The following is a 144,179-nucleotide window of genomic DNA, read 5'->3' as shown; positions in this document are numbered from 1 at the left end:
CCTGTTATAAACCGAGACCAACCTGTGTGCAATGAATGCTTCGGTCTAAATTACATCGAATTATTTTTAAATTGCAATTGCTTTAACATGTCCTAAAGCAAGAATTTGTCTCTGGATTTTCTCTCATACAAAATATACAAACCGTAGTTCTTACAGCTAACTTATGAGAAATGTTTTGACATCTTTTAGGGATGAAAGTTCTTTCGGGAGTACACTAACAAGTCCATTGGAAGACATTATCCCTGCTGGAGGTGTTAAATACAGCTAAATGGCAGGTTTTCAGTGGCAGCAGCGCACCTCACACCCCTCCTAGTTGTCTTGACCAGGGTGATACCAAGAAGTACATTTAAAACGTTATGTTCATTTACTGTCTTTTTATATTAGCAAAATGAGTGTATATGTATGTGACATTTTACATACAATACACATGTTTTGCAAACAGTTTCACAGGCCCTGCTAAACCACAGAGAGTTTAATGTATTCTGAATTCTTTGGGAAAGTTTCCATGACTTTGATCAAAACTCCCACATCTTCTGTTCCTGGATATTGGCCTTTGCTCAAGCAAACTTTCACAGCAATATCAGTGACATCCTGTGTCCCCCCCACCCCCACCCCTGCCCCCGACCTCCACCCCCACCCCCCAGGTCCATAAAACCCGTGCACAGTGACACAGTTGGCGAATGAGCCGCTGACTCACAACAGACGCTCTTTCTCCCCACACAGTTCGATGAGTTTCAGCTGTTGGCCCCCTCATACCCGCCGCTGTTGCCACAGCGATCAAAGATCGCTCGCAGCCGCAGTCGTTTGGCAGAAACTGAACGCCCACTGCGTTCCCAAACATACCACAGAAAGGCCTGGCCTGCTCTTAATTGGATTTACATGACGTTAAATGGGGGGGGGGAAACATGACAGGCTAGGCTGCATGGCCACAGAGACGTACCCTCGTGAGTTTCGTATTTCTCTCGGTTTATCTTGCGCTAAAAAAAAGCTAACAGAGGAACGTAGTGGGCAGGTGGGGGGCGGCGCTCTCTGAAAACGAGCTTCCTTTTCTCTGCTAATCCTCCTGCTTTCGAGAGACGGCGGCATCGGAGGCTTCCTCCTCGTTCTCTTTGCCAATTAAGATGGAGGAAGGAACCAGGCGCCTCCTCGGCCCGTCGCTTAATTGAGACACCACAGTCGGAAACTCTGGAGTGATTTACTCCAATTCTTTGTCTTTGACTCTGAGGACTACAGGTGTGAAGGTTGACGGGGGTGGGGGGGGTGGGGGGTTTAGAGCGATCGAGCTGTCGCAGGGCACGGAAGCTCTGATTCTTTCTGAGGAAAGCAAAGCTGTGAAAATCATTGCGTCTGTTCGTCTCTGGCAGTTTATTTTTACATTTTCACCTCCGTTCCCTGCACTCACTTTCAATCTGCCTGGCATCAGACTCTTACCCATGCACACTCACTGGGACAAAAATAAAGCTGCCTTGCCCTCATACAAGGTTTGGCCGTCAATATCAATATCTGACACCAGAAAAACACTAGCACTATATTTCGTAGGTGGAGGCATGCAATGGTTTTGACAGTGTCATGCCTATTGACAACAGTGTCTCTTCAACTGTAATCAAACTCCTGTGAAACAACAGTCTGGTTATCAGCAGTGTTTACAAGTAGTCACATAACATTGTTGGTAACATACTGAAAGTACACTTAACCAGAAAAAAATGGCTACTCTGTTAGTGGGCCAAGAGAGGGCACCATTCCTCTTGAAGAACATAAAGAAAGCAGGTAGGATGCAGTGCAATAGGAGTTTTGTCATTTGGATGTGAAGAGAAGTGAAGTCTTGTCATTGGGTTTTTAAAAATTCCATTGTACTTTCTATTGTAGTGAATAGCTGGTTACTATGATGTCATATTTTTAGAGTCTTACATCTTAATCAGCACTGCAGTTGATTGGCTAATCCCACCATAGTAGATAATAACTGGTTCTCTGCCATTGTGGCCACTCTTTTAATCTTTATCAGGACTGACTCCTGAGTTATAAATTAAACAGTGAAGACACAAGCCCAGGACAAAATTCACTGCTTTTTGACGGGAACTTCTTTGTTTGCCTTTATTGCGCATTAGTCTCAAGTCCTATGTTATTTACAAATACAGGTTAATTTGCCTCCGCATGTTTAAAGACATAGCGATGATTAATATGATTTTTTGCGTATGATACTTTCCTGGTGATGTGAAAAAAAAACAGGACATCACCGTATGAGATGCAACAAAGAAAAGGGAAATAATATGTTTATGGGCACAGAATATTCATATGACTGGTTCGCTTGTTAAGAGAGGAAAATGAAGACGCACTGGCTGAGAGGAACGGGCAGCTTAGATCATGAGCCAGGCCAGTGCTAACGAGACCCGAGTCTCAGGCTCACCTTTTCGGTTAGGTTTGCAAATCGCCAGGAACAATTACGGTGCCGTGGGTTCCGAAGCATCCGTTGTCGCTCCGAATTCCGAAGGCATTTCATCACAAGAGGCTAATTGTTGCCGAAGATTGAGCAACAGAGGCAATGCAGCGGCGTGATAAGTATTGAAGTGTGCACCGCCCGCGCGCACGTAATCTATTGTTTATGAAAGGCTTTTTATTAATCATGGTGCCGAGAGCGCAGCGCTCCGCATTTGCATGCAAACAGAGAGCGGGGGGGGGGGGGGGGGGGTTGGGGGGGGGGGAGGAAGGAGGGTGTACTGGATCCGCTCCAGAATGCCTTGAAGGAAGAGAGGAGTGCTGGACTGGAACAAACCGGTCTATCACCAAGAGGGACTCTCTGCTCGCGCAGCGCGGAAAACACAAAGCAGTGCGCCAGGCTGAGGAGACCGCGCAATACCCCAGCATGCTGTTCATGTGTGACAGCTTTGGACAAAAGACCAAACTTTAATTGTAAAACGGAGCCCATTTTACAAAACACTACAGGGGGACTACAAGGGACACGCGATAAAAAATAACATCATATTTTCGAAAATATTTTCACTGTAGCATGATTTTGCCATTCAAAAAAATTCTACTATTTTTCTGCCAGGTTTCAGAACGACTTAAAGTATGTAATGATGTAAATTACTGTCTGTAATTTAAAAATATTTTTTTACAGATGTAAAAAGCAAATGTGTTTTGAAAGGTGCAATATCAATCTTAAGATTACAAGCCCTTTTGTTTCCCATTTTCTTTAATTCTGAGTTTTCAGCTCTTGTTTGCAAAATTCAATTCAGGACAATTTGGTTTCAAGCATGCACTCTCTTCAGAAACACATACTTCCCGATCCCTGCTTCCGTTCGCTTCACAGTCTGCTAACGGAGCTGTGCGGCTGCTGTGCTGGAGGAATGCAAAAGCGATGCAGGCAGTCTGCAGCTTTAGCATTCAGATCACATGAAACCAAATTAAGCACTGAGGCAAAGGAAACCCTGCCAACTGTAACCTTCCCTCCCTGGGCAATGTGCTGGCTAATTATGTGTTGCCTGACAGAACCAATAGAGTGTATCATTGCAGTAAGAACAGATTCCTCATTTTGATGCATCACTTGTGAGGTCTTTACACCTCATTGTCGCTTAATGTGACTTGATTCACAAATTTACTGGTTGTGATAAAAGTGAAACTATGTCATTTGATGCATTGAAACTGTGTATTCACAAACTGTTTACAGTAAACCAGAAAAATTGTGTTTGTGTGCCAAGAGGGGGCACCCTTTTCCTTGAAGAAAATGAAGAAAGTAGTGTCCCCTTTGGATCAATAGGGACAGAGCTGTAGTTGTCTTGGTTGTGATGTGAAGCCCTGACACAGTTTTGTTTTTTTTTGTTTTTTGTTAAATCCCATGGTACATACTAGTGTAGTTTATGGCAGGTTACTTGTCTTGCCCTGTAACCAGCCCTTCAGTTAACTGGCTAGTCCAACCATAGTTAATGTCTAGTGGCCTGGCATAGCAGTCGCCCTCTTATACATTATTAGGAACTGTGTAAAATGATGAGTGTTTAGAATCCATCAGTCTGAAACATCTTCCATTGTCCTGACATGTCACATAGGCTTTTCAGAGAATCAGACCACTTTTTAAAAATATCCTAGCTAACATTGAAAACTAACATGTGGAGCAATACATGCAGTATAACTGTTTCTTTATATTTAATCCACATAATTTAGAGACTTTTTCCAGACCATATTTAGGGTCCAGTGGTGCGGTAGAGATATTCAGCATTTTGACAATTTGGAGTATTGATTGAGTATGGCTATCCAAGAAGAGGGCCTACTGACTGAATCAGTGTCTACTATGTGCGTGTGTGGTTGTTGGGCAGTCAGAGATTAGGAGTGGGAGGGTTTGAGCTGGGTGAGGAAAAGTCATCAGGGTCCTTCGGTAACGGACGTTCTCTTAAATCACAGAGGCGACCAGCTCAGCTCATGCTTACTTTTCAAATTGTGTGAATCCACGCCTGCATTTATCCCACCCACCACAGGAGCAGAGGGGGAGAGGGGGGGGGAGGGTCCAGTTTGAATCTATGAACTGCCACAGGTCATTAGAGACTGGGTTTTCCATACATACCAGACATGTGAGCCTCGAGAGATCAGGTCAAATCAGGGAGCAGGTTGGGGCTGTGGGGGTGGGGTTATACTAGTTCTGGTTGGGGGGCTGGGGTCACAGGTTCTTCGGGGGTAGTGTGATCATTACCCCCTTCTCCACACCCCCCCACCCAGGACTTCCTTCATCACAGGGAAGTCAGAAAGGAAACTCTCCTTGACCCCTGACCTCTGACCCTGTTGACTCTTGACCATGATGACTCAAGATACCACGATGGATCATGGGGCACAGAGAAAGACTTGCCGCCTGTACATTAACGATGCAGAGTGAGTACAAAACACTACCCACTTAGTCCACGGAGAATAGGTAAACAGGTAGTTGAACAGTTACCCATAAGTGGTCTGACCATTTTGTACATTTTGATTCCCCCAGAGGAGTAAGATTTCAGATTATGCTCTGTCATTTAGTCAAACTCTCAAAAAAAAAAAAAAACAATCAGATGAGCAGTGGTACAAAGAGCATGTTGCAGCTCTTCTGGTTTGGTCACCAAATGTTCACTCGTCTTAACTGTGTCTATAGCTACTGCCTATAATGCCCATGGGACCAAAGATGGAAAAGCTCCACAAATTCACGACAGGCATAGAAACAGTCACCCTGGACCCTCCAGAGGTCGAGGAAACTCTATCCTTCTTGAATTATACAGTTGGGCTCTCTTTTCTCACAACATTTTTCACACAGAGGGTGGCAGAGAAAAAAATCATGGAACATTTATGGAGCTAAAACAACATCCTGAAGCAGGAGGTAATGGGGTCCTCAGTCAGAGGGGGTAGGTGTCTAGGGAGTGCCTGTCAAAAGTCTATTATTAAGATCAGGCACATGAGGGATGGAATAAAATAGCCCTTCTGTAAGATTAATGGTGGGCCTTGATCTAGGGGTACCCTGAAATGCCAGTGTTCGGATTGTTAATCTCATATTGCGTTCTTATTTCAAAATAATGTATATTTAGATTTTAAGTCAAGTGAACTTTGACAGTCAGAACAGAACAAAGCATTTTAACATGAACTTGGAATGTTACAGATGCCATTTTCAGCAGTAGGATATAACTTATGTTTTCTCATATAAAGAATGATTTTGATGGATTTCAAATTTGGGACAAAATTGTATATATATTCTCCATGCCAAGGTGAGTGAGAATTATTAGTCTCAATTTTCCACTATCCACCAGGTGTTCTTTCTTTAATATGGCATCCACAAACACTGGCAAATTTCACACACACAAAAAAATGTAAAAATGAATTTAAAAAAGTAATTGCATCAATGCCTTCCAAACCACACCAATTCTGCTGTAGTAGACTTTTTATTTTGCTGTGATGGCCCAGCTTTCTGATTTATGCCCCCTCAGAGTACAGATTCAATCAGAGACCAAACAACAAAAATGCTCTAAAATGACTTGTGCCAGTCTGGTGTAGAAGGATAATGCTTAACTCGCAGCGATTACAAACAATAGGTCTCCAGTACACTTTGCTCTGGGACGTGCAAGATACTAAATTAATGTTTAATTGTGAAAAAACTAAAATAAATACTTTTTTAATGAGGTGACTAAAAAACATTATGCTTTCTCAGTCAACTGTGACACGCACACTTATGAATACAGTACAGACTGGACAGTAATCCAAAGACACACTGGCTCACCTTCCCTTACCCATTTGTCATAGCTGGCAGGCATATATAACAGTATAGTCACATTTATTAATGACAGTTAGCTAGCAGTTGCTAGTAAATAAGAAAAGGCTCATTACACCAGTAAGCGTGCACTGGTATGAACACCCCTGGCGAAAATGAATGATTCATTTGTTCATTTTATGAAGTTAAGGTGTGACTGATGTTTTAATTGATTCCCTTGATTCTGTTGACCTACATAAAGGAACAATTTTGTCCCGTAATGAGAGGTGCTTTCCTGGCTTTGTAATCTGACATGCCTGGCAAACCGAAACCAGCGAACGACGGTAGCTAGGCTAAAGGGTTTTCAGAACTCCTCCACAAACTTCACTCGGCTGAGTTACCGATCGGCGGCTTGAGCTTGGAAAGCGCGTCGCATAACGCCATCTGCTTCATAGCGGGAGTTACGGCGCGGTGCGCGAGTACGAGCCGAGATCCCAAAGCTTACCGCCGTTATGGTCCACCTTTATTTTGACAGTCCTTTATGGTCCCATCTCTTCGCTCACAGGAGGAATCCTGCCCTTGTTCAGAGGGAGCCATAATCACTGATGTCTAATTAAGCAATATTTTGTCTCTTTCGAATGGTGGGCGGATCGACTCCACTTAGCCCACACGCAGAGCTGTTAGAAGGGGTTAATCTATACAAATGCTGCCACAGATATTGCTTACACAGGAAGTTAATAAGACTAACATACAGCATTATTAGCCCGGCTCTATTGCATTTCCCCATAATAATCTGCTGCCTGTCAATCACTGGCACAATTAAATTGTTTAATGAATAAATTTGCATTGTTAATGGCGGGGCCAGGGGAAACATCTGGCTGCAGCAGTTTTAATGGCATCCCTTGCATCAGACGCCCATATGGAACGCTAAAAGAAATGCTGTTTCGATGCTAACTAAATGAAAAGTATCACTCAAACTAATTTGGGCTGTTTGACAGAGAGGAAATCACTTAGTCAGAGGGAATCTGGCACATCACAAGCACTGCTCCTAATTGCGATTGGAGGAAACGATTCCCTCCCCCCCCAGTCCTCGGCAAAGTGCCGCCTCCTCTCGAACAACTTGCTCATAACAGTTTTTTCGACGCTGCATTTCAATACTGCAAAGGCACAAGGAAATTTCTAGACAGCTCCAAATGAAATGCAAATTGGCCTGCCAGCAAGATCACATCTGTCGGAAGTGTATTTTGTACTCTTAACGCAACTGTTTCTACAATTAAAAATGAGCAATCACAACTAGCATCGCTTATTACTCCTGTATTGGTGTTTGCTTGCCAAAGTATACTTCTCTAGTCGGGACTCTGAAGGCACAGATATAATCATTTGTCAAATACAATGGGGAAAATTAGACAATAGTGCTGGCTTTAGACAGAAAAACACAAAACAAATGGCCTGCTGTAACAAAATCCATTTAGCCCTGTGTGAGGACTAAATGCTGAATATTTTAGAATTGGTTCACATACTACAGAGATGATCTAATAAACAAGCTGTGTGAGGACTAAATGCTGAATATTTTAGAATTGGTTCACATACTACAGAGATGATCTAATAAGCAAGCTGTTTAGTATGTATGTAAAAACATAAATAAATATAGTAAGTAAATGTGCATGAACCCTGAAATGGACAAATTTCATCTACAGTGCCCGTCCCATGAGCTAGCTTGGGCCATGACGACTGAAAATAAGAGCATAAATATCTTCTCCTGCCACCACACCATTCAACCACTTCAGCAGCTGCACTTCAGCAGAGGTGAGATCCAGGGTCAAGGCTATGGGCTCGCTTTATCCCTGGGGTCCTGAGACAAGGAACAGGGCTGTCCCTTGAGGTGCCTAGAGGGGAAAATGCAGGGGGAAAAACAAACAGTGAATGAGGCTCTCATTACGAGGCAGCTTCATGCGAGTGATTAAGAGCAGTTCTCGGAAAAGACAGAACAGCGAGTCCAGTCCCAGAAGGCCTTCATATAGAAGTGTGTGTGTGTGTGCGTGCGCGCATGTGTGTGTGTGTGTGTGTATGTGTGTGTGTCTGTGTGTGTGTCTGTGTATGTAAGCTGGTGCCAGCTAATAGCATTTACCAACTCATTGTATGATGGCTTGGGAATGTGTACATTGGTTAGAGCTCCAGACCTGAATGTTACTTGTTAACCTCAGCAACTCTGCTAAAAAGCAAATAAATCTAACCATTTAAATGAGTGAGGAAATGTGTGTGATGTAAGACTGTTAGTGCTGTAACTCACCTCAGATGAGGGATATTTATAAAACTAATAATAATAATAATAATAATAGTAATAATAATAATAATAATGTCACACAATGATGGAGATACAGCAATTCTGGGTGTGCACCATTGGTTGCCTCATGGAGAGAGAGAGCACATCCACACCAACTCAAAATCAAATAAACAGACACCTTCACCCTTTGCCCTCATGGGTTCCGAGCAAAAACAATCAAATAAAACAACAAACTAAAATAGCAAAGACAATAGAAAGCAAAACAGAGCAACAGCTTTTCAGCTAGGTGCTCGTAGGTGGCCAACTTTTTTCAAGCTACTTTGGTTTTCAACGGCCATTTCCTTTCTTGTCTTTTTGTGCTGACTAACAAAACTCAACAACGTGCTCTCTCGGTGTGTACTCCCAGTCTCAGTGTAAGCTGAATTGGCCTTTGGTGTGAGTGTTCAGTCAGCCAGAGAAGCGTATTGGTCTCAGCAAGGCCGCCTGGTAGAGAGGGCATACGTACTTTGGTTGCGTTAATTAATGCGTGTTTGTTCCTCTCCACATTTCAGGGCCAAGACTGGGAGTTCACACCAAGAGAGCATTTATTCTGTCCTTTTTGTTTTGTTTGTCTGAAAGTAAACCACCACTAAAAACTGGAGCAGCTGTTAAGGTAAAAAGCTGGCCAGCTACAAGCGGCAAGCTAAAATTCGGTTTTCTTTCTTTTGTTTTTATTATTTTAGTTTATAGTTTTTGTCCGGAACCTGTAAGTGGGAAGGTGTCCATTTATTACATTTTCGTGTTGGTGTGGGTGTGCTCTCTCTCTCTCTCTCCATGCGGCAACCGACGGTCCACTCCCGGAACTGCTGCATCTTCATCCCAGGGGTGGTATGCCAGCGAGTGACAAACAATAATATGGTGGAGACAGTGACTGGAGAACTGCAGAGGATGGAGTGGAGGTTGCCAGATGACACCCAGTGGGCCAGGAGCCTCATTTAAGATGTTATTATTGTGTGCAGTGTGTACTTGTTTGGAGAATCTGGTATGCTCTGTGTGGCCAATGGACCTCATTTCTGAGGACTTGTTTTATATCTGTACTCAAAGCCTCATTGTTCCCTCACACTGTTGGTGGGATGGGGTGTGGACGCAGGGCAGGGGCAGGAGGGCTGGTCCAGCAACGTGCTCTGTGCCTTTTGGGTTTTACGGTAGACACACCCGGCACGTCCGGAAACGAGTTCAGAGAGGACGCAGTCTCCTAGTCCCAGAGCTCTATGAATGGGAGTTACTCATCAAATGTGGAGCATTGTTACTGTTTCTAGCATCAGGATAGCTTTCAAATAAATTTCCGCACAATATCTGTTTGCTGTTGTGGGAAGTGCAGGGTTGGCAAATGTTCTTGTTATTACTGGTACAGTGTACAGAAATACACAGATTTATCTAACTGAATAGCCCTGTTCAGATAGCCCAAGATTCCCAATTTCCGTACAGTTATAACACATTTTTTTCCCCTCATTTTCTCTTTCAGTTTGAATGCTCAACTGATCAAAAAAATCAATCAGTCAGTCACTGCTATTGCAAGGACAGTCAGTGGAAACCTTCCTGTCCAGGATCCGGCCTTCTTGGGCAACTTTGAGGCCAATTTGTCATTGTGGAAGATTCTGTTATGGTCAGGATCCTGGAGATCACTGAGCTAAAGGCTAATTCTTTAGGCATTACACCAACCGTTTTTAAAGAAAGGACTAAATTCACAATCTTTACTGTGTTCAGCCGAAATGCATTGCCGCTTTGTCCTAATCGTACCATGTACAGTACTAATGAACATCCAGCCCGCAAGTGCTAAGCAGTTTTAAAGGTAAGCCATATTTTCTTGCAGAACAGTGCTCCTATTTGAAAAAAAAAAAAAAACAGTTCTTTTCAAACCCCTTCAGATACAAAAAGCATGAAACAAGATGCCAGGAGAATTTCTCCTCATTTGCAAAAGTAGCTTATAAAGCATAGAGGTAAATTTTCTCTCTGAGCGAGCTGGAATTTTTCCTGTGAGGAGTCTTACAATCACTCCGCACTTATTGCTTTGAACATATTGCTCTGTACCAATATATTTTGCATTATACCCATTGGCCACAGTGTACGGTTCATGCTTTGATGGATATAATGAACTTTTTCGTAATTTTGTGCCTGCCATTAACACACCATGTTCAGAGTAAAGGTTAGTATAATCGATGATTAGTAATATTGCTTTATAAAGTCAAATATAGCCAAATCAATATGTGATTATTTCAGTTTAAGTCATTTTTGTGTCAGTGTTTTCCAGTCTATATTTCTGTTGCTCATTGTACTCATATGGATGCACTTATGTCCTCTTAGAAAGTAGGGGTGTGCAGAGACGTCATTATTTGTATCTGTATCTGTATCTGTATTCGGATAGAAGACAGGAAGTGGGCGTGGTTTATACAGGAAGTCACGTTAAATCGGGCAAACGTTGTATTTTCTAACCTAATATTCATTGTCAATGCAGTTGTTGTGCCTTCAAAGCATCAAATTGATTCAATATTGGCATATAAATAATAATGAAATATATCTCCACATCCTCATACTGTACTTTTCATCACTTTCCTTTTAAATTTATTTTTATTTTTAGCTAAACTAAGTTTTATGAACTGTCTGTTATATATATATATATATATATATATATATATATATAAATCAAAAGATTCTGTTTTGCATTGGACATAGAAACATTTTACAATAAAGATATATAGAAAAATGTCCTTCAGTTGAAGGGAATAATCTTAAATTCCAATGATGCTGCGTTCACGTTTCATGTGTTAACGTTACTGCAGTTCGCTAGGGAAACGTGAATTACTACTTTACAATAGTTATTACATAACAGTAATACATCAACTTTTTTTGCCTGTTTTATTTTATTTTATTTTTTTCCCCCTACTGAACTAAGTTTGGATAGACTGCAAACTATCTGATGTCCTCATATTTTCCCTTGGTGGCAACTGTTAGCCTACCATGAAAATCTTGACTGGATTTTAAATGGAGGAAATTAACACATACAGCTAAAACTACAGGTTCTAAGCTTCATTTTGATGTATAGGTTGCGGGGGTTTGAAAGAAATCCAGCTGCCACACCAGGCATTTGTCTCGCTAGCTCCCGCACCTGACATCTCCTCCTTGATGTGAAAGTTTCCCTGAGTGATAGCCGGGAATGGTCAGTTCTGTTATGTTTATGTTTTTTCGTCACCTTTTAGTTAACTATCTGCTTTTCTCCTGCACAATCTTTGTTTCGGTTTTTGTGCGGGCGTGGTTTTTCCTCTAACTCTCTCTCCCCTCAGCTGATCACTCTCACCTGTTCTGGCTGCATTCTCACACAAGTTCTCAGCCCGCTGCCTGCTGTGCACTGCCTCGATGGGGGCGACTACAGAATATAGCGATCACTTTTCAATAATGTGTAGTAAATGGAACGACTAGTTAGTGAAATCAAAGTCCTATGTTGCAAACAGAATTGGCATTTTTTATGATATGAGTCGATTTGAAGAAACATAATGGCTGACGCACAGAACTTATTTATTAACCGTTTTGCAGCGCAGTGGCTCAAAGTTTGTTGGTGTAAGTGCCGGAGTTCCACATACAGCTAGCAGCCGTGCGTAACCTCTCTCTCTCTCTGCCCCTGTAACGTTAGGTAGAGGCTATGAGAACTCGACATAGAACTGACTTTTTTTTTCCCCGAATCTGAGGAGCAACCTTGGGTAGAAGAAATATCTGTTTCCATCGCAGTATTCGTGCTTTCCCGAATACAGTATTCGGATTCGGATACATCCCTATTAGAAAGTGGACCTGGTAGAGTACTTGCTAAATGAATACAGTGTGGCAGCCTGAGCCATCGGCCATTTGATAGAACGTTGAGATTTTCTTAACAGTTCATCATTTTAAAAGTTGTGTAAGTTGCTCTGGATAAGAGCGTCTGCTAAATGCCTGTAATGTAATGTCATTTCCGTTTTAACGTCTCCATTTCGGAAAATAACATTTTGTGTACATGTGCAGCTGCGCGTGAGGACATGGACTGCTCAGAGGATGCGATTACCTTGGTTTCGGGGCTACATGACTTTTTAATGGGCGTCATGGCGATCTGACATTAATGGGCGTGACTATGTCCAGGCCTATTAAGACATAGCCTAACATACAGTATAACCAAGGGGAGAAAAGCTAGCTTTTCAAACAACAAGTTCTGCTCTTTCCGAAACAGATGTAGAGCGTGCGCCGACGCTGGGAGTGGCCGGAACGTCCTTGTTTTCTTAGCATCCTCTGGTGGGAATAAACAGATTCTGGCCGCGGGCCAGTCGGGCCCACGCATCCGTCCCTCCGAGCCAGGACATCACAGGCCCCGCATTGCGAAACAGGCCAGAGCAGAGGAGGCCCAGCCCCTCCGTGGATGCGTAGGTGTGGGGTGGGGCGTTCCATTTTCATCCTAGGTTGGGAAGACCAGGGCGAAATAGGGGAAGCCAAAGGAAGTACGATGAAAAAAATAAAATCGCAATGGTCACAATCAGCATGTGTCACTTTGTGTACATAATTGAACATGTATTGTAAATTGGTAAGAAATGCCTAGTTTAAACATGGTTTACTATACATTTACTACTTCCTGTACAGTTTTACCTATTTTCTGCTTCTTCTAAAATGATTTTGATTATAAAGTTTTACTAGCAAATGCATCAGGAATAGATCATTTTGTTTTCAGGATATATTCCACCATGTGTGCACAGTAAGTATACACTCAGGCTTAAATGAGTGTGTGGGCATGAGACTCGCTGTAGGTAAGACTAGGTTCTACAGGAGAGAGATCCTCAGTTGACTCTGATGCATTCACACACATGTTGGCACGTGAAACAAACCAAAAACAATACCTGACAACAGTGCATTGTAAATTATATTGCTAGTACTATTTATCATGGTATCACAGGGATCTTTGTCTATGCTGCTTCTTTATGACAGTGCAATTGCATGATGAATCACAGCATTGTGAAACTGGCACACTTATACTTCAAGCCCAAGAGAGACATACTTAGTGAGTAGGGGTTTACTCTTGAACTGCTATTGACTAATCTTTATAGATACAAGATTCTTCCTTCAAAAGGCACTTATCCTAGATCAGCCTGCACAACTATCATCCTGCTCAACCTCAGTCTTATCCACTAGACATCATGTGTACAAAACTGACTCTTAAAGAAACTACACATACTTATTATGTATAGAAAGTCATCCTTTTACCATCAATATCAAACATAACCTGTTGTGACACATTATCAACTGCTTGTCATTTAATTCATAATGAAAGTGTGTATTTGTGGTATCTGTTAGTATTTTTATATGCAGATCGTTCTGTGTTTGTCTTCGGAGCATATTTGTGGTGATCTTTCACCACATGCCGGTGCACCATCAGGTACAGCTAAAGTCCACTAAGAATATGTCTTTTGATCCATAAACCCAGAGTAAGGTTTTGGTTGGACACATTGACCACTGAAATAGCATCCTTGTGAGGGCTGTCCACAGTGCTCAATGCATATCCATTGTCATTGATTTTCAGATGCTTCTTTTGCATACAGTGTACATTTTATGTTAAATTACATATGCAAATATTAAATCAAGATGTTAAAGTCTCAATTTGATCTGACTTCAGAGTTTAAGTTTGATTTTAAGCTTGATATGTCAGATATTAATGAAACTTTTTTTAGCTGCAGTACACTACCCAGTTATATGGTTATAAAAACAGAAAACCATGCATACTACGAAGGCGGGAAAGAAAAGACAGCCATCCTCCATCATGCACTCTCTCTCTTTCTCTCTCTCTCTCTCTCTCTTTCTCTCTTTCTCCCACAATAAAACCGAGGAGGCCTAGTTCTCACTCCATTAATGCATTGCAGCGTGGTTCGCCGGGCTGGTAATCTGTTTGCACATTTGCGGCGCTAACAATGTGTTGACAACACGCTGACATCACACAGATGTCGGACACATCTGCCTCCTCCGCCCCATGAATATTAATCAGAGCCAAGCGGAGCTGCTCTTTTCGCTCCTGTCTATTTTTTTTTTTCTTTTTAATTCCTTTTTTTGCCATTAAAGTGCAATGGTGCGAGCTTAATAAATACTCCTGGCTTCCGTGCACCTTCTTGGTCACTTTATTCCCTGCTTCATAAACAAATAATAATGGTAATGTTCAATACAAATCCATTGAAAATTTTACCCATTTATCCATCTTTAAATAACGTGTATTCATCTTTCTTTCTCCCCAATTGGGAGTATAAAATGTTGTGAATGTTGGCCACACTGTGATGCACTCTATTCACTCTGGAGGGCCCACACTAGCAAGTGTGTTCTTTATGGGGCTGAAGACAGGTTAAGTCTGAAATTCACTATTTAAGTGCACAAGGACAGCACAAGTGTTTCAAGCAGATTGCAGGTGCCAGATTAGCAAAATGAGTTGCTAGTGAGCAATGGAGGAACGTCCTTGCCCACTGGGTGATTCTACAGCACGTAATACCCAACAATACTGGCCTCTTGGTGACAGAGAGGTTAAATCTCAATGAGATGAACCTGTTTCAATTAAAGATTAGCAAACAAAAATCCAGCCATGGTGGGCACTGGCATGGGCCATAGATTGCATGAATGCATTTATGGTTGGGGTTTTGCACTACCTATTTCTAATTCTATAAATGTGTACTTAAGTTTAACTATTGTACATATTTTTTGTCTGTATGTCCAGCCAGTTCCATAAAGCAGCATTTTGGATACTTGCATCCTCAGTTTCACAGCATCCAGCTGATTCAGATTTAACCACAATGATTTTACATCATGCTGTTACACACATTACATTTCAACAACCCAAGCCATACAAAGTTGACATTTTAAGAATGCATAAACAAGAATGCAGCACCATTTTAGAAAAGGAAAACTTTAGGTCATGATTTATTTTAAGGACCTGTTAATGTTTGATTGAAATCTGTTGATTAAAAAATCTGTTGCTAGTCCTTAATGAATGATTTATTAAACAATTTATAAAACGGAGCAGGTAACAAATGTATTGTTAAATATAGTTTAGGTTTTGAAATTACATAGTATTTTTAAATAATTGCTTTTTGCTCAGGTTTGTTGTTTTGTTTCAACATTGATAGTTACAGCTGAACACAGTCTAATAAAGTACCAGCAGCCAAAATGTTACTTTTTATTAAAAGATTTTATCAAATATTTTTGGGTGGAATAATTGGAATAATTGATTTCAAACATCAATGTTTCATGATTTTACATTCACATTATTGTTATAGATCCATGCAAGTACTTTTTCAAACATGATATATTTCAACAGACCAGGAAATTGGTAACTGATTTAAGTTTATTTTGGATCTAATAATGCATTAATTGTCAAAATAATCCACTGCCCCTATGAACGTTTATTACTGGGGCTTCTTTTGCATTCACTGCTGTGAACCACCATTTCAGTATCTAGGGGATCTGTGATTCTAAAATTAAAATTCTTAGAATGACTGAATGAGTGTTGGAATGTTCATATGTCATCAAGTTGAATAAATTGTATGGAGTGATAAAAGTGTCAGTATCAGTTCCATTTTAACAACACAAAAACAGGAAAGTTACCTTGTTGTTTTGGAATTTATGTTTGTGTTTCTGAAGTTTTTTTTTCTTCTTCATTATTTCATATTCTTTTAGATGAATGTCGGTGACTGCACCAGCACCAACAGTGGGCGGAAGTCCTCTAGGCTGGTGTATATTTTGCCTCTGCATCGCACACCTCATTGCGCAATAGAGTTTTCTTTGGTCGATGAGTCAAACACAGCCAGCCTGTAGCAGTTCCAGATCACCTTGTGTCTGAAGTGCAGTGGTCTGAGGACTCAGCGGCTAACTGCAGAGTGAAAAACTCATCGGCGCGGTGAACGCACTCCGGGGGATGAGCGAGCTGCTCTGTGCCGTCTCACGTCGGCAGAGCGTACTGCGGTGATGCGACAACAGTGTAAACATAATTGTGCTTTCCCAAATTAAGGAGAAAAGAAATGCACTTTGGTTACAAAATGCTGTTGTAAAAAAAATTCTGTTAAAATAAGATCTGCTGCTGTTTTCTCCCTGAAACATAAGCTAAAACTTGGTGGTATGATTCTGAGGTAGCCGATTGTAACTACCGTTAGCATTCCCAATGTGGTCATCTGTGCTTTGGAGAAATCTGTTGGAACGTTCAAAGAATATGGATTTCTTCACGTTTGTTTTACCTGTGCTTTTCAGGCCTGCTTATATTTGTTTTTAATTTCAATTATTTATTTTGGTTTTCGAAACTGCAGCGTGAGATGCAACTAGATGCAATCTCAGCCTAAGGACAAGACCTGAAATGCTGAGGCTTCGTTACTGCATGATGAAAGATTCAGTGCTCAAATGTGGGAGCTGCTTTGAAACACTGTAATAACTGCGCTGAAAAATGTTTTTAAAGCTTCAACCCCATAAAATTTGTTTGACAAAACTGTCACCGAAAATGTTCCTTTCATTCACTGGTTCTGAATCATGTCAAAACAAATGTCTGCGTAGTTACGTGCTAGTATTTCAAATATAATGCCTACATAAAAACAATTCTTTCTTGTAAATACTGAAGGTATTGCCTTCATATCTTAGAATAAGTTACACAAATTGTAATTCAATCTTAAAACCACAGCTAAATTTGTAAAAGTTGAGCCTTTGTTTTGGATTACTATTTGCAATGATAATGTATTGAGCATCTTTTATTATAACTACATCATGGTTTTTGTTTGAGCATCACATCTTGTGGACCATTACAACTTTCCTGTTTCTCATGACATCACCCTTACCCCCCGCATAGCATGACATCACGGAGTATGATGGCATAGTTACATATCATAACAGTGCTAACAGTGCCCAGATGTTGCATCTCTCTCAGGTTGTGCTTTATTTTCGCTGCGGTTCAGTAAGGGAATGAATCTCTCAAAGGCAGTGCAGCAATAATATCTGTCAGGGAAGAAGACATCGTAGCTTACTCCAGGTATTTTTGCCTAGTTCTTTTGTCTGTTATTTTTTCAATAATTAATGGTGTACTCATTTTCTCTGTGCTGTATATAAGCAGTGACTGGTGCTTAAATGGTTGAGAGGTGGTTACTGAAATACTCCTGGTGTCTTTCAACTGGTTAATTATTCATGCCAAAAACAACCAATTCTTTGTGACCAACCTTGGGAGACCTGCTCTACGGAAATGGAATTTGCAGTTAAATGGTTTTATTTGGTAACCTCTTTGTTGATAACCTGATGGTTATATCTTTGTGTTATTAAATGAAGTCTGTCACGACTGTTGCCACAGCTAATGTAATCAAAAAAAAAATCAAAAGCGTTTCCATAACAATTGAATGATGACCCTCTTTGGAATTCTCAAACTGGAAAATATCTTCACTCTGACAACAAGAAATCTTTTATTTTATTGCCCTGCGTGCATTTTCCGGGACTGAAAACGTTCCTCTTACTGAAAGCTTCCAGTTACAAATGAAAGAATTATTAAATGTATATGGAAGAAATGACAATGCGCTCCAGACAGACAAAAATATTGACATCATACATTCTAATTTCCTCCTAATACTCTTTTTCCCTTGCCATAAATAGATTGATATATTGATGTAAGTGTTATTCTAATGACACCTCTCTTTAAAAGAAACAGACATGAAACATAAAAAAAAAAACACTTCACTCAACTTACTAGCTACTTGCAACTAGCTAGTTAGCCAATAGTTAAAAACAGTGTAACTATCTTGTACATATCTGCATGACTCTGAGCACTGAAAACTTGTACACCACTAATCCATCACAGAGATAAAGGGACGATTCTGACTGCATAGCTGTAATGGAAATGTAGGACCATTCTGTTTTAATGTTTTGTGGTATTAAATGCTGACTTCCTTGTTCTTACATCCAATGAAGTAAAAATAACATATGAAGTCCCTGCCAGGCAGAAAAATTGGTCTTGCAGCAACCTTGGATCAGCCAGCAATTGACTGGATATAATTGCCTTAAGAAAGGTTAATGAGCTCATCTGAGTCGGCAACCACCGGGAGCGTTACCAAAGCTGTGTGGTTCTACGAGGTGGTGACATAACCTCATCTTGTTAGCAATTAGCCAATTTGATCATGGCTGTGATAATATGGGGTTAAACATTCACTGCAATCGGCAGTGTGTCTGAGCGAAGAGGTGTCATCTCTTATTGAAGGTGGGGAAGGGGGGGAGTTGGGGGGGGGGGGGGGTGGGCGGGGGTGCCGGACCAAGCGAGAAACACCTGAAACGTTCTCCCTGCTACACTGTCAGAACCAGCATCAGGTCCAACCTCATTGCTTGCCAAAGTCTTCTCTACTATGCCAGGGATCCAACCACTCTGAAGCCAATTGAAAAAAGCAAGTGGCTTCAGAGTGGTTCTCTGACCAATCCAGAGAACCACTCTGCTTCTTGCATTTCCAGCATGGATGCATTTTTAAAAACAATTGAAAATATTATTATTATGAGGGTGAACTTTGCTTTCGGGAACAAAAATGAATCCTTGAATGAATCACTTACTGTGGGAACAAGCAGGTATCAGTAGTAGCAGATCTTGTGTTACTAGGCATTTGTTATGGCTTAACAACCATATATTTTCTATTGTGTTAAGGAGTATTGTTTATCTGTATAAAACAACAAATAGAACAAAGAGGAACAGTTTCCACTATCTGATATTGATAGAGATACACAGAGATAGATAGATAATGACACAGAGATATAGCTAGAGATACAGGAGTGAAACACACTTACTGGAAGAAATTTAGTCAGATACAGAAATGAAGAGGGAGATACAAACAGAGAGAGGCACCCTGATAGATACAGCCAATGGTACAGACAGGGCTGCGGGCTGCTCGTGGTTCCTCGCACAGAGAAAACAGATGCTGGACTTGTTTCTGAGCCCCCCAGTGGACATTATCTCTCATCACAAAACACACGCTTCTACCCAGCGTGCAAAAACTCACCGCTCTTTCGGGAAATGCCTCGTCAGATGGTAACACATCTCCCACACGTTTTGGTCTGTGGTGATTCCTTCGTCTCCCGCGATACGGATTTGGAGCACCGGCCTTGCTGTTGAGTGAAGGGAAACAGAAGGTAGGATCTAAACGCAGAGCGGGAATGTAAACAACCTCGTGGATAAATCCGCCCTATACGGCGTATCCTCCTCTCGCTCAATCAATCTGCCCTGATCATCCATGCCTGAGGGGCCCCAGTGTTTGAACTCCTTTTCCCATATACACACATTTCTGTCATAGAAAACACATACACACACACACACACATACACGTACACACCTAGCATGCACGCACGTATGCGTACACACGCATACACCCACACACACACGTACACGTACGCACACATGTACGCATACACACGTACGCACACACCCATGCACACACGTATGCGCTCACAAACACACAAACAGACATTCACACATGCACAGGCATGCACACATACACACACACACACACACACACACACACACACACACACACAAACAAAGACATACACGTATAACCTACGTAGGCACACAGAAAAACATACACAGATTACACAAATATGCACTGACAAAAAAACACAGACAGGCATACAGAAAGGAACACATTCTCACATTTTAATATAATATAGCAAAGCATGGCATAACCCTCCAATGTATGTATGTATTGAGGGAAATCAGCCATTATCACATTAGCATCCTTTGAAGCATTTCACATTTTAATTAGAATTGCATCAGGATATCTGGGGAGGCCACATTAGTTTGACTTACTGGAGTCAATTCAGCCTAAGATATCCAGTAGAGTCTAGAGAGAAACTTCAGGAATCAATGCATTAACAATTTATAAACATTAAGACAAATGACATGTATGCTGATAAGTGTGTGAATTCCCTTAAACGAGAAACTGATGTGGGCATGCACATGGGAAAGTGAGAGAGAGAGAGAGAGAGAGGGAGAGAGAGAGAGAGAGAAATGGACCACTATTGCAAACACCACTTTGCTGTGGTAGAAATTCATTCATTCATGTATTTATTTCCCACTGCTTTTGTGTATGAAAACTATAGTGTGGCACACTTAGACTAAGGGATGACAGGACAAGGAGGAAGGAAGTTTTTTTTTGTTTGTTTTTGTTCTTTGTTCTTTTTCACCAATCTGGAATTCATGATGGCAGTTTTATGCCCAATGAATCTGCTCTCTCAGTTAAGGGGGGTACAAAATAGCATGATGTACTACTAGCTGGTTTTACCTGTTTCTAGTCAGGCATGGCTGAAAACTCTAAGCAGCATGCTAACAGAATAGATACGCCATCTGATGGTATAACGCACGGTAAGGAGAAAGTGCGTAGTGATAGAGGAGAATAGTGAAAATAAAACTTCTCTCTAAATTTGCAGTAGGTATACAGATTAGAACTGCTGCTTCTTCTAACGCCATATAACATTCCTGGCCTCATCTAGGTCCCAAATATATCTAGGTCCCAGAATTCTCCTGGCATAAACAAAATAATAAGAGAGAAATTGAGTTAATAAACCTGAAATGAACAAGGTGCAGGCGTGTAATCACTATACCCACAGCCCAATGTATCAGGCAGCCGAGCAATAAACTACAAGCAACACACAAGGAACTGTTTCCTAATATTTCTGACTATGTAAGTGTGATGTTAATACACAGGGGATGTGAAATGACATCGGTTTCAGTAGAAAGCTTGTGGAGGGGAACGTGGGCAGCTACACCAGCTGTTCAGAGCAATGCCACACTCCCTGCTGGCTCATTAGGTCACACACACTGCCCCACAAAACAAATCATAAAAATTTTATATATCTTAGTTTTCTTGGCGGGTCACAAAGGTTGCATAAGACAAGGTTGCACAAAGCGCAGCAAACAGGCCGGAAAATATTTGCCTAACTCAAAAATGAATCTGTAGTGAGCAAACAAGTTTGACGATGTAATTATTTGTGTTTTCAACTGAGTTTTGAATTATGCAAATTGCTACCATGAAAACTTAACGTAGATGAGAGACAAACCTGAGAACCATAAGGAGCACAATTTGTCTACCGCGTAGACATATTTGGAAATTCCATTCAACTAAATTCAATGAGCATTTTAAGGAGCCAGAAGTTCAAACTCAGCTTCAGATGGGCCTGTTTATATATGTGTATACATTATATATACAAAATTACCACTACATTATGGTCAATTGTAAATAGTAACTGGTAATTTCACAGAATAGGTCACATAGCCTATGTATTACTGATACTAACATTTATGTATCTGTGATTAATTCAAATTTCTGGTAACTAAAGCTTCTTGAAAAAAATGAAATGACAAAATAAAAAGTGCCTGCACTTTTTTTAGATGTGCCTGAGACTGCAAATTAATGTGTGATGGCAAAGTTACATTAATAAATCATATGAAAGACACGCTTCGAGTAAATAAATCATACAAACACGTATAATGCATACATAACGTAAAAGTTGTTTTTCTTAACTTTTCTTTGTCCTTCCTTAACATCTGAAATGTTTGGACCTGAAGGCTCTTCAAATTAAAGAGGGTGTCTTCGGATCTAATAAACCGTGTTTGAGTGGATTTCTCTTTGTTATTAACATGAAATTACCCGTTTTGTCTCCGCTTGCCCTTGTGGGATTGATCTGAAGGAATAAAGGAAAGGAGAAAGGGAAGGGAAGAAAATGCTTGGGGAGGTTTGGGTCCCTAGAGCACGGGAATGAAAAGGAAAACAACAAAACTACGAGGTTTCTGAGCTGGAGTCAAGAGAAGCTGTCGTGCAGACAAAGCACGCAGCAAGCACAATTCCACACTTCCCCGCTTATAATAAAAGGGTATATCACAGAGCCTCAAAGAGGTGTTGGTCAGAAAGGGCCACTGACCTTTGTCCCCGATGATATCATTGAATCGTATACTTTTGTAAATACTGACCACAAGTATGCTTCCTGTGAAAGTAGAGTGTATAAGTAAAACGCCTCTCATGTGTTGCAGGACAGCAGGACTGTTTGGCTTTAACCAGGAGGGCTAACCCAACCATTCATGTATAAGTAGCGAGGTGCTCAGATACTGTTGTTCAAAAATCTTGAAGACTTGTCTATGTGTATATGCTCTGTAATGAATATATAGTTGTTTCCCAAACTGCCTTCATGCAACGTGGATGAGCAGTGACACTCATTGTTGGGAGTACGGCATTCTTTGCTCTACAAATCATTTACACGGCAAGACTGGGATGCTAAGCCCTTGTCCTTGAATCTTAAAAATATTTATGATTTTTTAATGCTTCCAACTCCAACACAGTAAAATGACCAGTGTTAATTCAACTCTTACTGTGTTAATTCAACTCTAACAGTGTTAATTTAACTCTGATAACATTTGGTCCCACTGGAATGTTGGACCAAATGTTATTTGTTTAGGGTTAGATTAACACTTGACATTTTACTGTGTAACTGCGCTCTTAACCGTTCAAGGACCAGGGTTGCTTTGTCCCAGTTAATAAGCCATTGTGTAAGTTTCCCTATCTTTGTCCATCACTTTGCAGACCCCTATTTCTCAATTATGATACACATTATGGTTGGATTTTGTCTACCAAACGTTGACAGCAGAGATGTCTAATTTTCATATACATGTGTGATAAGAAGTTATCTTACAAGTGTGTGAATTGGTATGGTGAATTGAGATATAGACAAGAATCAAGCTCACTATGGTAAATGTAAACGCACTGTCTTTCTGGAGTTTTTTTCAAATCTTGCATCCCCTGTTGTCTCAGGTAAATGCAGGAATGTTACATTCTTGTGCAGAGCAAGACCTACATATTAAAATCTTATCATCGTCCTTTGAAAGATATACTCAAGTTTACACAACAGTATCCCGTGATTTTGAATGAACTTTGCAGTTATATAAAGTCCTCCATTGTACATGTAATGGGGTTATTCTTATTGACCACACATTGGCATCTGGGTCAGGGAGAGGAATTATCTCCATTATTTAAGAGTTTCCATCAATTTGGGAGACCAGGTTCAGGTGAAAGGTTTGATCATCAAAAGCCTTCATAGATGACCGGATGCTACAGCCTTAAATTACACAGGTCTAAGGTAGATTTAATCAGATGTAATCTTGAATTTGTTCAAGGCAACAGCTTCCTGTCCTTGTTTCAATAATTGCATATCTCCATTCTGGATACAAAACAGACAAACAGGCTACTGTCTGTAGCCAACAGGCTGGGATTTGACAAGCGCGTAATGAAACCAATGTTTCTGTGGTGGGACTTCTGTTTGTAATTACTGTCGTTACCACTGGTGCCCTGGGGACGATTAACTGTTTGTTCAGGAGACAGGGAGTCAGAGCTGAGCACCTACGGGCTCTTTGTTTGCTTCCGGAGTGACAACTGACAGTTCAGCTTCAACTGTCCTCCCACTGAAGCAGACGTCAGTCTTAAAATACAGTAGAAGGGCTCACGAGTGAAGGAAGCTCTTTACACATAGGCATTGCAGGTTGAGGCCTAGACTGTCAGGAGCCACCAGTGACCTGGGATCTGAATCACAAAGCTGGATTACTGAGTTGGCTGGACAACTGAGTAAAACTGGGACCCCTCCCAAATCCGGAACAAACAATTAGCTATTTTGAGTTTTACTCAAGTGCAGTTATCCACCCAATTCAGTAATCCTGCTTTGTGATACAGGCCCCAGGTGTGACGTGATACAGTTGGTCTAAGCTCAAGGTTACTGGCCCAGGATCCTTGGGGTACCAAGTCACCTTCACCTCCCTATAAATTTGTAAAAAGGCAGGTGCCAGTTGTCAGTGAGATACACCTCTGCAACAATCTGCTTTAGCCCTGCTGTTTCAAGGAGTATTAAAGTATAAAAACAAAAAAGGTCAGTAGGAAAATTGAACATGTAAGCCTTGCCACCTTATGATGCAGACAGGGGATTACAGAAAATAGTCTACTGATACTTTCAGCTGTACCAGCATGCAGTGCCTTCCCTAATGTTTTGGACAAAGATATATTTTTTCTTGTGGAATTTCTCTAAACTCCACAATTATAAATTTGTATTCAAACAATTAACATGTGGTTAAAGTGCAGCTTTTACTAAATGGTATTTAGTACTATTAATAATGTTTGGGATTATTAATGTTATGTAAATGAAAGTAGTCATGTTTAGTATTTTGTCACATATACTTTTCATCCAATGACCACTTTGGCCCATAGGCATAACCAGGTGCTGAGCAACTTCTCCAGTGATGCTCTGCCAGGCCTGTACTGCAGCCATCTTCAGCTCCTGCTTTTTTCAGCTGCCTGTTTTAAGTTTTCTTTTCAGCATATGAAACTCATATTATATGTATATTATAGTTGACAAGCTACTAGTTTTGAAATTAAATGAGAAATGCATTCATATTCCTGGTTCTCTGTTACTTATTTCCATTCTGCCTCAGGCCTTCTTTCCCAAAGACAATGCCATTAGAAAAAAAATGTGGAGCAGACCACGTAAAAGCTCAACTGCACAAATAAATTGGTTGTCTAAACAGCCAGTTTCTGTGCTGACTTTTTCAAGAACGACCTCGGCTCATAATTCGAGGGAGTGCAGACAAGCGCATGCTCTCTTCTGAAGCATGTGATGTCAAGCATCAGTTCTTATCGCACCACCACGGGCTCGCGCAGAGATGTGGGAAAGAAAGACACCTTGTGTGCAGCTTGCAGGCACCTGATCATCCCGTAGGGGTTGCAGGAGGATGACGAGAAGCGGATTTTTTTGTCGACCGAACCTTTGATAACGTCGGGTGCCGCTACTGCCGATCGCGTGTCGCCCCGCAGGTCTACCAGCCACATTCGGCACAGGGACAGTCAAGATTGGATCCCCGGACCGAAAGGGCTCATCCATGCACTGGAATGAGAATGGTGCCTCAACCAGATGAACCACACACAACCCGCTAATCAGATTTTCGGAAGGAAAGAGAATACTGTTAATTGTGTGCCAAACTCGTGGGCAATTGGTGGCGGGCCTGTATGTTGCATTCTTGCGCGGTCTATTTATGTCCTCTAGGGAGAGCGAATCTTAAGATTGCAATTCCCAAGAGTTTTTTTAAGTGGGTCTACAGCTCAGACTCAACATCTCCAAATTTAATTACAAATAAACTGAATATTGAAAAAACAAGGTCAACCAAAACCAAATAAAGATAATTGCTTTTATATTTTCATTTACTTGGAGGGACTTTTTAGAGACGGTACACCATACTGCGCAAAGAATTTCCCTTGAGTGGAAAATCCCCATGCGAAATCCAAAAAAATCCAGAAATATAAAAAGCTTCCCCGTTCACTCCCAGTCTGCCATCAAACAAGATGTGATGCTAAGTCATCTACGGCCAGTTCCCCTCCCCCTAAACTAATAATTTTCCATGACTCTAGTGACTCTATGTCAGAGCTTCACCCAACGTTAGCAAGGGCTCAGTCAGCAGGGATCCGAGTTGCATTGTTCTGCAGCGACCCCCCACTTGATCGGATGCCTGCAAGTCCGCCTGTTACGCTGCGCAAGACGTGTCTTTCTCCCCCACGTCTCTGTGTGAGATGCACTGTGATGAGAACTGGTGATTGACATCACATGCTTCAGAGGAGAGCGCATGCTTGTGCACATTGAATTGAGAACCGAGGGTTCAGTTAGAAGCAGATATCCGATTGCCCGTTCCAAATTAGGAGAAAAAAAAAGAAAACTAAGAAAAAAGATTGATTTGATTGATTTTTTTTCCATGTGTCACACTGCCAATTTTGATACACTGTTAAAATACAGTCTTCTCTATTTGCATATTTAAGCAAATCAAAATTCCAGGTGTGCACAAAAACTGTTTAATATGCACAGCATTAGATTGGAATTTGAGCTTGAAATATACATTTTCTTGAAAATGTTAGCAGCAATTTATTAAACCAATTCATTTGTGCAGTTGAATTTTTATGTGGTCAGCATTTTATGTGGTCTTTTTTAGTGGTATTGTCTTTAGGAGATTAGGCAGGATGGAAATAAGTAACAGGAATCTTAATTTATTTCTTGTTTATTTAGAAACCTGGTAGTTTGTCAATCAGCTTTTTGTGATGTTAAAGGTTTATTAAAATTGTTAAATGTTCAAATATATATATATAGAAATGCATCCTAGATGACACTGAATTTATATATGAAATTAGCAATAATATACCAAATATTATATTTTGTAATACGTAAAATATTGTTATGTATGTTCAGAATGCATTACTCATGATTTCTTGTTTATTTCACATGTAGTGACATGAAATCCCTTTTCATCAGGTATCATTCACTTGTTGTTCAATGGTTTAATTACAAAAAATAGTTTAAGGATTATCTTATGTAAATTTTTTCATGTTAGATGAAATGGACATATTACATTTGTTTTTATTTCTTATTTGGGATAATAGGAAATCATTTTCTTCTTTAATTTGGAAACATGGTGTTTGTTTGCAGCCAACTGCATTAATGTTGCTATTGCTATGCTTGTAATGTATATAAAGATGTCTGTGTGTGTGCATGCGTGTGCATGTGTGTGTGTACAATACAGAATGTGCATGTACACATATGTACATGCACAGAAAACACATAAACCCTCACACATATTCATACTACAATCACTTAGCAGACACTTAATACACAAATACACAGGCACTTACGCATAAACACTCTGTCACACGCATAAAAACCCTTTAGTGCTGACTTCTCCTCAGGGATATTTTATCGGCCATGTATTATGGCTTGGGAGCCATAATGAAAAACTCAAAAAGATTCAGGTTCTCATTGTTGGAAGGAGCAATACAGAGGAGAGGTGTGAAGGGAAAAACAAGTCATCCAATGAGTCCCAGAGAGTGAAAAAAACACATCTCACAGGCCTTTCCGCAACAGGATTACACTGTCAGTCAAATATATATCTTATCTGATATTCAAATACCAACATCGCTATAGCCGCGCAAATATTCATGAGACAGAGGCTAAATTGTCAGTGTGAATTCAGCAGTGGATGAATCCTGAATACTTAAATACTTAAGAGTGTACATTTGGCATTCCATGATGCCATTAAAAACCGTGGCAGGTATTATTCTAAACACGTAGCCAAACTGCTCAATTCACATGTTTTTTTTTTTTGTTTCATTTTTACTTCATGTATTTTTTTACCAGTACTAGTATTGCAACAAGTTTTGTATCACAGATATTTTTCTGTGCATTACCTATTTGAATGGTTGTGCTTCATAGTGCATTCTAAAGGTCCCACTACTGGTACAATTATCACATCCCACATGTGACCATAGACAGACATGTGTGTGTCAGTAGTGTTGTGTGTTTAGCACTGTGACAAAGACTTTTAAACACAGTTTAACCAGCATGCACTTGGACTGTGAGCTGGACTATCTCCTGACGCAGATGTCCACGGATGTCTTTGCATTCAAGGTGTCTTTGTCACCATTTTGAATGCATTTAAGGTTCTGCAAGTGACAATCAATAGTGCTTTTGGTCTGAAGTCTACAACTATTTCCAATGAAAATCAGGACTCGTCCCCAGCTTATTTTAAAGGTAGAAAATAGATTAACTAAATTATGCAAAATTTTGTAAACACATTTTTTCAAATGTGACTGAATGATTCTTTTGGAATATTTTACACCCATATTTTACTATGTTAAAAGTGCAATTTGTTAAATAGCTTAATCACATCCTTTGAGAGCCACCCAAAACATTTTTGTTTTTGCATTAGCATCTTAAAATGTATATCCTCTGAGGTTTAAAGCTGAACAAATGTGGAACTGAACATTCAGTTCCATAATTTTGAAATGCACCAATAATTAACAAAGAGTGTGCTGATTTTGAATATGTGCCAATGAGCCAGTTTTTAACCAGAAATATCAATAGCATGCCATACCAATGACTACTACTAATACAGGAGCTCTCCTAACACCATAGCAAAGTGTTTGCAACTTTGAAGCTCTGACTGCAATCCTGGATAGTTCTTTACTATTTGCATTTATGGTAATAAAAGAAAATTAAATTAAATAAAACATTTAAAAAATGAATTAATGCATTAAAAATCTCAAGATGTCAACAAGAATAGTATATTAAATAACTGAAAAGAAATATAGTATTTAAATAATTTTATCTTATATTAACTTAATATTTTCAACTAAATTATTTTGAAAGAAAATGCAACTGAAAACACATTTTCATGCATTTGTATGAAAAGCATTTGTTTCCATTTTGCTTGTTTACTCGCAAGCTTGTAACCAGAACTTTTTTATTGTGTGAACCACTACAGTTGTATCCTTAAGAAAGTTATTTTTTTTAAAGGCCAAAGATTTGTGAAGTGACAAAGCCATTTTAAAATGTTGCAAAGATGAATAGCAGTAGTGTGAACTACCCTGGCTCAGAACGTCTGATGCTGGCACGTATCCCAAGAATCACATATATCCCTTTCATGAAAATGTCTTTCATTATAGGGACATTTTCCTTTCAAAGTCATTTTTATAAAATGTCAGACAACATACTTTACCAAGTACAATTGAATGTTATCATAGCAAAGGGAATGTTTTAATGTATTTATAGTCAGGTATCCTGCACTGAAATACCTCCATAGAGATGTGCGAGCATACTGAGTGTAGGTCAAAGACCTGTAATCAGTAGTGTTTTTGTGTGAGAAATTCATGAAACCTGAGTGAGATATGTGGAGAAAAATACGGAAAAGAATAAACAAAAAAAAAATGGCGGACAAATTCGGGGGGTTTCTAGAAAATTCTCCCGAGCCGCCGAGCAGCCTGTCGGAATGCGGAACCGGCGGGCACCGAGCCCCAAGAACCGCGAAAAGAAAAAAAAAAAAAAAAAGTAAAAGTTCCGGCGATTGTATCAATTAATACCAATAAAGACCTTAAGTGACAACACGGAGAGGCATTAGCCGCGACAAAGCAGCGCGGCTTTGTTCCTGCGAGGCGCCAGCTGCCGGCCTGCGGGGCCCGGGGAGGAGAGGCGGGCAGCCGTCGGTTCTGCTCCAGCGCCGCACCAATCTGCGGCGGCCCGCTGGGCCGGAGGGGCGCCCGCGGATGGCGCGGGCGCGCCGGCCCCGCTCCCTCTGCGAGTGCAGTATTAATGAAGCGGCGGCCCGGCCCCCGCTTCCGTATTCATTAGACATCTGGGCCAGCAGATGTGAAGTGCCGCCTCAAGACGAATAAAAAATGACTTCCCATCTGGACTCCCTAAACTGGAAAGACAAGAGCGCCTCTTTTTCCCCTCCCTCTCCTCTTTTAACGGTGAAGGTGTTTTTGGCTGAGAGGCAGTGCCATCCTGTTGGGGTTTTTTTTTTCTCTCCACCCCCCCCCCCCTCCCTTTTTTCTTTTTTTTTCTTTTTTCCCAGGGAACCGTGGAAAGGAGATCTTGCTCGGCCTTTTTCTTCGGACGTGATCTTTAAAACTGCGCTTGCGACACTCTTTAGTTTTTTTATTAGTGTCTGCTCCTTTTGGGAAAATGGTTTGTTAGTGAGATTTAGGCGTGCCTACTACTCTTATTTGAGCACAAGGAGGGACATTTACTGTATCTGTCTCATCATTGGAGATCAAAATTCATTTATAGGTTCTCTTGGAAGTTTTATGTGAGTGTTTCATAACATTGAACCCGAGGATATGAGTTTGGTGTATGCATTTGTTCCCATTTGAACAAGGCTGGAACAAGGTTTAACATGTACAAATTCTACTATATGAATTACATACATCTGGATATGAAATTTTGACATTTATAATGTCTTGCAAACATACAGTTAATTCCAACTCACATCTGCGTTTCTAAGACGAATTAGCACAAGCCCCTGTAACTCAAGATGCAAAAAGTGCACATTATAAGCTCAGCCCCATGGCTTCATGAGATCAAATAAATGTACAATTTATTTTCTTCTGTTATAATTCAAGACACACAGCAAAAGTAAAATTTGGCCAAGTCTTAAAGTTTTAAATCTTAGCACCTCTTTCAAATTAAATTTTAAAGGGCTTAGGCAAAAGAATTTTTTTCTTCCATTTCATCTTGGGTTTTAAAAAAAAATTAGCTTCAATTAAAAGGCTAATTTCTCCTAATCTGCTTTTCCCCATGATTATGACTGCTGAGTCGAAAATGGAACCACGCAAACGCTGTCCTCAGTACTTGGCACTTGTTCCTGTTGCAATGAAGGTCAGCCGCAAACTGATGTCCCTCTCCAGCTTTGCCCATTCCGCTTCCAGACCCAATTTTGAGGACCATTACCTGACGACCATTAAAACCACAATCAAAGGACAAGCCCAACTGAAGCCCCACCCCCTCCCCCACTTTCCCTGAAGTCTCGCTCTGTATGTTTCAACAACTTGGGTCAAAGCCTTTTTTCTTTTCTTTTTTTTATCCCTTGGCCCATTTAATGAAAAGGCAATGTGACTTCCCAATCATGCCATTGTTTAATTGTTTTGTGGTACTTTTGAAGAGGCCCAGAGGTTAGAGACACCTACAAGGACTGTACAATTCTAAGCTAAACTTTTATAGCTGTTGCACCCTAGGGGCTTCCATTAAAAGCAATATCATAGCCTTTTTAAAAGCAGTTATATACGTCTCGCCATTATTAAACAGGGACGCGTTAAATCCCATTTATAAGGGGACTCATGGGGATGGTTGCCAGGCTCCCCAGAAGAGCTTTTCTTTTGTCCAGACAAATGCTGTGCAAGGTGTCCAATGCAATGGACCCTTTATATTCTGCTCAGCTGAAGCCTCGCTCCAAGTGAGCGAGGAAAGTCATAAATCACGCATTTCTGAGTATTAGGTGCTGCGCGATTTGCCCTCACACAAATCCTGAAAGTTCCTCCTAGAATTGCAGTGGAAGAGAAGATATATATTAGGACCAAGTTAAAATGTGAAGAATAAAATTGATGTCTTGTCTACCAGAGCAAACCTTTTTTTTACGGCAGGGACCTATATCATTAAAGTTTGGAAAGCGGTTGGTTGGGGCTAGCAGGTGTGAGGTGGTCCGACCGCACCGCCTCTGCAGCCAATTTGTCTCCTTGGGTTCATCTCCCTCCCGCCTCCACCCCTACCCCAATCCCCCCAAACTCTCCCACCAGCCCCAAACAACCCCCCCCCCCTCCCCAAACCCGTGCTCCCCTGCTCCCTCTGGCTCCTGGGTGGTAGATGCGTTTCGCCTCCTGATTCCCGCTCGCGTCGTCCTCTTTAGATGAAGAGTAATGGCTGTCGCAACTGCCTGGCCCTGCGGACACGGGGAGCCAAGATGGAAACATCACGATTACCTTGCATTCCGGGATGTCGGCACGCCGGAGTACGCCACTAATGGCTTGTGAAAGCTGACTCAGCGTTCACGGGGCCGTCGCGCGGCTCGTGAAATGCTGGCCTCTTCACTTGGCCAATAATTACGGCTGGTTAACAATTTACTAATGAAAATTACATTGGGTGCAGAAGTAAACATATAGGTATTTAAAGAAGATTTAATGAAAAATGTGTATGTGAATTGGAGGTCATTGAATTTGAGTGAATGTGGGAGATCATTGTAAAGGTGACAATTCTATAATTGCAATATAGTACATATTATATAAAAAAAATATTCAATACAGATTAAAAATAGCTGCCTATTTGCTGAACTATGTAGGCTCTATATACTTACTACTCAGGTATGCTTACTTTTCAGGTTATCAGGACAGTTAACAAAAGTTTTGACTTCATGTTAATGCTTAATTTATATGTGACATTTTTTGTTTGCCGACAAGACTTTACACACTGTTATTTTTCAAATCGCCACCTGGTAACGTTCAAATTCTTAACAGTCAAATATTCTTTCATTATGCTTGATAGTTGACTGCTACTTAATGTACATTTGGATTGCGTTCAAAATATCCTTCAAAAAAGTCTAGTACTTTGGTAGGTTTATCCCTTCCACCAGATCTTTCTAGAGACAAAATTTCTCTAAGGTCCACAAACATAAGATAGGCTATACTTGAACTCAATTGAATTATTAATGCCATTTCTTGAATTTCAACAGTTGTGTTTACTCATGTGGGAATCATAGGCCTCAGCTACTGGAAATCTTGCGTTCAAAGGTATATGGAAGACGGAAAATTCCCTGGCTGCTACAGACCTAGTACTCCAGAAAGTAGCCCAAAAGGGCTGGGTTGGTCCAAGGGGTAGAGGAGAAAGGGTCAAGATTTCCCACAACCTTCATACCAGATAATTGATAGAACTAGAAAAGAAAAATATCAGAATTCTTATAAGTTTTCTTATAACTTCTGAATGAATGTTTTGTTTGACACTGGCATTTCAATTTCTATGGAGGGCAATAAAACCAGTTTGCAACTTCAATGCAACCAATTTTCTTCAACAGGGATCTGTTTTGCTAATATTTTTTCGTTTTGATTTCCAGAAAAACTCAAATTATTTCCAATACTGTTCCTTTCCTGTTCGGTAAAAACGGTAAGATGAACGACAGGTGATTTTCAGAACTGCCTTAGGTGTCCTTCAAGCGAAGCGTCGTTTTTTGAAAAATAGTTCCCTCTGCCAGTAACATCTGGAAGTTTGGACCATGGCTCGATATAGAGACGAGCTGCGCTTTGAGCAAATGAAAGCTGTCACACAGTTTTATACCACCGCGCTCTCATTAAAGACAGAGTCGGCCACGCAGCGGTAATTGTTTTAATTTATTTGTTTATGGGGAAGACAGAGGGGACGGGCACATGGCACTCGCCTTTTTTATTGGGAACATATGGAACGCATTTATCACCATTTGCAGCGATCGGCCTAAATGATTTTATTAACTAATTTGTAACTTTACACTTTTTTAATCAAACACATGCTGTGCGCCGTAATGTTTTGATAATGCTCCCGGGCTTTCGCAAAGTGAACGCCGGCAACCAAAGGGAAATAAAAAAAAGAGAAGAAAGTGAAATAAAATGAAAATGTGGAGAGAGAGAGAGAGGGAGAGAGAGAGAGAGAGAGAGGGAGAGAGGGAATGAAGGCTGAACCTGAGAGGCATTAACATCAGCTTTCGTGATGTATGGCAGCGATGATGAAGATTAGCACGAAGCGTTACTGAGGGGAGTTAGGACTGGGCCCTGAGGTATTTAGGATGTCAAAGCATGGTATTGTTTACCTAAACTAACTGAAGCGGCAACGGCGTTCTGCAACAGCTAGACGTTTCTGTTACCCCCTAAGCAGCTCTGCTCTACTGGAAAGGACAGAATCCTGCTGAGAGTTAATACTGTAGCGGTAACTGCGTAAACAGCAGAGGTAAAAGTATTTTGGAGGATTCACAGAAGGCACGGCGAACACATTTGGGTGATGTGTGAGTGTTTCAGTGAGTTTTAACAAAAAAAGAATTTACCCCAGCACTGAACTGGTGTTTGCATTGCTTTCGTTCATTAGATCAGCAAAGAGCTTCGCCTGAATCATTTTGAAAGTTGCTCCCAAATGCTTCAACAATCCAAAACTTTTAAATATTAAAGTGCCAGTGGCCCTGTTGGAGGAGATGGAGTTGATGACTGTGATGGTGAACGTAATGAAAGTTAATGGCAGCCTTAGGGAACACAACAGGTTTGAAAATTGTTATGGAAGGTCTGCCTCAACGTCACTGTGTAGTGTATGCCCGCTCATATGATGCTCATTCATCATATTTGTCACAATTAGCCATTTTAATAACTTTGTCTGTTCAAGTTGAGCAGAGTAATCATATCATTAACGGAGACATTATTAACACGAAGCCTAAACTGTATGTGAGGTACAGTAGGCAAGGACTGAACAGCGCCATCATCTCTTCGAACCTATGGCCTGTGTGCCTGGGTGTATGCGGGGACAATACGACTTCCCAGGAATCAAACCCCCTTTTTGCTGACCTCTCAGAAGTTGTATTATTAACATTGATTGTTTGGTCCAGTCACCGAAGGTTTGTTATGCTTTTGTATTCTCAATGAGATCTTAAAAATGTGTTACTTTTCTTGCTATGCATATACAAAAGTAAAAGCAAAAGTATAAATTATGGACAAATATTAACTTGGAAAATATGCAATTATGTCACTCATAACACTCCTCAAAATGCAATGGGTCATGGGATGCCCCCAGAATGAACTGAAGGTGTTATAAAGATGTGATTGGGCTTTGACCAATCAGGGTGATGTTCACATTTACGTAAGTCTTTGCACCACGTATCAATATTTTCTTTTATTTATAGACGAAACAAAGCTTTCTGCGCCTTATATTAAATCCCCACATTTTTCTGTTCTTCGTTAAAATGATAACTTCCAGATGAAATTAGAGGACTTTTCATTGATGTTATATTTAGAATATGCCCTAAAGTCAAGTAGAACTTTATTTGTCCCCAGTGGGGCATTTGGTATGTTGTTATTGTTGTTATTCACAAAGTGAACATTTTAATGGTGAAAAGTCAGTGAAACGCCTTTTCATCTGGTTGAAAAATAGAAGTTTTCTAGTTGACTTGGACATAGCCAGCTTATATTCTGGGTTAATTTAGTCAATTTATGTTAAAACATCTCTCAACCTAGATTTCCACCCCTCTAGATGCCTGGATTCCTGGATTTTCTCACTGGACAGTGGTCGATCTGTTAATTTAGTTATGTATGTTCGAAAAAATAATATTTGCTAATATAAACTACATTTTCTCAAACAAATTAGTGTGCATCATCAAATTAGCCGTGATTAGTTGTTTGATAATGCTTTGTCTTATGAGCTTTAAATTTAACCATGTGGCATTGGGACACCCCTTGTCCACCATTCTCATTTTAGTCAATGATAACTTGTGCTCTTATGTGAGTTTGAGAGCAATTGATGCACACACTCCAGTCCATCCCACACTGATTCAGCATCCCCACAGCCACACACTGCATACATTTCAAAACCCCTCCTCGATTTAGCAACACTTCAATATCTGAGATTTTTGAGTAATGGTGATGCTATGGGGTGGAGGCTAGAAAACTGATGGAGAGGATGTAGCTGTAACATCCTTAGAAACCTGTCCTGGCGTGTTTCTTTCCCTAGTCAATTCATGGGAGAACAGTGAGATAAGGTATCAACCAGGTCCTGGATTGCAGATCAACAGCAGGGCAGAGTAGGGGGGTGATGCAATACATTGGGGCAGTTGGTGTGGGGAAAGTAGGCCATCGGCAAACTTCGTGTTGTTCTTTACTTCTTACCAAAGAGTTATTCTGGCCATTTCAGGCCAATTCAGAGTTGCAGTCAGTCAGAGTCGGAAAATCAAGGACCAGAAAATAAAAGTCCTCCCCAGGATTTTGCTTCAATCACCTGGATTTGCTAATCAGCGCAATTCTTCAGCCAGGAGGTAGTGAATAAAATCAGCTGGTCGAGTTCATGGGTGGAAGAAACACATGGCAGGACTTTTACTTTATGACTCCTGGGCTTTCCACCTTAGCACTACTGACCAGCGCTACTGACCACTACTGACCAGCCACTGTGTCCAAATCCACCGGTGTGCTTCCAGAGGGCTGTTGAGGACAAACCTCTGCTGTTTTTCATTTGGTGTGATGATTGTTAAATGTGAAAGGGAACACGGTGAATGTTTTTTTTAAATAAAAAGGGAGGGACTGAAATCAGAACGATATGTGCATCATCACTAGAAAAAATATCAGTTGGAAAAGGTTCACTTTCCTGGGTTCACCAACTAATATAATTATACTATTTAAATATATGAATATAATTATATTCAATTAGGTAGAGTACAACATAGTGAAGCAATGAAGTCTTGGCAGTGGGTTTGTAGCAGTGGGACTGTGGGAAATAATAGACCTTTCGCACGAAACAGCAAAACAATCCTATTACATGCTGTAGCCAGCAACATTCCAAGAGTTCTGATCAAAGCCTTTCCCAGGATTAGAACCTATAACCATCCTCATTTAGATAATGTGCAAGCACCAACAACGTGTCATCCTCGTTGCTCCAACTTCACGCTCACGAGAGATTAATTTCCATGTTTATTTTTAGTCTGTTTGGTGGAAACAGGGCTGACACATCTATTAATGCAGAGTATAAACCATCAATCAACCACATCACAAAAAAAATTGTATATATATATATATATATATATATATATATATATATACATACTTAAATGCACGCATACATTCATAAAGTGCATAGATGTCTTACTGTAGAGTGACCTGGCATGGTGTAGTCCACCATATTGCTTCACTGTTTACCACAGTAAAGTTTTTCTCGGTCAAACTGCACGCAATGCGGTCCCCGCTGACCCCCAGCCGCCCCCCGTCAGGTCCCCCCCCCCCGCCCCTCCCCCCTCCCTCCGCGGCACCTGGACACCCAGTACCGATGAGGGAGCGCACGTGTTAATTAAGGCCCATCTGCAAGGGGACAGCGTCTTCACACCCCCGAGGTCGCTGGGGATGGCCGGCGCGTCAAGGAACAGCAGGATGGAAAAACACGTCCTTCCCTTCTGACGGCTCCTCCCGCATCACGCGCGCCGGCCGCGCTCGCCGAGTTCATGCTTTTTTTTCCGGATTTTTAAAAGAAGTCGATCACGGCCACGAAAGAAAGGACAAGGGCCTATTTCTGTTCTCATTGCCCTCGTTTGGTGTTGATGATTCACGCTGAAAGCCAAATCATTGTGGACTCGATGCCGAGATGAATGTTGAGGGAGTTAGATGGAACAGAAAATAATCATTTATCCAAAAATGTACCCAAAGTGTGGAAAGCAATGAAGACCTTTGTCTTTTTATCCAGTACATTAAGAACTCGGAAAAGAAAAAGACAAGAAAAAGGACTGAGTAGGCAGCGGTGACAAACCTTCTCTTGCATCTCATTGAATATCTTCCAGTCTAGTTTTAGTGAACTCTTTGAGAATATGAATTTCTTACTTGATGTGGAGGAGGCCAAAAATGAAACTCTAAAGAACTCTGCAGTGGTAATTCATGCTTCAGTCTTTTTCTTTGACTTGCATCATTCTTTTTTTTTTTTTTCCTGGAAAAAGCAGCTGCATCTTCTTATACATGGGAGTTGTATAGCTCTGGGCGCAAGAGGACTTGCGTGGTCCAGGTTGACTGTGTAGCCTCCAGATCCAGTTACATGAAATACTATTGGTCTAGAGCCAAGCTGAAGTCAAACAGTAGGTTTTAGTGGTTTCGTTTAAAAACCACGGGATATTAGAGCTGCTCTGTTAACTCATACAGCATGAATTGCGTTCATTCATGAAGCCACAGCTGTGGGGCATGGGAATAATTTAAGGGTTACATCTATGTTTTATTTTCAATGTATCCCACACTTGAAAACAGTCAGCCTTTTTCTTTCTAGGGTAACTCAAGACTATTAATTCAATGATAAAGGTTCGTCAAATGCTGTCACTGTACAGTAATTACAGATCCCTTGGAAGTTTGGGAAAACATTTTGCTTAAGGCCAATAAAAACAAGCAAGTGGGACATTTCTTTCAGGAACACGTGATGACCTTTACTGGAAGGCAGCTCATTTTTCTGTTGTTCTCTGACATCTGTTTCATATACATTTTCCACTGACCTCTTCCGAAAAAAATAGTGAATTAATCGCTTATCGGATGGTAAGACTCAGGAAATCCACAAAGTGGCGCGGTGGCTGCCAGGGCCGCAGTCCTGATGGGAGGGGTCACGGGTCAGAGCCCGTGGCAGGTTGTTTCAGCCCAGATGGAATTTTAGAAGCACCTCCTTCTGTTCCTGCTCCACTCCTACACTGCTTAAACTGAAGGGACAGGTACGCCTGGGAATCGCATTACAGTACGAGTCTGTACATTTACGAGGTGTGTGTGTGTGTGTGTGTGTGTGCGTGTGTGTGTGTGCATGTGTGTGTGTGTGCATGTGTGTGTGTGCATGTGTGTGTGTGTGTGTGTGTGTTTACAGTACATATCTGAATGCATATAAGTTGCTGGTGTATAGTTTTAAGCTCCTAAGCGACAGGCAGTGGTTTTATCATCTGTCATTCATAGAAAATGAATAATCCACAGGATTTGGACATTTGACTGAAAGGTACGGTGTGATCCGACTCTGCAGTTCAGTCCCCAGTTCAGGGAAACAGGGGAAGCGCATTCCAATAGCAGATGGGTAAGAAATCTGTGAATCCTTTTCATTGTTGATCCGTTATTATGTGAGCAGTTAAAACAAGGCACTTTCGGAGATAAACACATTTCTGCGCTTGTTCTGCTAATTTAGATGTCTATCATTCTCGACAGGGAACATGTTTACTTCAATATGCAGATTACTTTTATATTATCTTCTTCTCTCTTGGGACACCGCACATTTCCACAGGGTAGCTGCTGCTTTGCAATAATTTGCTTTGCCGTACAGGAGCCACGAATATTTTTGACATCCTTCCATAAATTAGCATTTTCAATACAATGTTCATCTTTGTTAATACGGAAAACATACAACTTATTTGAATCATTGGGGGGATGACAATGATTCCAAATATGCAATATTATTATTGAAGTGAAAAAATAGACAATGGAAATTTTGACGAACAGTTTTCTGGCTGTAGAAATGAAGATTTTCAAGTATTGCCATACACTTGGTTATCTGTACTAAATCGTACAGTAGCATAAAAACATAAACCTTTAATATTACAATCTAAATATTACAAAATCAATTACAATGAATCAATTACAATGAAATTAATCAATTACAAAATGAATGATAATGTAATGATACATGTCTACAGAGAATAATGGAAGAATTTTGTAAATCGAATGGAACATGAAAACGGAAATGAATTGTCATGGCCTTGTCTCAGAAGAGGCTGTGGAAGACCATCCAAAGGAGAGTACAGTGGCCACGTGGGAACATCATAACCTGCAGTACCAGACGGGCCAGACTGGAGTTCCAAGCCTGATGCTGCCATGGGCCTGTGAGATTTGGCTTTTGGGACAGCACTGGGGTTAATGAGGGGATGTAATGCTGAGAGCATCATGCTGCCCCCTGGTGGTTTGTCCCAGGCCATGCATCAGGAGGCATTAGTCTAAAATCCAAATGACACGCCAGCGGCAGAGTGGCTGGCCTGATGGCTAGTCATTATTTCCACGGTTTTGTTTGTGGTAAAATGACTTTAAAGGGATATTTCACTTTGGTATAACAGTAATTTGGTGGAGCTTACTTCATTGAATTTGCATAGCGTGAATACTATCAAAATCAGCTGTCACTGTTGATGACATCATCGTTCCTCCCAGTTGACTGATTCCAAATTCACTGCCGTTCATTCAGGACCTCAATGAAATTCGTAGTTTTAAAGGATAAACTAACTATGGAGGATAAAGGATCGATTGAAGAGAGTACTAACGTCAAACGGTTCCTGTTTTTAGAAAATGCTTGTCCTAAACTCAGACAGTTCAAAAGGAAAAAAAGCTTGTGGGAATTGTTGGGATCCATCAAGGGACCAGGCAAGCCAATGGGATGAGGTACTTTTCCTCCCGCTGCAGTCTTCCCGCTTGTGTATTTTTCCGTTTTTTTCAGGAGAAAAACACGTTTGTCCAAGCCTGCCCAGTTTTGGCCCAAAGGCCCTCCCCTCTTTCACATTCCGATCCAGCCTTTTCAAAAGTGAAGGATATAGCTGTAGTGTAGAGCTGAGCGCTAGCACTGGGCCTCAGTTCACTCTTCCATGCCGCAAAGTTTGGCTCCCATTCTACCCCCCGCCTCCAAAGCTTCACCTCTCACTAACCTAAAAAAAAGGCACTACAGAAAACAGGAGGTCGTTCATCTGAAGAGCAGCACCTGGTGTCGGGAGGGGTTACTGTGTTTTCCCGCTCAAACACTAGCCTCCACCAAACGGAGCGCTTCTTTTCTTCGCCTGCTTTGCTGTTTAATATTTCAGAGGAGGCAACAGGGAATGGGGCTAATTACCTTTGAACGATTCCGGTAACGGGCTGACCTGTGCTTGTAGAAGGGGACATTTCCATGTACCGGTGCTATGCAAATGAGGCGGGCTCTCTGCGTTCAGAGGCGTTATTAAAAAGTTATGACCCCCCGGCTAATTATTAGCGAGCAGGGTCCCTGCCGAGGGAGCAGCATGCCGTTGTTTTTCCTGTGGTCTTTCCATTAAAGATGGATGTTGAAGTGAGAGGGCAAGGGGTACGAGCAGAGTACAGCTATGAGACAGGGCTCGCGTATTTACCAAGAGAAAATATCATCTCACATTTACATTTCTTTTTTTACTGAAGCTGCTGCATTCTAATTCACAGAGAAAGATGGAGAGAGGGAAAGAACGGGAACTGAACTGGAAGAGAAAAAAATTCTGACAGAGTTAAAGCAAGAGGCTTCAACGTCATCAAGGAAAGCATGGAACTGTATCACAAAAGCGGTAATCTGTTGGTTATCATGTAGGCTACATTCAGGCCGTTGAAGTCCGCAGTCTGAACATAACTTTATTCAGTTATTGACACCATTAAGATAAAGATGTGTTGAAATACTATTCATAACATACCATGCATAATGAATCACATTGCCAACTGAATATATATGATGCGATTTTTTTTGTTTTTGAAAACCATGTGGTATTGAAACACTAGCCAGAGTCTGCTCATTGACAGTTACAGATTAAACAGACGGGCTACTAATTTGTGGGATGTGGGAAAACACTCAGTTCCAAATTCACAGGGCCGTTCGCCATTATCGCTATGGTGGTTCATTCAGAAAACACACATTATTTTAGAACAAAGAGCCCTATCCCAAACAATGTGTTGGCTTTCTGTGTAAACTGGAGCACCATCTGTTTGCGTATAATGTCCTTCACCTAAGTACTTTAATTACTGAGCTTCTTTAATTGGCACCCGCACGAAGTAAAGGTGTGACATACAGCCAATCAATGATGTCATTCACACCAAGCATGACAAAACATCACCATGTCACACAGAACTTTTAGAGGTTATATGCACAAGTGCATTTTTTCAGCTGACATTAGGAATGATTCTGGCATACATTATAAATGCAAAGAATAAATCTATCAACAGGCATAGAATTCACAAAACCAAAAAACAGAAATTCAAGAAGTGAATCTGGAAAAATGTAGTGAACAAAACATAACTGTCATTTCACACTACTAAAAAGAAATGGAAACATTCTTCTAAAACCAAAAAAGGTATCATGTCCCAGAAACAAACTGCAGGTTGGGTCATTCCCTGAAAAAACAATCCGCGTGATCTGTGCCTGAAAGAAAGGAACCTGTAATCGTGACGGAAAATAAATAAATATTAGCAGTAATATCAATAATATGAATCCCACTCCACACACCCACTCATGCACATGCTCTCTCCAGAAGGTCAGGTGTCTCACTTCAACTGGGTTCGGAAGTGAAACATAATCAAAATAATTGAGTGGAAGACCTCGGGTTTGCATCCTTTGTGGAATGCATCGCAAAAATTATTAATACGCTCATTAATAATTAACAGGACATTATCACCATAAAATTCAAGCCCTGGAAATGAGAGAGTATATTGAATTCACCCCCTCATTTGGAGCCATTTGGCTCATTATTCCTGTGCTGGGGTCTTGACTCACTTGAACTCAGTGTTAAGAAACAAGGGGTTTCTGAGTTGTAAGGAATTAAAATGATGTACGCAATTCTGTCTTCATGTACTCCTGTATTTTTTTTCAATCCAGAAATGTCCTCTGACATCAGATCAGATCTTCAGCAACACCAACCTGAAATGACCGATAATACTGATTAAAGTTTTTCAAAAATGTCACTTTGAACGTGACTATAAAGAGTAGCTCAGAAATCTTAAAGGGTACATACAATGCCCTCAAAAAGTAAGATAATAGTACAGTGAAATTATTTTTTTCTATGTACTGTACCTAAGGCATTTGGATTTAAGATAAAATACTCAATGCTGTTTCTAAAAATGGTAAAACACATACACATGTAAATATCATGAAATAAAAGCTGATTGTCTGTACTTGTTTCTTATATCCATGTCCTCATATCCAAATTCCTTAAGTAAATAGCATGAATGACTAATTTCACTCTACCACTGCCATACATTTGGAGGGCTCTGTACAGTATTTATCTGTACATCATTCATTATCTGAGGCTTGAGTCCTAAATAGGGGAGGCTACAAACCACAATGTAGTCGTGGTGACATGCTGAAGTAAAGCATGGAGCATGTCACGAAGGCATGACTCTCAATAAGGCACTAGCGCTGCTAGAGTTCTCTGTGTTCCAAAAGAACACGCTTCCTCTTAGCGTCATTAAATGAGGGGAGCAGCCATGTCTGAATTCTCTGGGTTGCTCTTGTGCCTATTCATGTCTCACAAACTGTTTGTGTGGCAATATGCGTGCTACTGCAGTCGTTTCGCAACTGATTAAAGGAATTTTCACATTTCTCCATTGTATACAATAGGATTTTCTTACATGTTTTCCCAAACAAAGCATATAGTTTGTATCCGACATGTATCTGTCTCCAGGGAAGGACTGAATCTTCAGGGGTCAGAGTTGTTTCAGACTGGGAATACAAAGGAAATGTAAAGAATTTGTAAGCCTTAATGTACATTACCCTCATATGTACATTAGCCTTTTGTTGCATATATCAAAAGCATTTGCTCTTTTTTTAAAATGTGGCATCTCCAATTCCAGAATTTGGAATGTCTCAATCGCAAATTATGTACAAGTATTCTCGTATACAGTCGAGCTGTACAGTTAACTTCCATGTGACATGTTAACATTCCCTGCTACGTCTATTGACTTATATTGATGTTCTGTTGAAAGCAGTGGTTATGTGTCAATATATGCAGGCCTCCAGAACTGATGTTTCACACACCTGCTCTACAGTAATGTGCATGTGTTTGTGCGTAAATGTGTCTGTCCCATTCATGGAGAAGAATTTTCTTTGTTCTTCATGTTGTGTGAAAGTTAAATTATACACACACTGTACACTTTAGTCTGACACACCAGGCCTGCCAGCATTATTACCAATTTCTCATAAACAGTGACATATGGATGTCAGTCACAACCCAAAAATAAATACTGTAGCTCTACTTTTTTACATAGAGCTAATTTAATCCTTGATTTGACATCAATATATATATATCACTTTGCTAGCATTATTTAGAACATTACTGTTAATAATGCTGAATTTTACTAGAATGTTTTGAAAAACTTCATTTAAAAGGTTTACAGGACAATGATGCCTTCTTTTCAGGTTTTTCTATTTTTTTCTATTTTTATTTTATTCTTTTTTTTTGCTTTATTCCAGCAGGTATAAAACAGAGAGGGGAAGAGAGGAGGGGCCACAGCTGTGAAAGTGCCATGAAAGGGATAGAGCCACTGTTCACACGGGGTGGGGGTCATCCATATCTCAAGGAGAGCTTCCTTGCTTGGCCTTGTCGAGGTATGCTGATGAACAGCAATGCATCCCACATGCCGGGAAAGAGTAATGTCATCCTCAGATCAAGCTGTAAGGACACTGGGATTTCCAGCTTTGTTTTATGCCCAGTCTGTTGGCTGACTTCAGAGGTGGGGGGAGGGGGGGGGGGGGGAGATATCTTGTTTGAACCGTCCATCCTGAAATGAATTCCTACCTATTCCACTGTAACTCCGCATCCAGTCTAACATCTAATGTCTCCAGCTGGGCCACGTGTTGTATATTGTGCGCAGTGGTCTATGCACAATGTTAGGTATGACTGTGCTGTGAATCTGTAATTCTTCAACAACAGTTTCATAAGGTGCTTTAAGACTCACCATACATAATACAAGAAAGGGGATTTTTCCAGACAAAATGTATTTTCCAAAGCCAAAACCACAATAGTAGTTTAAGTCCGGTGAAATCAGGGGCGTAGTGCACTCAAAACTTCTGAGGTGGCAAACTCAAACAAACGATGTGGATGGTTTATGTCCACAATTTTTTTTTTCTTCAATCATTTGTCTCCCCTATTTTATTGCTAAGAGTGACAGTATTACACTTCCAACAGAAACAACACATAGCCTAAAACACAGTAAATATTTCAGCAACTGATGGTGCTGTAAATCTATCGTGGCAACTGTGATAATATTTGGACAATGAAAATATTTAGTTCACATTAATTAGCAAACCACTGGATGAGTAAGTGGACCAGTACTATCCATATAATATACAGTGTGTGTGTGTGTGTGTGTGTGTGTGTGAGAGAGAGAGAGAGATAGAGAGAGATTTAAGGTTTTAGGTAAGGGAAGGGTCTTAGGTGCCTACCTTAATGACTGACTGCATGCCTCCAAAAGGGGTCTCTCATTCTATCTCGATTCACTGACTCAGTCCTGTCTGCCTCAATTGCAACAACCATACGGTCAGAAAAAATCAACAAAAAATACGGGGCTAAGTACAGCATCAGCACACTAGTCTCTCTTCCCTGTCCTGTGACGCTAGCTAACTGGCTACTTAAGCTAACTAATATTAGCTGATTAGCAATAAAGCAAAATTGCTAATATCAACTGACAACTGAAGAAGACATAGCTTGAAAATTTTTCATACAACTTTTTGAGCGACTTTTACTTGGCCATTGAACATATCCCAAACCCAAAGTTCAAGCACTGTTGTGTTGCGGTGTACTTTACTTTATTTTATTGGTATCAAATGATGTTTTTTAATGTTCTCATTTTCCATGTTTTCTCCATGACTGGAAAACTAGTCCGGGAATTTCCAGATTTTCCGGGACGTATGTTAACCCCAAGCTGGTAAACCACCTGGCTGAATGTACGGTAAACGCCACCAGAAAGATAATTTTACTGACTAGGAAACCAGCCATGGAGCGAACTAGGTACTTTGCAAAGGAAACTGAAACATGATTGAATGTGTTTTTTGTGATTTCTGAGCTCACCAGGGCTCTCTTTCTGATGTTCCAGACAGTTGGTTTTGGTTAGCCTAAGGTTTGGCCTATGTCTCTGTATTTTATTATTTTATTTCTCAGCTTCATAGTGGCTTCCTTGACTTTCTTTGGCACAACTCTGGTCTTCACATTGATAAATGCCAATAACAGACTCCAAAGGCAATAAAAAAGGCTAGAATCAAGACTAGATACTGAATGCTGTCTTATACCTGCACTAAGAACGCAATTAAATACGCCTGACTGATCAGAAACACCTGTGAAGCCATTTTTCCCAAATATTATGGCGCCCTGAAATGGGGGGCTATGTAAAAAAGTGCTGTTATTTCTGGTGAAAGCCAATTTTAGGGACAAGTGCTGTGTGTGGGTGCAAGTATTTGTTTATGAGTCTTTGTGGGTTTTTTTTATTAATTGCCTGGGAAGAGCTTGGGTGCCAGATTGGCTTTTTTTCCTTGTTTGGTTGAGAATTCTGTTGGTTTGTCATTTTTGGGCAGTAAAAAGGCAGAAAGCCAAACATTTTTGTTGTTTTTCCTGTCTGTTCACCACGTAATCAGTGGCCACCCCCAGCCTGGCATCAAAATAAATACTGTACATACATACATACATACATACATACATATATACACTAAAAAGCACCCTCACCCCAACCCTTCATTTATTGCCAGCTGCCTGGACATATTACATCTTCAGAAGTGTGTATAGAAACCTGGAAGGTTTAGGTATTTATATTAATAAACCTGATGTAGTCAGCATTCATTTTGTGCCTGGACCCCAGCTCGCTATCTGTGATGGCACATTATGGTTGGGTCTAGGATTGCGCGTAAAATCAAATAAATCAAATCTCACAGTCCAGCTTGATAGGCCCGACAGTGGTAAAAGTGTGCTAATGTTGCCCTGCTGTCCAAATCCTGAGCCAGAATTATGTCATGTTCAGATTCAATGATAATTTTCAGAGTTGCTCTGTGTCCAGCCTGTGGGCCTATTCACAAAGAACTTTAACAATGACTTCACTAGAACCAAGTGCTGTATATAGTGCATTTATTTTTTCATGCACTGCAAATCCATTGCCATCAGTCTTCCACTACAGCCTCCCACAACGTGTCAAGGCCAACTGTAAATACTGCAAAAAGAGGCACTGTTTCCAGACAGGTGGAGCAAATTAATTTTCTTAAACCAACAACTTCAAGGGTTTCATGGTGTAGGAGTCACCAGTTCATCCTCTTGGGCATTTATGGTCTTCTTTGGTAAAAGTCGTACGAACAAGTCAGACGAGACTGGGAGGCGTGCACATAGAGATGGCACAGCCCTCCTAGACTCCTTATCCAGGAGCCTACTTGTTTTCTTTTTGCCTGTTTGTCTTTGGGTTTTGCTACATATGTATATGTGGACGTGTTTTGTGCACACAAAAGAGACGTATTTAGCCCTTATGTACTCAAACAAATGACTGAAAATGGTATCATAAGCTACTTAATATGTCATATATTGCAATAAGTGCCATCATAGTATGTTATGCCATTATTAAGAAATCGACAATACATACTGTTTTGCGCCCAATGATGCATATCAGTCACAATATTGATTTTTAGAGGTCACGTATAGTTGGCCTACACTGTAATTTGTTTTGTGCCATTCATGCATAATCATTGTGGTTCTTGGAACTATGCATCATGGCCCCTAGTCCATAGCTACTAGTGATGCGATTACTTCATTTAGCAAAAGAACTGGGTTTTGCACAAAGAGCTTATCAATCTATCTGCCACTGCCATTTTTTCTTGCTTTTCCTCCTTTTGCTCTCTGTTTGGAAAGCCCAGTTGTATTCACAGCTCATTGTTGCACCCAAATTCAGTCCTCCAAAATATACAATCTGCAATCCATCCGTTCAGCTTCCACAAACATGAGTTGCAGGAAGACATTTCATATGCAGCTTCAAGTAAGCAGACTGTGGGTGCCCAGTTGACCAGTAGGGGTCACCGGTGAGTGATGAGACAACTGAATGCCTCCCGGTCAACTGAATGCCTCCCTCCCTTGCTGATCCTATGGCCAATTATTCATGAGCTATTCATGAGCTTATACATTTGAGACCAGACAGTGGGACCCATCCTCACAGTGGACTTTAACAGTGCCAAGCAGTCCTGCATCATTGCATATTAACCAGGATATTTCACAGTTTTATATCACGTATCATATGATTTTACAACTGATGGTTTTAGTGCCCTCTTGTGTGCATGGGTGGTATTACTACCATTAGAGTTTAAGATGTGGGACTTTTTGCACAGGGGAGTTCAGAAACTGCACAGCAGGGTATACAGAAAGTTGCCAGTTTGCAACACTTTTTTAGTATCAGACAATGCCAGCTACAGGCAAAGGTCACAGCAAAGGTCAAGGTCCAAACGCAGGGAAACCTGGGAATTCTCTCTCTCCAGGCGAGGCTTTTTCGTGCCAGCCGTGACTTGCATGCGACGCGCCGCCCTTCCGCTGCAGGGACCGATGTCCCATGCCCCCCAGGGCGCCGACAGGAAGCCGTCGTGTCACGGCTCCGCGCGCGAGCGACACAGAGCTTTTAGCGCAACAAAGCGGCCGCTCGAAGACAAGCTCGTTGTGTGAAGCTTGTGATTTATCCCCCCCCCCCCCCTCCGCCCCCCCCCCCTGCATTTTCTCTTTAAGGAACATTTCCTCCTTCCTTTTGTTTTGATTCTGTTTTGTTCTGCTCCACTCTCAGGGGGGGTCCCGCGGAAAAAAAAAACCAAACGAGAACTAAACTCCGCACGGAATCTTACACAACCGTCCGCCCCCGCCTATGCCCCACCACACCCCGCCCCACCATTCCCTACCTCCCTTCCCATAGATTCCTCTGCTTTCTCCATCCCTGTTCTTCCTACCCCCCCCCCCCCCCCCCCACCCCACCCCAAACAACATCCCCCAACCCCCCGACACACACACTCGGCATCTGCTGAGAGAATGAATAAATTAAGGCCTTAGCGGTTCTAGTCCCCTGACTGACAGAAGCCTGTCTTAATTGTAGCTGAAAGCCGGCTTTTCTCTTTGCTAATTAGCAGATTGTGCCATTAAATGATTTAAGAAGTCAGGGCTTATTCAGGGCCTGCCGATCATCTCTTATTTACAGGGAGAGCAGCACTTTGTTGAGAACACTGCGCCCGAGGTAAATTAATTTACTCCAATTAGCAGGCTCTGTCAGCGCACATCACCGTCTCACCCGAGACGGGCTTTTTAAAAAGTAATGGACTTAACTTTGTCCTCCAGTTTCGCGGCATCCCATGCGCACCGGCGGGCAATGGACCGAATGCACCGCCTATGGAAAACAGAATTCCCTCCCCACCAATGTGCCTCCCCCCCCTCCCTTTGTCCTTCATGCATTTTCAACGTCCCACGGAAACATGGGCAGGCCCAAATAGTTTCCCCGGAAGCCCGCGGCCAGGCATTAAATTCCTCCCCACATGTCCCGGCACATCGTTCCTCAGACAGTTCCGGAACAGGACGAGGGACTTGTCGTGAGGCGAGACTTTGATGGGCACCCGCGCCCAAACCCCCTGGGGGCTGCTCCGCATGAATCTGTTCACACGCCATATAAGGAGTTCAGGGTCCGAGAGGGTAAAATACCCCCGCAGTGTTTAAATGTTTTTAATTGTATGCAAAGTATTGATGGAATGCTGATGGAATGACAGAAAAAAAGATGCGATTAAGATATAAAATATTTCTCCGCTAACATACTTGAATGTCATTCAAGAGAATTTAACAATTTACATTTTTCATCTTCCATATATTTAACTCCTTGCACGTGTCTTTTGCCTAGACATACAGTATGTGTACTCTTCAAAGTTTGAGATTCCACATCAGTATGTGATAGCAGAAGAAATGGAAAGTGTACTTAAAACTCCACAGCAAGTCAGAGAAAGCATTTGGGTGCAGTGAAACACTACCCAGACACTTTCGACACCCTTTGTACTTTTGGCAGCTCAGTCTTTTCCATCGAGCTGACTCTTTCGGGGCTGACGTCTCTCTCTCTCTCTCTCTCCGTAGCCGGAAGGGAGCCTGCGGCATAAACTGCTCTCTCCTGGATTTTAGGTAAAAATTTGCAGCAGCGGCTCATTCCAATAAACAGCTTGCACAACAGCAATGGCAAGCAAGCCCCGCCCTCTTTTATTCCATCTCCATGCTTAAGTCTGCCTTCTTAACTGCGTCTCAGGAAAGAGGGTGGAATTGTCCAGCTACTGATTATGTTGTTAGGAAAGCCTTGAAAATTGTGATGCACTCATCAGAAGACAGAGCAAGAGCTAAGGAACCGTAAATTCTCATCTTGACTTGGACAGCCGTGCACGGTCTCACATCTCAAGATGTGTTGGCAGGAGGGCTATAGCACTTTTGGACACATTAATCTGCTTTTTATTACTTGTTTTTCAGCAGGAATTTTAAGAGGTTGTTGACTTTTCCTCAGTTTTACATCATCAACATCGACTTCCTGACAGCCTGGATAGTTATTAGCTCTCTAGCTGAAACAAGCCAGTCCAGTGTGAGAGAACAGGTCTAGCATGTGCACCTGACAGAACTATTTTAAATATCGGCAAGGTATTACATGGTTCAGATTTTAATAGTTTAAATAGGGGGCGAGGTGGGGTCTTTCACTGAATGACATTTTTGCATTATAGACTAGGACAAAGGGAACATTACATTACAAGCATTTAGCAGACGCTCTTATCCAGAGCAACCTACATAACTATTCACATAGCATTTACATTGCATCCATTTATACAGCTGGATATATTCTGAAGCAATGCAGGTTAAGCACCTTGCTCAAGGGTACAGCTGCAGTGTCCTACTCGGGAATCAAACCTGGGACCTTTTAGGTTACAAGACCAGTTCCTTACCCGTTATACTACACTGTCACCCCTGCCAGTGTAGTGTATATGGAAAAAATCATAGACAGTGAGGTGAGGGAGACAGAGAGATACCTAATGATACCCTGGTCTAAGTGTTTAGCAGTAGTGAAATGGGACAGCTAATGAAGGTGGACGGAGATCATGTGCCTTCTAGATGATGTCAACAAACATGCACAGTTCTGTACTGCAGGTTGTGTTGTTTTTCATGATTCCAGTGCTGTGAATATTTTTTTTGCGAACACACATCACACACATTATGCATCCTCATGATGCCTGGAAAGTGTCTCTGCTTTGCTCTACTCTTGAGAATGGTTTTTGTTGAATAAAAAAAAAAAATCTGGACATGCTTTTACAGAACATACCAGCTGTACACAGACATAGGTCTTGGCTTCTCATGGTCTTAAACCAACAATAGGAAAGAAAGGGATGGATGTGTACCGAATTTGCATCTGATGACAGGAAATAAATCCTGTTTTTGATTTATCGTGGGCTTTGGCAGTGGAGAATATTGGCAAAGACTGACAAGTTTTTTTTCCTCGCTAAAGAAAAGAGGCAACAGTGTCTCGGTTTTTCCCTCTGCAAATGCCTGTTGATACATGTGTACGCTATTTGAATAAAACTGAACATTTCAGTTTATGGTGATTACTATTGCTGCTGATTTCAAAGGTGTCGCTCTCTGTACTGGTGTTGCATGCGCTCTCCAAGGTGCTGAAAGCACATGACCCCTTTACCTGTACTGAAGTGCCATCCAGATGGTCCACCATGGTTCAAGTAGTAAGAATCAAACCAATCTCTTTCGCTGGCAGCATTTTAATTCCTCGCATTAGTAGCTTAATCAGATGGTAATTAACACAATATGTGCAAGTCTGAATCTGCTACCAGGTTCCACAAGATGAATTACATATGAATCAGACCAATGGCTATTTCCTCAAAATGCACTGTTTTCAGTTATCTGTATACAACCCTAACCAGCTTCCCTAACCTGATTGATTTGTAAAATCTTGACAATTCCAGTGGAGTTACACAAAGAGTGCCATGCCTGTTATGTATGGTACCTAGGGTATATCCACACAATGAGTATTATTAAATATTAAAATATTTTTGAGATGACAAAACATAATACCGTATTTGGTGAAGGGAAACTTTATGGTGAAATGTTTACTGGAGCTGACTGGGGTATTTTAATCACAACTTGACAAAACGAATCTCAAAATCAAGAGGATCATTTATGTTTCCACTGTTTTATTCTATAATCCTAACAATACAGACTAATGCTGCTAAACATCTGGTTCCCCAAGGTAATTAGATTACCATGTGAAGAAAAACTATATACTAGATGTCACCTGTTGTTCAATTAGTTGTTTGGATCTGTGCATGAATTTTTTAGTTACATCGTATCAAATTAGTTATGTGAGAGCAAATAGCTTTGAAATAAACACAAATAATAGTATTGCTCAGTCTTCAAAATGTTTTTTTTTCTTCATCGGATAGTGAGTACAATCGCCGTCAACGGTACCAAATTCACTTACTATTTATGCTGGTTATCAACAAGCCAGTTCCAATTTGAGCATTTCCTCTAATAAGGAAGCATGTTTGCTGCACAATCCTAAAAAAGAAAAAAAGAGGAAAAAAAAACAATTATGACTGCATGCTTTCTACATGTGGGAATGTGGCAATACCGTTTATATCAGAATGTCTGGATCAGCACATCGTGATGTGAACTTGCAGATGGGGGGGAAAACCAAAACTGTTTCAGAAATAAAGACGGGGCCTGAGAAAATCAATCTTGTGACTGGATTGCGGGGCCAAGGTTAATCGGAGGAAATGACACAAGCACAACTTTCCAGCCAAGGGTTTCCAGCAGCCCCTCTACATGTGGAAATGATATCGCTTTTAGTAACCACATCTTTCTGATAGATATAATGAACTTCAACTGGTAGCGGTACTGTTCAACACTGGCATGCACTGTCCCAACCCCAATGGGTCTGAGCCTTCGACAAATCCATTAACTTGTTTGAGAAGAGTGGAGCATCATAATCATCATCGTCATCATCAAAATCCTAATTTTATTTATTGTTTTATTTCTTTTTTCTGTCATTTGAAACACATTAAAATAGTTTAGTTTAGTCTCCCATAGTCTTGGCCCAAGAAATCATGATCCTATTTGTGATGTTATTTGTCTCTCTAGTAACAGACGACAGATGCATTCTTTTTATTTATTTTTTTATTTAACAAATTTCCCTAGAAAAACAACAAACAGACAACAACAAACATTTTGCATATTAAAGACAACAAACATAAACTAGTGCAGAGAAAGTAACAAAAAGGCCAAGGGGCTCTTGAAATGACTTTCCCTAAAAAATGAACTTATGAAATAAGCAAAACAAATATAGAGAACAGCAAACGAACACAAATAATGAAAAAAATAGAAAATAAATAGGGGTGATATTAAAAAGATATGTAAATGAGGGAGTTGAAAAAGTTGATTGAAGTAAGAGGTTGGAAGGTTATTGTAACAGGAAATGGATTTTGACCAAATAGTCTTGATGGCAACAAGACTATTTTCAGTTTTTTAGGCAATGGGGCAAACAGCACCATTTGTTGAATTTTAAATGGCCATTCATTTTCCTAAAAGGTGAACAATATTCCTTTCCATCACAATCAATGTTACACAACGCCAGGTATTCTGAATATCAAAGTAAAGCTAAATCACCCACATCCAGGCAAGGCCACTGTCTTCTCCCCAAATACAAATCCGCTCCGCCAACATAGTTAGATACAATAACACATTTATGAATCAACCAAATTTTGCTTTGCGCATTTCGATTTTTAAAATTTTTGCCATTCCTCAATGAACATTTCTTCCAACTCTGCTAGGTTAGATGGAGAGCATTGGTGGACATCCATTTTCAGGTCATGACACAAATTTTCAATGGAATTTAAATGTGGACTTTGGCCGGGCCGTTCCAGAATTCTGACCTTGTTTTTAAGCCATTGCTTTGTGGCCTTTGCCATGTGCTTTGAGCCATTGTCCTTTTGCCAAATGCATTTTCACCCTAAATGCAGAGCTCCAGGATTTGCCTGTATTTGGCTCCATCCGTCGGCTTTAATGCAAAAAAGCTTGTCAGCCCCTCCTGCTGAAAAGCAAATCCATAGCGTGATGCTGCCACTACCGTGCTCGACAGTACGGATGGTGTTGCCCAAGTGAAGGGTTGTGTTTGGATTGTGCCAAGCCTAGCGCTTTGCTTTCAGGCCAGAAAGCTCAACATTAGTTTCATCAGACCACAAAATGTTTTTCCACATGGCTTTATGTTGGCTTTTCTTGGAAGGGGATTCTATCTATCCATGCAGAGGCCAAATCTGTGAAGGGCTAAAGAGATTGCTGATCTCTGGACAGCCAAAAAAACTCTGCAAATCTGACAGTGTTGCAACTCAGACTCTTTCAATCACTTCTTTGACATTTGCCCTTCTCATTGCTCAGCTTGGTAGGATGGCCTGATCTTGGTAGTGTCTGGGTTGTGCTATTGTTTTACATTTTAATAACTAGTGGTGCTCTGAGGAAAGTTCAAAGCTTTGCCATTTTACCTCCTATCAATTTAATCATGTTCCATGGGCAGTTCCATGGGCAGTTCCTTGGTCTACATGACCAATATGATCTACTGCTTCAGTTGTGAGACCACACACCATATTTATTCTGCAATCATGCAATTGTATGCAGGTCTATTCAAAATCAACACAGGTGGATCTATATGTTAAGGTGTTATTTTTTTCTGATCCGATTACACCTGACCCAATTTTAGTTGCTAATATAAGGAGTGCGAATACTTATGAACTCTGTCATTTTCAGGATGTCATTTTTAATATAATTCTGAAGACATTAAAATACAATTTTGATATTACAGGTGGCTACTTATAAGTTGAAAAAAATCTTATTTAAATATATTTTAGTTTTACGTTGCAAAACAGAAAAACAATAATCAAATGGGAATAAAGATTTACGTATACCACATTCTTGGCCACAATGTAAGGACACACCGAGGATGATGCAAGGATTTTTTGAATATAGCACATGGCACACAAGGTTAAAACCTGAATGCAGGTGGTTTTGCATTTATGAACTCTGGCTAAAAAATGGTTCTCATTTGAAACTTTCGAAAGAGAAAACTTAATCTTCATATTGCTATTGGAATGATGGCTAGTGCGATTTTATGGCACATGCCCACATGGTAGACAGTGAGTAATGCCATACTTTGATTATGATATTAGGGCCAGATTTGTGGTGCAATACATACGAGTGCAAGCCAAAAGAGAATGAAAGATGTGCCATCAATGCCATTTGATTTGTGAAACAGTCTCCTGTTTGTAAGAGCGCATGTTAAATGTGTTGATCTTATTGTGTCAAGTGCATTATAAACTCTTCGAAGGGTCAGTGAGTCACATGGGTGAAAGAGATTTTGCTTAACAACTAAAGGAAGAAATGCTTTTCCATTGACCTTGCACTTATATCTACAGCCAGAATAACTTTCCAAATGCAAGGCTGTGGAAAAACCGTGCTGGAAAGAAAGGGATTATCGAGCCTTATAAAAAAATCACTTCCATCTGGACAAAGGAAGATGGGGTGAAGGCCGGGGGTGAGGTGAAGGGGGTGGGGGAAATTCTGCAACAAAAAAAGAGAAAAAAAACATCTGGAGAAGCAATCTGTTGTAAATAAACAGACAGTGACTCACTGATCACCCAATAAATAACAAAATAGTGAATGAATTGTTTCACTGATTGTGTGCGTGCACACGTGTGTGAGACTGTATGTGAGTGTATACATGACAGAGTGTGAATACTAAAAAACCTGTTTCAGACTGTATTGGTTATGTGTTTGAGAGTGTGTGTGTATTTTTTGTGTCTGTATGGGTAGATTGTGTGTGTGTGTGTGTGTGTGCGTGCGTGCGTGCGTGCGTGCGTGCGTGCGTGCGTGTGTGTGTGGGCTATTATCTTCACTTTTCTCGACCTGGTCAAATTCTTGTATGCTTCACCATTTTTGATTAATGTCTTTAATCTATTTGAATGTTTTGATCACTGTTCTGATAAAAAAGAATATACATTTTCAGCCATAATATTTCCTACGCAAAGACACGCCCGCAGACTGAGCAATCAGAGTACACAAGCTGTGGGTGGGTCTTCACGGCTAAGCTGTTTGCGTGTGCCTGCATTGTCACTCAAAGGCCTGTAGGAGGGTGCCTGTAGATCACAGCATTAAAAACGATGCGCTTTGTGGTCATGATAGTGCACCACAATCATAAGACTCTTTGTACAGGGTGAGCAAGGTCGGGGGATGGGAGGGAGGAAGGGGAAGGGGGGAGGTTAAAACTATGGGAAATAAAAGCGAATGGGGATGCAGTGTGCACAGGGGGAGGGTGGGAGGAGGAGGGGGGGGGGGGGGGGTTTAGGGATAGTGTCTCACACCTGCCCCCAACCCAGCTGTATCCCCCGCATAGCCTCTATCCCTGTGGCTGGGCCCTGCTTGTGCCAGTGAGCTATAGCAGATGGCGCCTCGGAACTCCCCCAGGGGCTCGCGGGTACACTCCAGCGCCACCCGCTGTAAACATCCCTGCAGGGTTTGGGGGAGGGTCACCGTATGCACACTTAGCCTACCAACCTCGTCTGCTCGTCTGTCAGGACAGAGCGTTAATGAGAGGGAGGGGCCAAGGCGGAGAGGGACTGAAGGAAAGCAAGCAGTTCCTGGCACATTCTATTACCGGTGATGATAAAATGATGGGTTCAAAAAGAAAGAGAGGGACAACAGAGAGTGTGAGAGAGAGAGAGAGAGAGAGAGAGAGAGAGAGAGAGAGAGAGAGAGAGAGAGAGAGAGAGAGAGAGAGAGAGAGAGAGAGAGAGAGAGAGAGAGAGAGAGAGAGAGAGAGAGAGAGAGAGAGAGAGAGAGAGAGAGAGAGAGAGAGAGAGAGACTCAAAATGGCTCCAATTATGGCATTCAAGATGCATGGGAATCTAGCTGTTGAAAAGGGAAAAGGGATTCTGGGAAATAAAAGGAGAACCAGGCGCTGCAGAAACCGACCAGGAGCCACGTAAACCAACTCGATGCAAAGTGCTCCAATCTTAAAGGCCTCAATCCCCATATTCCCTATATTCAGACAGGAGCACGGACCCAAGGCTCACTCACATACCCACGTGTCACCATCTTCAAGGATGGCCCCTCCTCCTTCTGCCTCGGTGCGACTTGCAACCAGGCATAACGTCAGAAATGAAGAAGGGAATCCCTGGGCAGCGACTCGGAGGGAGAGAGCGAATGAATGAGAGGGAAAGGGTGAATGGGCAGAGAAAGAAAGAGTAGGGGAGCATGAGGAAGACAGGAGACGGAGGCAGAGAGGTGGACCGGACTCATGAATTGTGGATGAAACATGAGAGGGGCCAAGCTGAGGTCGCCAGAAGACGCCACGCACTGTCAATATTGTATCAGCCCTTTGCATGGCACATACATAGGAACGAGAATCGGGTTCATGGGTCCTTTCTATACAGGTTTCTTATACAAAAGGCATACTTTTTTTTCACCTATTTAGGTTTGTCTATTATTATTATTATTATTATTAATAATAATAATAATAATAATAATAAAAAGAAGAAGAAGAAACAGCCCAATGTTCATTTTAGTGGACTGAGCATTGCTAAATTTCAGTTTAGTTCAATTTAATTAATTCCATATATTGCATTAAACCACTGCAACGGAGATACCTTTATATGTTTTAATTGTAAAAGTTATACAATTACTAATAAACCATTCGTCTTTGAAGGAATCCAGTCATTAACCGGTTAGCAAGATCCCATAAATAGTTCATTACATTAAACAAACTCCCTACCGCAGTGTTCTGCCCACCGTAGAAAGACAGAGAGAGAGAGAGAGAGAGAGAGAGAGAGAGAGGTTGTGTGTGCGCGCGCGTGCGTGCGTGCGTGCGCATGTGTGAGTTCGGGCCAGGTTTATTGCCTGGGGTCCATCTCACAGATTTACCCCCTAGTTAGGTTTCGGATGTTCCAGCAGATTATCCGCTCCGGTTCATACGTCATTCGACAACATAACCGCTGAGCAGGCCTATTCGCCACTGCATCCACACCTACGTCTTTAAATCGATAAATAATGCACAGGGTATCAAATATGTAAGGTCGGTTATGGAGATCTAGTCTGTTTGACGACGGAGCTGGGATCAATTTATCAAATAAAACTTGCGTAGTTTCTGTTTTTATCGCGATTTCGAAATTACTTTCTTGTCCAAGCATGCAGGTAAATTTCACTCCATTTTTCGCACCAAGTGTAAAACTCCATAGCAGACAGGCCTACCTCAGATAAGCAGTAGGCTATTCTGCGAAAAAGCGCATTTAATAGATTAAATTTCATGTAGATTTTTTTTTAATGTAGACTAGATATTTTAGACAGTTCATTTAATGTTGGTTGCTGATCGGCCTATATTAAAAAAGGAGTAGCCAATGTACAATATCTAATTTGGTTTAATGCACACGGTCACATACATGCATAGAACATACACACAATTTGTGTGTGCGTTATTTTCAAAGTAGGCCTATATAATTTGCAATATTTCTGTTACACTGGTTGCTGTTGGCTGTTATGTTTCACTTTAATTTGTCTCGCTGCATAGTTTCCCCCTAATCACTGTAATCCCCTGCAGGCAACAGAAAAATGATTCAAATCAATTCAACAAATGAAATCCTTCTGTAACTATACACGCTTTATCTGATTCATATCAAAGTATGATTCACCCCCCGCCCCTAAATAAATAAATAAATAAATAAATAAATAAATAAATAAATAAATAAATAAATAAATAATAGCTAAAATAAATAAATTAAATGACCCTATTTGATTAAGTGCAAATTATCCAGATCCCGCTGTTGAATATATATATATGTATATATATATACATATATATATATATGATGTTATGAGCGAAACAGAATCTAATGAAGTGTTTGATACAGATCAAGTGCACGGTCTGAGCCAGCAGGTACGGCTGCTGAAATAATAACTGTCTTTCATATCTGTGTCCTTGGATTTGTTTAGCCTATTTATTTATTTATTTTTTAACTAACCGTCAGACAAGCAATTTTTGCAATGGCTTATTAATATTTAGGTTTTTTTACACGCTAATAGCCTAATTTATAGTTCTAGAGGAAGTATGCATTCACTTTTCAGCGGGGAGAAGGGGAGGAGGGAGCAATAATTATGCTGCAGACGTCACTTAACAGTATGGAATCAAATATATTAATGGACATTGCTAATTGTAAGGCACTTCCAGGAGAATTATCAGTGAATATATTAACGTTTGATATCTTTTCGTAATCGTTTTATCCTAGCAATATTTACTGGACCACAAATGCAGGTTTGCTGAGTGGTATATAAGTGATGACGACGGGCGAACATTCATATTCTCTGCAAGTTTTACTAATTGTCTTTGACCTAGTCTGTAAATGTGCTAAATAATAAAACTATTCCAGTTGGTCCATGAGAAATCTCAGAAATATTAGATTTCAAAGCACCTCGTCAACTGAACAGAAGGAAAGTTCAAAAGCTCACGGAAGGTAATAGTTTTTTCCAGAATTCTGACTGAAAAAATACAGTTATGCGTCGGTCACAAGCTGCGCAGTATCTCTGTGATCAACAGAAGCACCGTGCGCCAGGGATTTATGAGCTGCCCATTTTGCCGGAGCGATCATTAACAGAATGCTTACAACTTTGCCGTTGTTTCGTTATGGTTGAGTGAGCTGTAAAAATGGGCCTCTGTTTGACCATAGGCTATCATAAAGAAGCTATCTCAAGTGAAGCTTAACGTCCGTAATAACCCAGTCGGCAATTTGCCTTTGCGACAGTTTGTTTCTTAAACCTCTGATGAAATTCAGTTTTTTTTTATTTTATTTGATAACATATCAACATTTTGTTTGTGTCACGGTGATACTTCAACATTTATGATCAGGATGCAGTTTCTCCCAAATAATGCTTAAGTGGGCCAAAAAAAAAAATCATAACGCTATTAATCACATTTTACTTGGGACCACGCGCATTCTAACTGTTTTCTTTAAGTTGCATGAACTTGCTCATAGTCCGTCAAACGCGCTGCAGTATAGGCTACAGAACATGATGACGACAGATCAACAGATATATTCTCCCGTAGCCTAAGGCTGGATTAAAAATAGAGGGCCACATTCTAACGACAGAAAACACTGAGTTAAGAATGACAAACAGCTTGCCTGCATAATTGCAGAAATTTACAACTGCAAACTTTTATGGCGCGAAATAAAAAAGAGGTTATGTTTTATTTATTTGTGTGATCCTATTATAATTAGCAATTTAAATGATGGCGTTATATTCAAGAGAACTATTATGTTAAATGCGCCCACTGGGACCCATAATACGGGATACTTTTTCCTTCTTGCCTACACAGATGTATAAAACCTGACTCCACGGACCAAGTGCTAAGGGCTTCACAATTTGAAGTGCGGAGGTTTACCATCGCGCTAGCTCCGCGAGCACGGTGTTGTGCTTAGTTCAACGTGAGATACACAAAAAACATCGTTTATTTTTTTGGCGAATGACGACTGCTTGGAGTCACGCGCGTGTTCTTGTGGACCCTTAAGTTTGTGTGTATCAAATAAGAGTGTGCATGCAGAATTTATTATTTATTGCCAATACGACCAGTCAATAAAGGTACAGTGGAGGTGCTTTTTTGTTCTTAAGGTAACGCGTGTGCCAAATGTACCCAGAAATTCCAATAATGTTCTATTTGGTTACTAATAAGTACATTTTACAAGCAAAACAAAAAAAAAAAAAAAGGCTAGGCGGATAAGTTTATGTAGCCTACCTATAGGGTACCACCCCAGTGACAAGCGTTTGCACATTTTTATAGGCGCTTTTGCATACCTTTTTCGAGAGAATGTAGGCCTACGGGTTTAATCACTGGCTTGAACTTAAGCGAGGTATTTTAAAAAACGCATAATAACAAAACATTACTCGTGTCTATTCATATTCTAAATAATTTCTATACTTTGTGATGTCACTCACGCCATGTAGACGTTGTAGCCCATTATGAAGGCGTAATACTGTGAATATGGATTAGAACCTTTAATGCAATAGTCCGTAGCCTATTAGGCTACTAAGACCTAATGGCTCAACTCAATTAATTTTTAATTAAATTGTGACTGCTTCACCCACTTTGGAAACCGGAATTGTGAGATTGTCCGGTTGTATTCATTCATTTGTTGCCTTTATATTTCGGCTTAAAGAAAAAGTGATTAAATTTGTAAGTTAGAACATTAAATCACAGCCTATATGAAACAGGCAGTCTTGGAATAACGTTTCGCATTCAAAAATTAAAGGCATTTTTGCTGCCAAATTATATTTCAGACTTTGCACAAGAATTATCCCTGAAAAGCATTAACTGTGTAGTTCTAACAGACGCCTATTCCTCTAAACTGACTTTCAGTTACTCCGGATTACAACAAAGACTGCTGAAAGAACTTCACAATGACTTCTCTATCCGATTTCGGACCCCATGGGAATTAAGAACAGTGTTTTGGGATTAAGATGCGGTCGTATGGCACCATCTAGCGTTTGTGAAAAGCCGAAGCACTTTACAGAAAAATACTAATTGACAGCAACATCAATAATAGTCTTTTGACTAAATCTCAGCGGTGCTGAAAATAATGAAATTTAAAAAATTACAAAATTACAAAAAATTACAGGGCGACATAGCTCAGGAGGTAAGACCGATTGTCTGGCAGTCGGAGGGTTGCCGGTTCAAACCCCGCCCTGGGCGTGTCGAAGTGTCCTTGAGCAAGACACCTAACCCCTAACCCCTAACTGCTCTGGCGAATGAGAGGCATCAATTGTAAAGCGCTTTGGATAAAAGCGCTATATAAATGCAGTCCATTTACCATTTACCAAAATGCATTCGGACCAGCACAATTCTATTCAAGGCCAATCCACACTGTCGCATAATAACTAGTAGCGTTAAAGTAGTTTATCCACATGTTCCCCTTGTCCAATGAACAAAATATGGCTGGCTGAAACTTTTAGTCAACAAAACTTTTTTATTTTTTTTATTTTTTTACTGATTTAAGATGTCTGAATCTCTGGGGTCTTAAATATGAAATTATTCAGTTAAAATAGTTGTGTGATGAAACCATAAAACGTAGGCTATGATCTACAAATTGATATGTCCGGTCATTTTATACATATTGTGTTTTTATTCATCTAAGCATTTATCCTTAACGTGAACGTTTAAGACCACTCTCTTGGTTTAATCCATTAAGTAGGTGTTAGTCAGTAAAAAGTAATGTCCGTTTTAACGGAGTAGCCTACACAACTTCGGTATTTACACTAGATGGAGACATCGCTTCATTTTCAGGCATGTTTCGTTAAGCGGGTAGCCTACTACTTCCAGTCTGTTTCTGGCATTGTGTTAATGATAAATTCCTTCAGTAGGTGCATGAAAACATCTCTTAGTAATATGAAGATAATGAACCATCTGGAAACAGCGGGAAGTGTCTAAATGCTAGAATAGTTTTCACAAACTGAACATTTGATTCTCTTTTGATTCTGCTGGCAATAATAATAATAATAATAATAATAATAATAATAATAATAATAACAATAATTTCCGTTGTGTTTTTGATTATCTCTTATTAGAAGTGTCTACGACGTCTAATTGTGCACCTAATTGTGCACGTCGACACCAGGTGGTGTCCTAAGGGATTCGTCCATTACAAGATGTGGAATGCTATGTTAAAGTGTATTAATTATAATTTGAATTCTTTACTTATTTTAAAAATGTAAAATATTATTGGGAAGAGGTCGTCTTAGGTCCTGCGACATGAGTTTGTAGGCCTATTTGTATTTAACCAGAAGCGCTAATCCTGGGTGATTTACATACAAGACTAGAACAACGTAAGACTCCTAAATTCGATTAGAAGGCGCAGACAACTTAAGGCTATAAGGCAACTGCATTTGTAGAGGCGGCACATTACCCTTTTTCCTTTCATTGAACTAGTAGCCTAGTTCATTCACATCCAAGATAGTGGTACGCACTACAGGTAGGCCGACACTACCAACAATTGTGACCTGCTAATGGTCACCTACTATTAGAAGTACTATGGTAAAAATATATGCGTGGCATTTGTTGGCATGCAGAACTCGCGCTTATTTTTGCTGTATTACGGGGATATCCAAGGGGCAATCCCGTGTGGGGGGAAAAAACTTATTCGCTATTTTAATGAAGATGCCCGGAAGCAACGCAATGATATTTGTCGGGGTGTCATTTAGTATGTTTTTAATTCTCATGACAAGAACGTCGAACTGCGTTGCGTCAGGAAACAGTAAAATTATCAGGAGTCTGAATGTCAGTCAAACCACTAATAAAAATCAAACTATCATCTTAACACGGACGGGTTCTGACAACCGCAAAAATACACATTCCAGCGATCACGCATCTACATCATTAGTAAATAAATCTACTACTGCAAAGACCACGGTTCAATCTACCCGTGCACCGAAAACTACTACAACAGCAAGTTTCCACACTGAAGATTTGAATGAGAGTATCGATAAGCATGTTGAGAGAAGAGTTTGGGATAAACGAGTTCAAAATGAACCCCTGGAACTAGGTGAGTTTTCGGCGGTCTTTTTCAATTGTCAGTAATTTATTTAAACGTGTACTTATCGCTGTGCTATTATATTTTGTTGAAGCCGATTTGGCTGTTCCATGAAATCAACTGTGTTAAGTAATGACGATGGAACGCATCATCAGAGGGATCCATGCAATCCCATGTCAACATACAGTGCACGCTTTCATGCTTTTGGATATAGCCTTGCACCATATATTGTTAAGCACTAGTGATGAGCACGGTTCATCCTGGCGAATGTACCCAACGAGCCCCAGACTGCATCATGCATTCATTTATACTAAAGTGGGGTATGGAGCAATATCTACAGTTCCACTATGTGTACAACTATTATTGTTATTGTGCATGTTTCAATTTAACTAAGCAATTGCCTTTGCGACCGCTGCAGGCTTGGGCACATTCCTTGTTTGAACACGGAAAGCATAGTAGATCACCCCTTTGTTTGCACAAAATGTGTTTCTTCTGACAATGCCTACTGCAGTTTTATACATCAAAACTTACTTTGACGTGGATTCAGTGGTCCTACACGTTCTCATTAACCTAAGTTTTTTTATTAGACTGGTCTGCAGTGTCGCGTTTGTTGACTTGATTTGATTCCGTTTCCAAATGGTGGAAAATTACATTTTAATAACCGCGCGGTTTCATAATATCAACCAGGAAGGGTCATCACTTTTTTGAGCAAAGCCCATTGAAAGATCTCCGCTGCGTACTTTTGGCAAACTCTTAAGGGAAAACGTATACACACAAGAGAGGCCATAGGCTATTGGCCATTCACCAAACGGTTGAAAGCGATCTCCATTATCCATGTGTAAACATAATCGAGTCTTCCTTCCTTCATACATACCTCGATGCTACATAATTAATTCCACTTTATGTTTCTCATTAGGTTATGATAACTGTTAAGTCAGTTCCAGGTTTATGGGTAGGCCTACAACAATGGTCAGACGTGCGTTGTCAAACTAAATGACACATTTGGTTTAGTACAGGTTTCTCTCTGTCTGCACCGTTTGTGCCATCGTGTCGTGGTACTGCCATTAGTAATCAGAAGCTGTCTTGAAGATGGGTACCGGCTGGTGGCCAATGGAAAGAAGTGACACAGAATTATTTTGGTGGTAAAAAAAAAAAAACTGTAGTGAGTAGCTACTGTTGCCAGCTGAAATATTGATTCAATTAACGGTATATTTCTTTGGGCGGAGTAACATATGCAAATGTGAGCATGAGTACAAATTTACCTTGTCTGTTATTTATTTTAAAAATCCTAATTGGTGTAAAATAAATCTTTAAACCAGGCTCAGCTAAGAATAAGATTTAGCAGCCATGCTTCCTGGTGATTTTCTGCTGGCTGAAGCTTAGTGGCATTAGGTTTGTTTTGTAATTTTAATGGTAATTGGACACCAACTTGCTCCTGATACTGGCTGATGCAGTTCTGCCTGTAGATCTACTCAATTGCCACAGTGCAGTGATGGAATAGGAATCAGTCTTCCCGGTTTGGTGTGAAATAGAGGTTACATGGCTCCCGGGTGGTTAATCCTATTAAAAATCTTTTCCAGTCTGGATGCACTTTTGATCTTTTATAAAATTCTGAAATCCTGGACATGCCAAGAATGGTCAGCAACCATGCAGGGTGTGCATAATTGCTCGCAACATTCCCCAGTGAGGAAGGGATTCATTTTGTAGGATTTTCCTTGCCTCATAACACACACAGCACACTAGGGGGTACACTGGTTGGTTTATCAGCTCAATCTTATTTGTTTAGCGCTTTTTACAGAGACACTGTCACAAAGACACTTTACAGCATAAATGCAAAAGAAAATTTGGCAAACAAAACCTGGTCTGAATCCCAAAAAGTGAGCTATTGAGGTAGAAAGATCCCCAGTGGGAAGAAAAATTCTAAAATGCTGGTGGGGAAAAAAACAAAACTCTTGGGAGGAACCGGGCCATAGAGGGGGAGCACATCCTCTGTTGTCCGGCCCGGTGTAATATTTAAGATGGAATGAATGGTAACAGAAATATAACGAGGGATCTTGCAGAGCAAACAGTAAAATAGGTTGGGAATATTACAGTCAGAGTTAAACTAAACTACATGTAGCTGGTAAAATAGGCACTCCAAGCAGAGAAGTGTGTAGCAATATGCAATTCAGAGGGGCGTAGCAATGCATCTAGGTCTCCTGGTTGCGTCATAGTGTGGGCTTGAACTAGGAGAGGGACGATTCAGGTGTCTGCAGTCTCCCTAATCTAATTGTATATGAAGCGTGCTTCTCTGGCATAATGATTCCACGGCTGATCTGATCGACTGTGAAGCGGAAATCAGCAGCAGCTGGCCACACATGCTTTAGAGGAGAGCAAGTGAATCAGGAGGTACAGCAATGACACAGGGCGACCAACTGGCCCTTCTATACTGGGGAAAATAAATCAAACTGATTGCAGTTATTAAAGAAAGGGAGCCAGTTCAGCCAAAATGTGTGCTGAAGAGGTGGGTAATCAGTTTGCATCAGAAAGTGGGCAGTGATTCTGCTGACCTGACCTTCATAGGAAGATCCTTCCACCACTGTGTGGGTGTGGCCAGACAGGCATCCTAATAGGTGATAGCAACCACTCCGGGAGGGGATAGCCTGGCTTCCCGAGTTTGCTGATTGGATCGGTCTGGCAGCTAGATAAAGTTTAAAGATGGGTTGAAGGCATTGTGGAGCTGCTCCAGGCACTGTCATCTAGGCTAATACCAAGGTTTTAATCTTGATGTGAGTTGTAACAAGTAGCCTGTGAAGTGAGGTGTGGAGGGAAGTGCTGTGAGCACCCTTGGGAAGGTAGTAGCAGTGGTGGAAAGTCCAGGGGGTCAGACAGTAGAAGTCCTGCCATGTGTTTCTTCCTCCCGTGAACTAAGGCAGTTGGTTTCGCTAATTAGTTCAACCTCCTAGCTGAAAAATGATGCTATTTAGCAAATCCAGGTGATTGGAACAAAATATTTGGGAGAGCTTTTACAATTCCAAACTTGGATTTTCCACTTTGAATAGTAGACAAGTCATATGGCAGTTTTCTAGCACATGCAGGGAGACCAGTGAGGAGGGATTTGCAGTCATTCAGTCATGACAGAACAGGGTCAAGAGGTCATGAGGAGATGGATTCTACAGATGCTGTAAAGTAAGAATCTGCTGGACAGACTCACTGTCTGGAAGGGAAATAAGACTTGTTTTTCTAATATGACCCCCAGGCCTTTTTTAAATATAAGTCCTCTGTGTGAGCCCTCCTGTAGCACCCATATTGAATGAGGGGTCTTGCAGTAGAGAGGGCCTGGAGGGAATGTAGAGCACCTCATCCTTATCCAGGTGAAGCTTCAGGTGACAGATTTCCGTATTGGAGGTCCGATGTGAGATCAGCGTGTCAGACAGAGCAATGGAGAGAAAAGGCGGAGTATATCAGCGTTGCGGTGGTATGAAAAAAAAACAGGAAGAGATGATAGAACTTAGAGATTGCTGGTAAAGGGAGAAGAGGAGGTATGGAACTTTGGGGAACACCTGTTGGAAGACTATGCGGTCCGGACGCGCCACTTTCCAGGATAGCGGCATCCACAGATGGAGGATTCAAAGCACTTAAAAGCTGTGCCCAAGATCGCCCGTGAGGTCAGGGTGGAGAAGAAGAGCATGTGGTCAACTGTGTCAAAAGCTGCAGAGAGGTCCAGAAGGATTAGGATATTTCAACTGTTGATAATATAATTTACCATTAAAATGGGAAAAAAGAAAACCAAAGCATGAAAAGGAAGCTGTAATTTATTCTTACTGGCCAATCAGAAGCAATCCATCACTCCACAGAAGCAAAGGTTTGGATTCACTTGATATCTTCTGTTAATCTCACAATATTTAAGTCGCAATATTTTTTGTTCTTTCTTGAAAAATAATTTGGCAACTTCAGTGATTGTCAAAACTGCCAAACCAACTGTTGACTTTAACTCTTAGGAGTTCATTTTAGTGATTGTTAAGCACATCTTTGTGAAGAAAAAAAATCTTGCTTTTAGTTTTTAGCAAAAGTTAAGGACAAATGTTCATTGTATCCCAGCCCATGTGAATAGCTTGACATGCAGTAAGTCTGGGTATTTATCTTTTTTTTGTTACAGTTGAGGCCAAAAGTTTACATTCACATAGGCTAAAGATATTCAAACTCAGTTTTTCACAACTCCACGCATTTCATGTTACCATACATTTTTTTTGGCTAGTCAATTAGGGCACCAATGACATAAACAGATTTTCTTAAATTTTATATTTTACATGGCTACAGCAAGGTGTTTGAGCTCTCCACATTACATTACACCTTCAGTAATACCTGCTATAGAGTTGAAGGCTCAAAATTTAATTTTTTGATTTTTTTATTAGACTTTGTATCACTAACTAATCGTATTCGATGTGACAAGGCACCACAAAGTCTGGTTTTTTGTTATTTGTTTTTTTTTGGGGACTAAATTGTGATGGTAAATTGTGAGCCAATAACAGGAAATATCTGTCGTATACCCAGGAAAGTTATGAATTTCTGTGAAAATTTACTGTGGCGTTCTGTTGTAATCCTTGAGTTTTAGGTTTGTTTTAACAGTCATGACCCTGCTTGGAAGTACCACCTCAAAGGGTTCCTTTCAGGATAGAGTTAGCAAGCACAGCGCATACAGTATTCCACTGCAAGACCTACACTGCAATGAATCATTTTCTTGCTTAAGAATTGAATTGAATTATTCCCCTTGTTGGGGGTAAAATGGAGCAATGCCAAAAGTTTTAGTGCCTCTGTGAACGATTGGCTCCATAATATATTCTCATGAATAATACACAAGATGGAGAACTGTTGTAACAGTATGCCTGGTTTGCCTGGTTTTTCCATTGCCTGCAAAGCTCCAGAGATACATTGTAATCTTAGTGTAGCCTCGGTGGAGAGGGGTCAGCGTTCTCCCTCTCTCGTTTTTTCACTGAAGGGTGCAGAATTTGAAGAGAGAAGGCTTGTGAGAAGATCAGCATGGGGGCAGGAAGAGGGCGGGCCGCTATGGGCCAGATGTGCTCGCTCGGTGTACCTGGAGGGAGGGACGAAAACACAGCAGAGCAGGGATAGCGAAGGCAGGCAGACTGTTCTAAATGGCCTTAATGTTGCGTTTGAATTTTCACCAGGCTAAATTCTCGTATGCTCGAGTTTATTCGGCTTTCACCAGTGTGATGCCTCTAGAGAGTCTCCGTCATGACTCCCTTATGACTCTTTTTCCAACTGTTTTTTCTCGTTTGTTCTTTACATCTTGCTATCAAATCCATTGCAATTATAACTCTTGCAATACACATTGTGATACGTGTAAACAAACACATCGTAAACAAAGAAGGTGTTCACAAGCAGTACTTACAAAATTTCTACTAATTTCTTCAACATACTGTTATGCATATTTAATTGACCAGCAGGTACACCTGCTGCATTTTGACTTCTGGTTTCGGTAATGAACGGAAAATGAAGTTAGTGGTTTGAACCTCTTCGAACCTCTCCCTCACTACCCATCTTCTGCTGTGGTCTGAAGACGCATCTCTTCAGACTATACCTGGACTAACTACCATCACTCTGTGTATCATTTCACTTTAAATCCCCCCCTTTCATGACACTCATGTTACATGTACCCCCATTCCATTTTGTAATTTGTATTCGTCCTAATATTGTAGCTTGTTCTTCTCCCTAGTTTGGCTTGGCATAAGTTAGGTCAGAATAATGTTCACTGCATGAACTGAACTATGTTCTTGGCTATAAATCGCTGTATGAAATTAGTATTGTACCTTATTGAACCTGTGTTTTGTAGTTGTCCAATGACCATGATTTGTACTTTTTGTACATTGCTTTGGATAAAAGCGTCTGCTAAATAAATGTAATGTCATGGAATGTGTTGTTTGTAATTAGCAGTGACATATGTAGCCCATTTAATCAGGCTGTACATTAATTTGAGCTTCATGTGAATGCATCTTTTTGTGGTGAATGTTTACAAAAGTAATTTTGTTTTAAAACAACATGACTACTGAACACTTGAAGCATCAGGTTTATGTCAGTTATTTTGTGATTTGCCCTATTATTCCCGAAAATAAACAACAAAGAGCCTAACTCTGTGACTCAGTACATTTTTCATGATTAAAATACCTGCTTTGAGAACATGGACAGTTCTCCTCCACAACCATAAAACACGACATTTGAACTCACAATAATATATATGCTAGTACGCATAAATTGTACAGTCCTTTTCCCACACTTAATTCACAGGAGAGGACATTAAGACAGGAAACAAGCTGAGCTGTGATAACACACTCAGTAAGCAGCAATTGTTCAACACTGGAAGATAAAGTACAAACAAGTAGGGTTAAAGTTGCAGATGTAATAACGCTGAAAGTAATAACTATGAATTTATATGAATTACTTTGAACTGCGAGTTAACTGGGAAAAGGATATATAATGTACAGGTTACAAAGTGCATAATTTGACAACACCAGAAAGGCCAAATGACCACTATTCATATATAAAAAGCTATCTTGGAGTTTCTAGAATCCAGAGTGGCTATATGTTCATGGAAAATGTCCAATATGACCACGTTGTTTTTAACCCACCGCTACTTAAGCTGGGAACATCTCCAGAATATTCCCTGTACAGCAGGTCTCTGGTTTTCCCTGAATACTTGTTGTAAATCTGAGCGTGTCCATTGGTGAAGTGAGACACTGCTGAGCTCATTAAAAAGACTTGGTTTCAGTAGAGATGTAAAAACCACCAAATGTGCCCACTAATCTTAATCCTGTAGAAATGGTAGATGTTCTGTTCCAAACAGTGGTCAGTTTTGTTGTATGTGCCTAGAATTTATAAATTAGCTGTATAAATGACATTTACTTGTAATCTGCTTTGCATGTATCTGAGTAAAAAATGTTTCTTGACTACACTTTTCAAATATTGATAGACATTTTCTAGAAAGCCTTAAATCGAAAACTTTGATTACACATACAGCCCATGAAAAATAATATTGGATAATTATTGTAATATTATATTTGATGATATCATAGCTGTGAGATTAAGCAGTGATAGTTTCAGAGAACAGGTCTGGGAACCCTTTATAAGAGGGTACAAAAATGCCATTCATGTACTCTGACAGCAGTGTGTCCTTGTGTTTCTCAGAGCAGAGTTCAAACAGAGGTTATTGAAACATCTCTCCCTCTCTCTTTGTTTCCTCTCTCCCTCGCTCTCTTGCTTCCCTTTACCCTTTCCTGTTTCATTCTAATTCAAATGTAAGTATGCTTTATTGAAAATGAATTTCAGTAATGCTGCCATTTACTTAATGGCTGCAATGATAGTAACAACAGCTGTAATCCGAACAATAACAAAATCTTGGTGACTAATAATGCTGTAGTAATTATTTTTAATTTGACTTTCTTCACACAGCACTATGTGTGTGTGTGTGTGTGTGCAGTTGTGTGATACCTTTATACTTGTTATAGAAGCACTGATTTGGCTTCAGAAGTCTTATATTGGCTAAAATAAATGGTAATTTTTTTTCTTTCCAAATCACATTGGACACCCCTTGGTCTGGGGCTGTTTTATTGTTTGGGTTCGGTCCCTTAGTTCCAGTGAAGGCAAATCTTAATGTTACAGCATACAATCACATTCTAGATGATTCTGTGCTTCCCCAACAGTTTGAGGAAGGCCCTTTTCTGTTTCAGCACAACAATGCCCCTGGGCACACAGCATAGAAATTATTTGTCGAGATTTGTGTGGAAGAACCTGACTGGCCTGCACAGAGCCCTGACCTTAAGCCCATCCAACACCTTTGGGGTCAATTGGAAAGCCAACTGCGAGTCAGGCTTAATCAATCGATCAGTGCCTAACCTCACTTCTGGCTGAATGGAAGAAAATCCCTGCAGCTAATATAAAGCCTTACCAGAAGAGTGGAGGTCATTTTAGCAGTAAAGGGATGACCAATGCCTTATTAATGCCCATTATTTAGGATGAGATGTTGGATGAGCAGGGGTCCACATACATTTGGCCATGTAGTCTAATCTAAGTTCTTGAATAAATTGGGTCTATACTTTTTATAAAAATTACCTGAATCTCATAGGGCCCTATAAAGTAAATTGTTCATTCCATGTTGTGGTATATGAAGTTGTCATAGGAGTCTTACTTGTATACTTGTGTCATTGCAGATAGGAGTGCATGGACCAAGCAGCATCTATAATATGTCTGATGTGATGTTCACTCTGAAGTGCAATGTGTGTGACAGTCTGTAGCCTGTTTCCCAAATCTCTCTGATAATCTTTCAGTGTGAAGGCAGGGTTTTAAATCAAAGTTGTCTTGTTTTACTAGTGTTAATTAAGTCATTTTTATTTTTTTATTTTTTTATTTTAAAACTACAAACTTTCATTGAAAGGTTCTTTCTTAATTTCTTTCACAAGAAGTTCTGTATGAGTCATACCCATGTGCTCTCTCTCTCTCTCTCTCTCTCTCGCTCTCTTCATTTCTCACTTTCTCTCCAGTTCAATTCAATTTCTGTTCAATTTTATTTGTATAGTGCTTTTTACAGAGAACTTTCACAAAGACTCTTTACAGAGCTGCAAAAAGTCATGCTCTCTCTCTCTCTCTCTCTCTCTCTCTCTCTCTCTCTCTCTCTCTCAGAGTGTCCTCCTCTGGGTCTGGAGTCCCTGCGGGTTAAGGATAGGGACCTGCGGGCCTCGTCTTACCAGAGGCGAGGACTTGGTCCCCACAGGGGCCGCCTCAACATTCAGGTGGGGGCCTTTAATAGGTCCTCTGTAGCATGTAGTCTTTCTCCATCATTAGGGCTCATAAAAAGCCAGAAGTGGAGTATTAACTAACTATACAATGCAGCTGAATTCCTGTCCTAAAATAAAGTAATTTTCCCTATGCAATGTAGACCCTGTATTCTGTTGTTTAAACCTGTGGTGTCGTTACACTGTAGTCTGGCATTGAGGACGGTGACATCTATGATGGGGCGTGGTGTGCCCGGTTTAAGGACCAGAAGCAATGGCTGGAGCTGGACGCCCGCCGCCCCACCCTCTTCACCGGCGTCATCCTACAGGGTCGCAACTCCATCTGGAGGTGATTGAAACGGAACCAGGCCTCTACCCACTGAGTGCACTATTCTCACACATACTGTTTCTTTTAACTGCCTATTTCAGTCCACGTAAGAAAACCAGTGAGGAGGGTAAGGTGTAGGGGGTGCACATATTGTAACCAGCTATTGAGCAAAGTAATTTATAGTCCGCACAATATTCTTTACCTCACTCAATCCGTAAATGAAATCTGCATCCAGAAGTGTAAATATGACTGGGGAAATGTCTTTGGTGATGCTTGTAATTGACAGTTTTTCCAGAAACCTAGAGGCATGGTCATGTGTTTTAGAGCCTCAAATCAGAATGAGTCAGCGAGAGTGTGCGTTTGCGGTTAGCTTAAAAGAGCTGTTAGCATAGCGTATAAGATCTATTAGTTTGGACATAGATGCAGCATGATTGTATTAATCAGTAGTGCTGCTACTCATTAATGAAAAATGTGACTAGCGCCACTATATGGTGATTTAACATGCTCTCTTTATGGGGCAGCAATGCTGAAAAGATGTTGACTGAATGTTATTTCCATGTTATCCCACAGCTGGGACTGGGTGGAAACCTACAAGGTACAGCTGAGTAATGACTCATTGGCGTGGAAGCCCATCATGAATGGGACAGTCGAGGCGGTGAGTCCCCTTGATTGGGTGGAACAGTGCGAGGCCAGATGGGATGGTAGTTCCCTCTTCCTAGGGTGCTTTTATTCCATAATTATCATATTAGAGTACCGCATGTAAGGATCACATATGATATCTGCTATATGATATCATCAATGCCCAGTGGTGAGCAGAAAGGTGTGGCCTCCATTGTGCCTCTGAACAGTCAAGCTATATGATTGGGTACTATGTACAAATATAAATCACTGTAGCTACAGGCATCTACTATGCAGATAATTCATTTAAAATCAACTGTAAGATAAATTACAGAAAGCTGCATAGTTTGAAACAATGATTATGAAGCGTATTATCCGTGGCCATTTTGGATAAATCTGTTTATATTACTAATTTATTTAAGTTTGTGGATGTGTTAAACTGCAAAGCATATGTTAGTGTTTTTGGTTGGCCGGGAATCCCATGGTAGGACTGGGAGCTTGACTTGACAGAATCTTCCGGAAACACACCACTCCAGTGTCTGTCAGTGACGTTGGTCCCCTGCAGGTGTTTGAGGGGAACCAGGACGCTGAGACGCCGGTGCTGGGCCTCTTTCCAGAGCCGAGTGTAGCCCGCCACCTCCGCATCAACCCCCAAACCTGGTATGAGAACGGAACGGTGTGCCTGCGGGCCGAGGTACTGGGCTGTGTCCTCCCAGGTATAGTCTACATTACCGAAACACGGTGCTACCAAAACGCAAACACCACAGCTGTGTTGTAACTGTGTCCCTGGCCCACGTCGTCCAGCATGTCTATAATGACATTGCAGTAGAAATGGAACTTTGCTACAACAATAGTGTAGCATCAGAATACTGCGACCACAACACGAAGGTATCACCACTGCCGCATTGTTATAATGTCATTATGTCCTGTAACTACAATGTTGAAGCACTCTTAGGATCACTTAGGAACACTCTTATTGTCTTATGAATGTCATGACACTAAAATTTTGTATATTTCTGTTCTTGCATTATAAGCAAGTGTTGCACTGAGGAGCACCCATTACTCATGCCTACACTTGCTGTATTTCAAATATAGCATCAAATCAACTAGCTACATATAATGCAACACAATGCTCATTAAATTGGAACTTTTCCCACTGGCCACTAGTGTGGTTTTCACAAACCGCTAATGGCTCACAGATCATAGATTGAGAACCTCAGTTATAGGCAATAATAATAGCAGTACCATAGCCTCTCATACAGTTGCGGTGTCTCTGGCCTAGCGCACTGTTTGCATTGGCTTTAGTGATGCCTTGTTGCTCCCTTCCCCCACCCCCCCCCCTTCCCTTCTTTAGAACCGAAAAATGTTTACACCTGGGAAGCAGAGAAAGGGTCAAAGGACGATCTGGACTTTAAGCATCACAACTACAAAGAGATGAGAAAGGTAAGAGACGTTTTAATTTTCTTCTCTAATTCTCAGTGTCTCCATTTATTGAGTTGTTTTCAATGAGATTTGACTTGACTTGATTTGACTATTTTCTGCTGCTGCTTGTTTTAAATTGTGTTTTGTTTGGGTTTTCATTGGTACATGTCTTCTAAGCATAATGCTTTGTGATAGGAATTAAGAGATCGAAAGCCCCAACCCACCATTTCACCCCACCTACCCTTTCATGTATGACAGTTTATTTTTACAGACCTCAGGCCAGGGCATGTGGTTTGAGGATAATCAGTTCCAAGTTAATGTTATTCTAGTTTTCTCACCTCCACTGAGTTGGCACACTGCCTGAACCAGCCCAGTGCCCAGTTTGTGGTAAACCTGACCATTATTACATAACTGTGACAGCACTGGGCTCCCTCAGATGAAGGAGTACTTTGTACAGTTCTCAGAGTAGTGGTTGAGGAGTGAATGGAGCTCCTGTCCATCACGTTGTTCTCTCATTTTTTTTCTCCCAATTTTTAGAAGCTCCAAATGTGTCCCTCATGTCATTGCGGTTTCAACCACACTCCATGAAAGCAGCACAGCAGCTGAAGAGTGTTACTCTGATGTACTCATTACAAACTAAAGACCACAGCTACACAGTTCTACAGGAGACACAGTGGAAACGTATTACCTCCTTCCTGATTTCCTCTATTGCTACCAGTTTTTCAGTTTAACAGAGCATTTATTTTTCACATGGGTGGTATGGGTGTTTGATAACTTTTTTCATTAAATAAATGAAATAATAATTTAACAAAAATGTGTTTTTTGTTTACTCAAGTTTCCTTTGTCTACTATTACATTTTGTCTAAAATCTGAAACCATTCAGTATGACAAATATGCAATAATAGAGGAAATCAAGGGGGAAAATACTTTTTCATGGAACTGTATGTTGGACAGCATGTCTACTGTAGGGCGAGCACGAATACCAGCTGAAGCAGTAGGGAGCCATAGGCAATGTCACTGATAACACACAATAGCTCTGCACCCATTGGGCAACACGTTTTCTGTGCACCCTGGTCATGAGCGACAGTGGCCCCCCCTCTCTCTGCTTCCCAGCTCATGAAGGCTGTGAATGAGGAGTGTCCTGACATCACGCGGATCTACAGCATCGGGAAGAGCCACATGGGCCTCAAGCTGTACGTCATGGAGATCTCTGACAACCCGGGCAAACACGAACTGGGTGAGTGAAGAGCGTGTGTGTGTGTGTGGGAGTGTGTGGATGTGCGTTCGTGTGTAGGGGGCGACATAGCTCAGGAGGTAAGACCGATTGTCTGGCAGTCGGAGGGTTGCCGGTTCAAACCCCACCCTGGGCGTGTCGAAGTGTCCTTGAGCAAGACACCTAACCCCTAACCGCTCTGGCGAATGAGAGGCATCAATTGTAAAGCGCTTTGGATAAAAGCGCTATATAAATGCAGTCCATTTACCATTTAGTCCATGTATTTGTCAATATATGGTGGTTTACCACGTTGGCATGGTGTCTTCTGGGACAGTTGTATTCTGGCCAGGAATCACATTAAAGAAACCCTTAGGTTTCAAGAGGAAACCAATACACTGCATTTTCATTTCTCTGGGGAATTAACACAGGGCAATTCCAGTTCACAAATACCATCACAAATTACCAATGGCAATACGCATTTGTTTAGGTAATATGGTAAGTAATGCAGTCTGTTTTAAAGCCATGCAATGTGTAAAATAGGGCAATGGCCATAACCACAGCTATAATAATGTTACATTCTTTCATGTTACAAATGATAATTAAACCCAAAGAGGCACAACCTAGAACATATCATGTACAATTTACAGTTTAGTCATGCAGCCTTTAGCTAAAGCAATGTACACGTGCACATCACATGGTAAGCAAACACCATAAGTAAAGGCCAGTTCAGATCAATGATTCGCAATGAGACGAAACGGTTTTAGAATGTTGCAGAGAAAATTTCAGCGGTGTGTTAGTTAGTTACAGAGCATCTGACGCCATTGCCTGTGGTCTCTAAAGACCCACCTTGTCAAATCGCCAGGTGCAGTTTTAGAACGTTTACAATCAGACGTCTTGGAATTTTGCAAGTTGCATCCAGTCTCGTTGCGAATCATTGATCTGAACTGGCCTTAAGAGATAGGTCCACTTCATGTATATCAAGCGTCACCCTCAAGTGTCACCAACAAGATGCTTGCCTTAAGAGATATGTAAGTTCTGAGACATTTGTAAAAGATAGCGAGCTGGCAGGAGAATGCTGACTGGAGAGGTCTGGTTGTAGTGTATGGTGTGATCATTACCTGAAGATACGAAGGGGCAGTTCTATGTCCAGCCTGCTATGCCTGTGCGCAAGATTTGAACTGAGTGCAGGTACCCACCAGAAGCCATAGAAGGATGTTGAAGAGCACTGTGGAACATGTGAATTTTGGCAGGCTGAAGACCAGGCAGCAGCAGCGCTCCTAACCAGTTGCAGTGATATGAAGGCAGAGGCCATTAAGCAAGCCAGCAAGGCATTACAGTAGTCCATATGAGAGATTCCATGGAATTGTATATACTGTAGATAGCTGTGTAGCCTTTTGGTTGGGTGTAATGGGTGAGTTCTCGTGAGGTTGCATACGCAGAATCTATAGTACAGTGTGGTTGCCACAATGTGTTCAGACAACCTAAGCTGGTCATCTGATGCCACACCAAGTTTCTCACCAAGCTGAGCAGGAGGGAGACACTGTGGAGCCGTCAACAGTCATTGAAGCAACAATCCATGGGTAACCCTCTGCTGGGAGGAGCAGGAGTTCTGTCTTTCCCAGGTTGAGCTTCAGGTGGGGGATGGGTATCCAGGCTGTCAGGTAGGCATGCAGAGATACATGCTGAACTCAGGTTTCGGTGGGAAAGAATGTAAAACAGCATTACTGTAAGTGCCATCAGCATAATGATATGACATTCTATGACTCGAGATAACTGGACCAAGAGATTTTTTGTAAAGACAGTAGAGGAGAAGACCATCTCTAGGTTCTACGTTGCCTGGTAGGATCAATCGATCAACAAGATATGAATTAAACACTGCTAGGGTGGAGCCTGAAATGCCCATCTCTGTTATGGATGATAGAAGGATCTGGTGGTTGGCAGTATCGAATGCAGCATACACATCAAAGAGAATGAGGACATAGCTGAGTGAAGAGTATCTGTGACTGTGGTGAGAGCTGTCTCAGGGGAGTGGCCAGACTTGAAACCCAACTGGTTGGGGTCAAAGAGGTCATTCTCCTGGAGATGGAGGAACAGTTGGTTGCAGACTGTGTGCTCGCAAGTTTAACATGGAAATAAGTGGACTGAAACAGGTTGGTGGTTGTGTGCATTGCTGCGTTCAGAAGAGAAGTGTTCAGTGAAAAGTTATGATTGCTTGGCACTGCAAACCAACCATTTTTTCTCACAGAGCATTCCGAGGTGTCAGTTAAAAAAGCATTGTCATCAGAATCTGCTATCATTGTCTTTTAGAGGTTTATGAAGCCTCCTCAGGTTCTGATCACCCTCTCATGTTTCATTCATTGATTTTACTGTGGTTTTACGGTTTTATTTTAGTGTAGGGTTACTCTATCTGTATGTCCTTCATTTTACAGGTGTATTTCTGATGTGTTATCAATTCTGTTTTATTACCGTTGTGATTATGATTATAATATTATTACAGTGTCTACAGTGTCTTACAGTTTAGCTGTGATGTTGACACTGCTTTTAGATTGCATTGTAGATGGTTTAGATGCATCTCAAAAACCACAGGAAGCAGACAAAGAGGAATAGCAAGGGAGAGAATCAGGGTTATTTATGAGCTTGGGAAGCAGGGCTGTCGTCTACTTCTGTGGTCACATGGTTCAAAGAACCAGAGGCTTAATGTTTGACTCACAAGAATGTGAATCCCCAGTCTCAATGGTTCTGTGTTGTGTAGCACTGTGTGTGTGTGCATGCACGTGGGTATTTTTGTGTCAGACACTCTGAATGTGCATGTATGTCATATACTGCATCAACAAGTGGTGGCCTTCGCACTTTATAGTGTTGGCTGGCTTACCCTGCATGCAACAGAAGGTCAAACATATTGATGGACATCAAATAACCCAGTGCAAAGCCCCAGTTTCATCAGTGCCGTAATAAGGCAAAAATTGGTATACAAAGTACTGTAGTTCATGGCTGAGATATCAGCCAAAGTGACATCCAATAGTACAGTAGCATTCACACACTAACCTGATCCAGATTGACTCAGTATTAAAGCCTGAATGGATCCTGTGTCCATGAGCCTTGAACGGAGGATGGAAGGGGGTGGGGGTTGGGGTAGTTGTGCTGGGAGGTTGAAAAACAACCCTACGTCTGTGGTAACATGGCCTCAAACCTTCAGCGATCTCCTCGCTCTCTGAACAGACCTGTCTTGTCTGCTCTTTTCCGCCATGATGGAAGCTGGTCTCCCACCAAGTGGGTGTAAACATCTAAGACTGTGACTGCTGTCAACTCAAAACCATGGCCTTTTAATAATAACCTAGAGTCAGTTATGTTTTAAGTCTGAGTAGTTATGAAAACCTAGGATGTGTAAGATTAAGCTGGCTTGTGAAATAGGTTTGTTCAGTAATAATAATTTTGTCATTTTAGCAATACAAAAGGACCCTCTTTGGGTTCTCTGTTTTGTTTTTACATCATTGAGCTCATTGAAAGTCAGCAGTCCAGTAGTAGGAATAGTTCGAATAGCCAAGACAACCTATTGACCTCACCTCCTGGCTTGTTCCAAGATAGTTGTCCTAATGCTTGTAGCTGCCAAAAACCTTTGTGTAATTTTCTGGCAAATAGTTGAATGCAGGGCCGTATCTTGTCTAAGGTCAAAAGAAAATGAACCAGTCTTGTTACCAAGTGCTTCACATCTTCTTTAAATGCAGAGTTCAGAGTTTTTATCCAGAGGTGGCAGATGCCTTGCAGATAGCTGCCTATCCATACATATACTAAAAGGCAAAGAAAGAGACCCATACACTGTAACAAATATGGATATGTACGTACTCATGTGTTATTGCAATCTGTGTTGGCTGTGCTGTATTTACTTTAATTAATTGTACCCACCCATTCACTGAGTGATTAGGGTAAAATGTCACACCTGCTGACTAATGGCAGCCAGATGCTAATGATGGTCTGTCTGTGACCAAAATATTTGTTGTGTTTAGCACTTTTTTACACTTTCACTTTTATATGTAGTCTAATAATCTGGGTAATACATTTTGAACAAGCCTCTGATTCAAATGTTTTAAAAGTCTTTTGTAACTGTGTGGATCTCTTTCTTTGTCTTACAGTTTACATTTTGACTGATGTGCCTGTTTCATCATCTGTTCGCATACCTGTTTCACAAAAGCACAAACCTTTCCTGTAGTAGCATATACAGAATACGTTTAAACAACTTTAGCCCTGGGTTTCTATAAATCTCATACACTGACAGAAACAAAGATCCTTTTGTTAGAATTTACTCCTGGGTGTTAAAGCCCTCTAGTGTGTGCTTGTTTTCTTGTGGTCTGGAACTCAATATGAGCAACTGCACCACATTTAAGGTCAGCTGAAAAAATGTAATATTGTCTTAGATGTAGCCATGTAAAATAAATGGGCAATCCTTTTTCCCAGGTCACCAAAACCCCCATCAGTAATGTTGGGGAACATTCCAGTTCAATTCTTTTCTAGCTGTGTGATAACCTAACAATGAGGATTTCCCCACAATCAGTCTTAGAATGTAAAGTAATTGCTTCTACAAACAAGCTCCTTCAATTTAAATGATGGGCATGTCACTGACAAACTTAATGGCAACATCACTGTCTATCATTTGTCATTTAGTTTGTGGAAAAAAACAGATTTGTTTTGGTGCCATTTTAATAATTTAAAAAATGAATGACCATTAACCAATGTCCTTTAACATTTAGTGTGATTAATGGAAAAAATAGCCCGTACCTTTCTGGGAATATTCTGGGGACCAGGAATTGATAGCTGGGTTTGTACTGCCTTGTCTATTGCTTATGCTGAACAATCATAAATTAAGCTCAGGACAGTTATCAGTTTAAAGGCAGGGTGTGTCCTCTGTTGGAACCTCAGCAAATCCCAATGTTAGTGTTGCTTTTTTCTAGAATGTGTTATTGTCTATCAATTTGGAATGTCCTGCCATTAATTTCCCTTGCTAAGTTGGCAGGCCCCGCAGATACCATAGTTAATTTTTTGTGATGAATTTGGCACCCAATATGGGGCTGAGAAGATTCAATTCCCAACCCAATTTGGAATGAGAAATCGTTTACAACCATAGCTGTATGTATGCTGCAAACCACAATGCTGATTCAGGAGAGTATTGACATCTACAGTTTTCCTCTGAAACACGTAGTGTCGCCAGCCGACTTCTTTTCACATCACACGCTACAGCTGAGGAGTCATATGTTTCTGATGTATTTATTTGTATTCGTCTTTTATGTCACGTTACCACAGTCATGCGTTGTATTAAAAGCTTAGAATTCTTTACTTTAATTCAATGGTGTTTTGTGGGAAATGCAGCATAGTTCAAGCTAAGCTGTATGCTTTAGCTCTTCACAAAGCATAGTTCAAGCTAAGCTGTATGCTCTGGCTCTTCACAAAGCAGCTGCAGTTATCGGGTAGGTGCTTTATTTCAGACCTCTCTGTAAATGTGTACGACCAGGAGTTCCTGTCTAAAAGAGGCATGATGTTTCCTCCCTAAAAACCCTTCTACATCGCTAACTCTGACAGACATGTAAGAATGCTGGGCTCTGCTGTGGGAGAGAGGAAGACACGTGTGCTGGAATGCTTTGTTTATTCATTTCTCGCAAGGGGTCAGAAGAGCACCTTAAATTGGTGGTGTGTGAATGTCTGGCAAATGAATTGAATGAAGGGTAAATGAGATTAAATCATACACCACCAGAACTGAACTGCCTTCTGACAATTTATGGAACACTGTGTAGGTGCTATGTTAATTTTCAAAAATGTTGCCACTAATTTACCTTTAGCGTGTTCACAGAATATTATATAAATCGCGACACAGCTTTCATACACAGTCCATGGCATTGAATTAAGTCTTTATCAAGCAAGTACTAAGCACAGGCAAGAAACTAGCCACTCCAGAAAGTCAAAAACATGGTATCCCTCTGCCAAAAAACTTTCAACAAGACAATGATAGCAAGCATATTTCAAAATAAACCAGAAAATGGTTTAAAAGCATAGGTCAAAAGATCTGGAGAATATAGAAAAATTGTGTTTGGGGGAGTGGTTAAAGATCCCTCTCAATATGATCATCAATCAATAAGTACCGAAAACAGGGGTGTAAATAACTGTGATACCTACATTTTGAAAAACAAAAAAACTTTGCAGTATATGACATCCAGTTTTATATTAGTCTAAAGGAATTTTTTATTTTTTGTAATTTTTGAGTATACAAAATAGTTTATTACCTGTATTGTTCATTTTAAACAGCCTTCCTTGCTTCTTCTTATTTAAATGAGTTCATAATTTTGGATGGCAATGTATATTAGTTTATGAATATTCATGCGGAAGAGTGCCTAAGAACAGACGTCCATTGCTATTTGTCCTGCCCATTCTTGAATACTTGCAAGATGCAATCATTTAAAATGTTTCAGGTATCATTGCAGAGAGACAGAAATTAGGTCGCCCATCCGGTTAATCTGTATAATCATTGGATGAATGTCAGCCAATGATTATGGCTGAGTGTTCCAGCCTTCTCTGCGCCCCCTGCAGGTGAACCGGAGTTCCGCTATGTGGCGGGGATGCACGGCAACGAGGTCCTCGGTCGGGAGCTGGTCCTGAACCTGATGCAGCACCTCTGTAGCGAATACAAGAGGGGCGACCAGCGCATCGTCCAGCTGGTGAAAGAGACCCGCATCCACCTGCTACCCTCCATGAACCCTGATGGCTACGAGATGGCCTACAGGAAGGTGCAAAGGAAATGGGAATCAGGGCTGGGAAGGAGGAGGAGTGTGAAGGTTTATGTGTCCAGTGGCAGGATCCTATTCTCACAGTGCTTTTCTTCTCAGTACATTGTTAGTTGTTTAAACACACAGCTAAATGTTCTGTTGTTAATTTTATCCCATGAATATCAGTAGCTCTTCCTCTTGCCATTATTTAGCATATTCAGTGTTTGAAGTAATAGGGATCAGAAGTGATCTCTAAAATCCTTTGAGAAAGTATTTTTTTCCTTAGAGTATCTTGTCCTCTATGCAATATTACAGCAGTAATTTATGTTTCACAGTTGCCAAAAAAAGTTAATTCAGCCCAACTCCATATTGGCTGTTGCACTTTATGACTGATAATCGGGGGGGGGGGGGAATCTTCTTATACTCAAATTCCAAGCACAATAGTGGAACTTACATATGGAGAAGTTATATAACAGAGAACTGTATTTCTTATGAAAGTGCTCTAGTGATGTTTTTCTGTCACGAGTTCCCTGGTATTTCTAATTTAAACACGAATTGGGAAACAACAACAAATATAATGCCAGGCTGTTTTAAAATATGAGTTTTAAATGGTTTTCATAAAATACACAACCATACTCATTGTTAAGATATATTAGATTTTATAAATCTTGGTGCTCTTTAACAGGGCTAGTAATTCTTTCAGCTTCAGATTCCAGTCTCAGCAGGAATGTACACTATAGCTACAGCCTATTTAAAGCCTTTTAGTGGTCATAGAGTTATTGAAATGATCAGACTGGAGCCTGGTTTAACCTCAACCATTACCCTAAATGCCCAGGGCTCAGAGTTATCCGGCTGGGCGTTGGGTCGTTACAGCTACGAAGGGATTGACATGAACCACAATTTTGCGGACCTGAACTCAGTCATGTGGGATGCCATGGAACGGGAGACAGACAAGACCAAGCTGATCAACCACTACTTCCCCATCCCAGAGTTCTACCTGTCTGAGGAGGCTTTCGTAAGTGCCAGCGATGCCGCAGAAATTCACATCCTTACCGTCCTCCATCTTCCTCTGTCTAATTCACAGTTCCTTTAGACCAGGGATCAGCAACTCACGGTCCTCGAGGGCCGAGAACTGCTGGTTTTCCACCCTCCCTTTGCCTGGGAGTCAGGTGTGAAGACAGTCTGGCCAATCAGTAGCACTAATTACCCGGGAGAAAAGAAAACCAGGGCTGGATTTGGATTCGAGGGCCAAAGTTGATGATCCCTGCTTTAGACTAAAGCAGAAACTTTAAATTCATATAGAATGGGGTAATAACAAGGGCTGATCCAATTCAGGATTTTGTTCCCGTTCAGGATTTTTTTTTTCTTCTCTTAATTAATTAATGAATTATAGGTTGGCCTTATATTTGTGTAAGTACCAGCTACAGCCATACTGCAAGTGTATCCTAAAGTTTTTACTGTGCTCAAGTGCAGGAGTGAACCAGTGTAGTTTATGGAGCTGTCAGAAAACTAAAACTAAGGTAATTGGTTGGATCGGAAAAACCAGGACACAGTTGTGTTCCCCTGATATAGAATCTTTCAGTTCATTCAAAGATGTGATGTGCTTTTTGGCTCATCTCAACTATTACCATGTGCACCCCCCACCACTCCATCACACTGCAGCCATATTTGGGCCAAAACACTCACCTTTAGCTGAGATGGTGTGGAAGGGAGATGTTTTCTTGTTTTACTGGGGTTTTACATTAACATCTTATTCATCGGTTTCATACAGGCCTTTGAATTAATGATGTGTCATATGCGCTTTATTTGACAAATTAAACTCTTTCCCGTAGATTAGTCTTCTGAAACCATCAGAGATACTGTACTGTACTGGGCAACCGATAGTGGCAAGGTGGCAAACAATTTGTCTTCATTCTTTTAGGTAACATTTCACGCTGCCATTTAAGTACCCCACCTGGCTTCTGTGGGCTGGGCTGAAATTTATAGGAGAACATATACAGTTAAATGCAAATGTATTTGCACAGTGATACAATTTTTGTAGTTTTGGCTCTGTATTCCAGCACATTGGATATATGTGAGAATAATTGCATCTATATTGGGTGATCCATGTCAGAATTACAGTTAATTAAATAAGAAAACAGTTACAGTACCACAGGAACTAGCCTATATTTTACCACCATAGACACTATGCTAAAACATGGCAGCAGAGGAGATGCAGGTACTATGAAGCACCCGTTCATTGTTTTTTACTTTACTAACACTCTCGGAACTGAGGAGGGAGGCTTAATTGTTGCTATTAAGACTGGTTATGACTACCTAACCTGATAAAAAGGGTGTTCTTGCTGCACTGCTGTGGCCATAATGTTTCAGTGGTCTTCAGTGTAAGCCATGGAAGGGTACATCCTTCTCTCAATATCCCTGTTGTAGAAACTACTTTTGGCCCCTTCTCAGGTTGCCTCAGAAACCCGTGCCGTCATCAACTGGATGAAGAGCATCCCTTTTGTGCTGAGCGCAAACTTGCACGGGGGGGAGCTAGTGGTCACCTATCCCTTCGACATGACCCGCGATTGGGCCCCGCACGAGCACACGCCTACCCCAGATGACAGCTTCTTCCGCTGGCTGGCCACGGTCTATGCCAGCACCAACCAAGTCATGTCCAACCCCGACCGCAGGACCTGTCACCATGACGACTTCCTGCGCCACAACAACATCATCAACGGCGCGAACTGGCACACCGTCCCAGGCAGTGGGTAGCAGAATGCCATATCCTTTTACACCACATGTTCTGATCCTGAGACCACTGCATAATAATAATAATAATAATAATAATAATAATATGGCTGGAGAATGGGGCTTATGACCGAAAAATTGCCAGATCACTTTCCAGGTAGGACACTTAGAAAGTTGAGCAACTATCAGTCACATTGGGCTAACAATAATACATTCATTTTTTAACCCACATTCCAGAGTGGGGCCAAATGTATCTGTTAGGAGTTTGATTAACACTGTTAGAGCTGAATTAACACTGGACATTTTACTGTGTATCCTCGACCTAGATACATAACCTCAATTGCTTTGCTGTAAATCCAGCAGTATAAATGTACACTATGTCAAAAGTTGTGTAATAAGCTTTGCATATGAGTGACTGTAAAATGTCTGTAATGTAGTGTAATCGTAATTTGACACATTTAATAACAACACATACAAATGACAAATGAATATATTATTGTTAGGCCAAGGTGACTGAATGCTGCTCAACGTTCTCAGTATTGTACGCAGTCTATTCTCTCTCTTGAGAAATGTACAGGATTTGGTGCCACTAACATTATGGTATCAACCAATGAATCAAACTCATCACAGCTATTGGCCTGGCTGTTTTACTCTTTGTAATGTACATGTATCTCAGCTTCATTGGTTAATCATCATAGATTTTTGAAACCCCACATCTTCATTATTATAGTCATAGATGTTTTGATTTTAAAGCAGCTCAATAATTAGGTAATCACAGCCTCACTGTAAAACTGCTGTACCACCATGGCTTTGCATTGTGCCATTGCAATATGGGACATAGACTCATTTTGATGTAAAAAGAGGGAAAACCCCACAGACTACTCTTCAGTGCTCCCATGAATTATTGGGATGGTAGATATGCATCCTCCAAGGTTCCACATTCTCCTCAGATGGTAAGATGGAAAAAAACAGGGCCAAGTTACATGCATTTATTTTTGAAACATTGGGTAGTTTTTTATTTAACATTTATTTAACCCCCATTGAGATCAAAAACTTTTTTGCAAGGGGAACCTGACATAAAACACAAAGTTACACAAGACAGTTGACAAATGTGTTACAAACATCAAATGGTGTATCAGACATCTGTGCACAGTAACAGTAATTAAAAAGCAGAGGTTAAAAGCACACAGAGTACACTTCAGTCACTGAGTTATGAATTACACATTCAGCAACTGAAATTAATTTGTCAAGTTCAGTACATTTTTGCAGATTGTTCCAGATTTGCAATATATCTGAAACATAATTTTCCATTGCATTGCTTTGGAATAGAGCTTGTTTAAATGGTAAATGTAAATGGATTGCATTTATATAGCGCTTTTATCCAAAGCGCTTTACAATTGATGCCTCTCATTCGCCAGAGCAGTTAGGGGTTAGGTGTCTTGCTCAAGGACACTTCGACATGCCCAGGGCGGGGCCTGAACCGGCAACCCTCCAACTGCCAGACAATCGGTCTTACCTCCTGAGCTATGTCGTTTAATTTGTGTGAGGTAAAATAATCGTGTTTGTTGCAACTTGGCCTCATTTTGACATCAATACTTTTAATGGCAGGCCTAGATTTTGCTAGTCTTAATGACTTATAGACCGTGCTTCGTATGTCTTGGCATTTTTGCTTGTTGGAATGTTTTTTTGTGAGATTGAACTATATACACACAATGTATATCTGATGAAGACCTGTGGGTTGAATCATGTGTATATAGTTCAATAAATGGGAGCATTAAAGACTAGTATGTGGTGTCTTCCTCCTTTTTACATCTGAATTCCCCTATAACTCCAGCACCTATGAAAGACAGGTGTGCATGTGTTTTTCATCTTTGGTACATTTTATCATTCCATTGAGGAGGCAGAGCCATACACATTTATGCTCTGCATGCATCTTACCTGCAGGCATGAATGACTTCAGCTACCTGCACACCAACTGCTTTGAGGTAACGGTGGAGCTCTCCTGTGACAAGTTCCCCCATGCCAGCGAGCTTCCCATCGAGTGGGAGAACAACAAGGAGTCCCTCCTGGTCTACATGGAGCAGGTCAGCACCTCCTTCTTACTGTTTGTGCTCATATTCTGGGCTGGTGTTTACTGTCAGTTTGATGGTTCCTCCCACAGAATTTGCTTTTTTTTACATGCACCATCTTTTCGATGGCCTGAACAGCCATCGAAAAGATGGTGGAAAAGATAAAATCCAGTCCATTTTCTCTTTTCTGTAGTGCTTCAACAAAGTGTTAATTGTTGCAGCACTACAGAAAAGAGAAATGGACTGGATTTTATTCAGATGACAGAGTTATTTAAATGTAAAATGTGTAATGTACAGTGTAAAATTACTCTTGAGTGTTCCTGTGTGTGTACCAAAAAGCCACTGCAAAAGCTTACATCCACATCCCCAAGCCTTGGGGCAGGACAAACACATGATTGCGTGCCTTGATAAGAACACTGGTTCTTTAGGTCAGAACAAATGTCACCAAGCACAGCTTGTGTTGTGCTGTGCGGTAGGTGAGGCCTCCAGCCGCTCTACTGCTACTCCAACGTAACTTTTTATCCACTCTTCCTCTAGGTTCACCGCGGGATAAAAGGCTTAGTGATGGACAAGGACTCCAAGGCCGGCATAGCTAATGCTATCATCAAAGTAGATGACATTGACCACCACATCAGATCAGGTCAGTCCTTTCCAGCATTTGGTGGTATGACGCTTACGGGCAGTTCCACTGAGAAAGAATACCTAGCTCAAGCAACGTTGCTCATGCACATCAGCTGTGAACACTATCCACGCCATATTACCAACTCATTCACAGAAGTACTGATTCAAATAAAGTAACCATGCCCAAAAGCACAAGAACAAGACACATGGAAACAAGTCTAAATGCCATTATTACTACACTACCTGATTTTACGAATTATTTTCCCTCCTTGGTTCGCAAAATTCAGTGGTGGAGTGCATGCTTAGAGCAAATAACTTCAAACACTGAGTTGTGTAGCGCTGATGTAATATCACATGCTGAAGTTAGTATAGTTAAATCATACCATGTTACACACATTGTTGTTTGGTTTTGTATGTTGTATGCAGTTGATGGATATGTTGTATGTAGTTTAGGCCCAATTACCTCCTTTATGGTGGTCTGGATTACGTAAGAATTAATCTGATTTAGCACCTTGGAGTATTCCATTGCCACAGACTTTAAGTCAGCATTCAGGGGAGCTGTGTAATGCTCTGAATCCAACTGCTGTCCATATTCTACTTCTGTTTTGGCTGCAGCCCATTATCATAACTGACCATTTATAACAGATGTGTCTTCACTTATAGATTACATTTTTAATGACTTTCAGATCAGCCTTTATAAGATATTTAAGTAAGGGTCACACCAAAATGTCCCACATTTCAGTTATCTAAATTCAGTTCTTTAAAACCGATTACCCATTTTATGTTGTTGCACACATAATGATGCACAGATAACAATGACTAAAAAATGAAACCATATAACCACAAACAAAATGATTATTGAATAACCATTGAATAACAATTGACTGTTCTTCACTATTTTGGAACAATTTCTCTAATTCATAGAAGTGGACCATTTTGAATGAATGGTCTTTATTAAAGTCACATCATTGACGAGCAAATGGGAGTATAAATAGTTGTTCCCTTACAGTGAATAGTAGAAAGCACTCTATTATGCTATCGAACAATCCTAGTAGCTGTTGAATAACACAGCCTGCAACAACAAATTATTTCTGTCTCTTTTAACCCAAGGAGGGATACTCTTGTTGTATCGAATATCTGCTCTCTTTTGTGTTAGTATTATCCTTGTCTTGCAATTATGATAGCTGTTCTGGTCATTAGCATGTTCACACATTAAATGGTTTTCAAATAGATTTAAAGTAACTCCTAATTATAGTTTCAGGTCATCTTAAAAAATCTATACTATTTGTGAGTGGTAATTTGACATCATCTTTGTGAAATGGACACACCCTCTATTGGGCCCCATGTGCAAAAATGTGAGTCATTTTTATGGTGGAAATTTATACAGATAGCATCATTTAAACAGGTATTACCCAGGCAGCTGGCTCACTGTGCCACTATTCCCTGGAAGTGAAGTTTTTGGGCTTTCCACCCACTGAAGGCGCTTTGTGAATCATGAATTTGGTGGCCGTGTAGCTGGACTCCTTACCCATTACTACAGGATTAACAGGACTAACCTAAAGGAAACGGGACTCCAGGTAGAACACTGCTGTTGTACCCTTCAGCAAGGTACTTAACCTGCATTGCTTCAGTAAATATCCAGCTGTATAAATGGTTGCAATGTAAATGCTATGTAAAAGTTGTGTAAGTCGCTCTGGATAATGTAATGTAATGTATGTAATTTTATTCTGGTACAATGTTTAACAGGTGCAGAAGAATCCCACTTTCCTTGATTTCCCCTCAGTGGTCAGTAAGATTCAGTGTCCAGTTTTGGTTACTCAGATCACCCTTTCCCTTCCCTATAGCGGCTGGTGGAGACTACTGGCGGCTGCTGAACCCAGGAGAATACGAGGTCACGGCTAGCGCCGAGGGCTACTACCCCGTCACCCGGTCGTGCCGCGTGGAGTACCATCACTACCCCACTCTCTGCGACTTTCACCTCGCCAAGACGCTCAAGCAGAGGCTGCTGGACATCCTGGCCAAGGGCGGCAAGCTCCCGAAGAGCGTGAAACAGCGGCTGCACCAGCTGCGCCTGCGCAGGTTGCGCTCTAGCACCCAGGCCATCAACCGCCGCCGCGCCCGGGAGCGCAGGGCCAGGGCCTTCCGTCGCTAAGCGAGAGCCAATGGGAACCCTCATCTGGGGCTGCCATTTTCTATCTCCTGCCAACAGCACTGCTGCATAGTGCCTCTGAAAGCAGCGATTCTCAGAACGTACTGCGGTGGTGAAAACTAACATTATGGACACTTCGGTGTTTGGCAAATACCAAAGAAGATGATCAGAAACAGTATATAACATAACTGATATTAGGCCTGTAACCACCCTACTTAATTGCTCCATTACCTCTTATACTGTAGCTGTGACACCATAATCTAAATTTATACTACAGTTGAATTTTTATTCGGAGCCTGGAACACAAACTGTAAGGAATGCTTTTGTTACCCCTCATTACATTTAAATATGTTGACACAATACAAATGACAATGTGATTAAAATTTTGGCATCTATATGTTATAATCGTCTTGATATACTAGCAAGTGCCTTGGAGTGCTTCGGTTAACAGGCTGGAAACAACTGTGGGGAAATAGGTGAAGTTTTTAACGCTGAAAACTATTTAGTAACATTTGTCATTGATCACCTTCTAAACACATGCAGCGATTCTGAGCTTGAGATGAAATGATCAGTGTAGTCAATATAATACAGGACTCATTTCAAAATGGGCATTGATTTATTCACTTTCACATTTAACCTGAATATTTTACTTAGAAATTCATAGAGAACATGACTGAATTAAACTTGTCAGGTTGTTAGTGATTTAATATTTATTTGATGAAGCAAGAATAGACCCTTTCTGTCATAGACCAAAGAACTGGACATTTGAGGATGGATTGCTGTAAAATACAGCAAGAGATTGGACAATTTATGCATTGACATCAAGAACTATGTTTTAAAAACAGTCCTGCATAGCATCTCTAAGGTCAGCTTGATATTAAGCAGCTAGCTAACATGGCAGTTGCAATTGAAAAGCTGTTTTTTATTGGTTTGGAATCATGTACCCATATCAGAGCATACTGGTTATATGCAGACTTGTAATGTGTATTAATGTTTTCTCAAACATGTGAATAAAAATGCTGGCATTCACAGGTCCTTGCAAGCCAAGTGACAACTGTATACAGTACATAGGGCTTCACAGCGGTGCGGATATTTTCCAGCTTTGTCTCGTTCTGTTGGAGTGGTTCGACTTTCAGCTTCATTTAAAAGCATATGCATGTGTCAAAAGCAATCGTTTCATGCATCTTGAGCTGACAAATTTCCCCCTTTTTCCCAAATATTAATTTTTTATTCATATATTTTTAAGTTACCACCAATTGTGACCAATCTCTAAACTAAATGCTTTGTATAAGACAGGAATATTCTAGAAAGCAGGACATTGTGTTTGCTCAAGCTGTTTTGATTCATACACAAGTCATTTAACCCCTACTGTCTTGTGTCATTTGTAAAGTATGTATTGGTTTTGGTCTTATTGTTTTCTTGTTTGCAGCGTCGTCTTGTACTTTTTCTTGTGTGTTGTCCCATGTCCATGTAAATGATGGTGCTTATCTGTAGGATATTGTCTGTTTTTACTATTCTGACTGATTACGTATAAATATTTCCTCACTGAGGACAATAAAGGTCTATTCTGTTCTATTCAATTCAAATATGTTCTACACGAGTTGTCTATTCTTTGTAAGAGTCGCAACAAAAAAGATAATTCAGTTTTATAAAGGCCATACTGTTACAAATCATGTAAGTTTGTCACATATACAGCTCATTTACTTTCCACACAACACGAAAACACTGTTTAAAGCTCTCTGCAAATCAGTCATTGATATCAAAATAATGGCATGTTACCAAACTTAAATGAAACTAAATGTTCACTAATGTTTCACTAAAAAGGTGCTATTCCAAAGCGATGCTAAACATATTGTCCATGGATCCAATACTGAGATAAATATACAGAATTATACAACATTGGATTTGATACTAAATTAAGATCTATTGTCTTTTTTCCTGACAGCACTACACATATTTACACTAATAATTCAAATACTATGTGGAGCTATTTGATCTGCTGTTGTAGTTTTTTTTTTTTTTTTTGTCATAGCCATACTATGCATGAACTTAGCGTAGACTTACATTTATGGTATGAAATATTCACTGATTTCTCTGTTCATATATAAACATGCTGCGTAAATATAGGTGTTTATGCTATGCGAGAATAAATTGTCTAGGGATCTTTCAATCAGCAGGCAATTTAGGCCTTGAAAACCAAGTGTGTGTACCCAATGACTTAAAATCAAATTGATTACATAAATTAAGTATTTAAGTGGTGAAAAACACCAAAACAAGCATACACAGCTGCTCTCCTGGTCTGGAGTTGTGCACCCCTAATCTAAATTTGCACTAAACTACCATGGCCAGTTGAAATCTGGAATAATACTAAAAAGAAAAACAGAACAAGTTTTAATAAGGTATTTTAATAAGTTAAAACCACGTCTTTAAGTTATTTTATGGCAAAGTAGACCACTGCATTACAAATACTTTCTGCTAAGACTTGCGAACAATCAGACTGATGACAGTGTGACTGTTTCAAAACTGCGTCTTGAATCTGTCACCCTCTGCCAGTGTCTTCCACTGTTCTTCCGCCTTTTTTATTATAACAGAGAACACTACAATACACATACATTCACAAGGAGGAACATGCAGCTTAAAATAATAATAATAGTAATAATAATAATATAATAATACAATAATACACAAACAAACAAATACATACTTTTTAAAAAGTAAATAGTAACTGTAAGCCTTTTTTGACACCATCGGGGGTGATATATTCAAAGAAACATACAGAAGAGTTGAAATACTTATAGAATTAGCTTTTCTCTTGTTCGCGTCAGCTGGTCAAGTGTCAGCAAAACATATCGATGGGGGCGCACCATAGACATGCATATTATTTTTTTACCAACGAAAGGAAGTGCGTTTAACCACTTCCGGAAGTCCGAAAATACAATGGATCACAGGAAATGTTGTTTTATTATGCAGTAGCTCGCTTAGCTAAATAAATAAATAACCAAATGACCTGGTAGAACAAAATAAGTTGACATTTCTTGCTTGAAAGTTATACTCATCAAATTAATACAACTGCGTCCGTCTAGCGCGAGTTTGGTTTGTGATATCTTTTGATGAATTAGACTCGGTTGGTGATGATTATCAACATTTCATTGCTGAATTGCTTACCCATGGTTATAATTTCAGAAAACCGTAATCACCGTATTGCTAATAGCTAATTACGTAGCTACAGCAGTTATACGTTTATTTCTAACCAGCTGTAGCTAGCTCTTGCAAATGTTACAGCCGAGCCTAAACTTACTAAACTTACCACGTGCGATAAATCCTCATGGGCATTCTAGCCCTTAACTGCGTTTGCGATTATATAGGCTTCTGACCAGGAAACCTACTACAGCTGTGGCTAGGAAACGGCTCAGCTATTTGGATCTACTCGTCAGTGTGCATTTACGCAAGGTAATGGTCACACGAGCAAAAGAAGAATTGTGCATGGATATGATTGTGGATATAGGAGATTGTCTGCCGCTGTGGCACTGTGCACGTAACTATCGGTAGTTATACGAGCATATAAATATGCGCATCCTTTTGCTGTCCGAATTACATAAAACGCACTGGTGTTCTGAATAAACAATGTTTTGAACGGCATCACATCCTATGTCGGTTGCAACAGTCCAGAGCACACAGAGGTTCAAAATGGTTTCAGTCATAATGACCAGCTGATAACCTTACATCTTCCTGCCTCCATTCATGGCTCTGCATTACCAATATGACAAAAGTGAAGCCATCTTGTTAACTTTTGCTTCCAGTATGTTTGTCAGTACAGGGATGTATTTCTACATGTGGGAATTTACTTACGGCTCTGTAAATGAACACACAGAGGTATATGTTAAAATTTCTGCTCAGATCATTAGAAGGGGTGCTAGAAAATGTTCTCCCTCTTGTTCTCTGCATTTAAGGAGCAGCCATGGCTGAGTTTCAGATTCGGAGGTACCGGGACGAGGACCAGGAGGCGGTTAAGGAGACTTTCATGCTCGCCATGAGCGAGCACATTCCCTCCACCTTCATGCACATGCTCAGACAGCCCCTCACCCAGGCCACCCTCGCCTGCGTCTTCTGTGCCCTGCTGGCCACCTCGGGGTCCGTGCTCCTGCCCGTGCTGGCCGTCACCCTCCTTCTGGCCGGGGCTCGGCAGCTGGTGGACTACTCCTTCGCTCGCTACATAGAATCGTGCCACAGGGGAGGCCTGGACCGCGTGCGCGAGGCCTACATGGAGGGGAAGGACTCCTGCTTCTGGGTGGCGGAGAGCGAGGGCCGGGTGGTGGGCACTGTGGCCTGCCTGCCCTCCAGGAAGCACCAGGGCGAGGAGTGCCTGGAGCTGAAGAGGATGGCCGTCCGGAGGACCCACAGGGGGCTGGGCATTGGCAAGGCCCTCTGCCAGGTGGTGGCAGAGTTCGCTAGGGAGAAGAACTACAGCCAAGTGCTCCTCTACTCCTCGGTGGTCCAGACAGATGCCCAGAAGCTGTATGAACGTGTGGGATACAGGAGGGTGGGAGAGTCTGTTGTCCCACAGCTTCTGGCTAAGCTGCTGAACTTCACCCTCATTGAGTACAGGTACAAGCTGGTCGAGGGCGATGGATGAGGAATCCATCATCATGAACATGACGATGATGAAAGTAATGAACGTGAAGATCTTGATGGTTTTATACATTTGGTTGAGTGCTATTGCTTTGCATTTGTCATGTCTGGGAGACTGGGATTCCCCCTTGGGTAAAAATGTCCTCTGGATTCAGGAATTACATTTTATAAAGGATTTTTTTTCAAGTCGCTAAAATGCCCTGTGAAGCTAGGCACATTTAACAGCAAATACAGCCTGTCAAAACAACAGACTCCAGAAGCAGAAGTACTGATAAATTCCCCAAGATGCAATCAAATGCATATAGCCAGTCAATTCCATAAATCAAATTTTTTTTTTTTTTTTTGGAATATGAAATAAAAAGAAAGTACACGCTCTTTCAGTTCTATGGTTTTCTGGTCAAAGCATACCCTCATCTATTCCTCACCAAGTCCAAATCTAACCTCATGGGACTGTAAACACTAAAAAGTGCACCTTTACTGCTTTTGTATCAATTCAGATGGTCATTAGGTAATTACAACCAATCAAGTGCACAAGATTAGTTGATTGACAGGAAGTCCTACCACCTGTATATAAAAGCAGACAATTTGGTCTGGAGCGTTCAGGTTTGTGTTAATGAGGACAAAAGGTATCTGTGATGTATTTCAATTGTTATACTTCAGGGGTCCCCGTAGGCCAGTGGTGTCAAACTCGTTGCCATGGAGGGCCATGTGTATGCAGGTTTTCATTCCAACCAATTAATGCTGCCTTAATTGAGTCCAATTACTCATTCAGCCATATGCGTTTAACTGCATTGAAGCACAGAATATAAGAAATTTTTTATTTAGACAATGCGGGTCACCATAGACGTCGGGTCACCATTGTGCACAAACCTGCATCCCTAATTCAGCAAATCATTTAACTAATTATATAATCAAGATCTGAGGCTGGAATGAAAACCTGCATACACACGGCCCTCCATGGCAACGAGTTTGACACCACTGCCGTAGGCGCTCCCAACTAATTGTACAATTGAGTTTGTATTTGAGACATTTATATTTAAAAAAATGTATCTAATATGGGGAGAGTCAGGAATGAAAGTAATAATGGATGGAAGTTTAAATGCTACAAAAAGCATGTTCTGGTCCTCACTCCTGGTCATGGAGAGCAGCAGGGTCTGCTGTCTTTTGTTACTCAGCACTTGTTATTAGCACAGCAGTCAATTAATTAAAGCCATTTATTACATGGTTAACTCAGGTCACCTGGTTTCTTGGGTCTGAGTCGTTCATTGGTCTTAAGGAAAAAACAAAAACCAGCTGATTGTGGTGCTCCAGGACCAGGATTGAGTATAATCGCAATAAAAAGAAAAATGCGTCCTTATAAAGCAGGGGTGTCCAATCTTATCTGAAAAGGGTTGCTGTGGGTGCAGGTTTTTGTTTTATCCCAGCACTAAGACTCCTGATACTACTGAAAGACTTGATTTAATACCATGATTAATAAATTATTTGAATCATGAATTCATTTTATTGGACTTTTTTGCGCAAGTTAAATGTTATATCTGCTTAATTTTTTTAATGTGGCCACTGCTTCTAACAAAACCTATCATGCCCCTGTGCAACATTAATCAATCCATTGATCCTCTTTCGTCATTGCCTCCACCCTGCCCACATCTGTCGCCACCTGCTGCTCCCCATCACCGCTACCCGGCCCCACCCATCATTTGAGCCGCATCATACACTCTATAAAACTGACTGACATGTTGGTCACCAGTCGGCACCCTGTGCCGTCCAGGGGAGGATGCGTTTCCCCCTGGAGCCTGGTTCCTTCCGAGGTCACTTCCCATCTGCCACAGGGAGTTTTTCCTTGCCACTGTTACCTTAGGCTTGCTCCTGTGGGGGTTTAGGCCAGGGTTGTCCATAAAGCGTATTGTGACAACTGCTGTAAAATACGCTATACAAATAAAATTAGATTTTGATTGTTTATACCTGCTTATCCTGCATGTTGGCTTATTTTTGGTTAAATAATGACACTTAAGTTAAAGTAAAATTGGTTGTATTATTTTTCACACAAATCTACATTTATATACTGTACTGGACTTGGTGAGGACTTGAAGAGGGTTAGTTGTGTCCTAATATGTAGCCTAAAATATTAGGTTACATATTAGGACAGGATGTACTTTCTTTTTCACATCCCTGTCTGCCTTAAGCAGTCAAAGTGCATTTGATTGAATCCAGCCCATTTTCATTGAATGTCATATGATTTTCATAATCATCATTTAATTAAAGATTTTGAAACATGATGTTGCTGGTTCCTTGTTTTTTATGAATCAATTGGCTATGTTGTTTTTTTTAACCTCTCAGATTATTCAAGTTTGTAGGTTTCTCTGAAAATTAAGAATCACTGCAGTAATTCATTCCTAGTGTTATTATTAGGCTACATTAATGCATGTGTGAATATATTATTTTTTAACCAATATTAATCCTGGGTAAACTGCTTGGTGGACAAGTGTACCTCTGTTGTCATTAATTGGTAGTGCTAACTGATATACGTATATAGGTGCCGAACACACTAGTGCTTTGTAGCAGCTGAAGTAGCAGGTGCTGTGCTCTGGTCATGCTCGCCCCAATACATACACTCTTGCTAGTAGCATATGAGGTGTTCCCAAGGTTGTATAAAGCAGCAATGCTGCCCTTGAACAGCCAAATTTATTCTATGCAAATTTTGAGCTAAGAATCTCATGTTTCTGTGTATCCTGTTGGCTCATATTCAGTGCTACTGTAAAATGTCATATGTTGCTCATGCTCAGCATGAATTAGTCTGTGGCCCCAGTGTGTTGTCTGAAAATCTCCACTTGGCCTCTTCGATGTTTTCTCTGTCAAAATTTGATCGACACTGGGTGACGACAGGAAGCCTGCATGTAGAGCAGTGCAGTGGTCATGTTGGGGAAACAGCATAATGGAATGGTGGCCATCTTATCCACGATGGAAGAGTGAGCTGTGTGTGGAAACTGGAGAAGACCCCTATGAATCCCTTGGGGTATCAGACAGGAAGCACTGACACACAGACATTTTTTTTTCTGTCAGGTGCATCTCATGCTGCATAATGGTGGGAGTTGAGGTAAGTCTCCTCCCTCACCGTATGGCCCTCCAGTTGTTCAATTTATTATTGCCATATGTAGATGAAAAATTTTACATTTGGTAAAAACATTTATTTTTATTTATTATGGATGAACACTGCTTAAATTTAATTGCTCTCAGTTTTCTGTCAGCTAAAGATATTTTAAGCAGTGACCATTTTCAACTTGACCTTTCATTTGTAGAGATCTCTGAAATGGGGAGTGCTCATATGAACATATTGTCATATTTTCCACCCTAAGCATTTGTTTACAATTGTACTCAGCATATAACAGCTGCGAAGGCCTAGTGTTCTTATGAACAGCCCTGCATAAAAACACACTTAGTAGACCTCAAGAGGATGCTTTTTGGGTCTTTGCCACAAATATTGGTTGGTTTGTAGTTCTGCGTTGTGTTCCCTGGAGGTTGTGAATTTCACAGAGCAAGAAGTGGCCAGCTGGAACTGTGAAGAAAACTATAGTATCAGTGCAGTTTGCTGTTTGGTTTGGATTAATCGCAAGTTTTGCAGATGTTTGATAATTCTCTCATGGCACTGTCTATTGACCCAGTAGAGACCCCACAATTAATAATGTATCAACAAATGACTAAAATAATTTGCTCAGGCAATTTTCTGCAATGCAGAGTGAATGTAATGGTTAGACAGCATGAAAGTAAATGTACAACATTGTGACAGCAGAAGAAAAGACCTGGGTGCACAGCTTGCACTTTTAATAAATGAATTCAATTACATTCAAATGGAGAAATGTGATACATTTAGGGCCAGTTCTGTAGACACAGATTAAGCATAGTCCTAGACTAAATTCTATTTTGAATGGCGATTCTCCATACATAACCAGTCCTCAATTTGTGGAAGGGAATTCTATGGTCAACAACTTTGTTGACATTTTGGGATTTTCGGTTTCATGAAGTGAGTTCACAATGACTTGTTACTGGGGCAACAGAGTCTAAATCCCAAACCTGTGAAACCGCAGGTGCATGCTTACATTAGCTGGTGATATCACACACACAGAGCATTTGGAATGGAACGTGTTTTTAAAGACCGACATGATCCTTTAAGGCGGTTGTATGATTTTTTTTTTTTTTTTTTTTTTGAGCACTACTGATTTAGTCGTGAGGGAATACTTACCTCCAGCAATTAATATTTGTGCACATTTTCAACTCGGAGCGAAGCGAGCCCTAACCAGTGACACCAACGACTGCATTGAACGCTGCTTCCTCAAACTGGTGAATTTTATATGCTGTTTATGATGCAGAAAATATAGGCCTAATAATAAACTTTATTTGTTCATTTGTTTCATACATAAAATGCAATGCAGTGCTTCACATTTGAAGACAAGAATAAAAGCAAAATAAAACCAACAGACACAATGGATGCAAGGATGCAAACTTACACAATAAATACAGTTGTAAAATGAAGAAATTAGAATTTTTTTTACAATTGAAATGAGAAATCAGCTGCAGTTAAAGCCAAATAAAAATATACCTGAACCAACTGTAACCCATGCTGCAGCTGGGACTACTAGTTTTTGATTTCACACTTTGATCTTCGATTTCACTTTAAAATCAGAGCTGTTATATCCTTACCACCCCACGCCCCACGAAAAGAAAAGTGAAGTTTGTTGTCTGTCTATTTTAATAGGTTCTGACTGCCCACAGATCACGTCTAGGTTTTGCATATGTGTGTGTGTATGTGTGTGTGGGGGTTTTATGGTAGGATTGGCTTATTTGCCTGACAGGTGACACCACATGGAAATTAGCGTCGCAACCTTGTGGAAAATGTCATGCCCGTGTAGCCTACATTCAGTAAAAGATGGGGTTAATGTTCAGTTCGTCAGAAGCTGATCAATTTATCCAGGGATAAAGGAGGTGGAGCTTGTATTAAGAACAGGTGAGGGGCTGCGACAGGGTAGCTTGGCAAATCGGATGCTTATTACTAGGTCCTACGGACGTGAAATATGCAGACAGAACGCAGAAAGGTGCCAGATACCGTCTGCACTGTTCTCATAAAAGCTGGAAGGTGGCTAACGTGAGTGTTTATCCTCAATTTGGCGGTTAATCAGCCATACATCATTTTGTCTAGCACGCTAACCCAGCGCAAACTTATGCAATCAATAGCTAGCTACACTAAAACAGCAGCAACAATTGTTAGGAACATGATTTCACAGAAAGGACTACATAATGTTATAGGGTAAATGTATACCGCCTTTCATTTGGTAACAATTTTTAGTTTTGGCGATCTGGTAAACAATGAACCAGTACTGAACTGACAATGTACAGCAATGCACGGCCGGGCTACACTAAAACACCAGCAAGAATTGCTAGGAACGTGATTTCAAATAAATATTGCATAATCTTGAAGATATCTCTTATATTGGACTACAGAAACCAAAACCACAATAAGATAGTGCAACGTGAACTATAGGAAGTAGTAACTGAACAAATATCAATAATGCTTATGACAAGAGACTTTAAAAGTTCACGAAGATCTTAAATGCAAACATATTGCACTTTGCACTTTAGTGCATAAGCGCGTCTATAGTAGGTGTATCGTTGTATGAATAGGTGTCCTATTCTGAAGTATTTTCAATTTGTAGATTGAGCGACCTTTTTGTCACTAGGTGTCGCTGTTTTCATATGAAACCACGCTGTTGCCTCACTCAGCAATTTGTAATCCTTATGTGGTCTTGAATACATGCTGAACATTTTTGTATGAAACATCATCAGAGTATACATTTTTGGAAAAGGAGGTCACTGTGGTTAGGTTATTCCTTTTGAAGTCCTTGGCGGTCCTTTAATAGCATGTCACCTAATCCTTTGCTCACTCTCTTAGGTGGTGTAAATTAAAGAATATGAGTGCCTACAACTCTTAAACATGCATTTCAATGTATTTCAACATTATTTAATTATTCCTGTGGTTGATGTGGCTTGTGATAAGATTTCTCACTCCTGTTTGAGCGGTATGTTGTCAGCATTCTTTCTTGTATTGCAAAGCTTTATCCTTGTAGCCTAATTTCTGGGAACATTAAAGATTGTGATAATTTGTAAGCAGTTTAAATCTCCAGTTGCCGTAAACTGGAAATATTTCTGTAGCTATCCTGGAATTCTGTGAGTCTCTCCTTAGAAATGGCAAAAAAACAAAAAACAAAACAAAAAAAACACTTCACTTCTTGGAGGCTGGATCAGTATGATGATGGATAGCATCACAGGCAGTGTCTTTATCCAGACTCCTCTCCTCCACTTTTGCTTTGTCCCATCCCTTTCCCCTCCTCCTCCTTTTAAAGGAGAGGGGGAGAGAGGGTTGCCATTGTAAGGAGTACTGGCAAGATTACAGCAAGGAGCAACATGTCTATGACGAGGAGGCATTCGTATACACCGCGGGTGCGTATTGTCCGTGTTGGTGATTTAAATGCTAATCCAAATCTTAGAATCCCAAACATTAGGAGGGACAGGGCTGTCATGGTTACTTGGTGGACTTTTTGGCCGAAGGAGTTGTTATAGGCTACTCTGCACAGAGACGAAAAAGTGACATCAATTATTTTCTTGGGAATATGTGCGTGGGAGTCAGGCAATGAAGGTGGTTTGCAAGGATGTTCTGTTAAAGATGAGCCTGCTGCCAAAAGCAAAATCAGTACATTTGATATCTGCAGGAATACTTTAACTCTACTTTGGGGAAACTGAGGTGACCTCTGCAGTTTGTTGAGGAGCATGGAGATGTCAAGCCTATTTTATGATGTCTCAGTAATTGTCCCCTGAAAGCGATGAGATGAAGGTTACCGGATCTGTGCAGCACCCCTGACTTAACTCCTGTGAATAAACTGATAATGTTATCGCAGAGTGCAGAATGTCACAGTATTCTCTGCGTCAGTTGTCAAGACAAGATGGTGCTTCATCAATTCGTTTTATCATGGTTGTTCTTGCAGTCAGTTAAAATAGCATTAAGTCTCTAAAGATTCAGAACAGCTTCTCCAACAGAATTTTTCTTTCCTTCTTTGATCATAATGAGCTTTTGTTCATATATCATGTGACTGAAGCATGTAGTTAGCCTAAGGCTAACTGTCTTTGGGTTGGCCTCAGCTTTCTTGTTTACCCTTGATAGGAGTCATCCCACATTGCAAAAACAACTTCCTGCCTTGTTTACACTTGGTGGACCCAAGTTTTGCAGAGCCTCTCTAAGTTGACAGACACCGTGAGGGGTCTGTTGCCTTGGACTAAGATGGGTCACACAACCTTGGACCAGGTGGCAGGAAGTGAGCTTTCATGAGCCTGTCCAGCAGTCACTTCATTTGTTTGGTTTGTTTTGGTTGGGTGGCTATGAAAGGTTCACATCCAATTCAAGTTTTTTTTGTACAGTATGTTGCCTGCTGCTTGATAACATACCACCTGCAATGATTTAATATATATCATGGGACATATTTGGTAGACAATGATTGCAAAGTTTGTATCATACTGTACAGTTGTCTTGGGAAGCACACAGGTTGAAATGCCTGCAGATAATGTAAACAAATTTATTTGGAGCAAAATCTTACATTCACCTAGTCCTCCAGGATTTGAGTTTTGAAAGAAAATCCACTCCCCCTTGTTTGCGATGTCTGAATCTTGTTTCCACGCAGTCATACACGTGGGGGTTTTTGCCGTCTGAATGAGTTTGCTCGATTACTGTTCAAGGCAAATGTTTCCAAAACGTCAGCGAGTTGACGGCATGGTAATTGAAACCCTTTGAAAATCAATACGTGGCTTTATTGTTTTTCCTGTTTTCATCGGTTGGCGTGTCTCTTATCGGGAACTGTGTCCGTTTCATTTTAAAAGTAGAAATGAAAATGGAAAGCCTTGGAGCATGTTAATGGCATAGATTAACCGTCCGCTCTTCTCCTCGTTGTCTCTCTAGCAGGGAGACGGAGATTACAGGGGCGGGTGACTGTCATTTAATCAAAATGCGCACACATCGCTATAGTCTATAGAATTTAGGCTGTACCAATCATTGTAAGGCAGACCCTGCGGGGAAAGAACAGCGCTGCATTTGTCTCTGTCCACATGTCTGTCAGCGATCGCTCAGCACCCCCTGCCGAATGCACTGCCAGACCCCGAATACAAGCGAGACTGAGCTTTTCTATCACGGCAGTCACTATAATCATGTACATAATTTGGCAGCGCAAAATTTGTCACACAAAGATTTTTTTCCGGAGGTGTTCAAAGCAATAAAACCCACTAACCCAGTTGCTCATACCTTCCCCTGACTAATGGGGACGTTAACATTGTCCTCATAATGCCTTCGAGGTGTGTGCTGTGGAAATTGCCAGCCAAATTGTGTAGCTCAGAATAGTGCATTTCTGAGGTGCTTTGACAACATGAACCACATTGTTCAATGGAATGGCTCACAGTGCATTGCCTGATGAGGAACAGAGTATTTTTCAAGATAGAATTTGCATTCATGATGGAACAGCTGACACACTTTTTTAGGGCAATGTTTAATTTGGTGTTTCCTGTTTTAACCATCCTTGTCCGTAAGTTGTGCAGACTGTGTGGACTTCAGCAAACTTGTCTCACCAGTAGGCTGTTTGTGTCTGTGTGCACTTGTACGTCTGACTGTGTGTGTGTGTGTGTGTTTGTGTCTGTGAGAGAGAAGAAGAGAGACAGTGTGAGGGAGTAGGCATGGTAGTCTCTGATTGTAGTCGCACGGACTTAAACATTGTGTATTTATTATTCGTTTTACCACGTGTGTCATACAAAAAGTTTACAGGTATTGTGTGGTAGTACAGGATGTGAAATGTTACCGTATTTGTGTAGTTGTATGGGATGCCAAAAGGTGCAGGCCGTGTGTGGTCATACCAGATGTAGGCAGACATTGATTGGCTGTTTGTGGTTTTCCAGGAAGTGAACTGACATTTATCGCCTCGTACCATTTTCCGCGCCATTTCCCCGCTCTAGCCCACCGGCATGGCCGTCCGCAGGTCGAGTCTGGACGTCGCCCCCAAGTCCATCAAGGTGGGCTCCCAAGTGGAGGTCATCGGTAAAGGTCACCGCGGTACTGTGGCCTACATCGGCGCCACGCTCTTCTCCACCGGCAAGTGGGTGGGCGTTATCTTGGACGAGCCCCACGGCAAGAATGACGGCGACGTACAGGGCAAGCGCTACTTCACCTGCGAGGAGAACCACGGCATCTTTGTGCGGCAGTCCCAGGTTACACAAACTGCTTTCTATCCATCACGTTTTCACATGAATTGAAGAATGATAGTAATAACAGGAGGCAATAATACAACGACTGCTAAGATAAAATATTCTCAGTACAAACACCTTACATCTTGAGCGGATACGATTCTTATTAAGGGGCAGAGGGCCCCATTTCGATTTGGTACCCCTTCCTCTGTTATCTTGGGAAGACAGGATGTTAGGCAAAATATACAAGGTGAACCTTAACTAGGTTCATCCCATACAGCGCCCTCCTTAATTTCTCGGTCCTCGTTCTTTTCCCCCTTTCTTTCCCCTTTCTCATAATCAGCAGGTGAGATCGGTTGGGTGGGGTTGGGGGGTGGGAGATTGGAATAGACTTTTATTTTTTTTATTTATGTATTTATTTAGTTTTTCCTTTCCTTTTTTTTTTGTTGTTGTTGATGTTTTTAGTTTTCTTTTGAATGTTAAATGTTTCTTTGTGCATACTGAAAAACTTGGTGATTCCTATACTACTATTCCTGTACTGTCATCCTCATGTGAACCTTGAATCTCCAATAAACCTTACTTGACACAAAAGATAAAATATTCTGGTATGACATGAGATGTTCAAACTGTAGTCCTGTAAGCAAAGATTTCCTAAGGCGTGTTTACAGGTGTGTAGGAATGCAGTCAGGCCATACTGTCCGTGCCGTCCACTTCCAAAATCTAGTCTTCCAAAGCTGAGTTTCCAAAAAAAAAAAATATAAAAAAGAAGATACCCAGCAATGTTTCAAGCCAGCGAAATAAGAGGACTAAATAGGTGCTCAACAGCCAGGACAGCCAAACTATAACAGACTCCTTACCTGGACAACTTCATGGGGACGAGCCCAAAACAAGGAACGCTGGAGCTGCACACACAGCTAAAGACGGTGTTTGATGAACAGGGGCGACTGACGTTTCGATGTCTACCTCAGTTCAAAAAGCCTTTTCAGTCTCCCCTGTTCATTAAACAGTATCTTTTGCTGTGTTTTCTCCAGTGTTCCTTATTCCAGGCTAGTTCCCGTGTGTTTGCTTGGGTAAGTCCTTCACTATAGACCGAATTTATAAACATTCAAGAAACCTCAAAGAAATAATGCCATGTACATGTATGATTTTCAGATGTTATTTTTAACGATGAATGACCAAAAAACTCCTTAAATTTTATTGTCCATTCCAACATAAGTTTTTGTTTTACATTAAAACTTCAGTATGTCTGGTAGGCTAGGCCCGATTTATTTTATGTTATGGTATTTCTCTGATTGTGGATGCTATGTTTTTTTCTGTTCAGATCCAGCTCACTGAAGATGGAGCAGAGTCCACTTCATCCGACACCCCGGAACTGACCTCCAGGTTCTCCCAACAAGGTAAATGAGTACTGGCTCAGACAAGTCATTGTATTGTCCTCCCATTGGTGGGCTGGGTACCACATGGATTGGGACTGGCCAATGAACTGCAACAATAATTATTTAATATTTGAGCACAATAGTCACGGTGGCATATCAGTTCCCCTCCACAATATCACTTTTTTCTGTAATCATACCTGGTGTAATAATGAACCTCAAAATATCAGAGGCACATTAAATGATTCCACGAAGGGGGGAAAAATAACACTGTCACTGTGATTGGCTGTCATATTAACACACAATAGATGCAAGGTTTTTTTTCTCCAGAAGCATTTAGCATGGCCTCTGAAGTTTGGAGGTTCACTTCGACATCAGGTATGGGTGAATGTGGGGGAAAAAAAGAAAGCTTATACGCTGCATGGCGGTTATAATAAAATATTAGATTGGTGAAGTGTAAATTCACTAGTGTGAATATACTTCTTTACTGTTCAAATTATTATCGGGCTAATCTCCTCTGCTGCAGATTTCTAATATGTACGTGGTCAACAGCCTTCTTATGACCTTCTTAATAAAATTGCTTTGTTTCCCCACTGTTCCTCTTTGCATTGTTTGTCTTTATTTCTGTGTCTGTAGCAGTAGCTACAGCATCAGTAGCAACAGCATTTTTCTAGGGCGAGGCCCTTCTGTCTGTTTTATTGGTGGGTGATCAACCAAAGCCGGCTTCACACGCACAAGCAAGTCCACGGTCATGTGTTCAGAATTATTTCTGTCTGAAGGCATCCGCTGTTTAAGGGAAACTTGCCGCTCGTTTGTTTATTTTCTCATCCCGTGCTTTTCACTCGGGGGCATTCCGAAGCTTAAACGGCGTTTGTCCTATTCATCCCCGCCATCAGCTGATATTTGTGTTTTCACTGCTCGACCTACTCAAGCAAACTGGTGTTTCGCTCCCGGTGCCACAGCGGCCCAGTCTCTATGTCAAAGCCGTCCAAACTTTTCTATTTCTCAGCCGAACAAAGTTTGAAATGTTTGAAATTGATAAAGATCTCGTTATCCGCAGTCCATTATCTCATTGCTCCAGTCTGCCTCCCTTCTGCAGAAGTGCCTTTGTACCACTAGGCTCCTGAATTGATTTAGACAGATTAATAATTTACCTTTCAGTCCCTATGAACCCACACCCTGAGCCGGACTGAGGAGGACTGGCTTCCCCTGCTGAGTTTAGTTCCTCCCAAGGTTTCTTCCTCTGTGCCACCAAGGGAGTTTTCCCTTGCCATTGTCAGTCTTGGCTTACTTTTCTGGGGGTTCAGGCCAGGGTATACTTTGATGCATCTTTGTCACAAACGATTTGTAAATTCAGCTCTGTGAAAACATTTTCATTCCATTTGATTCAAAGGATTAGGGGATTTTTTGCTCCTCTTCAACAAAGCTAAAATAATAATAGTGTTTTAGTGCTTATGCTCTGTGTTTTTGTGTGCCTTCTGTTGCTTTCAGAGAATCTGGAGTCCCCAAAATCAAACAAGACGGTGAGTATGGGAGAAGTAAATGTCATACTGTAATTCAGCTGCACGCCCAAGTATTGTCCAGAGAGTGAACCCGTGTATACGTGCATGTGCATCGGAAGTTCTGCACAAATCACACCATGTCTCAGTAATGCTTTCGGTGGCTGCAGCAGTTCCCCAGACCCTTCACAGGGGCTGGGGGAGGGAGGTAGGAGAGGGGGACAGGTGGGCCAGACGGTGGGAGGGACAGTGGAAAAGGGAGGACGGTTGCAATGTCATCCACCAGCAGTTTCTCATTATTCAGTGACCGACTCCAGGTTTACACCCGGCCAGACCTGTTTCCCTTTCAATGTCTTTTTTTTTCTCTCTCCATCCAACTGTGAATCGACTGTGACCGTTAGTCCTCCATTTTCCCCCACCTATGTGTGTGTTTACATGCTGCCTCCCCCTTCACACAAACAAATATGCTGTGACAGATGCCAGCTCTCAAGAAGGTAGAGAAATAATTCAGCGTCTGTTCCCAGGGATGTTTGTCGCATTTATTGGCCACAGTTAGTTGGGCTTTGTCGTTAAATATCGCCTTATATATGTCAATCCAAACAGTTTCGATACATTTCATCTCTCTCACCTTGAGGTGGAATTTGGGTTTAATGTCGCAGCTTGCCATCGGTGATATGCTGTATTCCTCTTTTGGGATTTCACCATTAATATGTATCACTTGCGTCTGCCTGTCCTCCAAAGCTGCATACTTTGCTTGCTGCTTCTATGCTACCCTGTTCCCTAAATAAGCCGCCCTTCCGTTTATTTCAATTGCCTTTTCAAGATTCAACTGAATTCACAACTTCAAAGGGGATTAAAGCACTGCTTGTGTTTGCCTCTGATTTGTGTTCAAAAACAGCATTTGAACAACATGTTTAGCCTAAGTGCACTTAGCATTGCAGCTTGTGGTTTATTTTATATCTACTTTTTGCTCAAGCTTATATCTGCTGAAGTGCTGGGTTATAATCCAAGGATGTGCACAGGCTGTAAGAAGCTTTGTGTGCTAAGACGTCTTTGCTTGTTCCCTAGAAAACACAATAACACAACCCAGGGAAAAGGTTTGGGTGAATGTACCATGCATTTGCAAATCTGTCTTGAAAGGGCCTTTGAGTTGGTGTGCTTGGCATTTCTTTGAATCGTACAGAAAAAAGGAAATGTTTCTCTAACCTTTAAAGTACTTTCTGCCATGCACGCTAGTTGTCGATTAATGGAAAACCAGGACAGTTTATGAGCGAGCACCTCGTCAAGATTCAAGCATTTTTTACTCCTTTGGAAGTCTGGAGATATGGTGCAATCTTTAGCTGTTCACTGATGATGGTCCTGTTTGCCTGGTGCCTGCTCAACATGCCATCCCTCGGTTGGAGGCAAGCCTGTCGGGATTGGTTAACCTCGTGTCTGCTCCTGCAAATGTCTGCTTTTCCGTGTCCGCCTGTCTGTCCGTCTGTGTCTCGTTTCTTTTCCCGTGCGTTTGGCTGAAATCGACCTCTCTCCTCCAGAGCACACCGCGACATGCCAAGGTGAGCTCACAGCAGGGAGTGGGGAAGTTTGCAGTCCACTTTAGCCCCCCCGACATTGTTTCTGCTCACTATTTGCATCATTTAAATTTTCACCGTAACATATGAAAAATTGGAAGCAATGAATCTTTATGATATGCTGATAATAGTCCTGTAGTTGGCGGGTGGTGCTGTAGAATGAAGTCTGGGATTCACGAGACTGTAGTCGCCGTATTAAAAAGGCAAATTTACGGGCTTTTGCGGAATATGTCAGTAGAGAGCACTGAACACTGGTATGGAATAAGGTGGACGTTTAGTAAATGGTCTTTGAGGTATAATTCTAGAGAATAGAGGTATAGAGGTTGTGGGGGGTTGTGATAATGAGAATCTTTATCCCATCACACGTGACAGTGGAACAGCCCTGGTCGCCTTACCCCTTCCAGCTCTCTGCCATCCTTAATTATGGTATGTCTGTGTAGCACTGTATAGCAGTGTCCTGCATGAGGGCCTTAGGGCACTGGGTGTGGTCTATTTTGAGCTGGTGGGAACCACACGTCACGGTTGGAGTTCAGCTGCTTGGGTGTGGCTTTGTGGGGTGGAGTAAGGAGTTGGAGTCTCATTGCCATGGACTTAGGAGTTTGCCTCATAGCTATTTTGCATGGAAGTCTCATCGCCTTTTTTTCAGTGAGATTTAAGTTGTCATTGGTTTTCTTTGAATGCCTGACACTTAAAATGGCATTGAAAAAGGCCACATTTTTCCAACAGTTTGTCTGAGAATTATTTAAACTATAGTCTTTATGACCTTCTCCAGAAAAGCCAGTTTAGTTGTTTTCTTCTCCAAGTAATTCCCTTCAAACACAGGACAGAAGGGAAGAAAACATAGTTAACTGTTTATAATCTTGCCATTTCACTCCTGGGCCTCATGATGGTACTGTTGAAGAAAACTAACTACAGGGTATTAGCTTTTTTATCTCTCCCGTGTTCACATCAGCAATCTCTTCTGTCTCCTTTACTCCCTCTTCTCTTCCCTCTCTCCCCCCCCCACAGCCCCCTCGAGTCACTGGCTCCGCTGCCTCCCAGGCGGGCAGCTCGCGGCCCCACTCCGGAGGGGGGGCGAGCGAGCCGGGCGCGCCCGCACAGGCCCTGCTGGCAGCGCCCGCCGTCCCCTCTCCCAGCAGGACGCCGGCCTCGCCCGCGGCTCCTTCCCTCGCCACGGCCAGTAAGGTCAGACTTGCTCACGTTTCGCTGCGAACCAGTTGCTGATCTGTTCTTCCCCCCCCCCCCTCTAATAGTATGTAATGAGTCGTAGAAATCACATTTTGCTCATATTTAGATTAAGAGTGCTTTGCGCTTTAGACTGTACTTTAATTATGGAATAGATTACAGCAGAATAACTTTATTTTTCCCAGGGGGGAAGTAGCTAGCATACAGTCAAATTGAAATAAATTCATTAATGAAATGACAGAAATTGCACTTGGGGATTCCTAAATTACTTTTCTATTATTACAAATTAGAAATTAAGAATTCTATTAAAGAAATTCTGGTGAGAACTTCCATACCTAAATTACATGGAACTAAAATCATAAACACTAAAATATATTTTGGACTGTACTAAATCAGAAAATAAAATTACAAATGGAAATTAGAATAATGCATATGAATAAGTATGTGTAGTACTCACATTTTATTGGGTAAGGTCTGTTCCTTTGTCATCACTGGCCTTGTTGAACCAGTTAGGATGAATTGGCGCAAATGTGGATTCACAATTCTCTTCAAGTTGGTAGATATTAGTACTGGCACCATTGCCTCATTGCAGGACACAATGCTATTTTGACTGTCAGGCAGCCGGTAGCTCTCTGGGTCCCTTCTGACTGATTGAGTGTGGATTCCCCTTCTCCCTGTTCCGCAGGTGGAGGAGAGCCTGCGGGCCCAGGTGCAGGATCTGCAGGAGAAACTGGAGACCCTGCGGATGAAGCGGGAGGAGGACAAGGCCCAGCTGAAGGATCTGGAGAAACAGCGCCTCCTGCTGGAGCAGCTGCAGGAGTGGAAGAGCAAGATGCAGGAGCAGCAGGCGGACCTGCAGAGACAGCTGAAGGAGGCCAAGAAGGTACCACTTCCGCTGATCTGGGATCAGCTTAACCTAGCCCCAAACCCCAGAAAATTTATTATACATGTTGAAATTGATCTGGGGTAAGTTGTAATTAACCCTAATACAATCAATCCCCCAGCCAGGATGTGTCAAAAGCTAAAACTGATCTAGATTAGATTGTGTTAAGCCATAATCAAAATCCTGTTCAGTTTGTGCCTAAAAGCTGCTTGAGAGTTGGTAACCTGGCACCCAGGGGCATTTATTTATTGTTTCAGACTGATCACAAGGCTGTTCCTCTAGCTTTCAAGGTTTATAATGTAGTCCGGTAGAACCGTGTAAGAGTACAGTTAGTGTCAAAATGTAATCGCTAAAACTAATGCGGATGTTTCACCTTTTGTTATTTGCTACTAATGTTAGTCATCTGCATCTGTCTACTGACAGTTGCTCACCTCATTAGGTCTTGACACCAGTTAACTGGCAAAAATTTAACAGTTCTTGGTATCATCATGAAAACCAATGTTTCTTATCAGAAAAAAATATTCCAGCCATACTTTAGTACTATTAAACACATGCCTAACAAAATTCCCCTGTTGTGGAGAATGTGATGAATTCATTGTGTTGTCTATTGGCATTTCCTGAACATATAATCTCCAAAACCTCCCCAGGAGACCAAGGAGGCCCTGGAGGGCAAGGCACGGTACATGGAGGAGATGTCGGACACAGTGGATGCTGTGGAGATGGCCACGCTGGACAAGGAGATGGCGGAGGAGAGAGCGGAGTCGCTGCAGCACGAGGTGGATTCGCTCAAGGAGAGGGTGGAGGAGCTGACCTTGGACTTGGAGATCCTCAAGCACGAGATCGAGGAGAAAGGTAAAAGACACGCCCCTCATTCTAGACATCCAGTTTATATTTTAATGACACACACAACACAACATGACCACAATCCAGGGTTATTACTACATTTGAGGGTGTGGTTGCTAAAAAGGAAGCAATATGTATGTACATGCATACATTAGAAACAAAGTAATTATTTGAAAGTGTAATAATATACAAATGAAAAAAGCTTATCTACCTAAGTAGATAGCATAATAATGTTAACGGAGGAAAATGGCGATAACATCAACCATTTATAGAGTGCATAAAATGAATTATGTAAGTGACGGTCTTCTGTGATATTGGTCTGCACAGCTGAACCCAATCATTTGCTTTTCCTGTGCTATAACTGCGCCAACGTGCAGTAGCCACTTGGAAGCTAGCAGTATAGTATAATGGGTGAGGAGCTGGTCTTGTAACCTAAAGGTCACTGGTTCAATTACCAGGTAAGACACTGCCGTTGTACCTATGAGCAAGGTACTTAACCTGCATTGATTCTGTATATATTTGGCTGTATAAATGGATGCAATGTAAAAAAAAAAAAAAAAAAAAAAGTTGTGTAAGTTGCTCTGGATAAGAGCATCTGCTAAATGCCTGTAATGTTATGTTAATTAGTGCCGTTAAATCAGGTTTGTACTGCCAGCACTAATGGATTTAACAACCCGTGATTTAATAACATTTGCTTGCCGATGCTCATATGTTTATAAACATGGAAAGTAGCGGTAAATACGCATACATTATCCAGTTCACATGTAGACCGTTACAAGGACAAAAGGAACTTCAATTATTAAACATATTGGGATGGCTGGTATGCCATCCCGCCAAGTTACAGCTTATGGCATGCCCCATACCTATACGGCACTAAGATTTTTGCACTTTTCCGGGTTCCCTACAGAAAAACACACAATGACCACAGACTCTCAGCCCTTAAAAACATTCATTTCTGTACCTTCTGACCCCATTTCAACTGACAGAATTCACCAACATCTTCACACGTCCACACAATAAAGCCCCAAATGTAGGGGATTTAGCGTTTTTTCCTTCCTCTTTTTCTTGCCTGATAACATCATCACAAATGCTCCAGGCCCACAACGAATGCATCTTCCCATTAGAAATTTAAGTACATCAGCCAATAAAATCATTGGATACAGAAACAAAATACAAGGCCAAGTTACTTTAAACAATATAGGAAACATTGGGTAGCATTGCTTTGGAATACAGCTTGTTTAATTTCTGTGAGGTAGCCAATATTGTTTCTTGTAACTTGGAGTGATTTTGATATCAATACTTTTAATGGCAGGCCTAGATTTCTCCAGTTTGAATTAATGACTTATAGACAGTGCTTTGTATGGTTGAATAATTTGGCATTATTGTACATTGAAAACATGTTTTTCATCAGATTAACTTCATACATTCGACTGTATTCCCATGTAGACAATAACATGCATATGACATTTTTTGTACTTGCACTGGTATTGATGCACAGCACATGTATTAAAAACCTTGGTGGAACTGTCCTGCGGTTTCAGGAGCTTGTTTGTTCTGGCCTGGCTTCTGGTCTCTTCTGGTGGGAGACTGATAGATTGGGAGGGCTACAGTTACCTTCATACTGTACCTGTTTCCTTAACCTCATTGGCCTTAAGGTCACTGGACAGCAGGGATGGACAAGTCTGAGGGCAAATCATGACTTGTAGTCTAATTATATGGGTTTGGTCTTACTGATGTATGACAAGCATGGTAAGTCAATTGGGGGATGTGGCTGGGGAGGTAAAACCAGAAAAAGCTATGTACCAAACAATGGTTATGTTGTGTCATTCCAGGAGTTGGATGAACCAGAAATCTATACTTGAACACACATGCAAAAAGGAGAACAATAGTTGTCCTGCAAAGAACATATGACCAATATCAACCGCAGGCCATCCCGGTTTGTGTGAGATCACAGGTGCTGGGACCCACAGTTTTCTTTTGTTAGAGCTGTATTCGAGAAACCCATAGTTAGTGTTCCGTTGGCCGTACTGCACAGGGTTTTTATCCTTTCCCCAGGGTCAGATGGTGCGGCGTCCAGCTACCACGTCCGACATGTGGAAGAGCAGAACAGCAGGCTCAAAGAGGCCCTAGTCAGGCAAGCGCACGTCTTTACGTTCACCAATCCCCATCCCGGCGGCTAGCCTCAGGCCTCTTTATACCAGTTCTCAGATTTGGTCCTGGAGGATCCGTGTCTATGCAGGTTTTTATGTTCCAACTCCAACTGCAATCCCAGAATTTTAACAAAGTGTAAATGATTTTTAATTACACTTATCATGTTTTGAGGGATTATTATTTACCCTTTTAAGCTAAATTATGTCAGAAACAGCATTGCATGCCATGAAGAATAGAAGTCCCATGTTCACATTGTGCTAAATTGCAAACAATTACATAAAGCGGGGTACAAAAATTTTTTAACTGATCAATTTAAAGACTCCGGTGAATCAACAGACTCACTAACTGGTGAAAGTGTGGACACATGGCTACTAATGTTAACCATTCGGTAGATGATGAAGAAAGACAATGCAAGTTAATATCAAATTTTGAAAGGAGTTAAACATGCGTGCTCCACAACCTTAACTGAGCGAGAGATTAGAACGAACACCCACAAAACCCGTGGTTTGTAGGACGAGGTGTTGCAGTGAGGAGTCCCGGCCCTGTGTTTGAGCGCTCGTGAGCTCCGGTCCCTTCGCAGGATGAGGGACCTCTCGGCGTCCGAGAAGCAGGAGCACGCGAAGCTGCGGAAGGCCATGGAGAGGCAGAGCTCCGAGCTGGAGACGCTGCGCCTGCAGAAGGAGAGGCTGGAGGAGGAGGGCAAGGAGGCGGAGACGACCATCGACGAGCTCAAGGAACAGGTTCCATCCGTACTTCCATACATCCCCAATGGCACAGGGACAGAGGGGCTATGCAGAATACTTGTGCAGGGGCCTTCTCCATCTCATGCCCAGCACAGAATCTCCATATAGAAGACTCTGTTGTACATCAATCTCTATTACCATTCTGCCTTACGTTTTATAATCCCCATACTGAGAAATTTTATCGCGTCATATAATTTTTGTCCTTGAATTCTCAGGTTTTTCTAAATTGGGAGTTTTCTCCTGGCCAATTTTCAATCTGTATTAATTTACCATTAATGCAAATATATTGTAATAGTTTGAAGGTCAATGAGGGAATTAGAAGGCTGTAAACCCATGCAGTTTCATTACCCCGCATGAAAACTGCTTAAATGTGACATGATTTGCTGCGGCTTGTTAGCGATGACATTCTGAAAGCTGGAATCCTGGGTAATGTGTGGCTCCTGAATTTTTGAGAGCCTCCACGGGGTTTGCCTCATCGCCACTATGTTTTTCTCACCTGTGTTCTGGCACAAATGTTCCACTGACCCAGGCTACCATACAGGCTCGCTCATACTCTTTGTTGTTATCGCATGTGATGTGGCAAAGCAGGGTGCTTGATTTAACCTGGATTCTAAGTCCATTTGCAAGTTTATGCATCTCTGTTCACTGCTAATCACTGATTAAACTGAAAGAGTGTGTGCAGTTGTACAGTAAGTTAAGGTACAATACTAGATTGTTAATGGATACAGTGATTGTTTTATCCTGTAACATCACCAACTCCCTCACACACAGTTGTAACACACATTAATTTACTGGAGGGGGTATTTTGATGAAGAAAGCCACATGATTGCCCATAGCTGTATGCTTGTATATATGCTTGTATGATTTCATTGTCATCTATAACCTGGCTGTATTCATAGGGGGCTGCTGGGTGGCTCATTCGGTTAAAACGCCACACATAGGTGAGCCTCGAAATCCCGGAACGGTTGAACATTCCAGATTTGGGAGGGAATTGCAGCCCCGGGTTGAGCGCCAAATTGAAGAAGACCAGGTTAAAACCTAGCATATGGCTGGACCTAACACACGTGATCTGGCCGACCGATGGTGTGACTTCATAACTCGGCCGACCAACGGTGTAACTTCATCACTCAGTCAGTCAGTCACTCACAGACATTCGCGTTTGTAGGGCTGGCCCCGCTGTTGCGGTCCAGCCAAAAAAATACAAATGGATAAAAAACGTAATATATTTTCTGCATTTATTCTTTGGATAGAACAGAAACCGGTAATTACATGCCCTCAACCAGCAAGCGGTCTCTGTCTCAGGTGGACGCAGCTCTGGGGGCCGATGAGATGGTGGAGACTCTGACGGAGAGGAACCTGGACCTGGAAGAGAAACTGCGTGAGCTGAGGGAGACGCTCAAGGACCTGGTGAGCGATTGGCTTGGGAGGAGGGGGGGTGCGGGGGCGGGGGCGGGGGCGGGGCAGTCCGATCCGGATCAGCGCCTCTGAGGGCGGTTGTCAGACCCCAGTTAACGATCCTTGAAGGAGCCTGTAGGGGATGCGGGGATTGACCAATCAGGGGTGGCGGCCGGCGTCGGGTCAGGATACAGGGAGATTTAAGCCGCAGATAAAAACCGATCAGACGTTTTCAATATGGTTCCCGAAGATTGGGACGGCAGCTGACCTGAAACCGTCCCTCTGGCCCCCTTCCCCCGCCCATGCCCCCCCCCCCCCCCCCACACCCCAGGAAGCCATCAACGAGATGAACGACGAGCTGCAGGAGAACTCCCGGGAGACGGAGCTGGAGCTGCGGGAGCAGCTGGACCTGGGTCGGGCCCGGGTTCGAGAGGCCGAGAGGAAGGTCGAGGCGGCGCAGGAGACGGTGGCTGACTACCAGCAGACCATCGACAAGTACCGCGAGCTGACCGCTCACCTGCAGGTGATGTCACCGTCCATCTTGTGCCATCTTCTTCCCTAACAAACGGTACTTCTGACCTCTGTCGATTCACAAATGTACACCATTTCATTTTTCAGAGATGGTGTCACATGATGTCGAAAACCTTTATTTTCTGTCGAGTACCGATGCTCTTTGACTTTACAGTATGTCTCGGATATAAGGAAATCAAGAGAGGAATTGCATACTAATTGACCAAACAATAGGCTACAATGAAGGAAAGGGCAAAAGATAACCAGCGTATATTCACTAGCAAAGGAGGTTTAGTTATTTGTTTGTTGAGAGTATTACTGGGCTCTATTTTAACGATCTAAGCGCACGGTTTAAAGCACATGGCGCAAGTGCATTTAGGGTGTGTCCAAATCCACTTTCACTAGTTTAACAGCGGATAATCTGAGCGCAAAGTAAGGCGCATGGTTCAAAGGGGTTGTACCTAGTCTCTTAATTAATCATAGGTGTGTTTTGGGCATAACATAAAATAAACCAGAGTGTCATCTCCTATTCCCTTTAAAAGCTGGGTGCGCTTTCACCTTGGTGGATTGCTATTATAGTGGCAGATTTGCCAAGTAGTAGGTAGTATATACAGTGGGGTCCAAAAGTCTGAGACCACATTGAGAATCTATAATATTTTCACGTAAACCTGGAAATAATCTGAAAGTTTGAGGATTCAGAAACATTTAAAAACACAAGAATTTATTACATGTAAAATGAAGAAGAAATATTTAAGATTATGCACTATTTCTAGGTCAGCAATCAAATTTAAGCAAATTTATACTTATACTATTATACTACTATTTATACAAATACATTGTACAAAAGGTCAGATTTCCTTGAGTTGTATCCCTTCCATTGAAGCATGCGTTCAGGTGACAGGTGGATTTGATCTACTCATCAGAGGCTCGTTCAAGTAACTCAACTTGCAGCCAGTGTTCACCTGTTATAAATATGTGCCTCAAGTTTCCAGCAAATCATTGCTTACTAAGTAGCACTGTGATAGTGGGAAACATGAAAGTGTCAGAAGTCAAATTGTTATTCTAAGCAAAGAGGGGCTTTCTCAGAGTCAAATCATGGCTAGACTAAAGGTTTCTAAGAGGGCAGTGCATGGAACTCTAAAACGCTTTGCAGAAACTGGATCAGTTGTATCCAAAAAACGTTCAGGAAGACCAAAAATGACCACACCATCAGAAGATCAATACATCAAGCTTAGTTCCCTGAGAGATAGAAAAGCAACTTCATCACAGATACAAAATTTGCTAAATAAAGAACGCAAGACTCCAATCAGAAAAAGTACTGTCAAAAGAAGGCTGTCTTGTAGTGGTCTCAGAAGACGAGTAGCAGTTTCTAAACCACTTCTCAGGAGGGGAAACAGGGCCAAATGCTTGGGGTGGGCTAAGAAATACCAGCATTTCACAGTGGATGACTGGAAAAAAGTCCTATTTACTGATGAATCCAAGTTTGAGATTTATGGCAGTAGCAGAAGGGTGTATGTAAGGAGACGAACAGGAGAGAGGATGATACCGCAGTGTATCAAACTCACAGTGAAACATGGTGGTGGGAATATTCAAGTCTGGGGGTGTTTTGCCTACTCTGGAGTTGGACACCTGCACCAAATTGACTACACCCTGACAAAGGAGAAGTACCACTCCATTCTTCAGAGACATGCTATACCCTCTGGTTTGCATCTTTGTGGAGAAGGATTCATACTGCAGCAGGATAATGACCCCAAACACACCTCAAAGTTTTGCAAGAACTACTTGAAGACCAAAGAAGTCCAAGGAGTCCTGACTGTCATGGACTTTCCTCCACAGACACCTGACCTCAACCCCATTGAACATTTATGGGGGCACTTGAAGACTGAGAAAGCCACGCATTCTGTGACATCACAAGAAGCTCTTTGGAACATTGTCAAATCATGCTGGGATAAACATGGGTCATCAGGTTATTCACAAACGTGTGGAGTCCATGCTAGCTCGAGTGCATGCTGTCATTAAAGCAAAAGGGGGACATACCAAATACGAAGATATTCTGAAGTTCATGTACATTTTTCAAAAATTCAACTTTTCACTCAAATTGTTAAGCTGATATTATCATTTGTAATGAAAGAATTAGTATTACATTCAAAACAAATGCAAAATAGAAATATCTTGACTAGTGGTCTCAGACTTTTGGACCCCACTGTATATATATATATGTATATATAATATTAATATTACCAATATTATGACTAACCATTATGACGTATTTTTTTAAAATATCGCGCATTGTGCATCCGCCTATGTAGGCGCATATTACTATCTTAATAATGCGCCCTTAAAATAACAGTAAAATACTGCGCCATTGACTTAAGACCAGGTTTTTGTTGGTCAATCGCGAAATCGCTTTCTGCTGCCTCAAGATTGCAATGTGCCAACAACGTGCCTGACCACACCTCATTTTAAGACCAACACACCCATGGGCGCTCAGATGGGTGCAAGTACATTTGCTATTTAAACAACGTGGGCGCCGGACAGGCAAATGACAACTGCGTCGGTCTGAAACTAGCAAAGACACTTGCGTTGCGCTTGGCGCCGGTTTGAAAATAGAACCCTTTGGCTTAAGCACGTTGTTTCAGTTGGCTCTGCCTTCAAGCTTCATTCCTGATTTGTTTAATTGCATTGTTGATTGATTTTGTCTTTTTAAGCAAGTTTAATTTTAATTAACTTATTTCTGAAGGCTGGCTTATGTTTTGTGGCATTAGAGGATAAATGACCTCATTGCCCCCTGCAGCCTTGCACCTCCCCCAAGCAATCGTGTAGCAACTCCAACCCACATTTAATTAATTGTTTTTTTTAAGCAGTTCTTCTTTACTGGTTCTGATTTATAAAGCGTGCTGATCTAAGATCAGTTTTCCCCCGTCCATAACCTATCCATGCCCTTTACGCAGAAAAAGGCTTAGCTGATTTCTGGCAAGTGCATTCTCATACTTCACGATGCTTTATGAATTATGATCCCTGGTCACTGTAATGGACAGGGAACGCAGCTGACCTTCGGAGGTGTTTTTCGCTACCACGTGCCGCGGTTCGCTTGTTAACGCGAAGGGGGTCCTCACACAGGAAGTGAACAGAGACCTGAGCAGCCAGCAGGACGCCATGGCGGAGCGGAGCGAGCAGCCCGCGGCCGAGCTCTTCCAGTTTAAGATCAAGTTCGCCGAGACCAAGGCCTACGCCAAGGTGGGTGCCACGCTGCGGAGGCCATGTTCAAGGGTGCCTCTCTAAGGGCGGGGCCCCAGCGGGGGAAGCATCAATCGACAGTACCTAGCAATAGCTAAGTTCCAGAGCAGTGGCTCATCACCCTTATACTGATGGGCAGATGGTTTTCGTTGTTACTGAGGATGCTCTTGTTCAGTTAAAGCATCTGATTACACAATTTACTCGTCTCACCTGGTTTCCTGGGTCTTCATTTGCTCATTTTTAACACTAGCCTGCCGAGGTCAGGGTGAAGAACCAGTGGTCCAGAGGATGTATGTGCATATAATATCACTACAAATTCTTTTCTTGGATTTAGCTCGAAAACACTTGTATTGTACTGTATTTATATTTGAAGACTCTGCGCTACTGCGCTACGATATTGTCTTTTATGTATCCTGAGTGTACAGTTGGTTGTCCAATAGTCAAAATTATTTATTATCTCTGTGTGTGCGCTTGTGTGCATGTCTGTGTCTGCGTGCCTTTGTGTGCATGTCTGTGTCTGCGTGTGTGTGCGCATGTCTATGTCTGCATGCGTGTACGTGTGTGCTTGTCTGTGTGTGTGTGTGTATGTGTGTATGCGCGTGTCTGCATGTCTGTGTCTGCATGTGCGTGTGTGTGCATGTGTGTGTCTGTGTGTGTGTGTGCATGTCTGTGTCTGCATGCTTGTGCGTGTATGTCTGTGTCTGCGTGTGTGCGCATGTCTGTGTCTGTGTGCATGTACGTGCATGCTTGTCTGTGTCTGCGTGTGCGTGTGTGTGCATGTTTCTGTCTGTGTGTGTGTGCGTGTCTGTGTCTGCGTGTGCTTGCGTGTGTGTGCGTGTCTGTGTCTGTGTGTCTGCATATGTGTTTGTGCGTGTGCAGGCCATTGCGATGGAGCTGAGGCAGATGGAGGTGTCCCAGTCCAGCAGGCACGTGGCTCTTCTCTCCTCCTTCATGCCCGACTCCTTTCTGTGGCACGGTGGAGACCACGACTGCATCCTACTGCTGCTGCTCGTCCCACGGCTCATCTTCAAGGTGTGTGTGTGTGTGTGTGTGTGTGTGTGTGCGTGCACGTGTGCACATACACGTTTATTTTATAACAATATTAAATCATGGATGACTGCCATTTATCACTTTACATGTTAGTCAGATGTTAGTCAATGTGTTGTTTTCAGTTGTTATTGTTCTGAAGGCATCATAAATATTTCTAAAAATGGCAAATTTACTGCTCAGGGTTTTAAAACGTTTTGTTTTAGTTCATGAAAAATTCTTCTACATTTATTAAATTACATGTGTTTATACCTAGAATATTGTGTGAGCATGTATGCGTATGCGTTTTTATACTGCAGTGTGTTTTCATGAGCATGCCTGCGCGTATATGTTCACGTGAAATGCGTGTGTTTACACGGACACTTCCGTATGTGTTTGGGGCGCTCACGTATGCTTAGGCATGCGTTTTTATACTGAGACTGTGTGCGTGTGTGCGTGTGTGTGCGTGCGTGCGTGTGCGTGCGTGTACAGGTGGAGCTGATCAGCAGACAGACGCAGGAGAAGTTTGAGCTGCGCGAGGGCTGCTGGGAGCAAGCTGGCCTGCAGGGGGCGGTAGGGGAGCGGCTCAGCTTCGCCTCGAACCTCGTCTACTCCCTCAGCACGCTGCAGGCCACGCTGCACAAATACAGGCAGTGAGTACCACTGCCCTTCCCTGCCCTTTACCCATCCTGTGTCTACGTCTGCTGCTCTTTCCCCTCAGTCTTCTGCAGAACGCACTGCAGGGTTATTAGCAGTACTGGCAACCCCCATGCAAATGAAGGGCTCTTTAGGGTGTCACGTTATTTGTGGATTGTGAATCCTGGCCAAGGAGTTCAGTTCAGCGTGTGATTGTAATGAATGTTAAATAATGGGTGTCCACAGTCATTACGTTAATGGTCCGTGGATCTGTGCTCTAAGCCGCTATGCTGTAGCAGTCAGGGTTTTCTATAACGGTATCAATTCACCCCTTATTGGTGGAGCTAGGCACAGTGCCACTCCCTTTCCCGTTCGGGAACAGTGAGTCATATTTTTTTGGTGACCGGTTATTCGTTAAGTCTCGCCTCTCCTCTGTGTTTTAACCACACCCTCACTGCCAGCAAACCTCATGCAGTGTGGAGATGTGTTTCAACACCACGCCCTGACCCTGTATCAGTCCTTACACCCCTCCTCCCCCCCCCATCATGCTGTTGTAGGGTTAAGTTCAGGGGCAGGTGAGGACACCCTGGGTTGGTTCCTGCAGTGGCAGAATTTGCCATAACCCCTCAGGTCATCATTGTCTTTAGATGGGCAGTCACCCTTATAAACAGCCTGTGCCCTCAAACCAGTGTATATTGATGATTTCCCCCGTTTAAAAGCTTCCCTTTATAGTGACCACTAGATGGCAGTGCAGAATTACACTAGTCACATTGTTATTGTGAAAACACTTTTTAAGACGGTCATTTCTAAGAACTTGACATCTGCACTGGGCATACGACCAGGGTTTATTCAGCTAGCTTTATGCTCTACCCTGAGAAGTTGTCCAGATGTTACATCATTCCCCTGCCCCCATACATTATTCCAAAAAACCTGGAGTTTTTCCAGAACTCTCTATCTTGCGTTTTGGCTCGGCTTGTGTTTAATATTAATGTAGTTGTGAGTGAAAAGTACCTTGATTGTGACTTTGATATGACCATGAGCACCGCTTAATCTTGGCGGGGGGGGTGAGGGCATTTTTCTTGCTTGAAGTTTCATTTTTTTTTCTACACCACTACCACCTGAGGAGCTATACATCGTACCTATCCCTAATGCTGTCTGGAAATTGTCCTCCATTAAATTGGATAGCATTTTTTTAATTTAATATTTGGGTCTAATTGAAACTGAAGTTTTTATTGAAAAATGTAACCTTCGTGACATCAATTTTAAAAAAAGGTAAAAAGAAATGATCTGCTTGCATGTTTCGCAATAAGCACACTGTAGGCGAAGCATTCGTATTGGTGAAGCGTACTGCAGTATGAATTTCCATGGCTTTTCCATTAGCAGAGCTCCACCAGAGCTCTACATTACAGCTCCGCCAGAGCCCTCTGAGGTACTGCAGCTGTCCAACGTGTGTGTGTGTGTGTGTGTGTGTGTGTGTGTGTGTGTGTGCGTGCCTCAGAGCTCTGAACCAGTGCAGCGTGGAGGTGTTTAAAAAGCTCGGCACACTGTACGCGGAGGTGAGCGCGCACGAACGCTCCCTGGACTTCCTGATCGACCTGCTGTGCAAGGACCAGCTGGATGAGACCGCGAACACGGAGCCGCTCGCTAAGGCCATTAAGTACTACCAGGTACCGAACACTCCCTGAATGCACCGAGGCAGCACTGAACGCACATAAAATACCAGATCTCTTAAATACCCAGAACTCACAGCACCGAGGATCTTCGTGTATTAACACTTGCTGCACGGTACTGAACGCATACTGAACGCCACTGGAACACTTGGCAGTTTGCGAAGGCAGATTGAACAGGGCACGTACAGAACACTGACGACATCACATTCTGAATGTTCATCACAGTAAACGGAATATACTGAACACCGGCCAAAACATGGGCGCTGAGTACTGGGGGACGTTGCAAAGGTTATTGAGCGTTACTGTGTACTTGCATACATCAAACATGAACCAAACCCATACTGAGCAGGATCATGTGTGTGTATGCCTGTGGTAGAACATCGGAATGTGAACCTCAGTTTACACACTTGCTGTTTAAATGTACAGGGTATGAGATTGGATGTGACACACACAACCTTGTAAGTATCCAGCTCTTTTAGCCAACATGAGTCTCTCTTTCCCGCGATTTAACAAGAAAGGTCTCAAACTCCATTTCGTTGCGCTATTGCTAATTAACGTAATGTATCGTTTCCAATATAAAATTTGAAGAATACAAAATGTAGTGGTTGGTATAAAGGATGGCCAGGAGAAAAAGGAAATGGTTAGAAAATGAGGCCAAACAGAGAGAAGTGTCTTGATTGTTTTAATAAGATGCCGATTTTTCTTGGTTTCACTTGGATAGTTCATAGTTTTACTGCTATAAAATGAAAGTAGCCTATTTAAAAAAGGCTACGGTTCATTTTCAATTCTAATTATTCAAATTCTGAAAATTGGTGTAAATCACTTTCAAAATTATGAACATAACTGTTCCTAACAACTGCAATTTCTAGCGTGTTCATACTGTATTTCTGAGGTTCTACTGTGTATTTACAAACATGCATATTTTTAAATGTACATGTATATAGCCCTGCACATGCAATTACACCAAACTGCTCATAATTTTCCCTAAAAAGATAAAATACCCTCTGGCCACCAGAGGCAGGTTCCATCTAAGCAGGAGCTAATTGTCGACATGGCACCGACGATACATTTCAACCCAAAGCTGAATTTATTTTCCTTCCCGTACGTGTTCTGCACCTTTGTGTATTATAATGTCTTTCTGTAGCCGTTTTAGTACCTCGGACCAAAGAAAACTTCCTTGACTGCCTGAGCCATCTGGCGCTTGTGACACACAAGCGCGCTGTAACGTAATGTCCGCCGTGCGAGCATTAAATGGCCGAGATTCACCTAGCCCTGTTCAGACTAAACAGTCGCGGGCTCCGAAGTGCCAGCAAACGACGACTGAAGACTCGCCTCTTCAGGCTGCACCTCTCCCCATCCCTCCCTACCCCCCTGTAAATGACTGTAAGCTTAGGGTTGCAACTAGGCAGCTGTTTCGTAGGTGACTTAGGTGCATTAACTGTCTTAACTACTGCTTGTATTTTTTCCATAGATTGCGTTGTTGCCGTTCTCGTTGTGTTGGTGTTAATCAGTTTAACCTTCAGGGTCCAAGTTGAACTATGCGGTTGTTCCCTGCACTTGGACCGGTACTTCTCTCTAGGGTTTTCGTCATACTTGTTCCTGGTTATGGTTATACACTTTGTTGTACGTCGCTCTGGATAAGAGCGTCTGGCAAATGCCTGTAATGTAATGTAATGTAATGTAAACGGTGTCGAAGGGAGCCCTCAGCCAGCGGGGTTAGCGGCAGCCTCATCTAGCCGCCGAAGCTCTGAGGCGCAAAAAAATGTGGCAGGGAGGTAGAGGAGAACTCCTTAGCCGGGACGACTTAATGGGGACAGGCCCAAAAATAAGGAAACGCTGGAGCGCACGCAGCTCAGAGCGAAAAGACGCTGTTTAATGAACAGGGGGAGGCTGGACCTGACGTTCAGGGAGGCTTCTTTTCACGAGGTGTAGCAATGGGTTAAAGGTGCCGACGGCACACTCCGCGTTCCCCGACGACACCGCTGCACGCCCTGGTCCTTTACGCAAAGTCGCCATTCGGCAAATACGCTTGGGCCCAGATGCTGCCCCATTTTCTTGCCTCCCTAAGAAACTGTCAGGGGGGCATATGAGCGTGTATGTTAGTCTCAGAACGCATGAACCATATTACAGTTCATTTCCTAGTCTTTCCCCCCCCCCCCCCCCTTCTGTTGCCACTGGAACATTCTCCATTTCGTAATATGCATTGTAATATTTTGTCAGCTGAGTTCACAACGTGTCACTGCAAAGGCGTTTTTCAAATCTGCGCTTGAAAGCGAGTTCCTTCTCCTTTCGACATATTTTTACCTTGACACCAAAATGCAGCCTTGAAGCATGAAATATTTCTACAGAAATGTGAACTTTGCCACAATCCAGTTTAGACGTGAAAAATTCCACTTTAGGAATGTAATGGGAAATTGCGCTCTTTGTCGACGGATGCATTCTAGTTAGGGGCCTGAACTCGTCAGCTATGGCAGGAATGCTTCATTTGCATTAAAACGCTTTGGTTTTCTGTCTAAGAACAGAAGCCCATTGAATGTGGTTAGGGTTCTCCAGTTATCTGTGAAGAAGCATAGTTACGGGTATTTAAAAGCATGAAAAGTGAAAAGTACAAGAGGTGCTATTTAATGTTAGTGCTGGAATTCCTTCAAACACTCAACATTTGACTCTGGTATTTTTATTCAGTATAAGTATTCTTATACTTGGAAAATCCTTTTCCATTTGGTTGAGTGGCTGCTTGTGTACTGTCTGTCCTCTCTGTAAGTGCAGTAAGTCGATGTGCAAAATTCTGCTCAGTTGGCTGACTTCTTCAGCTGTTATGCAGCATTGTAAATAGAGCGCAGACACATCAATCTGCAACGGTGCTTGTTAGGGATGAGCTACAGGGGCAGAGGTCGCCAGGTGTCCCCGCGCTGGCTCCCAAGCAGCACCCTGGGGGGAAATGGCGCATCATTCCGCCTCGTTAGACTCACCCGGGGTTCAAACAAAACGGGCTTGGCCACGCGGACTCGGTTCCAGGGACCCGTCGCGCATCCTTTACGCGTCTTTGGATCAACCGAGGTCATTGAAAATGCGAACGCCGCCGCGGTCTCGCCCGCAGGCTAATTTTAACTGAATCCCAGGTTTAGCTCGTCGCTGTTTGCACTGCCCCCCCCCCCCCCCCCCCCCCCCCCGCCGTCCTGGGGCGGCTGCTTGTTCCAGAAGCCAGGTGTCCTCGCCGTCGACACAAAGCACCCCCTGTGTGACCGTCGCTGGCTCCCGTTCAATTAGCGCAGCAAAGGGGGGGCACTGTTCTAAGAGACCGGCCTCACATGTTTATCAGCAATGCTGGCCTGATTTACGAGCGGCGCTTTGAATAAACATGTCCACACACATACGCAATGTGGCCTTCGAGGGCAGTAAATGGCACAAATTGGCTCGAGATCAATTATCAATCTCTTCGCACAACGATGGGTTTCCTGTTTACAAACAGAGGAGAGTGCGAGTACCACTTCTGAATAATTTTATCATCAATAAGAGCACAGTAAAAGCTTTGGTGAAATAAAAGATTTGTATAGAGCCAGTTGTGTTCTTCTTGAAGGGAGAGAAAATAAATGGTATGACAGCAATTGCAGTTATGACAATGAATGCCGCTTTGTAGCATTTTTTTGATGAAATGGCTATATTAACATAAATAAAAGGATCACTTTAGGATAATTTGCAGTCTGATCTAAGCTAAAGCACTCTAAATATTGTCATTGAAGTTACATAGACTGCATGAGCTTTTCCCCTGTGACATTGACATTTCAAGAGAACCAATCTATGGGGAATTGCATTTTCAATCCTACGGAAAACTAGAAAAATGTCGCCAATTCAGAGGACTAGTTTTGAACCGATCTGGATCGACTCACTGGGTCTGATTTGCTGTGGGCTGCGCAGTGGGGGCCGTTCATTGACTGATTTGTCTCCTTGCTCCACAGCACCTGTACAGCATCCACCTGGCAGAGCAGCCAGAGGACTGCGCTCTCCAACTGGCAGACCACATACGGGTACCAGCTACTCTCTAACACAGCTAAAACCTCACAGGAACGTCAGCTTAAACTTCTCAGCACTTCTGATTTGTTCAATTTCTGTGGGATTTTACTACAGCCAAATACTATTATTATGTATATTATGATGTGATATTATGTAACTTTTTCTAGGATATATTTCAAGTATAGATCTTAGATGGCTGAGTTCAGTTTAATTTGACTTTAATATGGCCCCCACCCTGGGGCACTGTTTTCCCTGATAGTTTACCCAGAGTGCCGTGGACTGCATAAGGGTGGAGGCGGGCCGTGTGGAGGCGTTCCTACAGGAAGAAACGGACCTCGCCCTTCTCCTTAAGGAGGTGGGCACTTCCTGCTCCGACATCCGACAGTTTTGCAAGAAGATCCGTAACAGGTTGCCTGGAACTGACATACCTGGCGTCCCAGCAGCCCTGCACTTTGGCCCGCCGGTACGTGTGCACGCATGTGTCAGAGGTTATAAAAGGTATTGTTTCTTATTCTTATGTCATTTAAGTGATATTCATATCCAGAGTTTTGACATTATGTGTGTATAATACTCTTGAACCCATCCACCTAGCAGTTGCTTCAGGTAGATATTGAAAGTTGGTATTCATCACAAACGCACACAGATAAGTGTTTCACTCGAGCGTGACGGGTCCTGAGGGGATCGGGTTGACCAGGTTGTATGTAGGTGTGGTGGTGGGCGTGGGCGCGTGGGGAGGCGGGGCTGAGAACAGCGTGACTGACGCGCCGATGGCCGGGGGCAGGTGTCGGAGTCTCTGGAGGAGAGCAGGAGGCACCTGAGCAGGGTGGTGGAGCTGCTGAAGCAGGTGGCGACCGCCGGCTCTCAGATGGTCGTACCACTCGCCGAGCAGGGGGGTCTCTCCGCCCAGAAACTGGAGGACCTGGCCTTCGAAGCAGCTCAGCAGGTGTGTGTGTGTGTGCGTTTGAATGAAAGAGAGAGTGTGAGCGGTTTTCTGTGTGTGAGAATATGTAGGTTTGTCTGTTTTAGGCATGCATGCTACATGTGTGTATGACATCAAACACACCAAGGATTTTTTGCCAACAAAATGGCAGTTTTATAGGTCAGGTCACATTTTATGCCAGAATAGTGGTGCACAGGACAGTGGCAAGGATGTGTAGACCTACATTGGTGAATTAAAGCGTAAAAATGGGCATAATTGCTTATGCTACCACTAGTTTTCATACCCATTCAGTTGACTAGTCAGTCCACTTGGTTTGGTCTTTACTTTGCTCCATTGTTTTGCCCAGACATGATAAAGTAATCTATCTGTGAAATATAAAACTTTTTTTATGCTCTGTGTGATCAGCCTTCCCATGATCAGTTTTTCTATCCACGCCAGTGTTGTACAAATCCAGATCAATTCATGAGGTTCAATAACATGCCTTTGAGGCAGCAGCAGCAGAAAGAGCACCTTCCAATATACAGTAGTCGGCTGGGTTGGTTGAAGCGCCTTCCATATTTGAGCGATGTCTTAGGATACATGGCAATGCAGTGAATTGCCCATCTTAATGGATAAAACGTAAGAAAATCCTTTGTAGAGTAGGTCATGCCTTCCTACCTGTGCGTTTGTGACCTCCTCCTTTAACATCCCTCCACGGCCCCTCCAGGTCTACAGTTCTCCAGACGTCAGCCCCCTGGAGCGTCTGCGGCAGTCCTGCCGCACGGTCACCGCCACCATGAGCAAGATGGCCGCCGCAATGCAGGAGGGCGAGTACGACGCAGAGAGAACCATGAGCGCGGTGAGGCTTGTGTGGGCCACTGGTCTATAATCAACCGGCAGAGTGCTGTGCATTTCCTCATTATTGCTAAAGTGACGGTTCACGTTCTGTCTTTCTTTTGATGTTTTATATTTTTTTTAGTTCTTAAAGTACCCCTCCAGATGTATTTTAAAACCTTAAAAAATGGGAGTGAGGATTAAGTAAAATATGTTTACTTTTCTGAATCCAGCAGTTTTAACCACCAACACCCTCATTTGACGTCCGGCACTCTGAATCGTGGACACACATGCACCAACAATTAAAACCACTCACTTACCCAACATGTAAAATATATGTAGTCAATTTAATTGAATTATTATCAAAGATTTCAATTATGAATTAAATTGCCAAATTTGTTGGTAGGCAGAGCAGAGAAACCTGTCAGGGCAACCTTTATCAAAATGTACAGCTCACTAACAGATTAAAATTACCTAAACCTAACGACTAGATATGACAATTGAATGATAATTTGTTTAATATGGTTCTCCACCAAGAAATGTTCAATAAACTACTGAAAATGGCTTAGTGGCATCTCTACACCTTTACCATCATTGAGGATGCCATAATCTAAGAATATGTAAATTGGCAACTGCAATCACAAATAAAAGATGGCCTGGGTCAGTCACAAACACACAAACAGAGATGTATAAAAAAACAAGGAAGAAACACCTTTACAAATTCCTTATGACTGACGCTTCGTAAAGAAAGGAGTGCCATTTATAAATTAGAAAGACATGGCAAATCTATTGATAGACATAAAATGGAACGACAGCTTTTGGCTTTAAGCATTTTTAAAAAACATATTGGAAGCATTGCCATGTGGTTTTAATAGATTATAGACCCACTGCTAATCAGAATAGAAAAGAGGGGAACACTCAGGTTTCAGACTTAAATCCAAATTGCGTTATCTCCCCAGGTTTGTAGATACAAAGGCAGAACCTTTTCCAATGTTCTAATCTTTAAGGGGGGACCTTGTTTTTTGCTTCTAATACATTACATTACATTACAGGCATTTTTAGCAGACGCTCTTATCCAGAGCGACTTACACAACTTTTAATAGGCATTAATTCAAATGAATTTACTTTTCCATCAGCTTTTTAACTTGTGCCTCCCCTCCTCTCTCCATATGGCAACAGTGCCTTGGGGTTTTTTTAAATTTAGTTTGACTATAATATGATAATTATTCTGATTTGGGAAGGGGGGTAATTCTCAGCACCGTGTCAGCAGCGCTGGGTCGCCTCCGGCTGAGTCGTGTCTCTCCCTCCGCCCCCACACAGAACCCCCCTCCCGTGGAGCTGAGGGCGGCCGCCGTGCGGGCGGAGATCACGGACGCGGCGGGCCTGGGGCTGAAGCTGGAGGACCGGGAGACGGACATCAGAGAGCTGAAGAAGTCCCTCAAGATGAAGGTGTGCGCTGGAGACATGGCTCTCAGGCAGTGTCCTGATCTCCAGCCTCTCCTTGCAGTCCAGGGCTGGAGTCTGGATAGCATTTCGACTGCTAGCGTTAGCTGCTCTTACTTCTGGAGATGTTGGGGGTGCTCTTCCCCTAGTCACCCCCAGGTTACAGTGAATGGCAGCTGCCCCACCACTCCAACAGTCTCATTCTCGGACACCGAGCTGTTTGCTTACCGTCCGATTAAATTATTTGCAAAAAAAGGCGATGAGTTTTCATTTCAGTTTTGTTTTATGGAATAAGGATCTGGTGTGAAAAAGGATGTGCCTATGCTTTATGATGTCCATTTTTTTAAGCACACTTATACTTGTGGATTTGTGTCTTTGAAGTAGCCCTGTGTTTTGGTTTCTTAAAATGTTGTCATCTCAAAGGAAACAGGAAAACGGGTAGGGAGCATTCCCTTGGAATATCGTTTTTTGTTTTTTTTTGTCAGTGAATCATGGGTGAATGGTTCATTCTAAATTGGTACTGAAATAAATAAAAACCCAGCTCACAAGGCTACAGCTCCAGCAGCATTTGCAGAACCGTCGTGGTGTTATCAGCCCATTTTGCAGTGAAGCTATGAAGTCTAGTCCGTCAGAAGAATGATACTTACATTGTACAATATTTTCACTTGTGAAAAAAACGCGCATGTACACGCACGCCCTTATGCTTTATCTCACACAGGTCATGGCTTTAGGAGAGGCGAATGTTCGCCTCAGCCTGCTGGAGAAGAAACTAGACACTGCGTCCAAGGACGCTGACGAGCGGGTGGAGAGGATCCAGACCAAACTAGACGAGTCGCAGAGCCTTCTCAAGAAAAAGGAGAAGTAAGAGTAGAAGGGCAAGGAGGGGGGTATGTTGGAAGGGGGGGGGTGTGAAGATGAATCTGATAAAAGACAGAAGGATGATGGGAAACATGCCAAATAATGTTTCAGCCATGTGCGATTTGCTTAAATTCTAGCTCACAAGGTCTATGTCAAAACCACAACCCCGCAAACAAATCGAGAACAGTCAAAACTGCAACTTATACATCTAACTTGTTCACACAAATGACTGCCACTCTTACAACTAGTGTGATTAAGAAAGGTTTCCTTAAACTGAGCCTCTTACCTGAGTTTATGGCTGTTTATGTTTGGCTTTCCTGCAAAATATTTGCATCAAGTCTGTTGAGTCAAAATTTACTAGTGTTTGTTTTTCACTGTATACCTCTGTCCGTGTTCATGTTTAATGGTTTGTGTGTGTGTGTGTGTGTGTGTAATCCTGTTTTAATCACAGGGAGCTGGAGGAAACCATGGACGCCCTGCAGGCTGACATTGACCAGCTGGAGTCCGAGAAGGAAGAACTGAAGCAGCGTCTTAGCAACCAGACCAAGTTGACCATTGAGGGCCTGCGAGCAACACCACCGACCAGCTTTGCGTCTGTCTCCATGACCGCAGCTGGAGGTGCGTTCCGTCTCCTTTGCCCCGCCCCCACACACAAATGCAAAAATTCCAGTCTCCTCTCTAGCACACTCATTAAGAAGCAAACCCCCCCTGTATGCAGGTTGTATAGCATCTTAAGCTGATTAGATACAGGATTTTTAGGATGTATATTCCAGGTTGCACACTGAACATCCTCAACAGAATTCTTGAAGTGTGTAACTCCTTCACCGTTTAACACGAGTTACTATAATTGTGCAATACTTACATCTACAGTACAAATACAGCCAAATGACTACACCGTGGTATACAATCAACAATTCTGGAAATGTTGTTCAACAAGTGGATTTTCCCATCAATGTCCTTAGGCTCTATGAAAAGAAGAGAGTGTTGCTAGTATTTGAATTGATAACCTCAATATTCCAGTGGCATGTAACCATGCCTCTCTGCTAATCACAAGCAGAAATTTTATTTGTGAAATATGGTGAAGTAGCCAAACAACAGTCTCGTAATGTTCATGAGCCAATCTCAGTTTGACTTGCTGGAAAAAAAAAAAAATTGTCCTGCGAGCTGATAGATAATGTTTTCTCAGGGAGCAGCTTGCAGTCTTTTTTTTTTTTCCCTGCAAGAACTGTGTTTGGTCAGCATGAACTGTGTTTGGTTAGCATAAACTGTTTGGTTAGCATGAGAATGAGATTCAGAGCCTGAAAGTGTGTGTCTCGTGCCAAAAGCCTGAGAGTTGGCAACCCTGGTTAAACAGGCCTCCAGATGATCAGGCTGCAGCTCCTAGATTCTTTAAGCTGCAGCTCCTAGATTCTGGTTCTGCGATTGACGTGGAAAATCTCCAAGGTCGTTCTTAGATGAGTTGTCTGCTGGCTTTGTTTTGTTAAGTCTGTTTGTTGTTGAACTTGGTTGCATCTCACATCTGCCGTGTCTTTCTTTCCATTCTATTGTATGACATTCCCCATTCTGGGCCAACTTGAATGTATAACCAGCCCTCTAGCCTGGCGGATCCATATGTGGTGTCTGCCTTCACAGTAGAGCCAGTGTTATCTGGCTGAAGCCCCTGCTGTCCAGTGAGCATATATTAAAATCTCAAAGTGATGTAAACATGAAACATTTTTCTTCATGCATATGTGGCATCCTATTTAATTCTTAGAATTAAAATCCTTTAATTTTTCCAAATTATACACCAATATATATTTTATTTTCCTCCAGTTTTTCTCCAGTACGCAGTCATAAGTGATTTCCCATTCCATCAGTGAAAAGATGCCTTTCTGTATGAGAGATGACAGGTAGTCATGGGCCTTCACATTGCAGCTGAGCTGCTTAGCCATTGGGTCAGAATTAGTTCAGATTGCAGGTTCCTGATCAACCAGAGGTGGCGATCTTGCACAGTGAGATGGTTACAAACAGTACAGACCATTGGGTGCAGTGCCACAGGGCTAATAGCCATGGTAGGCTCTGGCACAGTTAAGATCAGCCTTCATATTATGGGACTACTAAATCACTGCTCTGTGAGCTAGTTTCTTTGGCAGAATGCACCACTTGTCAGTCCCATAAATCTCCTTCAAGGCTGCTTATTTCATCATAGATCCTGATTGATTTTGAATAACTACTACTCCCAAGTTTTTTTTTCAAATTGAACCCCTTCTAATTTTGCTCCATAAAACACCCCTGCCTTATTTTCATTTCACACATGCAGAACTAAATTAAACTGTACTGAATGTCATACACAAGGTCTCTTACCACTTCCGGGTTCAAGTCTTCTTGGATTAATGTAGTAGATTTCAAAACGGTTCACTAAACTCTGGGGCTTTCTGTCATTGTTTTACCATTAAGGGGTCTGCAGTTGTCAAAATTTGGTCTTGAGATCACAATGATGCAAGACGGATTTGAGAAGGATCATTGTTACGAACCCAGGGATGTCTTGGGGTAAAATGGGGTGAACGTAAAATGAAAGAAACTGGTGGAATTGGCTGAAAGGATTGAAAGGGTAGGAATAAACAACACACAATGGTATGAAGTGAATAAGGTGCGCTTTTAATATTGTGCAAGTGGTGTGCAGTGCATTTGCGATTTTTGTACAGAATGTGAAACGAGGGTGAAGTGAATGGAGGCAGGTGAGTGGAGAAAGTGGACTTCCAATGCGGAACTCTCTCTTCAAGTTGCCTCTCAGGAGTCAGAAAGGCCCGCACATGAGTATATCAGGGAGATGCATTATCTGTGAGTATGATGGGAAGAGTGGCTTAGCCGCTCTTACTCTAGTGAAAGCGAGCTACCCCTTTTCCCCTTTGTGCAGCAGTGTAGCGCAGTGGGTAAGGAACTGGGCATGTAACCGAAAGGTCATAGGTTCGATTCCTGGATAGGACACTGCCGTTGTACTGAGCAAGGTACTTAACCTGAATTGCTTCAGTATGTATCCAGCTGTATAAATGGATGCAATGTAAAATGCTATGCTAAAAAAGTTGTGTAAGTCGCTCTGGATACAAGCATCTGCTGAATGCCTGTAATGTAATGTTTCCGGTATCAGATTTGTACATTTCACCGCTTTTTACAGAACGTAATGGGTTGTTTTTTGGATGCTAATGAATAGTGGATATTGCTCTAATTCTGCTTTGCACCTGTTTTTTCATGTTTTCCTCTGTACATCTATGGGCATTTATCCAATTGAGCAAAATACTGCTTTTGTAAGCGGGCTCCACACTTCACTGCCATGTAGCGCAATTGGCCAATTTGAATATTTTGAGACAAGTCCAAATTAGTTTATCTATTTGAATCGGCCTCTTAATGCCAGAGAACATGGATACTCAAATCTGGTCCTCAAATCTAAATCCGGCCTTGGTTTTCTTTTCCCTCCAGTAATTAACTGAACAATTAGTGCTACTGATTGGCCAGACTGTGTGCACACCTGACTCTCAGTAAAAGGGAGGGTGGAAAACCAGCAGTTCTTGGATCCTAGGGCCATTTGTGTTTTGAGTAACAGGGCCATAGAATGTCCCGCGTTCTTTCTCAAGCTAATTATCTGTGTGTATGGATTTCTCTCTTCTGTTACCTCCTCCAGGTGGCGATGCTGAGCCCAACACGGGTGGTTGCTCTGGGCCCCCACAGGTCATCGACTCTCCTCTCCTGTTGCAGCAGATCAGTACCCAGCGTCTTGCCCTTAAACAGCTGAAGAATGAGATCTACCGCCTAAAGGTGCGTGTGCGTGTATATGCATGCATACAGGCATACGCAAATTTCTATGTCGCTGTAAGCGTACAAATGTATACCAGCACATGCATGCATTTATGCCAGAGGTGGGCAACGAGGGCCGTGTCTGTTTCAAGTTTTCATGCCAACTCCTAGGCTCATTTTCTTAATTAGCTCTAACGTTTACATGCGCCACCTGACATTTTAGCTACATTATTACCTCACAAACACATGACTGGCAGCTGAAGACTGTCCTGTGTGTCTGTATCACAACGTTTTACTGTGATCTCATTTACGAGTGAACCAGTGTTGGTGTATTCAGCCAGGGTAATGGGTGGAAACAAAAACCTGTATACAGACCGGCCCTCCAGGACTGGAATTGCCCACCCCTGAATTATGCAAACAAAGAGTATACTGCTAGCATAATGTCACAGGGTTCCAATTTGTCATTTAGCAGAAAGTAAGAGAAGCATCGGTATACACTTCCCCTCCTTTTACAGGAATCAGCCAGAGAACACGTTGAAAGAGATTAATTTAGTGGGAGCACAGAAAGGGTCGAGGTGTCCAAAAATAACCAGAAGGAATAAAAAGGAATAAAAACCCCAAGAGGCAGAACGTCGGAGGGAAATCAGTTTCGAAGGGAAGCAAAGAGGCTTGGATGCAGTGAATAGCCGGAGGAGGTTGTGCATGCTATGCCGCAGTCCCACTCTTCAGGCAGGCTGTAGCTGTGACGGTACATGACTCCATTACAAAAACAGCTGGCCAGTGTAAATTTGGAGACATTGTAAGCGATAGCGGATGAAAAGTTTACAGACTTTGAGCAGTAACGTGGGCCTCCAGCAAGAATAATATATGCTAGTTAGGAAAGATCTTTTTTGAGCATCGCGGCCACTGCGTTCTGGCTTTGGCGCAATTACTCCCACCGAAAGAGGAACTCCAGATACCTCCACCCTCACATTCCTCCGCAGAGTGAGGTCACCAGGGGAGTGTGTCTGTCTGTCAGAACAGCCCTGGATAATTATGACCTAATTGCCTTGCTCCGGGAGGTTCCTGGCCACAGGATTGGCAAGGTTTACTGGGCCCTTAAGTTTCGCCCCTGAAGAGATCTACAATCAAGGGCTCCATTTGGTCTATTAAATCACAGCTGGAGGATCGGCCTTGGCTTTTTTGTTTGTTTTTTTTTTTTCTTTTTTACTTTTTCCCCGCTTTTGACAATCGGCAGATATGCTCAGCTAACATTGCCGGCAGCCAGCATTCAGCTGAAGTAAAAACCGGTCTTCCGTGAGATCAGAGAACAGTCACACTTTCAGAGATCAATCTTTCCAGTTTCTCAGTGCGCAGCTAGGCTGCATTTCTGGGGCATCACTTTTGGTCATGAACAAAATATTTTTAAAGACACATAAAGGGGGATAACCCATAACAAAGCAAATTAGCTCTAGTAATGATGCGTATTATCGGCAGTTGTATAACAATCGTGCAAACCTTAAGTAAATCGATTTACTGGTACTGATAGAGGGTCTTGCTTAACTAGTTTCCTCAGTAAATATGAAGATGGGATGTACATATGGACAGTAGCCAGGCAGGTAATGTAGTGCACTCTGGATAAAGCTCTTCTAAGCCTGTAAGTAGTGTTATGAAATATGTGGTGCTGTGCCCCTTCCACCCTCCCAGGCTGAGAAGATGAATGCCCAGTTGGCATCCCTGCCCCCGCTGCACGTGACCAAGCTGCCTGTCGTGGGCGGCCCCAGGTCGGAGGTGCCCTCCAGCGCCCTCTACCACAAAACCAACCAAATGCTGAAAACCCTGCTGGGGATGAGTGCCAAGATGAAGGTGGTGGACATCACCCAGAGATCACCAGGTCGGTGCTGAGGACATGCCTGCTGCACACACCACTCTTGGATGTCTCTTCTCATCAGTTGGTTCAGGATGTTATATATACAGCATTATCCTGGTGTGTCCGACTAGTGACTTTACATTCTTCTGTCTTACAGTGAGCCCTAAAACGCAACTCCTGAAGCAAACTGCCTACCTGCATTCCCTTAGCGTCATGCTGGACAGACTAAAGGTAACCGTCATTCTGTTTCTACACATCTTTTTTCCCCTTTTTCCTTTGTTCCAGTTTTCATCTCTGCAACATCCTTCATAAACCTGGGAGAAAACAGAACAGTTCTTCTGCTTGTCGCCATTTCTCTTCCATCCGCAGCCAATAAAACTGCGCTCCACAGTCATAATTTCATCTGAGCACGTGCAGGTAGACTGCAGGTGTCTCACTTTTCATCAGGTGCTCCTGCACAGTGGAGCCAACCCTAGCGATGGAAGCCATATCTTCCTGGGAAACGCTACAGCTAATTACACTTTGCCCTGTGTGGCTGCTAGCTGCAGTCAACACAGGCACAGTCAGGACTTGAACCAGACTAGGGTCTGTCACAGCACTGAGAGCTAGTCCCCTAGCAGGACACACCAATCAAGAGCCTCATTCCATATGAATTTGTTTTTTTGGCAGACCTCCTTTATTTGTAGATTGCCATAGTAGTTTTTGCTCCTCAGCAGTGCAGAATCAATTTTCATGTTCACAAAAATAGGGAGTTTAATGTTCATGGAATGCCTACACAATCAAATTGCCAACATGCCAATGTTCTGCTCGGCATTGGAATTTTCCCATTCACTGTTGAACAATGAAATTCCAACTGACTACCCTTTATTTATTTTTTTGTGCTTAAAAAACATACAGGCATGTGGCCTATACTCAAAAAATGGATATTTCACATTCCTATTAAGATACCATGCCTTTGTAGGCTAACACATATTACAAAAGGACTGTTTCCTTTAAAAATGATCTTAAGTGGCAAACCTCATTAATGTTAGGGCTTAGTTGTGATAGTGAGCTAAAGATCGCAAATTTAAATTCTTGCTCTTTTTTTTTTTTTCCTGAAATCATGTCTGGCATGTAGCTCACTGTACAAGAGGACATGCATGTATGCGCACACACATCTATGACACTACCACAAAGAAATCTGAGCCCTATGATTCCAAACTCTCTCTCACAAAGGCTTAACATTCCAGTGCAAGGATGTTAAGGATGATCTCCAAATCAACTGAACTAGATTTAGTTCCACACTTTGGGCCTGGTGGTACAGACGTTTGGAGACAAGTTATTCCTTCTTTTAGTTATTTATGTGCTTCTCTTCAGCAATCTTAGATCAGTTCCCTTCTCAGCCTTTAATCATGACTTTTGAGTCATGTAACTCCCCCCTCCCCGGCCAGAGCAGTGGCACTATAAAGCATTTTCATTGGAATTCAGTGACTAACCATTAGTGGTACAGTCTTTTAAATTTATTTTTCTTTTAAAACAACACGCTTTAAAACTGTAAAAATGAAAGTCTTTCCACGTGACTTGTTTCACTGCTGGATGGTTATTACCCTCTGGCGTGGCATGTGAATGCCAAATACGTGTCTGATTGCCACCAAGGTAAGCGTTTTGAAAGCAACTGTGTGGTGGCTGGCTAACTAAAGACGTTGGCCTTGGCAACAGGTTTAGTCCCTCTATTTGACTGAGCCCTTTTCTTTGCCTTGTTCATATCAGCTGGCCCTGAGTGACATGTAACAAGTAACAATGATGAATTGCACTGCTGTTACAAGTAAACCACAGTATTTGAATGAAAGAATGACTCCGTTCGCGTCAATGGAAATAAAGTTCAATTTGTCAGCCATAACCAGCTTCCTTCTAAGCTGTAAATGAATTGCATTTGACTGTGCTCATGGCTGTCTATACTATGTTCTGACGCTGATTTGGATGTGGAAATCTGGCTTGGTCGTGATGTTATGTATTATCTGACTTGGCTCTTCTGAGTGGTCTACCTCAGAGGTGAACTAATAAATTGGATAACAATAATTTAGGAGGAAACTCCCAATACCTTTAAGTTACCTTTAAGGTTTGTTTTAATCAGTAGAATTCATTATAATTATTAGCATAAGACAAAACATTTATTTACGAAAAACTTCCCAGGGTTTTCAGAAGAATATTAGGCTTGATCACAATGCTTGTCTCATACTTCCAACTTTGATTTGTAGTTTTTAAAATCAGTCTGACGCTGAAGAAAATCCCCATTTTTAATTTAACCTTTATTTTGGTTAAATACGTCCCTTGAGATAGGGGAAAAAAAAGACTTTCAAGTGAGCCCTGCCACAGACGGCTGCCATAATAATTAAAAGGCGGTACGCAAGGAATTGCACAATTCACAGACCTGGTAAAATCAATTACAATCTTAATTTAACGGATTAAGCATATCGAATTTTAAAGAGCTTTGGATGTTATTCCAAGTCCAAGAAACTCACCTGAATACAGAGGCAGTCTCTGCTGTTCACCTTTCCTGGGCTTCTCTCCAGCAAAGGCGTTCTGGTTTACGTTTCTCCTAGACTTATTTACTAGATAGTCTCTCTTATGGACAAGGGCAAGGTCCTAGGATGAGCAGGAAGTGGCCTGCCATTCGTCATTTTTGGTCAGCTCTGGCGTCGCAGAAGTCCGAAATCAGTGAATTTCTTTCACAGAAATCAGTGAGGGGGCTTCACGTAAGTCAAGTTAGGTTGGGGGGTTTTGTTCACCATCTTTCCCACAATTGAGGCGATGTTATCTGATGTCACATTCTCAAAGGTTAAATAGACTATCTCCAGTTCCTGTCTACCGATGGCATAAGGTTATTTTAGAATATTCCACAGATCGCTCAACGGCTAATGCACACTGTGATTTTCAATACAGAATTGTTTGCTTGGCACTAATAAATAAAAAGCATACAATCTTTAAGTCTCTGTGAACATATGGCACATAAACAAATTAGGACCGTACACTGGGGTGGAACGTAATTGTGTAATTATTTTGGATGGGGGCGAAACTGCAAATTAATTAGACAAATGGACCAAAAATCTTTTTATTTATTTTTTCGATTGTTTTGTTTGTTTATTTTTTAATTAGCGCAAACACATTTCCAATAAACGGAAGTCCCTAAGGGCTCTGAACAAAGACAAACTCTCCAACCCAAATAATTAGTGTTCAATCAACAATGCAATTGAACTTAATTAACCGGGAGCTCAATTGATAAGAAGCGTGCGCGCACAGGGGCGCACCAAGGCAGGGGAAATGTTGCCGACTGCTCTCAACAGCCCACGTTTCCATTAGAATGTCACGGCGAATTTATTTCAGCGCATTACAAATGGCAACCTTTACTTTCGCATCCACAAAGGCCGATGTTTCTTTTACACCCGCCGAGACCGCGGTTTCCTAAGTGCAATTTTTCAGGAAAAAGAGAGAGCAAAAGGCTGTGAAATTTGGCTCGCTCCAAAGGGTGTTTTCAGTGGGGCGTGCGGTTCAAACGCAGACGATATAGCTCTCACGCAACGGTGTGTTGACAAAGGGGCAGCACAGGAAAAGGGGATGTCGGCACAGCGGGAACTGGTATTTATTCAAAAACCTTTTTTCCATGTTCCATTTGTGTGAAAGACACTCAGCCTCAGCTTTCTATCACCTCTGCTTTGTATTCAGTGCGGGGGTGGAGGGAGTGGGCTCACAGTGCAGTGGGCTCACAGTATATGGCCAGGGTGTCGAACATCAGTCCTGCAGGGCTGCAGTGTCTGTTGGGTTTTCGGTACCATCACTGAAATCACAAGTGATTAAAAGTCAATGATTGGCTACAGAGTCCAAACTTCTTGTTCTCAAGGGCTTGATTGGCTGCTGATTGAAAGGAAACCACACATCCCTGCAGACACTGTGGCCCTCCAGGTCTGGAGTTTGACACTCCTGGTGTAGGGTTTCGGGGGCTGTGGTGTGTAATGTATATGATCCAGGGAGATGTTTATAGAGCAGTGGGTTTATTGTGAGAGGGGGAGTAGTGGCTCCAGCTGAGCTGAGGGCGTATGGGGAGACTGCAGGAGAGTGTGAGCCTCAAATTGAAAACTATAAATGAGCTCTTCTCACTCACTTTTCTCTATATTTCTGGCCCTATAAATCCCCCTTCAGTATATTTAAACCTCTACCTCTGCTCTCCCACCAATCAATCCCCCCTTAAATTTTCTGTCTTTTCCTTTTTTTTCCCTCCCTTTTTCATTATCGTTACCCCTGTCTCCCCCCACCCCCCATCCCCATCCCCCCAGGATAAAGTGGCAGAGCACGTCCTGACCCAGCGCCCTGGAGCACGCACCTCCTCGGAGTTTGGCATGTTCCCCTCCCCCTCTTTTATTAAGGTAAGACACAGGACAGGTGTGTGCCAAGGTCACTCGCCTTCCCGTTTTCCTTTTGACTGCGCGAGTCAAGCCTTGGGATTTTGTTAGAGAGAACAGTCCACTGGCCTGTGTAGAAACTGGAATCCGTGGGGTTTTAGATCAGGAAGCTGCAAGTACAGTTCCAAGGTAAGAGACAGCCATTGTACTGTACTTTAAAAAATAATAATTGTAACCTGGACTGAAATGTACAGTATACTATGTAAGAGATATGTGACTCGGCATGGACAAGTATGTAATATTATTATTAGTATTACTATTATTACCAGTAGTGGACATACTACTACCAGGGCCGGCCCGTGGCATAAACGGTCTATGCGGTTGTTTAGGGCCACAACCGCTGGGGGGGGGGCCACACGATCCATTGTTTAACTTAGGTAAATAATGTTCTTTTCGCAATTACGTTATTCATCCCCTATCGCGGAACTAGCGGTACTAATTTTAAAAAGCGAAATCCCCCCCCCCCCCCCCCCCGGCTCGAACATAGGGCCGGCCCTGACTATTGCAATGATGAATCTTGCAAAAAAACATGTATATATTTAAACAAATTGCCTACAGTGGAACAGATCAACCAGTTAAAATAACTGCAACTCTTTGCAGATATTAAAATGTGATTCTACCAGAGTAAGAAGAAATTGTTTACTGAGAACCACTGTGTTTAGCTTTGTGCTAATAATGGTTCATAATCTCCATACTAAATTGATAAAAGTAGGCAACTTGGATATATATCATCCTATCCAGTCAACTCAACCCAACAAAACATGATTCAGGTAGACTGCTGGAAGTGATTCCAAGATTCAGGTAGACCATTGTAGGTGATTCCATGATTCAGGTAGTCTGTTGTAGGTGATGCTATTATTCAGGTAGACTGCTGTAGGTGATTCCATGATTTGGGTAGACCGCTCTGGGTGATTCCATGATACAGGTAGACTGCTGAGGCCTAACATAGGATTTAGGATTTGTTCACAATGCAGGTAGACTATGCTGCTGGGCTCTTGAATGCTGTAGAGCAGGGCTGCCCGACCCTGTTCCTGGAGAACTACCATCATGTAGGTTTTCATTTGAGCTGGTGAAGTTGAAGCGTTGTCAAGGTGTGTTTTGTTACAGTTGGAGTGAAAACTTACAGGATGATAGATCTCCAAGAACAGGGTTGGGCAGCCCTGCTGTAGAGTCAGTCTTGAGACTGGAGGTACTTTTAAAGCTCTGACAATCCGGAGATCCTCTTTCCTTGTCTTATCCCAGGCCAGAGAGGAGCACAAAGAGGAGGCGGTGCTGGTGGGGAAGGTCTTGATCCCCTGCGCCCCCGGGCAGGAGCACGTCCACCGCCTGGTCTTATCGCGGGAGAACCTCCACAGGGTGCACCGCCTTATGATGCCCTAAGTCCCGTCTCTCCCTCCTAAAAGCACAATCACAGCAATAGCCTCCTACGCCTCCATCTTTACCTGAATCCCACATACCAACGAGGAAGTCTTCAGGATGCAGCTCTCGCTTCATTTGGCTGCACAGTTATCGCCCCGGTATCTCGGACACATCGCCAGGGGAAGCCAGTTTATGAAAAATTCCCACATGAAGGCAGGCCTAAAACATCTGTGTTGGTTTGTGACATGATAACTGAACTGTTGGTGATTTAAATGGTGTTCACAAGGTTCAGACAGTCCAAAGGGTGGCTTTGAATGGTGTGGAAAAAATAATGAAATACAATCAATTAAAATGTATACAAATGACACATGTTGGTAACAGTTTACACCATGTTGTTCAGTAGGATTGAGTGAGGATTGTTGCTCAGTAAGATTACCCCCCCCCCCCCCCCAAAGTTTCTTGTGTATGGGCCACCACTATTAAATCCTCTCTTCCCCTCTACTAAGGTTTCTTCCTGTATGGTATGTTAATCTTTTTAATGTTTCCCATATGGGTTACCATTGTTAGACACATTTTTCAACAGTGTATGATGGGTCATATGTAATCTTGCAGACTTTAGGGACTGCTACACAAAAATGTTGCTCAGAAAAATACATCAAGTGTTTAGCAACCGCAATGCACAAACACAGAATAACAGTAAGTATGCATCTAATACCTTAAATGAGTGCATACCATTCCCTCCTAAGTGAATTCATGCATTAGCCTAAATATGTCCATGTTGTGAGTGAGGTACCAAGGGAATGCAATGCAAAGTTTTTTTAGTCTCGTTGCCTGATTTCCTGTCGTGTTTTTGTATCCTGGCATCTTTAAAAGTGCCGATGTCATCCTTTATAGATTTAAACCAGGAGACTGGTTTCTCCCATAATTTCTCTTTTTCATAAACAAATCCACAGCAATTCATTGGTAGGTTATATGCTACCGGTAGATACACGTCTGTGACTATGAAGACTGCCCCTTTGCTGGGAACTCATTGTGGATGGGGATGCTGCTGGGGGCAGGGCAATCCATTTGCCAATGTTATCCATTTACCAACATCTATTCAAACCAGTTCAGAGTGTGTATTCTAACCTTGAAAGCAATTGTACACGTTTCTGTCCTTTTCTATGATCACACTGTATTGTGTAAGGTAATATCAGGCCAAACGTATTGTACATGAATTTGATTTCCCTAAGCAAAGAGATCAATAAGACATTTCAGATAATAGAACAGTCTAACAACAAAATAGCCTTTCACTGCAGGCAAACTACCACATACATCTTTTGGATTATAGTAGGCATGTTAACACCAATTCATTGTATTCCCCTCTCCTTTCATCAATTGGTATACTAGAGCGTTTGTCAGGATTTCACCAAAGCTGGTAGGTAACTGCATTTATGTATTACATGTAAATGACAGCTGTGTTTTGGCCTGGTTGAGGTATAGAAGCTACCATAGTAAGTGTGCGTTGCCATTGCCTGCTTCAGGATTCATCTTCTGTGCCTTTAAGCATCCTGTACTTGTCTTGAAGCTCATGTTTGAGTGGGCTGCCATCTGAAGACATTTTTGCGCAGTGGTGGCAACCAATGAACTCGCACTGCGTAGGCTACATTTCGGCAATCTATACCATGCAAATGACTGGTAACAATACTTTTAATTCTATAATTGCTCCACATGAAAACTTCTCTAGCTTTTGATAACGCTGGATGTTTCCATGCAAACCAATGGTGAAACCTTTGCAGAGTTTCATGTGTTTAATGTGACTGAATAATAGTCGGAAGAGTCTGCCTTAAAGATGATACCAAAGCGTCTGGGTTAAGGGGGTGTGGAGTGAGTTGCAGCCCCTGTGTTGAAGCCCCTGCTGTGAATGGTATGTTCCACTGCTTAGAGCAGAGGTTGCAAACAGTTCTAGCTGATTCAACGTGTTGCAGTTATCCACATTGCTAGCTGGCCTGCAGACTCTGCTTCCAGGCAGAAAGCCGGGGGTCAGGGTTTGCAGGGTGAGACGATGGCTTGCACTGAAAATGTCGCTCTCCCCACAGTGCACTGCTGCCGGATACTTGTAACCCAGAGCACACGGCTTGGAATTAAGTTTTCCAAGCGACCACAGGTGTTCTTTGATTTATGGTGCCAATAAAAAGTCATTATCTTGTGCCGCAGAGGTGTCAAGACGACTGTTGCCGAATGCCTTTGCCGTCTTCATCTTTAAAAAAAAAAATAATTCCATTGAATTTGCTCATCTCCAGTTGATCTTGCAAGATGTTACTATATCATAAGTAAACCTTAAACCTCTTTACAGTTGGCCACATCTGTGAGTTACTGTTCTTTTCCTCAGTTCTGATGTTATTAAAGAAACTATGAGCAGATTTCTCCTCCTGCTCTTGTTCAGTTCTATTCAAATTGTGAATTCCTAGCTGGTGGCAAAAGCCGCAGTCCCATGCAAAGGATATCCTCTGAAGTCACCTG

General features: G+C 41.8%; 3 protein-coding genes across 4 annotated transcripts; all 3 read left to right on the top strand.

Annotated features, from left to right (window-relative positions):
* The first annotated feature begins 62,510 nt into the window (after positions 1–62,510).
* Positions 62,511–91,158, top strand: LOC118231315 (probable carboxypeptidase X1). The gene is made up of 13 exons (XM_035425012.1): positions 62,511–62,930; positions 71,592–71,701; positions 71,893–72,032; positions 72,582–72,666; positions 73,195–73,345; positions 73,984–74,072; positions 75,165–75,288; positions 81,838–82,034; positions 82,849–83,028; positions 84,465–84,759; positions 86,688–86,827; positions 87,350–87,452; positions 89,278–91,158. Exons 1-13 carry the CDS (start codon positions 62,540–62,542, stop codon positions 89,583–89,585), a joined length of 2,313 nt encoding a protein of 770 aa, XP_035280903.1. The 5' UTR covers positions 62,511–62,539; the 3' UTR covers positions 89,586–91,158.
* Positions 91,159–92,509: 1,351 nt separating this feature from the next.
* Positions 92,510–94,879, top strand: LOC118231241 (N-acetyltransferase 8-like). Its single transcript, XM_035424885.1, has 3 exons — positions 92,510–92,706; positions 92,960–93,032; positions 93,533–94,879. The coding sequence occupies exon 3, from the start codon at positions 93,541–93,543 to the stop codon at positions 94,213–94,215; it is 675 nt and encodes a 224-aa protein (XP_035280776.1). The 5' UTR covers positions 92,510–92,706; positions 92,960–93,032; positions 93,533–93,540; the 3' UTR covers positions 94,216–94,879.
* Positions 94,880–100,641: 5,762 nt separating this feature from the next.
* Positions 100,642–143,898, top strand: LOC118231047 (dynactin subunit 1-like). Of its 2 annotated transcripts, XM_035424478.1 has the most exons (30): positions 100,642–100,700; positions 103,248–103,499; positions 104,797–104,872; positions 106,340–106,371; positions 106,824–106,841; positions 107,883–107,903; positions 108,291–108,344; positions 108,927–109,103; positions 109,789–109,986; positions 110,634–110,838; positions 112,885–112,963; positions 113,561–113,720; positions 115,026–115,130; positions 115,450–115,641; positions 118,749–118,865; positions 119,745–119,897; positions 120,384–120,544; positions 122,026–122,194; positions 126,154–126,222; positions 126,468–126,671; positions 126,990–127,151; positions 127,855–127,986; positions 129,282–129,410; positions 130,123–130,265; positions 130,714–130,880; positions 133,921–134,054; positions 135,720–135,906; positions 136,040–136,113; positions 140,193–140,282; positions 141,561–143,898. In XM_035424478.1, the coding sequence occupies exons 1-30, from the start codon at positions 100,665–100,667 to the stop codon at positions 141,696–141,698; spliced, it is 3,834 nt and encodes a 1,277-aa protein (XP_035280369.1). In that variant the 5' UTR covers positions 100,642–100,664; the 3' UTR covers positions 141,699–143,898. The 2 variants fall into 2 exon arrangements, with proteins under 2 accessions (XP_035280369.1, XP_035280370.1); XM_035424479.1 differs by lacking the exons at positions 106,824–106,841; positions 107,883–107,903; positions 108,291–108,344 and having other exon boundaries at positions 100,647–100,700.
* Positions 143,899–144,179: the final 281 nt, after the last annotated feature.

This window comes from Anguilla anguilla, chromosome 7, assembly GCF_013347855.1.
Source record: "Anguilla anguilla isolate fAngAng1 chromosome 7, fAngAng1.pri, whole genome shotgun sequence".
Taxonomy (NCBI): Eukaryota; Metazoa; Chordata; class Actinopteri; order Anguilliformes; family Anguillidae; genus Anguilla; species Anguilla anguilla.
The sequence above is the reverse complement of the archived record's forward strand: the minus strand, read 5'-3'. Positions and strand labels throughout refer to the sequence as shown.

Bases quoted from the DNA above. Each gene is read 5' to 3' on its own strand.
- LOC118231315 (XM_035425012.1), top strand. From the start codon at position 62,540: ATGAAGATGCCCGGAAGCAACGCAATGATATTTGTCGGGGTGTCATTT. The intron at 72,033-72,581 runs GTGATTGAAACG...GTTATCCCACAG, and splicing joins GGTCGCAACTCCATCTGGAG to CTGGGACTGGGTGGAAACCT. The intron at 82,035-82,848 runs GTGCAAAGGAAA...CTAAATGCCCAG, and splicing joins ACGAGATGGCCTACAGGAAG to GGCTCAGAGTTATCCGGCTG.
- LOC118231241 (XM_035424885.1), top strand. From the start codon at position 93,541: ATGGCTGAGTTTCAGATTCGGAGGTACCGGGACGAGGACCAGGAGGCG.
- LOC118231047 (XM_035424478.1), top strand. From the start codon at position 100,665: ATGTCTATGACGAGGAGGCATTCGTATACACCGCGG. The intron at 104,873-106,339 runs GTAAATGAGTAC...TGTTGCTTTCAG, and splicing joins CTCCAGGTTCTCCCAACAAG to AGAATCTGGAGTCCCCAAAA. The intron at 110,839-112,884 runs GTAAAAGACACG...TCCTTTCCCCAG, and splicing joins GCACGAGATCGAGGAGAAAG to GGTCAGATGGTGCGGCGTCC.